General features: G+C 47.7%; 1 protein-coding gene across 2 annotated transcripts; it reads right to left on the reverse strand.

Moving 5' to 3' along the window:
- Nucleotides 1–27,824: 27,824 nt before the first annotated feature.
- On the reverse strand, nt 27,825–95,803 carry HMGA2 (high mobility group AT-hook 2). 2 transcript variants are annotated; one of them, XM_078871255.1, is made up of 6 exons: nt 95,626–95,803; nt 94,084–94,223; nt 87,665–87,751; nt 84,106–84,156; nt 49,151–49,183; nt 27,825–28,048 (listed from the first exon to the last, which is right to left on the reverse strand). In XM_078871255.1, the coding sequence occupies exons 2-6, from the start codon at nt 94,180–94,182 to the stop codon at nt 27,995–27,997; spliced, it is 324 nt and encodes a 107-aa protein (XP_078727381.1). In that variant the 5' UTR covers nt 94,183–94,223; nt 95,626–95,803; the 3' UTR covers nt 27,825–27,994. The 2 variants fall into 2 exon arrangements, with proteins under 2 accessions (XP_078727381.1, XP_078727380.1); XM_078871254.1 differs by lacking the exon at nt 95,626–95,803 and adding an exon at nt 95,473–95,587 and having other exon boundaries at nt 27,826–28,048.
- Between the last annotated feature and the right edge of the window lie 48,376 nt (nt 95,804–144,179).

Consider the following 144,179-nt stretch of genomic DNA (forward strand, 5'->3'; position numbering starts at 1 on the left):
CATCGGTCGCTCACCGTGGCTTTAGACTAACATTTGAACAAAGACGGTCACCGCATCGCGCGCTTTCAGATGGGCTTCTACGGCCGCCTGGAACGCTCTTCCTTACGATATTAGGAAGCCACTGGAGCTTTGCACTTGTAAACCTAGATTCAAAACTAATTTCTTTAGAACTTCGTTTTTGTGTTTAGTTTGTTGTCCTTCCTCCCCACAGCTCAGATTAACACAGTTGGTTACGTACGGGGTGAAATAAGTTTAATATATAAACATACCACACGATCAAGGGTCGAATTAAAATTGTGTAGGCCCCTGGGCAACAGGTACTTGTGAGGCCCCCAGTAATATTTTCAAAAGGAAAACAAAGTTAAAGAAAATTTTAATTTATTTTTAGAAGGCTAACAACAAATAAAATTCAGCATTCACAAATGAAATAACTTTTCACTGGCAGAGGCCCCTGGGCTGCACCCCCTAAAGCCCGTGCCTTAATCCGGCCCTGCAACAACTACACACACTACGCTAGACTCTACACACCAAAGTTAAATACACCATATCGTACACAACACTACTATATACTATACTAACGTGAAAACGGATATCTTTAGAACTGCTTTTTTGTGCATTTCTTTGTTGTCCTTCCCCGCGCACCTCCGATTAGCACAGTCGGCTATGCACGGTGCGAAAGAAGTTCAACATACATACACTGTGCGCACGCTCTGTCGCCGCGGCCCTCTGACACAGCGAGAGCGCGTTTACGTGCAGCGGCACGGGAGGGCGAGATTTATCTCGCAAGGTGCCACAGCTAAGAAAATACAAACGTCGCCTCGGTACAGAGATGGGCCTCTGCACCACGTGACTTCCCTTCTTTGTGTGGCTCGCGCCTGCAATCGACGCCGCGAACTGCCATTCTGCCACTGATGGAAGGGTTGGAATACACCAAGCCACGAGCAGCAGAGCCCTTCCTCCATACCGTTCACCCCCCACCCCGAGCCAAGTTCCAGGAAAAAGGAAGGAAGTGGGAGAATATACTCAGAATGGTGGAGAAGGGGGGGGGAGAAGAATGGAGGAAGGGGTGGGAAGAGGGGGGGGGGCTGCGACCCTGGCAGGGTGGTGGGTGTCGGTACGGCGAGGTGCAGCGGCTGTACAATTCCACCGTGTGCCGTCGTACGAGCCTTCATGTTCACTGGGCAACAACAACAACATAAATGTCATTTTAAAAACGGCACCTTCCGCTAAATGTACGGCCACACGTTGGAGGGGGGGGGGCTGTGAGGTGACCTGCGTACGGTAGTGCAGCAAGTAGGATGCTGATCTATCTTTCGGTTTTGTTTAGTTTACATTCTCGTGTGCATGAACTTTCTCTGGGTACCCCCCGGTTTCCTCTCTCTCACACACACACAACACCAAAATAATGCTCAATAAGGAATTATACAAACATCCCCAGCAGGAAAGATGTTCCTGAATAAGAATATTGATACTCAGCCGATAACCTTCCTGTGTAAATAAAAGGACCGGTTGCTTTTCCGAATGCACACCAAATCTGCTCTGTAGATGCGTCGATGAATCACAGTGGCTGATGCAGATATTCATTCATACCATGTATTGGGAATTTAGTATCGGTTTTTTTAATGCCTCGATTTTCAGACTCACCCGTAATGGACTTGCACAGCCCGATTTTCACAATCGTTATACGGGTAGGAACCTCCCGGTTACACCAGCCCACAGGGGATTATTGTGTCCGTCCGTTCGTCGTGAAGGGAGGGGCTGGGTGGGGAGGATGGGGAGGGTGGGAAGGGTGGGGCTGGTCACCCCGTGGTGCCCTTATAAAACTCAACGTTTAACCTACTCACGCCGGCTTGTGCCCGCCCTCACAGTCGGCCATATTTGCGAAATACACCACGCCGCCGTTGACCCTGGCAATTGACCGAGCAACCCAACGTTACTACCAGCTCCCTCCGCAGGAATGTGTTTGCGCACAATGCATTAATTAGCTAACCGTCTCTCTGTCACTTTCCCTTTGCACAAAGGGGTACCTGCTCTTCTCCTGCTGCTCGTGAATGCTGGAATGGCTTCGTTTTATTGAGGTTTTAATGGCAGTCACATTTCCAACCATCTGTTAAATGTGGAATTCTGTAGACCGATGTCTCCTTACTCTTTGGTTCTTTCGGTAAAGTCACGTAGGTAGAAAATAAAACAAATCATGACGTTTCGGACGCAACACAAGCTTCTGTCATCAGGTGGGAAAGCATGGTCTGCTGCTGAGGCAGACTGTTTCAAAAGGTTTTAAATGGGTGTAACTCAGGGGTTATAAAGAAGTGGCCGGGGCTGTGATATTAATGTGAGACATTAGCATGTAACTGTAAGATAGGAGAGCGGCCTCCTGGACGAGGGCACGGAAGTGGCTATGTTAATGTGAGGGATTAGCATGATGTTAATGTGAGAAATTAGAGGGCACGGAAGAGGCTATGTAAATGTGAGAGATTAGCATGATGTTAATGTGAGAAATTAGCATGTAACTGTAGAAAAGAACGGGAAGAAGAGCAGCCTCCTCAACGAGGGAGTGCAACCCAACGGGTAGAATCCGAAGGGCTTGTGAGTATGAGAGTGCAATCTAAAAGACATGTGAGTATGAGAGTGCAATCCGAAGGCATGAGAGTGCAATGCAACGGACATGTGAACATGAGAGATCTGAGAGAGAGACACAGAGAGTCGAAATAACAGCTAACATAGGCAGGTAGGATGGAAACATCATAGTCAGTTAAGACTTTACCTGGTTAATAACGTCCTTCCAATGATTGCTCAGTTTGTACCCATCCTCTCGGTTGAAGTTGTGTCTGTGTTTATATATCTGGATGGCTTCATGAATTAATCTCTGAAGGTAGCCGGTAGATTTGCAGAGTACTTCCGTTTTGGAAAAATCAATTTCGTGTGAGCCCACAGCATTAAAACAATGATCGGCAACGGCGTTTCAGATCTGCCTTGTGTTCACGGACGCGGTCTGATACGTCGTTTCGTTTCCCCAATGTAACTGCTGCCAAAACCACAACTCAGTTTGTAGACACAAGGGTATTGCATATCAGGAATCACATCCTTTACATATGGGATTAAATCACGGATTTTGTGTACCATATTGAAACGAACCTGGATCTTGTGTTTGTTTAAGATTTTGGGAATCTTTTTGATAACCCCTGCTATGTATGGTAAAGCGGTGGTTTTGGTTGGATCATCAGAAGGTTGTCTCCGCATGGCTGGGGAGACAGCTTTGCGGATTGTACGGTCCGAGTATCCGTTCATCCTGAGGGCTTGATGTACGTGCTCCAACTCACTGGCTAGGTGGTGCTGGTCGGAGATGCAACGGGCCCTATGGTGTAGTGTTTTGAATATCACAAATCTGTGGAATCTCTCCCAATGCTACCTAAATCATACCCTATACGTGGAGAATACCACACACCCAAGCAAATTCCAACCGGGCTTCCCATCAGAGACACCAAAATATCTCTACTCGGGGGTTGTTTTACGGTAAACAATGACATCGGACCCTAAAGTCGGTCATACGATCACAAAACGTTATATAAGGAGCATTATTGCCATGTTTTGTGCTATTACACTTGGGGGGTTGTATGACGATTATTATAATCGCTTACAATTTAATTAATTGTAACCTCCTATATGTTACAGCAAAGAGAGCGTTGGCAATGTTTACCTCAGGATGTGTTGGGGGGGAAATACTCTGCTTCTGTGGAATTTTCGAAGGGTAACGGCTGATTTTTTTAAATTGTAAAATAGAATGTATATGTTTTGATAAACAATGAAATAAAACTGCTGTGAAATGTGTGCTACTTTGCAAAGGGCTTCTCATCACTGAATGTGCGCATCGTCACCCCTCCTGCACGCGTGTGATAATGTCAGCACGACAAAATATTCCTTATTTAATCAAACTAAACACAAGGACTGCACAATTATCGTACCGTGCGTGACCTTAGCTGCTTGGGTTTATTGCTAAAGTTACAATGCGAGAATAGGCCAGGTGCTTTGGGGATGTTCATGCTACGCTGCAATTAAAAGCACGGAGCCAAGCAATGTTCTAGATTCTGCGTTCAAATCTCAGGTTTGCAGCGGAGATTAAATGAGCTCTGAAAGAGTTGTGCGTTGTATGGTCTTAGCCTGATTACCAATGACCTTCCATTGAGTAAAGATTTATAGAATTTAGATGTTGGTCTTAATACCTACTTAACTAGAAGGGTGTTTATTATTGTCATTATGTTTGTACCTCGAAACAAAAACAAACAATCAACAATTCCCTGCTCTTCTAATTTGCACTTGTGCAAGGTCACGATCATCTTTAATCAGATGTCTGACCAGCGTGGAAGACAGGGTCTAATACAAAACTAAACTATTTTTAAATCCTTTATATTAAGTTCACTTGCTTGCTTGCTTGCGCGCTTACGACCGTGCAAATCTTTCGGTCGTTTTTGAACCCACTTCCCGTGATCCAATCGAGCTGACATTTTGCACACAGACTCGTTGTGCGTGACAATTTATTTTCGTGAAAAAAATTCCAAAATTTTACACTTTTTAGGAAAAAAAAATTTATATTTAATTACCAATTGCTTAATGGTGGCAGGCAATCAGCTGACCCATAGGTGGCAGCCATCTCAAGCCAGAGGACGAGAGGACTCTAGCCGCCACGCATATAAAGGATTTATAGTGAAAAACTTAGTTTTTACGGGTTAATTTTTATTTTACCAAGTCAATGCCCACTGAGCTATATCGCTCTTTTTAAGAAGCGACTTGGCCACAGATGATAGCTCAACGAAGTGGCTTATCATCATGTGTACATCTATAGCAACCAAATCTTCTTCTTACCTATAAAAGGCATTTTTTTTGTCTGTATGTCCGTTTATCTGTCTGTGTGTCTCTCTGTCTGTGTGTGGACGAAACTTGCGAAGGATTTGGCTCGCAAACCGTGGGGTTTATGTTTAAAAAAAAGTAATCAGGTACCACGCCATAAGCCACGTGGTGAGCCAGCGCTATTCCATTTTCCCATCTGACAAATAGTTAAATTAACTATTTAGTGCTATTTCTTATTATTTATGTATTTCCTTACGCCGCGGCTCACATGCGTCAAGCTGACCGGGGGTTGCCCCTAGCAACGCACAGGCCTTCGTTGGGGAGGGGGGGAATTTCTCTTTCGCGTTAAAAATGCACACAAAAAACACACAACCCTGAGGTAAATTCTTCAAAGTGTCATGTCCTCTTGTCCTCCACCCCCATCCCAATGTGTGCACTTGCTCCGATATGGTCGGTAGATACTAATATTATAGCGCTTAGATACTATTTTTGTAGAGTGGCCGGGGGGATGGTGGGGGGGAGGGTGAGGGTAGCAGCTCAGCCCCAGCCTGCCAAGGTGCCACCTCGGCCGGCTGGGCAATCTAGGCGAGGCTGGGGGCTCTGCATGGGACTAGGCCTCACCATGGCAATGTTAAATAAGTACTATTTTCTTGCTTCTTTCGCTAAACTCACATAGATAGAAAACGAATATTTAAAAAATCTATTTGTAAATACTAAAATAATAATGTGTGTGTCTAAGTCCATGTGTGCGTGTGAGTCAATGTGCGTGTATGTGTCGATGTGTGTGTATATGCAATTCGATGTGTGTGAATGAGTCGATGTGTGTGTGTGCGTCGATGTGTGTGTGTGTCGATGTGTGTATGTCCGTGTGTGTATAAGTCAATGTGTGTGTGGGTGAGTCGATATGTATGTGTGTCAGTCGATGTTAGTCTGTTAGTCAATGTGTGTGTGTGGTGTGTGTAGACAACTAATATTAAAACATTTCGTTTGTACATTTTAAAATAATAATTTGTGTGTCTAAGTCCATGTGTGCGTGTCAGTCGATATGCGTGTCTGCGTCGATGTGTGTGTGCAAGTCGATGTGTCGGTGTGTGTGAGTCGATGTGTGTGTGTGTGTGAGTCGATGTGTGTGTGTGAGTCGATGTGTGTGTAAGTCCATGTGTTTGTGTGTAAGTCCAAGTGTGTGTGCATTTATATGTGTGTGTAAGTCCTTGTGTGTGTAAGTCAATGTGTGTGTGTAAGTCGATGTGCGTGTGTATTGACCTGGTCAAGGCCTATGATACCATCAGTAGGCCTGGGCTCTGGATTGTTCTTCGTGCTTTCGGAGTCCCTGACCCTCTGCTCATGATCATTAGGGACCTTCATGATGGTGAGCGGGCCCGGGTAAAACTATGTTGCTGGGAGTCAGAGCCATTCCCTGTACACCTTGAGGTGAGACAGGGATGTCCTCTGGCTCCCACATTATTTAACATCTATTTTGACCACGTAGTTCATGAAGCCTTCAATAGCTGTACCGGGAGAATTTCCATTTGATACAGATATAATGGCAGGCTGATCGATGACTGGGTGCGGTCAAGGGATGGCTCCCTATTGGTCAACCACGTTATTTATGATTTGGTAATTGCTGCTCATTCAGAGGAGGAGTTAGAGACACTCCTGCTGAAACTGGAGTGTGCCACTAAGAGGTGGGGCCTTACCATCAGCCCCACCAAAACTAACCACCTGCCTGGGTATTTTGTGCCACAGGACGCTCCACCCCCACAGCTTTCAGTCAGTGATGGGGCAGTTGTGGAGAGAGTGGAGAGTTTCCCATACCTGGGCAGTGTGCTCATGAGCAGCTCCGGTTTGGCAGCGGAGGTCTCACCCTGAATCAGTCGAGCAGCATTGTCTTTTGTAATGCTATGTGGAAGCTACCTGGTCTGTCACTCAGCACGAAGCTTCGAGTTTTCTCGGCCACGGTTATAACCTCCCTTCTCTATGCTTGCGAAACGTGGACCCCCCTGGTGGAGCATCTTCACTGGTTAGAAACATTTAGGCTGGCCTGCCTACGAATCATCCTGGGTTTAACCAGGCTGGATTGTGTGAGGAGCTCACAAATCCTTGAAAGATCTGGGCAAAGTCCCATCGGTGAGCTCCTCCGGCAGGCAAGGCTGCGTTGACTGGGTCATGTAGCCCGCATGCCCAGCCACCACATGCCTAAACAGCTTTTGTTCGGCCGGATTGATGGGGCTAAACGGGCGCAGCACGGGCTAGAGAAGAGATGGAGTGATGTGGTACAGGAGGACGTGGAGCTGAGTGGACTTGCCAATGACTGGTACCAGCGGTGTCAAGATCGGCCTCAGTGCAGGAGGCTCGTGAAGGACGCTACTGGGCAGTTGGAGGCAATTGCCCTCCAACAACAACGGAGGGCGGAGGAGCGACGCTCACAACAACGAGCGGAGCGCCGGGTGGCTAAAGCACAGCAAGTTGGCACAGTAGGGGGCACATGTGGTGCATCAGACATTCATCTCAGTCATCTCAGTCAGTCAACCCGTGGCACCTGGGTCTGCCCCGTGACCTCCTACCAGCGGGCGTTCGACACTTCACGTGGCCTCAAGGTGCACATGGCCTGGCACAAGCGTCGTGGTGACGTCACCGCCACTTAGTGGCGAATGGCGGTTGTTGTTGTTGTTGTGAGTCGATGTGCGTGTGTAAGTCCATATGTGTGTGTGTAGGTCGATGTATGTGTGAGTGGATGTATGTGTGTGTGTGTGTGTCTGAGTTGTTCTGTGTGTGTGTAAGTCCATATGTGTGTGAGTCGATGTGTGTGGGTAAGTCCATGTATGTGTGTGTTAGTCGATGTGTGTGAGTCACTGTGTGTGTGTGCAAATCGATGTGTGCGTGGGTCGATGTATGTGTGTGTGCAAGTCGATGTTTGTGTGTGTGGGTCGATGTGTGTGTATGTCGATGTGTGCGTGTCAGTCCATGTGCGTGTGTGAGTCGATGTGTGTGTGTGTGTGAGTCTGTGTGTCAGTCGCTGTGTGTGTGTACGTCGATGTGTGTGCGAGTCCATATGTGTGTGTTTGTCGATGTGTGTGTGTGTTAGTCAATGTGTTTGTGTGTGCGTCGATGTGTATGTCGATGTGTGTGTGTGTGCAAGTCGATGTGTGTGTGCGTGAGTCGATATGTTTGTGTGAGTCGATGTGTGTGTTAGTCAGTGTGTGCGTGGTGTGTGTGGACAACGAATATTTAAAAATGAAGTTTGTACATTTTAAAATAAGTGTGCGTGTCTGCGTTGATGTGTGTAAGTCGATGTGTCTGTGTGTACGAGTCAATTTGTGTGTGTGTGAGTCGATGTGTGCGAGTCGACATGTGTGTGTAAGTCGATGTGTATGTGTGTGGGTCTATGTGCGTGTTTGTAAGTCTATGCGTGTGTGTATGTCGATGTGTCCATGTGTGTGTGTCAGTCCATGTGTGTATGTGTGTGGCCTCAAGGTGCACATGGCCTGGCACAAGCGTCGTGGTGACGTCACCGCCACTTAGTGGCGAATGGCAGTTGTCTGTTGTTGTGTGTGTAAAGTCGATGTCTGTGTGTGTGTAAGTCGATGTGTGTGTGTAAGTCGATGTGTGTGTGTATATTTTTCGCCGGGGCAACGCCAGGTACTTCCCGCTAGTACTCGCAATGCATGTTTCTAAATGTGGAGGGAAAACCCTGGAGGTCCCGTAGAAAAATCCCCTCGACCATGGGGAGAATATGGAAACTCCAAATATACAGGCGTCAAGGTCGTGATCGAACCTCACGACCATTCTGTACACCAGGCGAGGTAGTTAACATCTCGCCTCCACAGCGTAAACACACCCTCGAGAGAGAGCTCCAAGATAAGTCGCTTTCTTACCTTCCAGCAGCAGTGGCGTGAGCGGACAATTTCAGGGCTGCTCCTTGAGCGTCCCTCGTGCATTTCATTGACCCTGGAAGGGATGCTGGCAGCTTGGAGTCGACCCCCGGCTGCGATTCAATCTCGCAGCCTCGTGCCCTGGCCAGCGGAGCACGCCGCTGTCACGTCGCAGGCCGGGCCGGAAAGCACACAAGCAAACAATAATGAAATTAAAAGAAAAAAAAATAATTGTTTAAGCTATATTTACATCTTTCATTATTTACATTTTAGCCGGGGGGTGGGGCAAGTCTCGATTACATAATTTCACATCCTCAATTACAAAAATCTTAGTGTGACGGCGGATTGCGCGGCGCGCGCTGAGCTCACTCAGGGCAGCCGGTCCACTCGGAACGCATGGCGATCGTCAGAGGGAATATAAATCACCGGGGTGAAGCTGCAGTCGGTCTAATTGCGAAGGGAAATCCTGCGTTCATTCACAAAAGTGGACTGTTCATTGAACAGATTTTAAAGGTGCGCTGGGAGCCTGTGCGTGTGCCTGCTGGGGATTGGTACACTGCTGTGACGAACCCGACGACCCGAGTTCGATTCTCGCTCACGGCCAACAGCAGTGACGTTTACTTGAACCAGACCTGGGCCCAACCCCCCTAGGTCGACTCAGCATAACATGAGAACCCGGTGCGGTGGTGTGTAGTAAACATCGCTAGCACTGGGGAGACAAAGGTGGTCGAGCGTCGTGCTGGCCACCCACCCCCTCGTTTACCGTTCCGTCCTTCATAGGTGCTCGCTTACACATGGGTGATCGCTCACAGTACTTGCCCCAATAGTCTGTTAAAGGCTATACGGGGGACCTTTTGGGCGATGCCACGTAATGACCTGGCCAATATTTTGTTGTGAAACCCTTTACCATGCGACGTAGCCAAACAAATTAAATTTTGACAAAGTCGAAGTGTCTAACAACGCCATTTATTGTTCCGTCTCAACGGTAAGTTGAAGAACAATTCTCACGAATGAATCTAAAAAAATTGCATGTGACACTTCGCTTGACACCGCGTCAATAATTTTGTATGTAGGTTAAACCTCTTTTGCACCGTACGTAGTCAACCGTGCTAATCTTGCCGTGAAGAGCCATTAGCCCGCAACGTGGCATAATATATTCCGTGGATGCGACTGCGCTCTGGAGTTCAAGAGAGGGGGATTCGAAGCGGCCAAGGCCCTGTAAATGCATGGCTAGGGACATGGATGGCTCGCAATGTTAGGTTCAGAATTACTGAAATGCTTTGATAGCCTCGAGAGAACGGACTCTCAACCATGGGCCCCATATACACGGTCACTGGCAAAACAAATAGAACAGAAAAAAAACGTAAAGCCACGCAGTGGAAGCAAGGAAATATGCACGCTCGACATGACCCAAAGAGAATAGAGAAACATATGCAGTGGGGGGGTGGGAGGGGGGACAAAGACAAAGATTCCCCCGGATAGCCTTAACGGACATTTTGGGGGCAAGTGCTGTGAGCGATCACCTATGCAGAGGGGAATGCACGGATCTGATCCGTTGAAGCGTCACGGGCTGCTTTAAAGCACGGCAACTCGTGTGCTGTTCGGGGTAGGTGTCCGTAATTTATCATGAGCAGTACCCACAATGCTACGCAAGCCTTGGTGGAGTTCAATGACAACAGTTAAAGCGTCTCCCGGATCAAAAACACAAAGGCAATGGGCATCACCGCATTTATTGTTGATTGTTTCTGCATGGAGATGCCACTTGACTTCGAGAGTCATATTAACACGAACATTCTGAAATGTTTGTACGCCCCGTGTATTGATGTAACACGTCTCTGTTCCAACTAAAAATGAATTTTTATAGCGAAGATGCAAATAATATATATATACATTTTGGCTGGAAATTTTTCATTCTCAACGAAAATACTGTACATGTTTTTTCCAATAATCCTGTTTAAACGGTATGATTTCTGAAGTCGTGTTGATATACGGTATCTTGCAATATTACACATCTTACAAAACACAATTACAAAGGTCTCCTGTATAGCCTTAACAGACTGTTGAGGCAAGTGCTGTTAGCGAGCACTTACGAAGGCCGGCACGGTACATGAGGCGGTGGGTGGCCAGTACCACGCCTGACCGCCTTAGTCTCCCCAGTGGCGATGCTTTTTTACACACCGCACCAAGTACCCATTTGAGGCCGAGTCGACCTAGGGGAGGCCCAGGACTGGGACCGGTTCAGATAATCGTCACTGGTGTTATCTGTGAGCAGGAATCGAACTTGTGTCGCCGGGTTCGTAGCGCAGCGTGCTAACCGCTACTCCACCGATCCCCACTTCTTGCACATGTAGTGAGTCATTCAGAGACACTATTTAGGAGGCAACAACATTTAGTCTACATTTAAGTAACACCGTTACTCACGGGACTAAATACACCTATCTCTCACACTTGTTACACACGGGACCGTAATACACATATTCCTCTCGCATACGGGATAGCTATAACTGGGTCAGAGCAGCCAACGTGCTGTCTGACCCACGTAGCACTTGAGTTCCTCTTCACCTGCAGACAGCCCTGATGCGTGATCGGAGCTCCCCTTTTATCCTTCTCGGCGCGTCCTGGCTCCACCCTCGGCCGCGCCTACCTCTGAAATATTCCCGACGGTTCCAGGCTACACGACACCTGTTCCCTCTCTGGCTCCGCCCTTAACCACGCCCCCTTCGAGAACTCTCCAGACGTTTCTCAGCTACTCTTCCCGTGTCCCCTCGTTCACCCTTGGCCCACATTACTCACCCCTGCCCATCACGTGCTTAACCCGGTGCCGGGGTGACTCATCCCCACATGCCTCCCTACCGCCAGCCACCCCCACCACACTCCCCCAGTGACCGACTCTGTGGTGATTCCCTGCGGCGGTGGTGGTGGCTGCAATCCCCTACTCTGTCGGTAGGACTCATCTGGCTTCCTCCTGCTCGCACCCACTGAGTGGTACTGCATGGTGTGTGAGCCTCTGCGCCCGTTTCTACAGCACTTGGCGCTACGCGCCGTAGTGATCCATTTAACGTCACTACACACACGGCACGTAACATAAAGAAACAGGTGATGGGGGGTTGTTCAGCCACTAACATGAAATACGATTTAATCCATGACATTGGAGGGCCCATTCAGTTATGGATTCAATGTTACTTCCTTTCACTGAACAAACCCCCGCACACCGATGTACTCCAACCGTCTTTGTTTTATGGGTGTAGCGGTTTACACACTCGACTTGCAATCCAGAGGTCGCCGATTCCATCTCCCAGTGTAGCGGTAGCTACCATAGGGCCCCCATTTATTAACCCCCCCCCCGCCCAGCGGTACAGACGGGTTCACCACAGTAAATCGCTCGGCAAGTCGCGTATGTATGTGTGTATGTTGGACTTCTTTCGCACCGTACGTAGCCAACCGCGCAAATCGGAGGTGCAGGGGATGGACAACAAACTAAACACATAGAAAGCAGTTCTAAAGAAATTAGTTTTCAATGGAGACGTGTGGTGGGGTAAAGTTTGGGTACTCCCACTTCTTCCATAAACCTATTGGACATCTGTGAAAAAGAGCTTCATAGCTCATCGGATTCTTCCAGTCTACATAAATATTCAGATTTCTGACCAAGACGTCTGGCCAACGTGGAAGAGTAGACCAATGTACCATCTAGATGGGGCCTCTCCAGAGCTCTGTCGAGTGAAGGCCCTTCCGCCAGCAGTGGTGTGAGCGAGCAATCACAGGGCTGAGCCTTTAACCTTTTTTTCCCCCCACTACATTTGCTCAAGCGGCACACATTCCAGGATACGCGCACGCTGCGATGAAAGTCGGTACTGTGCAGTGTGCATGGCCCCGGATGAAATGTACATATGAAAACAATATGGAGGGAGGGGGGAAAGCACGGCAAATTCTCATTATCAATCAAACGGTCAGGTCCACGCACACCAGAGACGATAACAACACTGATGTCACTGCCGTTGGCCCAGCACTTGCAGTCTCTTGCCCTTTAGACGCGCGCATCAGTCACATTTCCATTCCAATAAAAGGGTTGAATCAGACTGACGGTTAAAGCGCATCGGAGACCGCCGCTGCCTGAAGTGATTCGCGATGGGAATTGTTGCACGAAGCCTCGCCCCCAACAAAGGGATTTCGGTGGCGCGTAGATGCAACAGGAGGAGAGGACTCTATAAGCCCAAATTAAGTCTCACTTCATCACGCACAAAGTGATTTCCACAAACGAATCACACGATACCTTGCTGATGATCTCGTCCAGGAGCATGAATGGTCATCACGCTAACTCCGGTTATCCTAGCAGCAGCCGGCTTTTGGCTGGCCATCGAACAAACGCGGTCACCGCATCGCGCGCTTTCAGATGCGCTTCTGCGCCCGTCTGGAGCGCTCTTCCTTCCGGCATTATAAAGCCCTTTTAAATCTCGATTGAAAACTAATTTCTTTGGAACTGCATTTTGTGTTTACTTTGATGTTCTTCCGACGCACCTCCGTTTAGCGCGGTTTGCCTACGTACGGTGCGAAAGAGGTTCACCATACATACACATACGAATGAAGTGCGTTGCGAACACGTTCATCATCCAGCCACGTGGTCCAAGTGTCCCTGTACTCGAATGGGCATGGGGCGGTGCTCGTCTCAAAATGCTACGATTTCTACATTCCTATGACAGGTTCCCATCTCTCTCCGCAGCGCAATCACTATCAACTTCTGCACATCATTGTTATTTTTACCACAAATATGACCGTGAAATATAGGCTTGCTACCTGTCCTGATTTTCCCAGGCAATGTTTTTTTATGAGAGGAACACTGTAAGTCTTCCCAGCACGTAAAACAAATCCTGACTTGTGTCCATTGTGTAAAAGACCGCGGAACTCAAGACTGAGATATTCACCTTCCTGTAATATGACCCGGTGAGTTTTGTTAACTGAAAGGTGGAAACCCTGTCACGCAAGGGTGCTGGAGCAAGTAGACCCTTGGCTGGGACGCGATCTTGCAACCCTGCGAGTGTCTGCTGATCACCGTAGTAAAAGTTCCTGGAGGAGCAGACGTATTCGGGAGAAGGTTATACATTCCCCAAATCATCGGCGCACGGCAAACATCACATTGGTTGTGCAAGCGTAGCACGTGTGAAGGATGACCGTTAGCATAATCGACGCCTCATGACGGAGCCAAATGTAGGCGTCAGGAGCAGTGTTGATATTACAGCGATACAGTGTAGACATGACAGAGATACACTCCGCTGCTTGTGACGCAGTCATCTGGCGTCACCACCTGAATGTGAAATTGTAGTTTGCTGCTCTGCATCGACATGAGCCGCACGAAAGACGAAGAAGATGGAGCCAAAGATCTAAATGTTTCCCATCTCAATAGAGCGTTCCAGCAACGTGCTCAACTCCACACTTTGGATGTTTGATTACTGTTGACTTGGTTATACTTGTTTAATAAATTATTCGTATAAAATCGCATTCTGAAATTTGTTCAAGGGGGGAATGAGCAATAAAATGCAGTTTGCAATGCGTAGCCACCCGTTGTTTCCATTCACTTTTTTTGTATTCGCTAATTTACGACTTACAAAAATCCCTATAAATCTCACATCGTTTCTTCGCCTTTCTTTTTTGTTGTTGATGCAAACCTTCACCAACTTTCACGAAGGCCATCAACTTCACTTGCCAGCGCCGATCACGGAGGATTTAATGCATTCCCAGAAAGAGTTCAAGTTTGAGGGCAGCACCAAAACGCCTCACAGGATCTCTTCAGATAAACTAAGCTATTTTTTATTTTGCCAGGCAAGGCCCACTTGAGCAATATAGCTCTTTTTCAGAAGCGACCTGGCCACAAATGATAGCTCAACGAAGTGGCTTATCATGTGGAAATTTATTGCAGCCAAATACTCTAAAATGCGTGATGTTGATTCTAAATGTGGAGGGGAAAATCGAAGGACCCGGAGAAAAATCCACGCGACCCTGGGGAGAACACACAAACTCCAAACATACAGCAGGCGTCAGGGTCGGGATCGAATCCACGCCCTCCTTCATACCAGGCGAGGTAGTTAACATCTCACCACCGCAGCTCCCCCGATAATAATAATGTCAACCGTCAATGATTCCGCATCAAACTTTGGATTTTATCATAATATATCATCGCCACAATACCCAATTCTCTTCTTCTTAAAGGCAACCCTAATACTCGTCCTAGAATGGAGTGATACGAGACCTGCAATGATGTTTGTGTAGAATGGATCGATTATCATTGTAAATTAATGTATTTGTGCTGTACGCCTTTTGGCGTCCTCTGGTCTAACACCTTTTGAGACTAGGCTTCAAAGAAAGCTGTCTCTGGTGTGGACCAATCAGTTTCAAAGACAATGCATTGATTATAAGAGTATGTTTTTTGTTTGCATTCTGACCACACGTATTGTGGTTAATGCAGACATGATTCCTTGTACAAGGTTTCAGTTTGGTGTCTTAACATCTTAACACCTGTTTTGTTGCAGGAAAAATGGTGAAAACCTATTCTCATTGTAAATTAACTTGACATTGGGGCTGCTGGAGGATTGTCACATTCCGAGGTACAAAAAAACACCGGACGCGTCACGAGAACAAACCTGTCTCAAGACTGACAGAGGCAATGAGCTCAGGTAAATGTATCGTCTTGGGTGGTGTGTGTCATGACACAACTGACAAAAGTGGACGTTCATTGTCTCGATTTCCCATGATATTAGCGACCTCCAAAAACGGTACAATCGTGGGAATACCAGAACAAGTGGCAACTTGACGCTGCCTGGGCCCTGTGCAGTCACGATTCTCTCCTTCCGCGCCACTTACCTTGTACTTGAGATCATTTAGCAGTGGATAGAGAACGACCGCTATCGATGGAGTCCACTTGATTGTGTTGCACGTTTTGTTACAGAGAGACAGATGACTTCTACTCGAAGGCTCTGCCACTTCTCCCGGGGTACTGGAGTTGGGGCAGTGATTAATCAAACAACCACGACTCAATGCAATCGTCGATAGAGATCAAACTCGTTCCGCGGGTCCGATTAGCCATTCATTCTGTACGCAATTTGAGCAGTAGCTGCACGTGACTGGGTGGTTGTTATTTTTCTGCAATCAGAATTCGGGGATTCGACTTGAGACGAGGCTATCTGCACTGAAGCGCAGCTGTGCGGCAAACAATGGAGTGAGACTGTACGTCATTGGCAAACGTGTCTTTATCATGCATCGATACAAAAAAAATAAACCTGTTGTGCAGGAGTTTTTTTTTACACAGTGTAATTTTTAATCATCGGTGCTGTTAATCGCATTCATTTTATTTCAATTGCTTTGCGGCAGAGGATTGCCCTCATGAAGTGCCAGTCGCTTTGCTTTGATCATGTTGCGCTAGATATTTAACCACACTTCCAGTGGGCCCCCTCGGCGCTGCGGTCAGAGCACTGAAGCTCATCATATCGTGGTCAATAAAATAACGACTAGTTTGTGGAGGGTTAACAGTGGTCACTGGTGGCGAGATGTTAACTACCTCGCCTGGCGTGCAGCAGATCGTGGGTTCGATCCCGACCCGGACGACCGTGTATTTGGAGTTTGCGTGTCTCTCTCTCCGTGGTCGCGTGGATTTTTCTCCGGGTTTTCCGGTTCTTCACTCCACATTTAGAATCAACATGACGCGTTTTGAGTATTTGGCTGCTGTACATTTCCACACGATACGCCGCTTCGTTGAGCTATCATTTGTGGCCAGGTCGCTTCTGAAAAAATAACTATATAGCTCAGTGGGCCTAACCTGGTAATCATTTTTAAAAAATATGGTAAGGTCCTCACCATGCGAAAGTGAAATTGACACCGCTGGCTAAAGAATAAAAGCGGAAAAGCACCGCTGCACCATTTCGCATTTGAGCACGGATACACTTTTGACTGGGTTGACTTAATACACTGAGGCTTTCTACATTGACGCTTTCAGTCCTTTGTTCAACATTTTTAAGCACTAATGAGACAGTGGACGATTGCCCCTTGATGGAATTGACGGAGCACGTGCGCTCATAAACACGACAATGTGTGTGTGCGCGCGCACGCGTGTGTAGATTGAGATAATAAGTTTTTTTTTAAACAAGGAGAGCTGAAAGGGAAGGCTCGCTGTTGGGCCTGAGTCCCATTATATTATCAGCTTGTAAGGATCTGCCCCGTCTCTCTGGGTAATTGGGAATTCCGGGGATTTGACATCTATGCGGAGCTTACCACACACACACACCATTTGCTTCCCATTACACACAGTGACAGAGAAAGAAAAATCCGTGATTTTTTTTTCTGCGTGCTCCTTCCCCGAGGAACACATACGTACTTCCTCCAGACACCAGGAAGCTCAAAAAGCAGCGAGCTCAGGGAAGAATGTTTTAATTTCATGGATTTTTTTAAAATATACATTGTTACATTTTCTTCGAGCGAAACTAGCCGTGAGTTTGTAACACTACACAGGAATACTTGAAACTGCGAGTGCTATTCCCCCCGTGATGGCTTTGGCCCTGAAATGCGCGCAGGCAAAATGCCACTGACATTGTGGAGGGACACTTGGTTGTTGTGATTCAAACAAAGGCGACGACGTACGGCAATGAGCATAAAAGCCATCGACTCCTCTTGCGGACACACCAAGAGTAGGGTTGTCACCCCTGAGTTACAACCCAATTGGACATATCACAGGAGGAAGATGATCTCACAATACAAGCAAGTGGAGGGGGGGGGTAGAACTACATATGCATCCATTGTCTTCCTCCTGTTCCTCCTGTTCCACCATTTCTTCTTTCCTATGGCTGATGTAGATGCAGAGCAACGACGGTATTCAGGTTGTCAGGCCCAGGTAACCACGTCAAGAGCACTGGAGTGGTTCGCTGTGATGTCTCCTTCGTATTTGTGGATCGGGCATTGCGTCGTTATACGTTGTACGGTCTGTTCTGGATGACCACAGGAGCACATTGGAGAGCTTTTAATTTCCCCTTAGCGCATCAGATATCCGCATCTGCCATAGTTCGTGCGGATGCGGTTTAGGGTGGGCGATGATAATGCATTGTCTTGAGTGGTCGTGGTGTATGATTACACAACTGTTGAGAACCGGGGCTTTTACTGTCGTGCGAAGAGGACTTGCATACTTCACAGGACAGCTAACTGAAAACTGAAAAAGATGATCCTGGATAAATCAGGACAGGTGGCAACACAAACAGAGCTTGACAATAACGCCGTGCTTTCGGCTCGACCCACCGCAGCACAGCTTCTCGGCTTCGTAGCAACCGTCCATGCTGAATCCAGGCGCTGAAGTGATGCCTCAATTGGCCGAGGCAGCACCATGAGCAAACTCACAATAGAACGGTTGCAAATTCAAATTCCAATCATCGATAAACACAGCCCTGACGAAGAATAAAAAAAACCAGTACCACTCTGTGGGAATACAGCAATGACTTCCTATGGATAGACAGGCTCATGCAATGGGAATATGGAATTTACACTGTGAGCTCAGGGTTGCCAATTGGAGATGAGTGCTAGTGCCCTGGGCTCATTTGCGCTGGGAGACCGAGACTCTTCATGGGGCCACGAAGCGCCGCGGTGGCGAGATATTAAGGGGCCGTCCATAAATGACGTCACGCACCTGGGGGGGGGGGGGTCAGACATTTGTGACGATGTGTGACGAGGGGGGGGGGGTTTGAGAAATGTGACGTCACATCAAAATGCGCAACTTTAAATAAATATAGACAACACGTTCTACTTAATTTAATTGACTTTTTAATAAATGTTTTCTCCTACAACATCAGAGTGCAGCGCCACATTAAATACGCACTACAATGACAATAGCTTAAAACGATTTGAAGCATGTTTTATTTTTGGGGGGTGGGCAGAGCTTTGTGACGTCATATTTGAGGGGGTCTGACTTTTTGTGACGTCGTGTGACGAAGGGGGGGGGGGGGTCAAAAATCGTTAAAAATCGCGTGGAGTCATTTATGGACGGCCCCTAACTGCCTCGCCTGGTATGCAGGAGGTCGTGGGTTCGATCTCGATCGTGACGCCTGCTGTTTATTTGAAGTTTGCATGTTCTCTCTCCCTCCCCGTGGTCGTGTGGATTTTTCTCCGGGTCCTCCGGTTTTTCCCTCCACATTTAGTATCAACTTGTGCTTCGAGTATTCTGCTGCTGTACATTTCCACGTGGTAAGCTACTTTGTTGAGCTATAATGTGGCCAGATCGCTGCTGAAAAAGAGCTATTAACTCAGTGGGGCCTTACCTGGTAAGATCAAAAGTTGAGTTTAGATTGATGGTAGCACCCACATTACATATGGGGCCCGAACCCGAGCATGCCTTAGAGACCCCGGATGACCTTAACCTACGTAACTCCTGTAAAATATTATCTTCACTAATTTAAAACATAGTTATATCAATAATGGCACATGCCAAAAACGTTTGAATTACAAATGAATACAAATCCCGGTCATAAGTGTATCACCGTACGGGAAATCACTAGTTGTCCTTAGGGTTAACTGGTCCCCTGTCATAGGAATGTGGAATGTATACCACTGGTACAGATCCCTAGGGGAGAAAGGCGGTCCTATGCTCTTTTAAGCAGGAAGACATTTTGGCAACGTGTATTCTTGTGTCGGGAACGGTCGTGTCGCGGTTAGCGAGCTGCACTATGAACCCGGCGACGCGAGTTCGATTCCTCCTCACGGCCAACACCAGTGACAAGTATCTGACTCGGGCCTGGGTCTCCCCTAGGTTGACTCAGCCTCAAATGAGTACCTGGTGCGTTGTGTAAACATCGCCACGAGGGAGACAACGGGGGTCGTGCGTGGTTCTGGCGACCCACACCCTCGTGTGTCGTGCCTGCCTTCCATAGGTGCTCGCTAATGGCAATTGCCCCAAGTCTGTTAAGGCTCCACGGGGGATCTTTGTCTTTGAGAAATAGCCACCCTTGTAATCTTTATTTATAACCTGGTGACGGTTTCGTTGAGAACACGCCTTACTCAAGCGATACTGTTCAATATATCAGATAATACTAGACTGTACATATACACAAATTGGACAGAATAGCTCATTTGTATCGTGAAATGTAATATGCACTAACTTCTGATTAAGTTATAACGTAATCATCCCTTGTAATCGTAAATGTAACGTAAATGTCCTAGATTCAACACAAATCTACTCCTCAGTGAACACAAACGCACACTCGGCCACACAGATATACAATTATACTACGTTTATTTGACTAACACAAATGACAAACGGGCAAGAAACAATGTTGTCTGAAACTAAAACGCGTGTGGGGGAGAAAACAGAGAACAATTAAGCGTGGAAAAAATGTTTTTTGTTTAAAAAGAAAATGTAAAAAAAATAGCAACCAACTAAAATGCATCCATTTGTTAAAACTGACCAATAACCAATCGAGGGTTCATACCCTGAGTGAAGTGTACAGGAGACAATGACTTCGAAGGGTAATTTAACGTGCTGTGCTCAAACCAAATTGCTCAAAACCAGCTCACAATAGCTCGGCTGTATTAAATTATCCTCTTAAATATGTCACACCAATTTTTTTTTAAACACGTGTACCCTCCCACAGGGGTTTTTTGACCTTAAGAGTAATACTGGAAAGAAAGGGGGGTGGGGGGAAACAGTTACATAATTATAAACGATACTAAAATGATTATTAAAAAAATACAAAATTAATTTGAGTCTGATCCAGGATTTAGTTGTTTTTGTCTGAGGTATATGTTATGCTGTCTTCAAGAGGTAGTCGCAAGGTTATTCGTTCTTTAAAAGGATTTGGAGAGGGAAAAAAATGTTGAGATTGGGCAGGAGGGCATCGATGGCAGGTTTTTACGAGGATAACTCAAAAAAATAAGATCTGCGTTACTTTCCGTGGAATTTATTAAAATTGTACAATGCACACAACAAGTACACACCCTAACCATCCCTGATTTGTTTTGATACTTGCTTTGTAAAGGAAAAGTGAGACCCCAAAATCGAAAATAGTTAACCAGCAACAACCTCACTGAGATGTTTTTTTATCTCTCTCTTTTTTTCATTAAAAGGTATCAGAGGTAGAAGCATCACACATTACCACACATTAAACTGCAACATCTATATCTAAGCAATTACATTAAATAAACAAAAAAAAGCAGATTTTTCTTTCATTCTTTAAAAAAAAAAGCTCAATTTGTGAGAAAAATTACAACTCAAATACAAATGCATTGTTCCACGTTACATTTTCTTCACATGACACACAACAAGTTGCGATAAAAGGTGTGGGGGGGGGGGTTAGACACATGACACTAAAAAAATATATAACTAATGTGGTTCTGCATTATAAACAATGAGCCGAGTACAAAAACACAGGTATTATTGTCATCGTTAATTTTTTGTGTGTACACTCTCGACTAACACGGGAACAGAACGCGAGCATCTCAAATAAAGATACTGAATCTCTGCCCCCCTGTGACCAGGCCAGCGAAGATCAGCGGGGATGCGCAGTGCCAGATTGCCCAAGCAACTTGGGGTGGTGGTGGGAGGTGATAACAATACAGTAACATCATTGCAAGTGAATACTGCATTTAAACCCTTGCCACCGTATGAAGCGCACGTCTTGTCCAATCAAGCCTACGCTGTTGTAACAAAAGTTATGTTTGTTTTTATTCATGACACTTTTTTTTGTCAATTAGACATCGGTTGTAAACAGGCCTCTAGATAGTTTAACACGTAGTAGGCTTTTGCGGCAAATATTATCCGTAAGGTTTTTTTTGGGGGGGGGGGGGGGGGTTAGATCGCGTAAATATATAAATGTGTCGTTAAACCCACCACCACCCGACACAGCCAATTAGTAAGGTTTGTCACTTGTAAATGTTGCTGTACTAGCAACGAATCGACGTGTTCTATTTACATCACAAACCCTTACTAATTAGCTGTGTTGGGTGGTGGCGGGTTTAACGACACATTTACATATTTAGGCGATCTAACAAAAAAACACAAACCCCTCTATTGAGGCCTATAGATGTCACTGTAGAACCAGTTGCGCGTTTTAACAACTCAACAAACAAACAAGGCTGCTGTCGCCAGTTGGCAGCTGAAACAGCGCAGACAGCACGGGGGGGGGGGGGGTGTACAGCCGCAGTCTTAAGACGGCAAAGTTGGCCCGCACACGCCGTGCGCGATCGGGACAAGGGTCAGGAACACCTGCTCACCATGCGTTCAAAGGTGAAGGATACGTTTCAAGCAATAAGTCCTCGTGTTTTACACAAATACAACACGCGCACCACCCCCCATTCGCCGAGCATTCGAAAGTCGACCTGAAGACACGAACTCGCCCATAAAAAAAAGACCCGGCCCCACGCAACTGTAAAACTGCACAAAAGCAGCCTTTTCTTGCTGGCGTCCAACACGTAATGTTGCTAGTCGCGCCAACAACGCGGTGTTGCTAGTCGCGCCACATCTCTCCGTTGCGGGATCTCCGTTGACACGTCGTGGAAACGTAATGCAGGAGGACGCATCAATTTGTCGTTAACATTTGACGGCCAAAAAACCCACGAGACGTATCCACGGTTTCGCAACTGGATTTAACGTCTAATAACCACACTGCAACTTACCCACATTAGATTTTTTTTAACGTCATGTAACCAATGTTGTTCTTCTGTAACAACAACCAAAAAGTTAATTTTCTTTTTTATAACTTTTTTTTTACAACTATCAAATTCACTTCTCAGATACCAAACATACCCAGATAGGGGGTAAGGATGAAAATTAACAGTATTTAAAAGTCTTTCTTTCCAAAAAGGTTCTTTCTTATTACAGTAGAAAATAGTAAAAATGTCAATACAAAATACTCTAGCTAAAACAAAAGGTCTCTGTAGAGCTAACGGCGATATCGTTGAAACGAATATCATCTACATTGGGGGGGGATGGGGGGGAATCAAACGCTTGTTCTGACATGAAGCCTACCGGTGAGAGAAAAGAGAAAAAGTAACGGGAGAGCAGACATGCGAGACAGGTTGCTTTGGCATTGTTCTCAATCACGTCGAGGCTACGCGCTGGCCGTCTCGCGGAGACACACAGGAGTGGCCCACATCCCTGGCACTTGGCAAGCTGCGTTCGTAAAGCGGCTGACAAGTCCGAGGCGTTCACGAGTCGACGCGTGGCGAGGCCGATTTTTTGTTCCCCCCCCCCTCCCCACCCACGACCCCCGCGAGTTTCTAACGTCCATCGAACGTCGGACTCGGGCGAATTTACCCGTGGCGTAGACACGAGGGGCGAGGGGGGGGGGGGCAAAAAAAGCCACGTGTCGTTTCTGACAGAACGCCTCCAACACCCCCCTCCCCGCCGCAGGGGCCATCGTCGTCTGGACGACAAACGCTTTCGGGCAAGTGCAGCAAAATTTAAGGTGGTTTCGGTCTGGCCGAGAATCGAACCGTCGAGTTACACTTTGGGAGGTAGGCGCTCTTGGAGTCGTGTCCTTTGCGCCGCGCGCGCGAACTCTGCCGTGCCCGCGAGCGTGGAGATTGATTCATCACGCGGCCCGGCTTGGACGCGTCACGTGACGCGCACGTGACACGCACGTGACGCACACGCACGTGGATCGCCGACGGTGGTTGCTCGTTGACGAGAGGAGAAAATGAACATTCAGATGTTTGCACGCGTGGCAGATTTATCTATTGCCCGAGTTGCTCAGCCTTAGAACGACGGCACCCACAATCGTCGTCTGTGGTTAAAACACGTTCTGCACGGCACCTCGCTCCCCGCCTACAGATAATCCAAACATGCTCTTCAGGCACTCCGTGTACGGGGGTTCTTTGGCAACCGATCCGAGTTCCAGGACCCCCGAGCCAAAGCGTCACATTTTACGACATTGACACGAATGCTCAATCCTGACTTCAAATTGAATCGAAGATGCAGAGACGGATGATGGGCGTTTTATTATTGCTGCTCAGTGTGGACCCAAAGGTTGTGGCCTCAGGGCCGGTTCAATGTCACGGAGGCCAATCGTGCGGCCCACATTGTTTTGCCACCAGAGCTGGGGGCCTCCTCCTCTCAGGCTTCGTCCTCTCCGCTTCCTCAGGTCGAGGAGAGCAGCGCCCAACAGAGTCTCCAGGGCACGCCCGGTGCTAACCGGGACAGACCAAACAGCAGCTCCTTTCGCGCTCGCCCCACGTGCGTAAAGTTTGCCCGCACGAACAGGACCCGGAAGGCTGCCCCCCCCCCCCCTTGCGAGCACGTAACAACGGTGGGTTCGTGCCACCGTTATTTTACATAAACAAAAAATGGCTTTGAGTAAGCGACGTCGCACCGCGTCGCCAAACGCTGGGCCCTGTCGCTCTCTGGTTGTGTTTTTGTTGTTGTTGTCGAGACATCATGCGGAAGAGAGACATCGGAGTGATGGTTACAGCGCAACCGTGACAACCTGTGCAAGTACCGTGCCCAGGTCTAACGAAATAAAGCAAATGTTTTTAACATTCTGTAACACAAGAGAGCTCCATTTCACCTGCACTTCTCTTCACTAGAGCTCGGATAGCTGCCCAAGACCCTTTCGGAGTGCCTTGCAAAGATTCTGCATTCTCTGCAGTGCATAAGCAAGTGCTGGGTAGAATACGCTCACAGATACGTGGGTGCTGAGCATTAATGCAGGGATTTTTTTCCGGCAGTAGCTGCCTTTACGGCCTGGTAGAAAGTCAAATGGGTACAATAAAGCATCAAAACATGCCAATAAATTGTAATACTATGCTTGGATACATCCTAACATGACTTAATATGAAACATAATTCCCTTAAGTTATGTGCATATACATTGAAATGCAAATGCATCTTGAAATGTTATACTGGTAGTGGGCATTGCAGCTTATCATCATGCAAAACACCTGACGAATTATTGATTTTTGAAAGCATTAAGAATGTATTGATTGCTGCAATGACAGTGTGGCTGTTTAATTGTAAGCACTGTCAAACAAAGCCACGTATTAGAAAACAACAGGTTAGTCGAACACGATAACAGCTTGTTTTTACTGCCATTGAGATTGTTAAATGTTGATATTTTAGCCGCATTCAAGTTACACGGAGGTTTTCAGTGTGTAAAGTGCGTAGGGAGGTGGGATTTGCAGAGTCTATAGCCAGCCAGGTGGTTCAGGGTAAAGAGAGCCGCTTACAAATCAGAATTGTGAAGAGTTAAAATCCTGGCGGAGATTTACTCAGCCCACAATCACTCCCGAGTCGAAAACGAGTCATGCCGTCCTCTGTCGGGAAGTCAACAGTGGATGTCATATGGATCAACTCGCCCTCACCATAGGAATGTGGAACTTCCACCACTGGCTCAGGGTTGTAAACATGGGATGACCACTGCCTGCAATGCTCGTTTGAGCAGGAAATCACTTTTGACTTTCAGTCTTCAGATTCACTTCATCTGCACGGGTATGTCTGCAAAGGCACCAACTGTGCAGGGAAGTCAGGGGTCAGGAGGCTTTTGGTTCTTGGGTGCCGCAGTTGTGAGATGTTAACTACCTCGCCTGGTATGTAGGAGGTGGTGGGTTCGATCCCAACCCTGACGCCTGTTGTATATTTGGAGTTCGCATGTCTCTCTCCCTGCGGTCGTGTTCATTTTTCTCCGGGTGCTCCCGTTTTTCTCTCCACATTTTGAAACGTGCATTTAGAGTATTTGGCTGCTATCAATTTCCACGTGATAAGCCACTTCGTTGAGCTATTATTTGTGGCCAGGTCACTTCTGAAAAAGAGCTACATAGCTAAGTGGACCTTACGTGGTAAAATAAGTTTCGTTTTCGCAATAGGAGGCTCGTCTCCGCTCGTTTGCGAGAGAATGAATCGGTGAATTTGGACCAGAGAGAGACGTATAGCCATGTGTGAGAAGGCTGCGGATATAAAATGTTAATAATAATTAACATTTATAATTCGAATTCCATCCTAAGATCCCAATCGGTTAATCGACCGATTCAGTAAGTGGTAAAGCCCCCTCGGCGGGGGGGGGGCTTTACCACTTTCAGCAAACGTACAAGGGGACAACAGGACAGTGCCTGCACGAGATGTCATCGTGCACCACACGTGGGTTCTGGTGCCACGTGGAACTCCAGTCTGAAGCGAGGACGCCCCCCCATGGGATGGACTGGTGACAGCCGGCCACATCTCGTTTCCAGGTTGTCTAACGGTGGATCGAGCACTGCGACACAGAATCCAGGACTGTCGATTGTGCGGTCAGCAGAAGGAATCAGAATGGTTGTGGGTTTGGGAACGGATTTCACTCGGTGGCAGTAATACAAAAAAAACTGTAATTGTTGAACTAACCAATTGTTTTTTTATGCATAAGTTCACCAACAGCAGCAACTTTATCCCCTACATATACAAAATAAACCGAGCTGTAAACAGTGCTTTCCTTACGAGAACAAAAAAACAGTGACTAAAGTAGTGGTGTACAGAACATTTGTTTTGAAACAGCCGAACTGACGATACGTTATGATCCTGGGTTGGGTTGTTTTTGTTTTGTAGCAGCAACTGGTAAATGTGGAGCGCGAACAAAATAAAACCTTAACAGGAAAAAAAACCAACACAGAGGTAGTTGTGGATAACGGTGTATACATCGATAATTGCATCGGCTGCTATAAAATTGCTTAATTGTGAACAAAATAAGATAAAAACACAAGATTTTGAGTCCTGGTCAAGAAGTTGGACGTGATATTCCAGCACGAGTGGCGTCCGACAAGAAGCTAACGATTCATTGTCTCTCGGATGATTTGCCAGCCCGGTCTTACAAGTCTCCAGACGGATCCGAATTTGTACATAATCATCAGAGCTACGTATATATTTTTTTGTTATTTTAAAAATGTGTTTAAATCGATGGACACAAGCAGCATTGAATATATGAGCTTGAGCCTACTTTCAATTGTCCGGATTGAGCAGGCTATGTTTTATAAGGAGCAGAGAGAAAATGGATCTAAAAAAATGCGTGAGTTTGTTCTTCCAGATGAAATACCTGCTTTATTGCATGGGTGTTGGTATTGCATAAGTGACACAGAGAACAGTAGTAAATTAATAGGTGATTAGGCTGTCGACTGATTTAAAAAAAATATATTAAACTGTAAAAACAGCGTGAACACAATGGGGTGGGTGGGGGGGGGGAAGTGAAAACGATAAAAAAAAATAGTTTGACAAACTAGAACTGCACGTGAAATATTAAGAATGCATTAACAACAACCACAAAGGTCATGGAGGAAATAAAACCGTGAAAAATGGAGGTCAACGTTTTAAAGCTTAAATAATATCACCGCTCGCCTGTCTGTTTCCATGCAGTGATGAACACTTAACCATGAAATGAACGGAGAGAGACCGAACGCGATGCGACGCTGCCGGCAACCCGTCGCACGAATGCACTCGTCGCTGGTCGCCGTGAATACGGAGGCCGAGTGTTTGCTTCCGTGAAAGTTCCAAAAAAGCTGCCCCCCCCCACCCACACACACACCCCCATCTTGCTCTGAAATTTCCATTCAACTTCAGTGCAGCATTAAGTCAAGTCTGACGGTGGTGAGAATTCATCCGGATACGCGCCCGCCCGCCCGCCCGCCTGCCTGCCTTATCACCATCGCGCCGTGTGGCGCCCCCATACGGGGGGAGAGGTCGGAAATCCGCGCACGTACCAAGACACACTGCCTCAAAAAGTAGCCGATGCTAATATTCGCCGCTCCTTTTGGTTATGTTTGTGCTGAATTGAGTTTATTATTGAGGTATGATACTTTCCCTTTAATATCCAGAATCCATGCTTTAAAAAAAAACACCACACACTCTTCCCCTCTCTTCATGTCGACAGTCACTTTCCTTAGAAAGAGCTCGTTAATGTGTCAGTGTTTGCGATTATGGCACTGACGCAATGCTGTTGCATAATTCTCGATTAACATCTTAGCAAGTTTTCTAACCGCGAACCTTACCATAGCGCCTGTGGCATTGTAACTTTCAATCTGGAAGGATGTGCCAAAACAAATTTAGCAAAAACAAATGTTTTAAAAGATAACCCAGAACAAAACAGTTTATAAAAATTACTTCTCCCCCCCCCATTGTGAGCTCCGACATCAATACCCTCACCCCCGAACGGGAATTTGCAACCTACATAACCAATCTAAAAGAGAGAAAAAAAATCTCATTCACTCCACACCCCCCCCCGCCCCCCCAATTCTACTAATATTGGGCTGACTTGCCATTCTGTCTTGACAGTTGACCCAAAAGGACTGAGGTAGACATTGTGTTAATTAGTCATCTTCTTCTGAAGATTCCTCTTGACTTGTCTGTTCTTCCGCCTGTTCCTGGAAGAGAGCACATGAAGAAGTAGGAACACACAGTTAGTTCGTTTTATTGTGTTGCGTAACTTTCGATGCATGGTCCAAGTGTCTCTTCTCAAACGGGCAATGGTGGCGGCAGTGCTCGTGGGTAAGAAACTTCCATATTTCCATGGCAGGGTCCTCGTCTATCCAGCCGATGATTGCTGTTGATGTTCCACAAAGTGTGCACTAATGCTATATAAAGCAGTCATACATCTATTTGCTACACTGTCCCGATATTACCTCATTGCCATATAACTAGCTTGATGTCTCGCACACATTACAGCCATTGCTATAATGCCCCCCCCCCCCTCATTACAGAAATGTGGAATTTTCACCATTGATCAAGAATAGTGATGAAATGGCGGCCATTCGAGATAAATCAGCTCATGGCCTGGTGCTGGACAGATTGTTACATTGCAGACGCATCATAGATCACCACGACTTGGGGAGGCCATTATGCAGTAGTTGACTGATCATGGCTGATGATGATGATGGCTATGGAAATGGTTACAAAAGATGAGTGCCATCCAGCACTCATTCGATGAGGGTGAAACATTCGCTCTGCTCAAGGTCTGACCCTGTTTCTAAAACACACAAAACTTGACCCAGAAGGGAAGACTCATCGTCTGCGACTGAAAAAAGGAAACGTTTGTGCTGCCAATCAGAAATCATCACTGAATCCATCATTCTCAAGAGTTCGCCAGGCGGCCGAAGTGAAAGAAGAATGGCAAGAGCATCGAGTATGGTTTTCCAGACTCTTAAAAGAACCGCATGTAGGTGGGTTTCGTACACACAAAGCACTCCTCCTGCTGCTGCTGCTGCTACATTCCCCCCCACACGCCAGAGAGAGGAATGTGACATTTCAGCCTCGGTCTTGGGGCCGCCAACAGAGATTAGCTTCGTCTCATGCTCGTTTCCGCGCGGAGACACTTTTCCTCTTGGCACACAAAAGGGCTTCTCTGGCGAGATAAAAACCCTATCTCGTTGGGGTCGTTCATGACGATGAACACAATCCAACTGAAAAGACGCACCACTCGTGCGCTCCAAACGAAGGCACCGGTTTGCTTTGTTAACATATGGCATGGTTTTTGTTGGAAGCCATCAAGACGGTTCTGCGTAGCTCTCTCGCGATCCTACGACACGGGGGCGGACGAACAACGCACGGTGCAACCCATAAAATGACGCCCGGCCGAAAACCAGCGGCGACGTGAAACGTACGCGAGTGAAATGAAGATGATTATTTTTTCGACCCCTCAAAATCACTCTCGCTCCACTAAATTGTGAAATCCGTTAGCAAACCACGGTCACCTGCCGTGAAACGCCTCTCCGGCAAGAAGCGGCCGCAAGTGCCGGCGAGCGATGACCGAGCCGCCCAATCCCCCCCTTCTCGGCTAGAACAGGACCTCTGCTAGACTCCGGGGTGTGCAAACCCGCGGTCGATGCGCGCGGCAGCGCATCCGAGGTTTCAGTTCATGGCGGTCGGCTCACAACTTTTAATGCGCTTCAGGCATTTCTGGGTGCCTCTCTACAGATTTCTTTTTTTTTAGCCCCTACATTCCTGGGGGTTAAGGGCACTGCTTCCCATGGGCTCAATGTGGGGGGGGGAAGGAGGGGTGGGGGGGAAGGAGGGGTGGGGGGGGAGGAGTGGGGGGAGGGATTGCAGAGGGTGGGAGTGCAGAGTTTTGCGATTCTCCACAAAGACCTCACTCTGTGAACACTGCCCACCCTACCCTGCAATGGGATGTTTTCTTTGCCCGAACAGAGCGAAGGATTGGATGGGTGGGTGGGGGGTTCGAAAAAGAGAAAGGGTGGAGGGATGGAGGTGGTGGGGGATGGGAGAGGGCCGGGGTGCTCTGTGGGACTGGTTGGTTTGGAGGAGAGATTTGGGGGGGGGGGGTGTAATAGGAGAGGTTGACATCAACTTCTAAAAAGGCGGCAAATGCAGCAACATTTTCTGCCCCCCCCCCCCCTTGTACCCTCCTCCCCAGGCCTCCATCACATAGCACCGCACAGCACCCACACTCCACACGTACTCCAAACAGCACCCGGACGGGATCCACACAGCATCCATCCGCACAATAGCCACACAGTACCCACACAGCATTCACACAGAACCCACAGCATCCGTATGGAATCCCAGCTCCCAGCCCCTCCCTCCCCAGCACCACACACCACCAGTTACCCCCCACCCTCCCTCCCCCGCCCCACACACCACCAGTTACCCCTCCTCACCCTCCCTCCCCAACACCACACCACCACCAGTTACCCCCCCTCCCCCGCCCCACACACCACCAGTTACCCCTCCTCACCCTCCCTCTCCCGCCCCACACACCACCAGTTACCCCTCCTCACCCTCCCTCCCCAACACCACACCACCACCAGTTACCCCCCACCCTCCCTCCCCCGCCCCACACACCACCAGTTACCCCTCCTCACCCTCCCTCTCCCGCCCCACACACCACCAGTTACCCCTCCTCACCCTCCCTCCCCAACACCACACCACCACCAGTTACCCCCCACCCTCCCTCCCCCGCCCCACACACCACCAGTTACCCCCCCTCACCCTCCCTCCCCAGCACCACACCACCAGTTACCCCCCCCACCCTCTCCCCCATATTGGCCCTTCTCAGAATAAAGACTCTGTTCAGAAACAATGTTTACTACTGTATTTTGAACTTTGGCATATGGAAATGTTTCAGCAGAACCTCTTAATATCCTGTCCTGGAAACCGCTCATATTTTGTGTTGATCGCCACAATTCTTTCTATGTAGTTTCACGAGGGTTTTTTTCAATGTTTCTTTGTGGACTGCGTATTTTGTTGCTTTTGTTTAATCCATGTAAAGAGATAAAGTCCCCGTGCCTGCCCGTGTGCTCGCTTTGAACAAGGAGCGCTGTGGGGTCAGCAACATTTTGCTCATTGCAAATTGATGACGGGTTTTCGAGCAACAGTGCTTGTAACATGCGAACCTAGCCCCAGTACCCAGGGAATATTTCCTATCCCCTTCCACTCAGCTGCCACTACTCGCAAGCGGATGATCGCGAGGTAAAGTCCCAGTCGGGGCATCGACGAGACCGAACATTTGTCCGGAATCGATCAAACGAGAACCATTTTAATGGAAAGTCAACGGTGGATGTCCTATGGAGATACTGGGTCCCCCCCCCCCCAGCATTTGAACAATCGCTTTCAGGACTGCCCACGGCAATGGATAGGATCACTCCTGATTCTAAGTTCGAGTGTGGAAACACTTTGACTCTTTGATATGATGTCATCCTTGCACAGCGCAGTACAAAAAAATTGGAATCACATCGCAGGCAGTTGGAAGTGTGCAGTCTGAAAAGTCAACAAAACTATAAACGCGGAACATTTTGCAGGGAAAATGCCATGGGATCGCTGAAATCCTTTCATTAACGGGCGGTTGGGCACGGTTCAATCCCACAAGCGATGTACGCAAAAGACATGCGCAGACAGAGATGAACACAACAAGATAAGAGTCTGGCTGTAACAACAAAAAGTTATTATGAAACCGTTTAGTGTTGTTGTTTAGTTTTAACCGTACCTTGCCGCTTGAAGGGACCTCGTGCACTGGTCGGGGAATCTTTCCAAACCCATATTCTCATCGCGGTATGCGCCCATTTAGCCAATTGTAACCCCCCCGATTAAAATTGTGCCAAGCGTGTCCTGTCGTGTCATGTCATTAAGACGGCTTGTTACCTCCAACAGGAACTCTCACGGCAAGACGGTGAATCGCCTTGTGACCAGACTGCTTCTCAAGCCAGAAGGATCAGCCTCTTGTGCACACGCTGGGCAGCTTATACTCACGTGACTTCCAAGAGGCGTCTTGGTCGCATGGCACTTGAACAAAAATGTTGAGTCCTCGGGAGCCAGTGATTGCCAAATGATGTGCCATTGTTCGCATGATCAATGTTGACCAGGCTTAGTCCCTGAACTCGCCACAACTGAGAACTCGGTTTAATCACAGGGTGGTGGGGGAGTTTGGGCTTCGTGCTCTTAGCACGTGGAGCTATCCCCACCCACCCAACAAGACAAACAAAGATCCCCTGTATAGCCTTAATAGACTGTTGGGGCAAGTGCTGTTACCAAGCACCTATGAAGGCCAGCACGGAACGCAAGGGGGTGGGTAGGTGGCCAGCACCACGCCCGGCCGCCTTTGTCTCCCCAGTGACGATGTTTATACACCGCACCAGGTAATCATTTGAGGCTGAGTCGACCTAGGGGAGGCCCAGGACCATGTTCAGATAACCGTCACTGGTGTCGGCCGCGAGCGGGAATCGAACTCGGGTCGCCGGGTTCGTAGCGCAGCGCGCTAACCTTTACGCTACCGCTCCTCACAAATCTGAGTTCTCAAACCTAGGATATCACAGGAGTTTGGGCTTTGTGCCCTTAACACGTGGTACTATCCCCCCCACCCACCCACCCACCCCGGGCCACACAGCCACCTCGCACACTCAATGATTTCACTCCTTCAAGCAGTTCGCTGAAAAGACAGCTCCGCACACTTAGATCGACGACGATAAAAAAAATGTTGCTCGTGCAAACTCGACGCAGATGTTCGTCGGTATGGCCCATTGCATGGTCACAACTCAAATGTGACAGCACCCAATAGGATGCGTATTATGGCGCACATTGTGGGCATGTGAAGCGGGGAAGATGACCGGAACGTTTGGGGACGAAAAAATGTACTCCTCAAAGTATGCGCTCTCACATGTTTACCTCCCCCGATGACTTCCATACAGCCCCCTCCGCGTGACTTAACGGCGTTTTAAAAAGGCAGCGCTTCCAAAAATGATAAAAACAAATATCAGCCTTACTTCACACTGGTGTGTTGTGTAGGGAGGAGGGGAAGGGGCTCTTTCTCAAACTTTTCGATCCCAGTGGCAATGTTTACACACACCGCACCAGGTAATCATTTGAGGCTGAGTCGACCTGGGGAGGCCCAGGACCGGTTCAGTTAATTGTCGACCTTGAACTGTATGGAACCTGGGCGTATGTCAAAGTAGAATCTCCTTGTTGTCGAGGCCACCGCAGCAGCACCATCTAGGGGGTGTTTGGCCGACTCTTCCATGCTCGTCAGATGTCCTGGAAGAGGCACGAATGCCCAGACTCTGCCCGCATCACACGTGGAACCTGCTTATCGATACACTGTGATGTTACCCATTTATACTTCTGGGTCGACAGAGGTGGGGAGGGAGGCGGGAGAGGGGGGCTAAGATGCGAGGGACTTGCACGAATTTTTTAATAAATTATTACAATTTTTATTTTACCAGGTAAGCAACGCCCACTGAGCTATATAGCTCGCTTTCAGAAGCGACCTGGCCACAAATAATAGCTCAACAACAAAGTGGCTTATCACGTGGAATTTTTTTTACGGCAGCCAAATACTCTAAACGCACGTTGATTCTAAATGTGGAGGGAAAAACCGGAGGACCCGGAGAAAAATCCACGCTACCACGGGGAGAACATGCAAACTCCAAATATACAGGTGTCAGGATCGGGATTTAACCAAGGACCTCCTGTACACCAGGCGAGGTCGTTAACATCTTGCCACCGTGGCACCCTTGCCAGGCCGAGAGACTGAAGTTGCGACCTGCGGATCTAAAGGCCACTGCACTCGCGAAGACGATCCTGGGGAAACTGGGACAGATGGCAAGCCCAGTGCCACGTGGTATTCGGTAAGATGCCTTCTTGTGGCATCAGAAGTATATTTGCGGTGACGACATCTTCCACAGAGATGCTCTGACATGTGGTGGTGCAGTCCTCGCCTTCAGAGTTCCAAATGAGAATGTGCAGTGTGTGTTAAGGTTACACCGTATGCAACCAACCGTACTATTCGGAGGTGCGGGGAAAGGACAACAAACTATACAAAAATTTGTTTTGAATCTAGATTTAAAAGTGCAAAGCTCCAGTGGCTTCCTAATATCGGAAGGAAGAGCGTTCCAGACGGCCACAGAAGCGCATCTGAAACTGCACACCACCACACGCTGCCGATTCCCCTGTTGCATTTAGCCGTTTAATACATGCAAATTATCATTATTATCATGATTCCTTCATGCGAGTTGAACGGACCACCAAAGCAGCGCTTTCAGGCAAAACAAAACAATGCTGGGGCCGTAATTACAGCAGCCAGCAACATCAGCAGCAGCTGCTACAGCGGGAATGTTCGTGGCTGCGTTGCTGGTGGCTTTAGAAACGCAGCGGCAACCGCAGAAAACCCGCAGGTCGTGCACGCAAATTGCCGCCCTTTCGCCCACAAAACCGAACACTCCCCCAGCAAGACGAACGCCGCGTGGCTGCTCCCTCTCACCCAGCCCACTGCTACCCCTCTCCTTCCCTTCCCCCCAACTGCCCCCCCTTGCCCCTCACCCCTCACCCCCACCCCCCCCCAGTGCCCCCCTTCAAGGCACTTGTGCAAGCCAAGCAAGCGATGACCCCGGAATCACACTCTGCTCCGCCGCGTGCCCCGCCAGCCTCTCCCAAACGTAAGTGAAACGGCACCGACTCTGACTCCCACTCTGTCTCTCTCTGGCTCGCTCGCCAGAGGGCTTCCGAAACAAAACGTGAAGCCCAAGAAAGCTCTGAACACCTAAGGGGAAAAACCGTACGGACATTATGGCTACGTTTCGCAAACCTGCACGAACTTTCAGGGGTCAAGTCGATTGCAATTTATTATAATTATTAAGACTTTACATGCAGTCCGGTTGATTAGCCGGCCACGTGTGGTGGCGTAAAGTGTGGGTACTCCAACCAGCGTGGCAGAGGAGGCCAAATTAGAGCTCCCTTTAGACGAATTCCTTCTGCCAGCAGTGACCCGAGCAAGAAATTGCAGGGCTGCAGATTTGCCTTTACCAGTGGCACGAGGTCCTCTTAAAGAATTGAAAGACAGTCCTCTATTCGTTAATAGTCGAAGGTTTGCGAGTGGAGCGTTAGAAGATGCATTGGCGTGCACATACATTTACGGGTATGCCAAAGCTTTTACTGATAAAGACTTAATGCGGTGTGCATATTCTGTATTTTAACAAAAATAACGGGACTGCGCTCACAAATGCAAGGAGGTCACACAATTCACTGATAATTCTCGTCACGTGTAAACACATTTATACGGTTGCAAAAAGTGAGACGTGCACTCTTGTAAAGAAGAGAGACGAGCAGTTTGCTCGATGCATCGGTGAGCTCTGCCCAGAGAGAGAGAAACGCAAAACCCGCACGACATGGATACAGACCTCAAGAGCAGCGCCCAAAACCAACGCTCGCTACCCCCCCCCTCTGCCTCCCATCCTCGCCTCTCTCCACAGCCAGTGCGGCGACGCGGCTAAGCGGGAATGGAAAGCAGACGGCCAGCGGACATGAACGCAGGGCGTCTAAATTCAGCGTTCCCATTTCCTGCGTCGCGGAGAGGGGAGTGACCCCGGTGGGCTCAGGAGAAGGGAAGGGGGCTTTAGGAAGCTGCTTTCTCTCATCAAAGGGCACCGAGCGAATGCAGCGGAGCGGGGTTAAAGGCCGGGGCGGCGCGCCCTAACCTTTTGCTTATTTTGCTTCTGGGGTGATGAATTTGAATGGCTACGGCTGTTAACGGATTTCTCTCATCTTCCAATTCTCAGGACCAGGGGGAAGGGAAGAAGGCGAGCGGCCGGGCGGGCGGAGAGGGAGGGTGGTGGTTGTGGGGGGCGAGGGAGGCAGTGGTGAAGTGGAGGCGGCGGGGGTGAGGCCAAGGAAGAGTTAAAGGACGGGAGAGTATTATATTTTGAAGGGGGAGCAGCGGCGAGCTGCTGCTGGGAGGGCAGCACTCTCAGGCAGCAGCAGCAGCAGTGTGTGCTCGTGCCCGTGGGATGCCGCTAAATCTTTTAAACGACCCGGGCCATGCTGCGGTCTTGCACAGAGACAACAACAAAAAAACGCGGGAGAAAAGGCGCCGGCGCGCTGGGACGCTGCAACGGGCCGCAGGAATGGCGGCGTTGGCCCCAGGCCTTTCCCTCTGCCATCCCTCACAAGGGGCAGCTCTCAAGGAATGCCGCAGATAGGGTTTCAACAAATTCTTCTAAACATTGAGAGCCTTTGATTTGCCAGGGAGATGTTTCTAGGATAGCAGTGAGACCTCAATTGCTGGGATTCAAACGGATCAACTGTTTATCTTTATTCTTTAAAAAAAAACTTTGCAAAACATAATCATTTAATACGCTTTGCACTGTTCAATTATTTAATTTGTGTTGGTAGACCTGCACACACCACGTAAACCTCAAAATGCTTTTAAAAACTCCTTTCTTTGAGCCAGCTTTTTTTTTTACAAAGTAATTTTGTTTTGCTAAAACTATACAAATGTTTTATCCAGTCCGTGTGGTATGCTTGTTGCAATTTCTAGGAATTTATACAAAATTGCTTATAGTCTTGGCAAACAGAACCGTGCAATCTAACCTTCTTGGCTGCTTTTCATTTTGTCTGCATTCTTAATCTGGGCTTGTGGCCTCACAAAGTGGCCATAAAAAAAGTGTCTCTGTGCTCAAACGGGTAAATGGTGGGAGCGATGGTGTCCATCTCCTTCATTGGTGCACCCCAAATCATTAGTTTAAATTCCACATTCCTTTGATTGTGACCGGTCTCGGTAGAATTCTATACAGTTGGACGCGAGACTGCGCTGAAATATAAACCAGCTCGTTTTATTACAAACGGCAAGGCAGAAGAACTGCTTGACTTGCCATCGGAGAAGTCCCACTGAGCAAAGAGACCCTTGCCTCCAAAGCCGTGGCCCACTGGCTTATTTAATTAGTTGAATCGATCTCCGGCCAAGTAGAGCTGCCGTTCGTGATGCTGACAATCTCAAGGGTTGCGAGTTCAAGCCCCAGTCAGGGATCGGGACTCGGCTTGTCACATTTTCATGGCTATCGTGCACGAGTTATGTAGGGAACGCTTTTCTGAAATTAATAGAATGTCTTGTGGAGAGAGATGGTTACATGACGTAGTAATGTGGAATGTTCATCATTGGGCGAGGGCCACCAATGGAGATGCACACCACACCCCAGGTTTATTTGAGAAAAGAGACACTGGAATCCAAAAAATATTTTACAGATTTGATTTCTTGCATAACAGTGACAAAATGCTGCACGCGCGGGAAATGTGCAGATCTTGAGAGTTTGAGGACATTGTTGAAAGAGGGAAAAAACATGTAGAATTCTGCAGGTCGAAGCGGGAGTAGGAACTACAGATTGAGAAGTGCAAAACGAATACATTTTATCGGGAGAGACGTCCTGTCATATGGAGATGTATTCAGCATGGACTTCAAGAGCGAGAGTGGTCTTATCTCAGCAGCGTGGATGGGCAGAGAAATGGAATTCGAGCTGAGAGTTGGCAGCTCAGTTGGAGCAACCTCTCATTGATAAAGTATGAATTGTATGCCTCAAAATATTTCTGGCAGACCAAAGAGGGATCGACGTAAAGAAAAAAAAGAAACGCACAACTCTGGAGCTGCCACCGCATTCACTTGCAGTGGCTGTGGCAATAATTTCCGCTCAAGAATTGGCCTAACGAAGTCATTCTAGGCACCGCAAACCCCACAGCGGACCTCGTATGGCACGAAAGAATTGTCTCCCGAGCCACACAGGCCGATATAACATATTTCTGAGCATAGAGTGGCATAACATTAAGTACATCGACACTCTCAAAAAAATACAATACCGTTGTTTATGCCACATTACTGTATAATCATCATCAACCACGTTCTATCCACCAATATATACCCAAGCCAAAATCATCTATCGTGGTCTCCCAGTACTGTGTGTATTCAAAGTTGAGCCACATGCAACCTTTTTTTCATGACTGCAAGACCAACATAGCGATAAAAGAAAAAAACAGCAAAGATGTACCATTAAGCAGAAAGCTCAGGTCAATGAATATGATCGTGTGAGCGTTCTCATGATCAGATCCCAACAGCAAATTGTGGCTGCTTAATGTTACCCCAAAATGCTACGGCTTAATTTTCACCATTTTCTTACACTAATGGAATTTGCTTGATCTTGCTTGATGCATGCCAGATGCACGTCTTTCCTGTTTCTTTACAGCATCCTGTTTCATGACCCATGGGGTCACAGTTCATATAACCCCCCCCCTCCCTCGCACCACCCCCAATCCCCGATGCAGGCAGTACCCCCCCCGCACCCATCTCCTTCCACACTCCCTCACCCCTCCCACACCCCCCGCCCCCCACCCCTTCACATTACTACCTCCCAAAGCCACCGCTCCCGAAATAAATATCGCTCCATAAAGATTTATACTCTGCTCCAACGGCCAGGTTATGTTGGGTTCTTGGCATGTGTGGTCACTTACAAAACAGGGAGCTGGGTGGTGGTGGAGGGGAGTTCTCAGCGATGTAACACAATGCATAACGCCTCACTACATCACGTGCATAAAGACGATTTCTCCACCTTCAGCAGGAAAATGACTCTAAAACCGGATTAGAAGGTGGCGGCTTTTGGAGCCTGTGTCGGGGGCCTGCGTGGGTGACAAGCGCTTCTCAACAACAGCTCTCCGACGTGCGTCCTCTGATCGCGCCAACATCGCGTGTTGTTTTTTTGGCGTGAAGTCCGACGCTTTCGCTCAAAGTGCCGGGGAGCTCCTCCGGGAACAGAAGAGTGTGTGGGGCATTTACATTGCATTGAGCACCGGCAATGAAGAAGCATCCCTAGCGCACACGGCAAAATGTTTGGGGGGGGGGGGGGACACACACCGTGCCAAAGAACACGTGGTCAAACCTGAAAACACATCGGAGGGCTGAGCAGTAAACACTCCACACCATGGCCAACCTTTATATAGCAATTGATAGACTGCCACTTGCTCAATGAAGAAGTGTGCTGCCCCCCACGGCTCACTTGAACAGAGGAACACTTCAACTCGACTTTCACACATTCATAGAAAGCCACCTTGTTAAAGGGATACGTTGAACAAAGGACAATGGCATCGCGTACACTGAATGTATTCCCGAGTGTATTTGTTAATTCAAGAAGCCCCGTGCCTGACATAGTAGCTTTTTTGTATACGCATAGCGTAATGCCCCCCCCCCCCCCCCCGGTTGACCCCATATTTAGCATGCTAATGATACACACTCCAGTGCCCTGTGGTCAGCCGGCGAGATGGCGTGGGCTGGGGTGAGGCAACGGGTGGAGACAAAGAGCGTTCCACGTATCCGTGACGCGAGTTCAGCGCAATAATCACAAGTAGCATAATCGGGACGACCGCTCTCAGTTGTCCGGTGATTCCACAAAAATCGCCTGCAAAAGGGCCGACTCGCGGCCATGCGTGGATTTACACTTTTATCCGAGGCCAGATTAGATTCCTAGATTCTAAGCAAACGTACGTGCACACGCAAACAAAGATCCCCATTTAGTCTTATAAACCGTGAGGGTAGGTGTTGTCGGCAAGTTTCTATTACGGCCGGCACAGAACACGAGGTGATGGTGTGGAAAGAACAATGCCTGGAACAACTTTGTCTCCCCAGTGCTGATGTTCACACACATCCCATCCGGTACTCAAGGCCCAGGTGACGCGAGGATAAGTTCGGATACCACTTGCCCCTCATGGGCATGGCTGATAATCCACTGACCACATGCAAAAACTCATAAAACCAAGATCCCCCTCTAGCTTTATAACTAAGAACACAACACGTGTATCAATATATGTGGCCTTAAAAGGAACAATATATAATAGGTGATATTTCGGGCGAAGGCCCTACTTCATGGCAGAGCGTTATAGACTGTTGGGCAAATGCTATGAGCGAGCACCCATTAATACAAATATGGCGTATGTGAGAATGGTGTGGCTAACACCACGCTCGGACGCCTTCGTCTCCCACGTGCTGATGTTTGTATACCGCACTGTTTCATTGAAGGCTGAAATGACCTCGCGGAGGACCAGAAGCATCTCAAATATCACTCCCCACTAATGTTAGCCGTGGCCAAAAATCCAACTCAAGTTGCAGGGTTAGTAGCGCAGTGCACAAAAACCACTGCACCGTTGTTCCCCCCACACAAACGCAAGCTCTCACACGCACACACACACCAGAGCCTGTTGATGTTTACATTGTGAACAAAGCTGACAGTCAAGATTTCCCTTAAACCAAAAGAAACAGCACTGTGGTGTTAAGTACACAAATAACTTCTCAGTGGTAAATGTTTACCTACGTGTCTATGGGCCACAGCATCACGAGTGTGTGTCTCAAAGCGGACGTATTTGAGGGCAAAATAATCAGATACATAGCGAGGACCACATTTTGCCGGACAGCCAAAAAACTTAATCTGGTTTGCAAGCTGCTAAGTGGACCGTCGGATCATGAGCCTGCCGCCGTGCTAGTTTGTTTGTAATTGATGGTTTGAATTCCACGATATGCCCACCTGCTAAGTTACGTGGGGAATTGCAGACGTTTGTAGGTTGCAATTTTCCGTAAGCGTTAGCATTTCCCAAAGAAATCGACTGTAAAATGTTGACAGATATTCTATGCAAGTATGTAGTTTGATTACATCCTCACGACAAGGTGTGCGAGTTTGAATCTGGTTGGGGTCACAACTTGACCAGTACAATCTCTTGAGGATCATCAACACGTTGAATACCAAGACGTGGGAAGTCAATTCGTGGTCACTGCAGGAATAAACTGCCCCCCACCATGCAAATGTTAGAATGTTCACACTTCTGGTCCTGGGCAAGACCAGTGTTGCCTAGAGAGGCACTTTGCCTTTGATTGTGGCTTTACAACCGAAGAAGAGTCGGAGAATGGTGAAAGCACTTCCTTAATTCACCAACGCACAGCAACACTCGTTCCAAGACCAACCCCGAACACACGTCCCGCACAGCCCCTTTTTAACCCCTCCATCTCCGCCCTCGCTCCCAATACACATCCACGGCAGGCGCGCCTGGTCCGGGTGACGTCACTTCCCTTTAACCCCTGACCCCCGTCCTGCCGCATTCCCGCGCGTGTGATTGGTGCGTGTTATCGTGAGAGCGGAGATGTCGTGTCTCTGCGTGGTGCGTGTGCGTAAGGGTGGCTCGCAGATCCCTTACACAACGATACTGTCAGTTGCATGGGCAAGAAATTGCATGGTTACACATTTTAACCTTTACCTATTAAACGGATGTAATTTAACCAATGTCTCTCTTGAAGATGCAATGAGCTTTCACTGTACTCAATTCCCATCTTGTTAAAATGATAGGGTAATTAAAAGGACACCCGAACTGGCAACGATTATGTCAGATAACAGTGTGGGTCTATAGGGAAGGGGGGGGGAAGACGTCAAAACGTTGAGCCCTGCAATGTCTCCATCCATGACTGTTCCCCATCAAGAGGGGCTCTGCTGTCTGCAGCCGGTTCCGGAATGGAACCCTTCCACTTTGTGCCTGACATGAGCAGTACACAGCTGGGATATAACTGTTGTTGGGGGGGTGGGCAGGGAACTCATCGGAATAGGAAAGAAAACATTTGCAGAAAGGCCGAAACGCGACGTATTAAAACACTAATTGGCTCGGAACACAATGACACATGCCGGCACATTTGCATCTGCGTGTGGGTTTCCATACTGCGCAGCAGCGCGGAGGGTAGATGCAGCACAAGGCGGCAGATTTCAAACACCGAATGGAGCAGTACGCTCATTGAAAGGGGGGTTCTCCTGATGAAATGCAATCACCAAATCTCAAGTGAAATATCGACAAAATGTGATGAATCTGATAACGGCAAATGATGCGAGTTTTCCGCAATCAAAAGTCCAAGGGGTCTCTCTGCTCAAACACGTACTGGAGAGACATCGCATCTCCATTGGTGGCTTGGAGCTACTGGTGAAACTTCAGAACTTCTCCGGAAAGGGATTAGTTTCTCCATAGTATGACCAGGCTCAACTCTCCGCAAAGTGGTACACATCACGTTGACCCAGGAGAGGTGATAAGGGCTAAGTTGACTCCAAACTAAGATTTGAACTTACATCCTCCAAATTGTGAGCCAATGGGTCTCACCAACAGTAAAAGATCCCCCGTATAGCATTAACAGACTGTTGGGGCAAGTGCTGTTAGCAAGCACCTATGAAGGCCAGCACGACACATGAGGTGGTTTCTGGCCAGCACCACGCCGCCCGGCTGCCTTCGTCTCCCCAGATGTTTACACAATGCACTTGGGTACTCATTTGAGGCGGAGTCGACCTAGGGGAGGCTCAGGACTGGTTCAGATAATCGTCACCATTGGTGGCCGTGAGTGGGAATTGAACTCGTAGACAGTATCCTAACAGCTGCACCACCCTGGCTACAAACAAGTCAGATCCCCAGAGCAGATGCAATGATAAGGAGTGGGGGTTTTATGGCCTGGGTGGAGATGCACAGGGATGTGGGAGATTGGGAGAATGGAGGGGGGCACCCACGTGAACACCCAATTCCTCCCGGTCTCACTCAATGGTGTCGCTACTTTTAGGGCTCTTTCTGGGAGCCAGGAACAGGAACCAGACCTGCTTTGGTCGGACACCTTATTAATCACTTTAGTTGAGGCCGCTTCAATGCAATAACCAGGCTTTGTCTGTTTACTTTCCGATTTAGAAGTATCCAGGGACCAGAGTTAAGTCGACTAAAACCCAACACCGTTTTGCCCCGCTCTCCACACTAAAACGGGGGTTGAAGATTGTTAAAGACACTCGTGGCCACGAAAATGAACATTTTACGGACCTTTTGGGAAACTGTTAAAAGTTTTACAATGCGGTATATAATTTATTGCGAGATCAAGAAAGTTGCTTATTGAGTCCTGATGGTTTCGTGAGGAATCCTCGTGTTGTATTTCACGGTTGCTCACGTGGTTCACCCCACTCGCCCCCCCCCCCCCCCCCCTTTAATTGCAGAGCATTGCGCTCAACCGTGACTCTCTCAAACATCACCGCTTAGCTGGAAGGGCCTGGAAACAAAGTTGCGAAGGAAATGCATGGTTTCTTTTGTGTGTTCAGTCTTTATCTCTTGAAATATGTTAACCCCCCCACAAGCTACCAAAACTCCCACCAAAACCCCACCCACGGAACCCATGTTCCCCAAGGTTTCCTTGTGTATTTGTGCAGAAAGCTGAGCCAGGAACACGTGGCCTACAGCTGTCCTGATGGGAAACACTGGGGCTACGAGGTGACACACAGGCCAGTGAGGTTTATGAATATAACGTGTGCTTTAAATGACTTCCTCTGACAACTCCATTATGCCGACTTCAGACATTATCACCAGGGTCAATAAATAAAATGTTACATAACCAATCGCCTAAAACAGAAAGGTCTTTCAACGTATTTTTTTTGGGTGGGGAGGGGGGATAATTGTAAAACAAAGAAAGCCATTCTTTGAAGGATAACAAATTGCAGGTGAACGTGCACAATGACAGAGCTTCAAATGGGAATGTTTTAATTGCTGCTTTGTGAAGTCAAATAATAGTGCAGCTTATCTGCCAAAGTAGTCATCAGACTTGAAAAAGTAATTGTTTGTATACACGTCTTGATAACCTATTGAACAGCGATGGTAAAGTACGGTCAAACAACCCCCATGATGGACAATGCATGGGAAGGCTTTTATCCAGCAGGATTGACAAAGGACTAAAAAAAATAAGCATTAATATATTGTTTTAGTTGACGGCTGGGCTGAGGTCATATCGCTCATAACGCCTGAGAAGTAAATTTTATCCCAGGTAAAAGTCTACGATTTGAACTTTGGATGTTGGTGTTTGTACCAAAAACAAATATTTCCAAGTGATCAGTCTTGCTCTCAGTGACGGAATGTTATTCTTTAAAGGCAGTAAAACAACTTTTCCCTAACTCTGTTGGAGCTCACAAGGAGTCAAAACACATTTTTTTATTTTTAATTGCCACTAGAACGGCTTCAGTTTCAAAACTTTCAACAGCTGAAAAAGAGGCCATTGAGACTTGGGAGTTGAATTATGAATTTTAACGCAGCAGGAACATGAAGCCACTTTGCGGCTTGACGCTAATTTCAGGCAGATTGAGTTTCAGGCCAAGGTGTGGGCACAACGGGGGAGACTTCCAGTGAAATCATGAACTCGAGGAGATGGCTATGGGGCCTGATTAAAGGCTGATTATTATGGGGAGCTCATGCCGATGTCAGGAGTGATAGAGAACAGCTGAGATCTAGGCTTCAACGCCCAGGTCCTAACCTCCTTGCTTAAACTAAGTTCTCAAGGGGCATGGATTTTAGCGGTCTCAGTTTAATAACCAATGCTTGCACCTTTTTTCGTTAAGAAATGCATTTTTATCATAAATTAACTTTTTCCTAGTTTTCAGGGCTCTCAAATTTTTCAGGACACAAAGTGAGTGCCCACTGCACAGCGACAGCGAGTTAGAGAGGCTGCGGTACGACAAAACCCAAACCCCTGAGGGGTGGCGGCTTTGCCTTCTTATTTACCTTCTGCAATGGCTCGCAGTTTGGTAGCTAGAGAGACATCCCAATCATAAAGCAATGTACGAGGCCAGCCGTGTAGATATGGTAGCAAGGTACAGTATAAGTATATTTATATGAACACAATGGAAGTGGTTTTGCAATGCGTCTTAAAAACCAGTTCCTTTATCACGATTCCAAGTTATGTCATCTCTTAAGAGTTTCTGTAAATTAACAAAGATTGTGTTCGTATCTTAAGATAGCCCAGGACAGTTCAAATATGAAGGGGTGGAGCAAATCCAAATGCGTGTTGTATATATATGTGGTAGTGTAGCGGTTAGCGCGCTGCGCTATGAACCCTGTGACCCGGGTTCGATTCCCGCTCACGGCCAACACCAGTGACGATTATTTGAACCGGTCCTGGGCCTCCTCTAGATAGGCTCAGCCTCAAATGAGTACCTGGTGCGGTGTGTAAAAACATCGCCACTAGGGAGACAAAGGTGGCCGGGCGTGGTGCTAGCCAACCACCCCCTTCATGTGCCGTGCCGGCCTTCATAGGTGCTCGCGAACAGCACTTGCCCCAAGTCTGTTCAGGCTATACGGGGGATCTTTGTCTTTGTTGATATGTGGCATTTACTGAGCCAGCAGGATAGCATTGTGGTGAAAGCACTCAACACAACATAGGAAGGTTGCGAGTTCAAATTCCGGTCACGGCTCTACCCAGGTCGTAATTCATTCAGGGCTGCTGATATATTTACCACTTATCGAAAGTCAGCAGTGACCGCCCCGGTGCAGAGACTGGCCCACTCCACAGGAACGTGGAATTCTCTATCTCTCGCCAAGGATCGCTTAACGGGAATGAGCGCTGCCGCACACTTTATTTTAGTGGGAAGATGGGATTTTTTTTAAGGCCCATGCTTGCAAATGCTCTTTCCTTATTTGTCAATTAGTAAAAAATGTACTAATCAGTGGCTCTACTGCCAACAATGTTGTGCGCTTCAGTGATTTCGGAAAAATCCGAATGCGCTCCGATTTATTTTCGTGACGCACACTCTAAAAATGGTGCACCTATCAACCTCAGTAGGGCATTCCATTAAACAGAGCAGCGTTGCGATGTCGAAAACTTAAAGCAAATATTATTTTACTTGGGGAACCAAATAAGTATTGTAAAGGTGCAGCCCTGCAATTGCCAGCCTACGTCACTGCAGAATAAACAAACAAGATATTAAATCGTGAAATATCTTGGCCAAAACAATGCAAAGAAGCCTCTTGCTGGTGCCAGAAAAACACTATTTGTTCCTCTTTAACCCTGACTACGAATGCTCAACATCAACCTGCCATTCTTCAAAGGGTCAGATTCTCTAACAGCGCATCCCAACAATGTATCTCCAGTGGGAGGAAGCGAGATAGAGACAGGACAACAGAGAAATGCAACGCAGAGCCCACACTGGATTTAAGGGAGGGGGGGGAGGAAGAGGTTCCGGGCTTCTGGGAATAAAAGATCAGAGGCAGCGGGGAAGGAAGAGTCTCGGTGATGGATTGGGCCGCATGACACGTTTAGGGCTGGAAGCTTTCCGAATGGAACTTCCCCCAACCAACGCTCAACACCCCCCCCAAGCCCTCCCTCTCACACCCAACCCCGCCCCCAATCCCCCCCCACTCCACCTCCACCCACTCCAGTAAAGGCCCTCCCCCTCCCGGGAGGCAATACCCAAATTCAATTGGCTCAGCCTTCAACGTAGAGATGGCCGCTTGGCAGGAAGGGAGGGAAACACGAATGAAATCATTTACGTCTCCGGCCAATCATCGCCTTCCCCCCCCCCGAATCCGTGCCACCCACCCACTATACTCTCTCCCACCCACCCCGCCCCTCCCCCTTGCCAAGCATGAACCAGTGGAATCGGCACAATCCCTCCACTTTCCAAGTTCTTTCCACCTCCCCACCTCCCCATTCCTGCACGTGCAACCCCAACAGCGATTCTCCCATTACCCCCCCCCCAGCCCTAGATCCCCCCCACCACTTCCCCCCCCACCCCCTTCCCCCCACCCCCTTCCCAAGCTTCTCCTGACCTCACCGCTGCCGAGAGGAGGGGGGCCCGCACCTCCCACATTCCTCACCAGAGAGCCCCAAGCAGAGCCTCATCAGCACCCCCACCCCCGTCTCTCCCTGCTGCTGTCACTACTGCACGGAGAAACAGCGGCGGGGAGCGGTGGCACGGTGGTTAGCGCACTGCGCTACGAACCCGGATACTCGAGTTCCGATTCCCACTCACGACCAATAAACGGTCCTAGGCCTCCTCGAGGTCGACTCAAGCTAAAATGAGCACATTGTCCGGTGTGTAAATATCGTGACTAGGGAGACAAAGGCGGCCTGGCGAGGTGCTGGCCACCCACCCCCTCGTGTGCCGTGCCGGCCTTCATAGGTGCTACTCGCAAACAGCACTTGCCCCTACAGCATGTTAAGGCTACACGGGGGATCTTTGCTGCATGGAGCGAGCAGGCATTGCTCGAACGAGTGGGGCCGCGTTGCAGCAGCAATGTGCACAGCCGTTATGCCAGATGAGAGGTTTTTTCTATACATATACACACTGTATAGTATATATGTATCCTGTGTATAGCCGGGTGATGATGGTGGCCATTGCCCGCGGCCTCTAATCCAGCACTGCGGCAAGCGAGGAGGGTTGGTGGATCACCGCATAAATGTCGTGAACCCCCTCCCCCCCTTCTTCCCGTGGTCCTCAAGGAGGTTCCAAACCCTGGCTCGCCAGGAGAAGGCGGCACACAGCAAGTGGACTAATCGCCATCGGTCTCCAACTCTACTGGGATAGAGTGTTGCCCCCTCGCGCAAGACATGGGGGTTTCCTCCCACGTGCGTAATAAACATTCCCTGGAATCGTCTGAAAATATTTGCTTTGAAGCACCAACCAGGACCCTCGTAAATAATTCCTGGATCAGGACAGTCATCTGGTCTGTATGTTAGAATACAAGTGTAGTGACTGACTCAGAGACACTAAGAGTGCGAGGCACTCTATTAACAGCCTTCACAGTCCACACAGAGTAACCACAGCTCCCAGTCAGGACAGCTGGCACACTGCCTGACTGACGACGCCGAGCAGGTGAAGACGGTGACGGCGGCGAAGACTCCAGCAGCACGACGAGGGCATCCCACTCCAAGCGACAGCCCCGAGCTCCCGCTCTGGGTCCCCCTTTTATTCTCCTGGCGTGGCCTCGCTCTGCCCCGGCCACGCCCCCTTTCTAGAACCTACTCGCGGTTTACCGGGCTTCCGTCACGTGCCCCCTCTGTGACCTTTCCTCTACATCCCTCTCTCTAGTTTATCACGTGACCTGCTGACAGACAGGGCTGCTGCAACTGCGGATCCCCTTCTCTGCCAGCAACCAGCGCTGTGCTACGTAGTGACCAATTCTATGTCATTACACAAGTTTTCAGCTTCGTTTAAGAAAATAAAATACTTAAAGTGATTTTCAGGAGCACTCGAGCGACGTTACTGCACAGTGTGACTGCCGTGCCTTTTGAATGCATCACAGTGATGCGAGCAGAACGTGACTAAATTAGTTTCAATTCTGTGTTCAAACTCGTAATGCATCCATAATAGTGCCTCTCTAGGGCAATGTTAAAGAAGAATGTTGAGTTTTTTTGTGAAGTTATGATTTTGCACAACTTCCAATGCCACAAAAAAATCCTTACATGAGATTAAAGCAGTTTGTTTACATTTTCAATGCATATTTATATACAAACTCTTTGATAAGATCATTCACAAAGCTCACCATGTACCGCATTTGACGATTTAACAAAGCCCAAATTATGCATTTCGACATAACCGTTAAATATTTACAACAATAATTTAATGCGCCAGGAAAATGTATTATAGTAATAATGCCCACTATTTGTCCAGGAAAGCCTCATTGAGTCTCAATGGGGAGACAAAAGCGGCCGGGGCGTGGTGCTGGCCACCCACCAACTCGCGTGTCACACCGGCCTTCATAAGTGCTCGCTAACAGCACTTGCCCCAACAGTATGTATGTTGAACGTCTTTTGCACCATACGTAGTCAACCATGCTTCATCTGTTAAGGCTACATGGAGGATCTTTGTATAATGCACAATACAGTACAATTACACACAGATTCCATAAATTCAGCCTGCCTATGGGAAGACTGGCTCCTGTTATTGAAATGTGGCATTTTCCCCACTGCCTCAAGTGACGATCACTGCCCAATTGCTAACGGGAGCATGGACTTGTGACAAAACACGAGCGGTAGATCAATACTGTACTTGGGAAGGAAGTCGCATGTGCATTGGAGTAAAAAAATATTTCCATGTAAAAAAGGGGATGTACAGAGCACGGGGAAGGAAGGGACTGTGTGTATAGCTGCCCCCTCCCAACAGTTATCCATCGAAGGTATTTAGGGAGAACAAAAAGTGGAGCTATTTCGTGTTGTCGAAGGTGCATTTTAGAGTTTGCATTCTTTTACTGAAAATTAGGTCCTTGTTTTTGTAGCGGTCGTAGTGGAGGTTTCGTGTGGCATTTGGCGATGTGTAAATGCCTGAGACTCGGTGAACACAAGCTGTGTGTGTTGGCTGTGCTCCTGCAAGGGGTAAGAGAAAGGTGGTAGAGGAGGAGCGGTGGGGAAGGAGTCGGGTAAAGATATTAAAAAATATATAAATGACCGGTCTTACCTTCGGGCCTCTTTGTTGTTCGGCTTGCTGTGGCTGCACAGGAAGAATTTGTGATGGGCATGGGGTGGGGGGGGATTGTAGGGGTGGGGGGTGAGTGTTTTGGGGGGTGGGGGGAAATGGGAATGAGAGGTTGGTGGAAGGGTAGTGGGGTAAGGAAAACAGAAAAAAAAACAAAAAGGAAAAAGTTAGTCAAGTTTCGAGACTCATTCGGCACGTGAGCAATTGCTCATGGCGCATCGTGTGTTGTCGCGCTGTCTGGCAAGGGCCGTCGTGGAAACGGCAACTCCTCTCCCTGGCACGCACGCGAGGACGCACGCAGGCCGGGCCAGGGTGGAGTCATGGAGTCAACGAGGCACCCGCTCAACTCAAAGGGCGCGCGCCCGCCGACGCGCACACCCAGCAGGCACAGAGTCAAATCCGCTCGGTGCCTTCCCCTTGCCTTCTGCTTCTCATTCCTCCAAGTACTCAGACACAGGTGTCTGCGTAGGGGATGGGGCTCAAACTTCCAGACGGAAACGGGCCGGCAACCTACATGCTGTGCTGCCCCTATAATGGGCCACCGCACACGCCCGCGTAATCGCACATGGTGGACCGTACGCGCGCTCCAAAGCACGCTGGGTAACGGGCACAGTCCGCAGCACTCGTGCAGGCCACGCATCGCCATTCGCTACTCGTTCCACACCTCGCGCGAGGCGCCGCGATTGTGCACACGATTCACCCGAGTAAAGAGAGGGCGTTTAATTAAAAAGAAATGTGTTGCTTTTCTTCTGTCGATTTAAAAGTGTAATTTTCAGGAGGATTCCTGCTTTGAGTTGTTCTCAGGCAACACGTACAAGGCAGAGAGGCATGTAACCCACTTGCTGTAGGTGATAAACGTACTGAGGTCAAAGTCTCACTTGCTGTGCAAAACGTTGGTCGAAGTAGCCGGCATGCGACAAGGTTGCAGTTTCAAATGTTACATTTGTGATCCGTTGCTTTGTCTCAACAGGGGGGGAAATGTGATGTATCTAAAAATGACATTAAACTATGGTGAGTACTCTACAAATGGTGGAAACTTTTAGAAATTGGAAAAATTAACTATTTGTATTTTACCAGGTAAGGCCCACTTAGCAATATAGCCTTTTTTCAGAAGTGATCTGGCCACAAATGATAGATCAATGAAGTGGCTTGTCACGTGGACATTTATAGCAGCTAAATACTCTGAACGCATGGTTGATTCTAAATGTGGACGGAAAAACTGGAAGACCCGGAAAAAAATCCACACAACCACAGGGAGAACATGCACACTCCAAATATTCAGGTGTCATGGTCGGGATCGAACCCACGGCCTCCTGCATACTACCACCATTGGAACCTCCTTTGCCAGTAGCAAAATGATAATTGTTTTTTTACCATTTTATCTGGCAACAAAACTGACACGCCTTTTGGCGTCATCTGGTCCAACACCATGTGAGACTAGGCTCTAAGAAAAGCTGTCTCGGGTGTGGACCAATCAATTTCAAGGACAGTGCATACATTATCAGAGTTGTGTTTTTTGTTTGCATTCCGACCGCAGGTATTGTGGTCAATGCAAACATGACTCCTTGTAAAAAAAAAAGTGTCAGTTTTGTTGCCAGATAAACGGGTAAAAAAACAATTATCCTGCATACGATAGGCGAGGAAGTTAACATTTCGCCACCATGGCGCCCCTAATAACTGCAGTGTGGAGTAGTAAGTCAAATACCACTCTAAGGGGGCTCTCTCGAACTCCCCCGAGTTGAGGCCCCTCCACCAGCAGTGGCGTGAGCGAGAAATTGCAGGGCTGCAGCTTTGCCCTCAGCAGACTGCAATCATTTCATGGTGAGCGTCTTGGTGATGATGCTAGAAGTAGGAGGCCAATTTGAGGCTTCAACTCCAGCCAACGTCGCTTGTGTGTCAAGAGATTGAAGTGACGGGCAAGCAACCGTGAATTATTGTATCATGGGACCTTTTTGCCTGTATCAAAGTATAAAAAATAAGAATATGTTTTACCCTTTCTGGCAATACAACAGATGTCAAGATGTTCAAACACCAAAATAGACACCTTTTGCAAGGAATCAAGTCTGCATACACCAAACGTACTTGTGGTGAAGATGCAAACAAGCATCCTCTGATATAAGATATGGCATTTTCTTTGAAACTGATTGGCCTAATCTCACGAGTGTCAGACCAGAGAACGACAAAGTTTGAACAGCACAAAGACAATGCACGTATCATAGCATTTATCGTTCCGGGTGAGCGGCTATATCATGGGAGCTTTTTGCCACCTTGCAAAAGGTTTCTATTTAGTGTTTGAACATCTTAACACCTGTTGCATTGCCAGAAAGGGTAAAACCTATTCTTATTTTTCATATTAATTGTATTCTTTATTTGTGCGATGTCCCGGGAGAAAGGCCATTTGAGATAGCGCGGCTCTATCTCGAGGGTGAGAATGGGTGTGTACAGGAATGGCACAAGAGAACATTTCAACAATTCAAGAACTCAGCATTATTAAAACGAAGAAACGCAAAATCACCTGCCGTGGCAAAACTGCAAGTAAAAATAATGAACGCCATAACTTAAAATGGTACGGGTACATTCGTAATTATCACGAAATAGAAAGAGCCTCACGCTACACCGACACAGCATCAAACGTCCACTGCATATGCGTATGATATCCATTGTTATTTGCTAAAAATGCATATTCAACTTAAATTTTCAAGTATTCCAGAGTTCAAAGAAAATAACAAATAAATAACAAAAAAAACGTATTTTCTTTGAACCTATCTACGTGACTTTACCGAAAGACCCAAAGAATATGGATTCCTGCAGTCACGAAAGCTTTAAGTCAAGATTTATTCCAGAGTTGTGCATTCATATACTTTGATTTATTGTTAACATTATTAGAATCATCCCAGTGGATAGCTCTTAAGTTTTAGTGCTGCCGTACCAAGTTTACCAAACTGGAATTTTCATCTAATTTGCACCAAAATGCGAGCTCGTAATTAAATTTGAAAAGATAAATAAACCGTGTGATTCCATCATGCAAAAAAACACATTTCATGGTACGAACTATGCAACTGTGGTGGCTGACGTGTGCCAACTACAAGGCAAGTGTAACAAAGCAACTCCACGTTTGATTTTTCCATCCATTATTTCAAGAATACGACAACAAAAACGCCCCCCCCCCACCCCCGGCAAAACAATTAACATCTCTCTTGATAATTTATCCAGCCTACGTGTGTATTTACCTTCTGGTTTCGACCTACAATTTACCGACTTGAGAACCTTAAAAAATCTATTTTTTTATTTTCTTTCCCCACCTCCCTCGACTTTTTTTTGTTTCAAAGAACCCACCATCATTTTTAAACGAAAGTACAACTTGGCAAAGCGCCAAAGAACATTGCAAGTATTAAGGAATTGAGGAATTTACTCGACACCCTGGCAGTAATGGATTAGAGGTTTTTTTTCCTCGGTGGGGTGGGGATCCTTGTGGGGGCTATGGTTTTGCTTGGGGGGTGGGTGGGTGGGTGGGGGGGATGAGTGCGAGCATGGAGGCCTGGGAAGTCGTTTAGGCCACCCCTGTAGATGGCAGTTGCCTTGAGAGAAAGGGGAAGGGGGGGCCCCTCCCTCCCTTTCTCCAATGTTGGGACCCCCCCCCCCACGCCACCCCCCAACTGTGATCGGCAGCCCGCAAAATCGCATCCATTGTTTATCGAGCTGCTCCACCCCCTGCCTGCGAAAGGCCCCCCCCCCTTCCCCGGCCATTCAGCCATATCTACTCAAGCATTCAGTGACGGCAACCAAAGAACATTCCAAAAACTTAGAAAACTGTGCACTCCAACCCCCACAACCAAAAAACCGGGCATCATTCTTGCTGCACCAACGCCGCCGTAGGTAAAAAAAACCTCCCCAAACCCGGGCGCATTCCGCCCCCCACGCACCACCCCTCCGTGCATTCTCCTGCGCGCCGACTGACCGACCAGTCAATCTGGGCACAATCGCACGCCCCCTGCTCCAAACACTAATTCGGCTCTCTGCGATCCCAGGGATAAGTTTGTGATGCTTCAAAGGACAAGATTGTGTGTGGTTTTGTTTAAATGTTGCCTTAATGTCTCTATGGTGCTCATCCCGTCCGGGTGGCACTGTGTGGCAAGAGGGCTTTGCTCAGAGTTGTGAAATCAAATCCCGGCTTGGGGGTGAACTCAGCCCCATCATCCTTCTGGGGTCAATAAACTAATTACGACTTTGTGAGAGGTCACCAGAGGTTGTCTATGAAAGACACTGGCAACCCACGACGGGAATAAATTTCCACCTCTGGCTCAGCCAGGATTTTCAGAAGAGATCATCACCGCCCACCGTTCCGCTTGAACGGCGAGATCGTTTGACTTTTTAAAAGCCATTTATGTCAAAGAGACAATGTTATCTCCTCGTATGCGAAGTGTTTCTCCAGACACTCCCGAGTCTCCGTTTACATGCAAAATAAATTTGTAAAAAAATAGATATTTTTAATTTTGCGTAGGTAAAAATGTAAAACGGTAAATGTGCAGTCTTGAAAAATCGCTTGCTCACGCCCACTGCTGATGAAAGGGTGTCCCATTGAGGGAGCTCTAGAGAACCCCTCTCTAAAGTGGTATTCGGCCTGCTCTTCCATGCTGGTGAGACATCTTGCACGAGGTGAGAGGAATCATTCAAGAAGCATATCCCCATTGTCTCAACTGCCGTGCAGTGACCTTCTCCACAGCGTGCCAACCGTGCCGACAGCCCGGCAGCATCGTCTGTCGCAGGCTCCTCCCGCAATGTCTCAATGTCCAGTTGAGAGCCTCGTGCGCACGCGAGTGATGACCACATTCGCACGATTATGCATGTCTGGTCCTTAAATAGTTAAAGGGAATTTTTGTAAAATCTATAATCTATCAAATGAATGTGATGCCGACGACGTTTCGACAATAAGATATCACAAACTCCTCCATTTGCCAGTAGCAGTGGACAAACTTAACCTAAGTTATCTGCTAATATTGTGTCACCTCATTAAAGATTAAACTTCTAAAAGGCTCCGTGAATAATGTTGAGGCGTCCATTCTAATTTTGTTAAAATAAATAATCTTACCTTCTGATGAGATACACATTCGATGTCATTAATATTAAATGATGTTTAACTGTTTCGTAATTTCAAATGGTCAGACGACACATTATAAATTAATTGATAAATTATTGAAAATAAAAAATTTAAGTGCAGTTTATTGACTTGCTCAAAGCAAAGTTTTACCAATTTGTCAATATTTAATGTAAATGTACTATCTAAAAGGTGTGGAAAATTGTGTTATACCCAATAAAGAGTTTGCACAAAGATGTGATGACAGGGAGCGGTGGAATAGTGGCTGGTTAGCGCACCACGCTCTGAACCCGGCGATCCGAGTAAGAATCCAGGCCACGGCTAACATCAGCTGCGTGTGACCATACTTCACCACCAGCGTGGTGAAGTACAGTCCAACAACCCACAAGCATGGGGAGGCTCTCACCCAACAGTGGATTAACAATGGGATGTCCAGTTTATCATCTCGCCCCACGGTGGCATGGTATGCAGGAGGTCGTGGGTTCGATCCTGACCCTGATGCCTGCATATTTGGAGTTTGCATGTTCTCCCCATGGTCGTGTGGATTTTTCACCGGTTCCTCCGGGCTTTCCCTCCACATTTATAAATTTGGAGTATTTGGCTGTTATTAAGGTCCACGTGATACGGCACTTAATGTAGCTATCATTTGAGATAGCCAGGTCGTTTCTGAAAAATAGTTGTATAGCTCAGTGGGCCTTACCTGCTAAAATCAAATATAGTTTAATAGTTTATCATGAAACATACACTCAGCACACGCGTGTGCAGAGTGTGACAGTTTGCACTGTTGGCAGTTTGGTTTCCACAGCTGCCCATGTAATTTGGGCAGGGGATTACCTAAGTGAGCCATCTGCCATTGTGTGGATGTAAAAGACCGTGTGGTGTTATCAACAGCAGGCCATCGTGGTGTTTGTGTGGACCACGTTTCTGACGGAATGTATAATTTCGAGAGAGAAGAAACCACGAGAGATTGTTAACCAACACTCCGTAGTTTACCGTTCATTTTCTCCGATCTTACTTTGTGAAGATCATTGTTTAGAGGCGGTAAGAAAATGCATTTGCACCCATTTCTTTTTATCATAAACTTGGCAGTCTCTCGAAAGAATATCCTCAACAACTGCACTTCGATGAGCACATGAATCACTCCCTTAACTTCAAAGGGCCCTCGTGTATTTCAACAGAGTTAGCTCTTAATTCATTTTTTTTAACTCTACAACCGATATATCCATTTCCTTCCGTGTGTGCACCGTGTGTTAAAGTTGTCATCACAAGCGTGTAAGGCCGAACAGCAGTGTTCCCCTTTCCAATCCGTTTCACTCTAAGCAGTTAAGTGCCACTATGCATAGTTTGGGTAAAACAATGCTTACACAGACTGCTGTGTATTACAAAGTCAGTGTGCCGACACCACTTTACTTTCGTTTATTGATAATGATAATATAGAACTGCGGTGGATACCAGGTGATCCATTGTTTGGAATTCCACATGGATTTCTAATGCGCACCCTTACTTCACAGCAGGCGATTGAATATCGTGAATACATTGGCTCTGTATCTCAGTCTTTGGTTTGGACTCCCCACTGTCGACTTCCCACAAAGCGTTACTCATTTTAGTAAATCCAGAGAGATGATAGGCTGGGTGAACCCTGATAGGGATTTGAACTCAAAATGTTATATAAATCGAACACCTCACCACAAATAAAACCATGAGCCTAAAAGAGTTGAAATGTAAATCATAAGTAAGCAAATGTGATTGTTCGCAAGAGGGCAAAATACCTAAAACTAAACTATTTCTATTTTACGAGGTAAGATCCACTGAGCTTGAAATCTCTTTTTCGTAGCAACCAAATACTCAAGACACGTGTTTCTAAATGTGGAGGGGAAAACCAAAGGACCCGGAGAAAAAACCCATGCAACCACGGGGAGAACACGCAGGCATCAAGGGTTGGGATCAAACCCATGCCTCCTGCATACCGGGCAAGGGAGTTAACATCTCACCACCACAGGACCCATAATACACTATATTATTTCTGATTGGTATTTTTACAGTGAAATATACACGGCAAAAATAGTACATTATTTAAGAATATTTACAACCTTTTGTAAATACGATGCTGGATGAAGGACTCCCATGGGTGTCGGTCATGGGGGTCGTCTGACTATACTTCACCACTCTGGTAATTGCTAATTAGAGGGAGGTGGTGGTTGAGTGGGTGGGGGGGCAGACTGGTTCAAGACAATGCTCACACATTGCCGACGTGTAACTAATTTCACAAGTGCAGTTTGCTAACTGCTTTCAAGATGTTGTGAGAGAATTCTGGGGGGGGGAAATCGCCCCTCCTGGACATCTGTGAAAAATAACTTCATGGACCGTAAGGGCTTTATGGTGGCGAGATGTTAACTACCTCGCCTGGTATACAGGAGGTCGTGAGTTCGATCCCAACCATGACGCCTGAATATTTGGAGTTTGCATGTCTCTCTCCCCGTATTTGGCTGCTATAAATGTACACGCGATGAGCCACTTTGCCGAGCTATCATTTGTGGCCAGGCCACTTCTGAAAGAGAGCTATCTAGCTCAGAGTGGGCCTTACCTGGTAAAATAAAAATTATATTCTCCGGGATAAAAATTAAGATTCTTATTCTTCCCCGAGGGTTGGCGGAGGGAGTTGTGGGTGTTGGTCCCCAGTTTCACGAGGATTATGCAGATTGTCAAAGAGTTTGTGAGAACACAATCAGTCACAACCCAAGGATTCTCTCAATTAAGCTGCATGACTGCCGACTTAAGCAGACAGGAACAGGGGGGAAATGTGATTTAGTTAAATAATGCTTTTAAGAGCACAAAGGCACTTGTTCAGAGAGTTAATAATCAATTCTGTGTTTTTGAAAGAAGAGTAACTAAACCCCGAAGACAACTGGTGCCACCGTGTAAATAAATATTTAAGCAACGTCGCCTTCCGGCTGTTAAGATGGCTAAACAAAAGGACCTACAGAACAAACCGCATGCTTCATCTGCACCCCCAAAATTGAGTGGTAAGGAGGTGTGGAAGTTAAGTTTGAGAAAGCAGCTTCAAAACGACTCGGGTGTGTCGCTCTCCGGCACCACGTGGCGTGACGTTCGGCATGGCGTCCGACATTATCGCTTTCACGTGCTGCGAGCTCCTTCTGGAAGCGAAACGTCGGGACACTGTGCTGAACAACGGCGCAGTGCAAGCGGAGTGCACGTCGGTGAGCTGGACCAGCATAGGTCGTCAAATTCAGAGCAGGGAAGCTACTTTTGTCACGTTCTAACCACTCACTTGTGTTGTTTCTCTTTGTTTTTCCAGTGTGTAGTTTAGTTCTCTCCATTAGCCAATCATTTTGATGCAATGTTTACGAATTGTAAATAAGTGATCCATACGTGCACAATATGATGCGTATAGTTTAAGCACGACGTTACTTCATTGAAGCGACATGAAAATATTGTTCAGATTATTTCGAAACTGTTTTGTTTCGGAATAATTAAAAAATCAGGAACGCATCCTAAATATACTTTATTAACCTATTTGAATGTTAACAGGTAAGGCCCACTGAGCTATATAACTTGTTTTCAGTGGCGAACTGGCCTCCAATGATAGCTCAACGACGTGTATGTATGTTGGAGGTGTGGCAAATATTATCACGTGGAACTTCAAACCAGCCACATATGTGGTGGGAGCAAATCCACGCGACCACGGGGAGAACGTGCAAACTCCAAATATACAAGACCTCCTGTATGGCAGCCAAATACTGTAATGCCTGGTAACATCCCACAGAATATTTAGCCGAGTGAATGGAGATGTCAACGGCCATTCCCCACGCCGCAAGGTGGCCGGGTAGCGGGTGTGCCAACAGCCACGCGGCATGAATGGGGATGTCGGAGCAGAGTGGGTTGAATGAGCCTCCGATGGCCTCGGGAGAATGAGATTCATTAGCTGCAGAGTGAGGAGCGTATGAGAGTAAACGCTGCAGTGGTAACATAAGCGGTGATGAGATAGACCATCAATAATGCAGGGCATGCGACGAGGTATCAGTATCCCATCACTCGCGGCGAGTCGTATGTGTATCTATTCCATATGTACCATATGTAGGCAGGCCTCGTGTTTACACATTCAAGTATCTGAATGTTCACAACTTTTTACACATTACGTTTATAACATCATTAATATAAAGCATGGGCGGGTAGTGTGCTTTGGTGTAAACCCGACGACCCGGTTTGATTCCTGCCCACAAGTTAACCTCAGTGGAGAGTGATATTTGAACCAGACCACCACGCCGCATTCACCAGCGTGGTGAATTATGGCAAAACAACTCCCATAGCCAGCAAGTGTGGGGAGATCTTCATCCAGCACTGTATCGACAAAGGGTTCTTGATTTTTCTTGCTGTGTTTTAGATAAAACATTGTTATTTTTACCAACAGTTTAAGGAATTAAAATCAGCAAATTGCGAAAAAAACTCCACAACAGAAAACTTAGTGCAGGCCGCAAAGCAAACAGAGTTAACAACACACAACCGTGCGATCTGCGTACCAAAGACCTCGGCCTCACGCAGACCACCAGCTCTAAAGAACTGCACACGTGTGTGTGACCATTTAGGCCAACATCTCAGCAGGTGAGAAAATGTGGCAAAACCACCAACACACTGCAGTACAACAAAGACAACTGTAAATTGGTGTTGTCCTCATTGGGACCCATCACTCTTGGTCATCAATGTTCACCACTGCTGACATATGCGTTCCCCGAGGCTCAGGAATGCCTCCCCCCCCCACCATAGTGTAAAGGTACAAGCCCTCTCCACAAGTGGATTGAGATTGTTGGGAGACATAGAATATGCGAAATGAACATTTATTTCCTCTATATATCCTCCATGTTATTGTTAGTGAGGGATATACAATTTAACCACTCAGTATTGGCTATAGAGGGTGACCCATTTACAGGGCGGCCTGTATTCTCAGGTCATCCTCGCAAAAGAAGTTAATGCTGTCCCGCATCTCTCGATAGGTTTATTTCATCCGTTGGTCAAATGGGAGTTCAACGACACCCACAATTCTACGGTGCGCCGCTCCGCACTCCCCCGCCAACGGCAAGGCCCCCACCCCCCCCCCCCCCCAACGGTTCTGAACCCGCCGCACCATGGGGGTCATATTTCCTGCGGGTGACCCATGAACCCTAACGTGCCCGACCGTATAAGGACAAGCATTCCACGTGGGCCACGTTGCTTTGCCAAGTGGAGTTCATTTGCGCCGCCCTCGTACAACATTCTGAACCATTTGAAGATCCACGTTTTTTCCCAAGAGGTTAATCAAATTCTGTCCGTTAAACTCAACAACTGAAGTTTGATGTCCATAGATCTGGGGGTTGTTTGTTTTATATTTATCTCTCAAAGTAACTTTAGGTAATTTTGGTAGATACAATAGTAATAATAATTATGCATGTGATACACATTTCTAAATCTGTCATGTGAGAAGTATTTTATAAATACTTGTGACAATAATGTAATTTGCCCAGGTAGCAGCACTGTGGTTAGTAGAGGACCTTGACTCAGAGGTGAGGAGTTCAAATCCCTGTCGGAAGTGGACTCTCAGACTGTCATCCCTGCCGGGGTGAATAAAGTGAGTACTGCTTTGTGAAAAGTGAATAGTGCTCATCCTGCGAATAAATTGGCCCATCCTGGGACCGAGGGCCAATAAACACAGACGAGTGCCACACCCCAGGGCTCATGGTGGCGAGATGTTAACTACCTCACCTGGTATACAGGAGGTCGTGGGTTTTTGTCCCGACGCTGTATATTTAGAGTTTGCTTGTGTCTCCGTGGTCATGTGAATTTTGATCCGGGTCCTCCGGTTTTTCCCTCCGAAATTTTGAATCTACGTGCGTTTAGACTATTTGGCTGCTATAGATTTCCACGTGATGATGTCAATCCGGGGGTGGTCTCCACGGCAGACGAACGCCGCAACCGAATGAACGGAGAGGCAACGAGGATCGAGATAAGACGCGGGGAGGGGGGGGCAGAGGGAGGGGGGGGGGAATTATAAACAAACTAACAACAACAAAAAATAAGCGCCCCCCTTTAAACGTCCCAAGTCGATATGACCTCAGGAGGTCTGGTCCCACCAAATTCCACGCAGCGCACACTGCAAAGGGAAGGAGGGTCGAAAGGGCACAGGAGAGATATTTCCTTTTTTATATTTCGACAAGCGACTATAATGCAAAGTGAAGCAGCCGAATGTCGGTGTCTTGGGGAGAAAAAAAACGTACTTGATGTCATCTGTAACAGATTGAAACTTTAAAAATATACATGCAATAAAGCAAACAGCTTGTCTTATTCCTTATGTTCTCTCGGCGCATTCTTTTTGTTGTAGTAAGTTTCGATTTTTGTTTTAAATTGGGTTTGGCAGACATAAAAATTCGTACGGCTGGTTTATCTTTTAAGTGTAAACACTAAAGTCAAACACATCAGAACGTTCGCTTACGCTGATGCACACTGATCGGTGCGCACGTGTTCAACATTGGTTATTAGCTAGCAATGGATATTCCATATTCATGTCTGGGCAATGTACCTCCTAAAGACAACCAAGTTTAGCTTCAAAGAAAGTCACGCCAAAATCGATGTATTCCATCAAAATGTCCAAGTGTCTTACCGATCAAACAGGTTATAAGGGCAGAACTCAACTTTCTCAATCAGTGCCTGTGACAGGTGTAAACTCCACGTGCCCATGACAGGGCCGGTCTATCCTGAGGATGACAAACTGTTGATTATGCTTTAGAGACGACGGCGATTGGGCGTGTGGCGTGCTTCGGACCCCATGTTAGGCTTTCTGCACACGACACAAGAGGCCTTGGGGCGGAAACCCCAATGCTGACAGCGGTAGCAGTCGGCCACCGAGGTCACGTTCCCTTCAGATAGAGGAATAACAATTGACGCTTGCGCGATCACTTCCACCGAAATGCAGCAACGACGGGTTTTTCTATTTTTTTCTGCAACGTCCTCGATATTTGCGGACCGTTCCGACGCGTGCGCGTTTGGCTGTTTTCTTTGAGCCGCGAGCGGATCGAAATCAAACCTCTCCCAGGGCTGTACCTTTCGCACATGAACGACGTGCCCAGCTCAAGTTCACCTAAGAATGTAAACAAATGCGTTCCTCACAAAAGAATGGAAGGCTTGTTGATTAGTCTTCACTCTTCAATAAAATCTGAACAGTTTTAACTAAAAATATATCCTTTTGAAAACAATATTTACACGCTCACACAAAATACTGTGGGTAGGAGGGGGGGGGGTACATTAGCGTGGGCGCATGCACACCTCACCGCATTTTAATAATACTTTAACACGAACCAAGGAAAGCCGGACTGAGTTCCAAAATAAATTTGTAAATGTATGACCAATTACTCTTTCGGTGTGTTTGCATGTGGAAAGAAAGCAGTGCACAGTTGACGCGGGAAATAAGCATGCTCCTCTGGCAAAAAGGCCAGCTGTGCTTATATCCGAAGTGTGCTTGTATCAGCGGCTGTTCTTTGCCCACCCCCCCTCTCTCCCGAACAGTGCAATGTAAGCATGTGTTGCTTATACAGAACTGTGCTCATAGTAGGTGTGCTCAGCTTCCACTGTACCCGGACAAAATCCACACGTAGACCGGTCAACAAGCGAAACTCTACTTGCTGTGCTGCCACCTGGATTTGCAGGTACTGGCAACGCCTACAGAGTTGCACCCCTGTGCCTTCGCTACTCTGTGTGTGTGTGATCGGCAACACTCGGCGGTAGACCAAAAATACGAAGTGGGGCTTTCTCTCCTCAATGGTTGATTATGGTCACTCACTTTCTTATACTTTTCATCACAAAGAAGCCCGATTCGCAAAATGTATCTCACTCCACTAGCCAGCTTGGGCGGCACAGTGGCAGATGTCAATTAAGACCCGGAGAAAAATCCACGTGACCACGAGGAGAACACACAAACTCCAAATACGCAGGCATCCGGGTTGGGATCGAGCCCACGACCTCCCGTACACCGGGCGAGGTAGTTAACATCTCGCCACCGTGGCACCCGAGATCACAAACATCCCAGACCGCAATCCAAACTTGCCGACGAAGTGAGGAAACCTTCACAGGAGGGGCATTATTGGCAATTGTGGCCAGGTGGTCGCTAGAACAATGTCAGTGCACGTCAAAGGAGCGCATAAATCTCACACGTGACGTGGTCGATCGAATGCAATACCAGCAGGGGGTGCTAGGCAATGTTAAATAGTTCAATACATAAATTGTTAAACATTTCGCCTCATAAATACATTGCATGCATGTCGATATTGCTAGGAACGATCGCAACGACCCGATGATCGACTCATCTCTCCACACAGCACTGCGCACACACACATCGTAACAGCGCGCACACACACAAATAATTGCAGTAGAGAACCATAGATAATGAAAGTTTCAGGTTTAAAGTGCTCCCATTCTGAAACGAGATGTGGGCAGAACTGCCATCATTGATTGTCTCGAGTCAGTGGTGAAAATTCCACATTCTTCCGTGGCAAGATACAAGATTAGCTCAACAGTTGCTGTTCGTTTTACAAGTCCTGGGATGGATGGGGTGCTGATGATGATGATGATGGGATAATGATGAGGATGATGATGATCGTACGAATGGCGAGTCAATTCTGGCCATTGAATTCCCAACAATGAGTGGGATATCTGCTCCTCTCACAACAGAGTTGTACCACACGTACAACTCTTGGTTTGAAACTCCGGGCACTGGTTTTATCGTTGTACAAGCCCGCTCGCTTGAGACTGCACTGACAATTGAACCGATGATCAACTCATCTCTCCACGACAGCAACTTAAGGTATTGCTGAAGTGTTTTGCCAGGTTTCCCAAAAAAAATGTTCAACCCACATTTTGGCTTTCTTGTGTGTAGAATTTTTTATTATGAAGATACGCGCATGTAATTTGTATCTGCGTACGTTGTACAGTATAGACACATGTGCACGGTTCAGCAGAGTAGCACTTGGCAAATAATTCGACTCACTATCGTTCCTCAGACAGTCGTGGAAATTCCACATTTCTATGGCAAGGTCCTGTCACTCAAGGACAACCACTACTGACTTCACCCTCTGGAAATAAAGGGCTGAGTCAACCCCTGGCCGGGATTTTAACTCGTAACATTACTGACCATACCGTCAGTCAGCTGTGTTTGCAACAGGTACATATGGCAAGAGAGCAGCCATGCACGCTCTGGCTCAGCGCAACGAAAGTATTGACACGGTAGCCTTCCATGAGGAGCTTTAGCCAGCCCCGCTAAATAGGGTATTTGGCCTACTCTTCCACAACGGTCAGACTCTTGTAAGAGGTGGGAGCACGGGTACTTTATTTACCCCAGCACACGTGACCTTCCCACCGACTCGGCTGTACGTACGAGACATGTGCTTTACATGTTAACGTGTGCGTGCGTGTAAAAATGAGTGTGCACGCGAGAAATTGGAGAGCTATAGTGTAGCGGGTTAGTGTGCCGCTCTAAGAACCTGACGGCCCGAGTTCGATTCCCGCTCACGGCCAACACCAGCGACGATTATCTGAATTGGTCCTGGGCCTCCCCTAGGTCGACTCAGCCGAAAATTATTACCTGGTGCGGTGTGTAGTAAACATCGCCACTGGGGAGACAAAGGCGGCCGGGCGTGGTGCTGGCCACCGATCCCATCGTGTGCCGTGCCGGCCTTCATAGGTGCTCGCTTCGGCACTTGCCCCACGGAGGATATGTGTCGTTGGCACGCGAGAAAGAAAACTTGCACGTGTGGTTGCATTCGCCTATCTGCCTTCTCTCGGCCGCTACACTGCACCACAGTCTGAAGGCCAGCAGCAATGCAGTTGCACTTATTCCACAGCTCCTTCCAAAATACCCCTTCTCGTCCGTGGAACGAATATAACTTGGCACCAGCGGCAACAAAACAGGTTTCACAATATCTCCCACGGAGCCTGAGAACACACCATCAACAAACATTACATAAAAGAGCCACAAGGTCCGAGACTATACAAAGCCAGAGCAAGGAACGTGCCGTGCGGTTTAAAAACAACGCCCCCCCCCTAAACCCACCTCATTTAAGTATTCGTAGAGTGGGGGAGGCAAGGGGGGAGAAAAAAGTGCTGTCGAAAAAAACACCTACCCAGTATAGAACAGCACACGGATGAGAGGGTGTTGTGGCCAGAAAAAAACCTTCCCGACCACCTTCGTCTCCGCCGTACTGAAGTTTCACACGCGCGCGCGCCATGCACCTATTATTTTAGACGCCAAGTCAAACTGCTGCAGGCCCTATCGACAATCTCAGACCAGACACCGCTTGGCCACCGATGCGTCCGCCCGGGGGAATCAAAACCTAGGTCGCTGGGATTACATCGCGCTAGGCGTGTCAACCGCTGCACCTCCACTCCCCGCTCGGGGAGCACGGGTTTAAAACACGCGCGCACACACACACAATACAAAAATAAACAGACTCCCCCCCCCCTGCCCCAAACCCACCGCCCCTATTCCCGTGCACACACGTGCTGTGCCAACTTGGCTGAATCGTGAGCAATACCATGTGCATTACATGGCAACGGGCTCGGAGGCACTTGTTAAATAGCTGGAAGTGAATCATCTCTCTGGACGCGGACGGAGAGGGAGGATGTTGTTTGGGATTTTACTTTCGGGGCTGGCCGAGCACCAAGCCCGCGGCACGGGCCAAGAGATCACAGCGTTCTGCCACCGCTCTCTTCAATAGACCGCTGGCAGCCAAACGTTATGGGGGGGGTGCTTGGCTCAGGAGTTTCTCGCGCGAGTGACTCACTCACCCCTACATCGCGGGCACGCGCACTTGGCACTGGGTGAAAACACGGGGGCCTCGCCGCCGCCACCGCCGCCGCTGCTGCTTCTTTTCCTTGTTGTTGTTGTTGTCACCCACGCGGCTGGCTGGCCGGCTTGCTCGAGAGCCGAGCTCCATCATCGGCGGCGCGGCGCGCACTATTGCGCAACAACTCCCCGTGGTTTTTATTTTGAATCACCAAAACACAAAATCCACGTGCTCGCCCCGGGACTTGGGTGACTTGGGTGGCGCACGGCCTCAGATCCAACGAAAAACGCAGGGCGGGGGGGGGTTGGCGGATCGCACCAAGATAAAGGCGCGGCGTGCACGGCGGAAGGCTGTGGGTGCGTAGCCAGCGGCTTTGTCGGCCTACCTGTCCGGCTGGTTGTTTTTTTGCGTTCTCCCATCGTAAACATTCCCCCCCTCGCCACTCTGGTTTCCTCCAGAAGATTAAAATGCTCAAGAAACTCGCCAAATGTACGTATTGGGACCCTCCTGATAAAGTCTTGGCACTCATTATTTATTTTTTATCATGACGCTTGTTTACCCCACGAAAGCCTCACCGACTCTCAAGGCTATTATTTCAGGAGGCTCCTGCCAAAGTAATTGCACTGTTGCGCCCTTTTATCCCAATTGAGTGATCAGCAAATACACTTCTCAGCAATGGGATTTATTTTTTACCAATACCAATTATAAACTCTATACAGACAGGCGTCCGAGTCGGGAATCAAACCCATGCCCTTCTTGCCGCGAAGCACGAGTGTTCCCACTGCGCCACCCTGCCACAGGAAAGCCAGCCGAAGGCTTTCCTCTGTAAACAAACTACTGCACGCGCATAAATATTCGACAAGTTCCCCAATTGTATGTGCATACAACATGTGTTCTCTTTGCTAACGCAGAATATAACAAGTGGTGTTGACATATATATATCAAGTGAGGGATTACAATGCATGTAATTTATATTTTTGTTTCACCCCCTATGTATCTCGGTCTGTACACATTTTCACATTAAATTACAGCAATAATATTTACTCACAATGACAATACCAAACCCTCATAAGCTATCTGCTTTTGAACAGCAATTTTTTTAACAAAAAACATTATAATTGTGGATTTCACTAATTTTTGTAAACTCGGTGTATATTTCACACCGCTGGCCAGCCCGTGGTGGTACCTGCAGATTCGCGTTGGGAAATCGAAACTGCAAACGCGGCATGAGGGCAGACGGGTGGCGTGTGGGGTCCAGCGCGTCACATAACGTCGTCGCCACCGAAGTGGGAGACGCAACGCCCAAACCTTTATTGTTCATAAACTACAGCAGCACGCAAGCCTGTACAAGTCGACGTGCTGCCGTGTACGATCGAGAATAGCAAAGACGATCACCGAACGGACGGACCGACATCTTAAGTTTGTTTGAAAATAAATTCACGTCCAAAATTAACGGGCCCGAACAGCCATCGCCACTTTCCGGTAAAGACTCCCATCGTGACGGAAAAATGTCCCCAAACAAAATAAAAATCCCTCGACTTCCCAAAAAAAAAATCCCGATTTGCGAATACCACGAGCGCTTCTGGGTAACCGCTACCGATGTGAAATATTAATCATCATTTACCAGAAGAACATTTTAATCGGAAATCCCGTCGGTCCGGGAGACCGTTTGGGGTTGATTGCGGTCGTCGCCATAATTGAGTGGCGCATGAGGGGACGTGAACGCAGGGCCACGTCAAGGTGGGGGGGGCATTCTGATTCCACGCAGTCATTTGCATGAAGGTGCAATGCCTCTCCTGCAATCGGAACCCACCTGAGAACAAGGATCTTTTTACGGCCATTGGCAGCGTTTTGAGCAGCGAGGCATTAACGAAACGTGAAACGAATAAACAACGGAGGGAGGCGCGAAGCGTCGTCACGTGTCCTTCACGGACAGAGCAATATCTTTAAGTGCCTCGTGCGCTTCCCCTCTCTTTTCGTGCGGTGCATCGCCGAGAAGAGCAACGGGAGTTCTGGAACGGCAATAAAAAGTTCTAAATCGACGTCTGCCTCCTTTAGCTATTCGACAGTGCCGGCTGCGACGCCACGAGCCGACGAATCGGCCTGCCGTTGACCGTTCGACACCCTCGACGGGTTAGCCGCCAAATATACGACAGGCATCGTCGGGATCGAACCCATAACCTCCTACATACCAGGCGAGGGAGATAACATCTCGGGCCATTGTGCGTAAGGAGGGTTATATGGTCAGGAACCCACCCGGCCCACCTTTGTCTCCCCAGTGCTGATGTACGCACAAAGCATGAAGAACTGAAGCCAACGAGTTGTTCCGGTAGCGCTTGCCATGCTCGCTCACACCGCGCGCCCAGCGCTGTCACTGCCAATTAACAGGGCGACGAACGTTTAGAGAGGTGCACGATTTGGTAATTTCGCAATTGCGAGTAATTTCTCAACAATTTCTGCAACGGCATCGGCACACAGCGACCTATTCTTGTGAAACGGTATTGGCGGGGGGGATCCCCCCACCCCCCAAACTCCGGCACGCGTTGGAAGACGGTGGGGGCTTGATTGGAGCCGTTCCCACAGTTCAGTAACTGGGAAACTGACGTTGGATTTGATTTCCATGAACTCCTATCTATGAACCGTAGGAAAATGCATTTGACTACGGGAGCGCCTTACCATCATATACGTTGCATGACAACGCGATGCTTTGCCTAAGGTGACACGTGGCAAATAGCAACGATTTGCGAAAATTAACGGTGTCATGATAAGTTCTCTGTCCAGATGGAGACCGTTACGTAATTTCAAAGAGTTTGTAATTGTAAATCAATCTGCTAGGAAGATGAGTCGATGTTCAAAACATTCGGTCATTATGAATGTTTCTGTAATAAGGCCATGCTAATGATGACAGTGATTAAGGGCTGTTCTTGTTCATACACCGCTGCCAACAAACGCAGTTCTTAATGATGTAATTGCCCTAATGAGTGCGTCGTTGGCACGGCCAAAGACACTGCAGCACCACACGAAAACAATTGCAAAATGAGGTAGACACGGCTCAAAAATCAATACAGATGGGGTTAGGAACCCATTGTCTGTACTGGCATCTCCTGCCACCACGTTGCTATTCCAGTGCCAGCGTAGAAGCTCTTTTAGAGGCTGGTGTGTAGACACGTTCCACGCTTGTTACGCGAATTAAAGGCACGCTGTGTGTGTTTGTGCGTGAGCGTGCGCATCGCTCAGCTCAGCTCTGGCACTGCCCCATGGCATGGTTGGGCACGCGCCAGGCCACATCTCAGCACCACCAACAGTACCCCCCACCACCACCGCCGCCGCCGCCGCCACCGCCCACAGCCCCGCCACCGAACGGAATCACGGCCCGTGCCAAAAGAAGGGGACATCTGACTCCCCGGCTGAGCCCTCTGCAGTAACCCCAGCCGCAGAGCCCGGCACAGACGCTAGCGCAGCACAACCTGGCGAGCAGAGCCAACTGGGCCGCTCGGAATGGTGGTGGAAATTCCGTTAAACAAACTCGGGGAAGGCAACATAAAAAAAAACACAGGGAGAGCATTCCATTCCCTTTAATTACCTTTGCATTTTTTCCCATCGGGGCGAAGCCACGCCGCCGCCACATAATGTAAAGAGATTTCATTTCTCCAGGAATCCGTTCCCGCACCCCTTCACCGGGCGAACACAGACAGGGCCCTGTGTAGTCGTCGCGGGGCTGAAGTGCACCGCTCGCTCGTCGGCTCTACGTCTCTCTGCCGAGCAAAACTGCTTCTGCCAAGCGCATATTTTCTACATTCCAGCAGCCGTGGTAGCTGCGCTAATAATTGATTCGAGTCGAGCCAGCGGTGCCCACATTATAAACGTGCCCATCGAAACTAAACGAGCCTTAAAGAGTGGAGAGATTGTGCCCCTTTTATAAATGTGCCCCTCAAACCCGGCGAGCAGTAATAAAGGACACCCTTGTGCATTTTGCCAAATGGAAATGCCCAACGCTCCGTCGAGTATCTTCTGACTTGGTACCCAAAAAAGCTACGGAAATTCCACACTTCCATGGTTGGAGCCCACCTCACCACAGATAACATAATATGCTCAAAAGCATTCAGCAAGCACATAACTGTTTTGTCATTTGTTATTGGTAAGCATATGTTGGTGATTTTTTATTTGGTAAACGCCTTTAACTCGGGAATGACCAGCATCCATGGTGAAGTATTTGCAAACAACCAACATGACCAAGTGTAACACGTAGGCTTTCGCGACCAATATCATTCATAATATTGGTCACGAAGGCGTTCATCCAGCTGTGGTATGAAAAAGGGCTGTAGACACAACAAGTGAGATTTGTATATTGTCCCCAGCCACACATTCCACCGTGGCGAGATGTTATCTCCCTCGCCCAGTATGCAGGACATTGTGGGTTCAGTCCCGACCCTGACGCCTGCATATTTGGAGTTTGCATGTTATCTCTGTGGTCGCATGGATTTTTCTCTGGGTCCTCCAGTTTTTCCCTCCACATCTAGAATACGTGCTTAGAGTATTCGACCGTTGTAGAATTCCACACGATAGGCAACTTCGTTGAGCTATTATTTGTACCCAAGTCATTTCAAAAAAAGATCTACATAGCTCAGTGGGCTTTACAGTTAACACCGAGTACTGAGTAAGACCCACTCTCACGGTTCGGCATGGCACACTACAGGTAGTCAACATTGGTTGCAATGATCGGCGACGTTCTCCTTGCTGCCCCAATGACACAACATTCGACTTCTCCATGGAGCTTTGATAAAAAAAATATATTTTCTCAGGTCACTGCATTAACTCTGCAATTAAAAAAACGAGAATATAGTCTTGTTGTCTGCAATGAATATCAATCAAATGCCCTCTTATTTGTCCAGGCTGAGCGCCAATTGGGATTCGTAAGTTTCCTTTCCGCAAGGACCTCAAAAGAGCCATAGCAGTATTATTCTACTGAATCATAGCACGACAAGGTCTACGGCACCCACGCTGCAACAGCAACCAAACAAGGCGATGACAAGTCACTGGCTCCATGCGTAAGCACAGGCAGTGGTGCCCATTGCCATGAACTCACCCTGAGGCTGTGCCCAAAATTCCAACATTTGTATGGTCGGGGGCAATTTCTAAGAGCAGATGGCACGCATTGGTAAATTACCTGCAGAAATGAATGGGCAGTTTCAGGATTCGATTCATGAACCCTGGCACGATACAATGATTGATTGGATTAATCAACAAAACCTTGGAATCGACTACTTTTTTCGTGGTCAATTACTCGGGCCCAATTAAAATGGCAGCCACCCCAACACCCTGCCTCCTGAAGGCGGGAAACCCCCTATGAGCCACGCCCAGCATGACAGCGATGACGCCACCAAGCCACGCCCATCACCTTCCCGTCCAGGGGCACACATGGTAAGAGGTGCAAGCTTTTTTCCACAAACTATTTTTGCACTGTCCGATTAATTGAATAATTGCACCAATAAGCTGGTAGAGCAATTGATAGCCTAAATCATTACATAACTCCATGAAAATGGTTTTCCATACTTAAGTTCATTTCACATATTTGAATAATGCAAGGCAATAGTGAGCCGCTTACGTATAAGTTATCATACATCTCACATGGTCAAAACCATTGATTACATCCACACAAAAATGCTTTTACGTAATAATTTATTCTAAAATATATATCTGGCAATCATCCATCTCAAGTACTGCAAGGCACGCACTTTACAAACCTATCAACGGACTGCATATTGAAACCTTAAGCCAGAAAGATAAAGTTATCGGTTTCAAGAGAGAGAGAGAGAAAAAAGGAAGAGTTAAAAGTCCTAAACGGAAAAAAATGTGTGTGGATAATGAGGCGATGAAGCCAGCTGACTCCACAATGAACTCGAGTGAAGCTCTCGGCTTGGGGAGCGCTCGTTGGAAGGATTTTTTTTGTTTTTACTTTTTTTTTCAGCGCGATGACTCCACCATGACTCACCCCGCGCTCACCGTTACTCGTCTTTTAAAAACTCGGCACACTCCGCATTTCCGCTTCCCCCTCCCTCACCCCGGCTTAGTCACCAGCGCGGCGCTCGGCGCGTGCATGGGCCGTTCGAGTCAGTGCGAGGGTATTTTTAAACCGTGGTGGCGGCGGCGCTTGCCAAAAGGACTCCGCGAGCATGCCAGATGGGACAGCGAGCCTCTTCAGCGCCGGCCAGGAGGCGAGCTGGCCGCCCGCGTTAAACCGCACTCGCCACTCATTCCCTCCCTCTGCCGCCGCTGCTGCCACCACCAGCGGCGGCACTTGCCTGCCATGCAGGTCGTGGGTTCGATCACGACCCTGACGCCTGTTGTATTATTTGGAGTTTGCGGTGTTTCTCTCCGGGTCCTCCGGTTTTCCCCTCCGCATTTAGAATCAATGTGCATTTTGGAGTGTTTGGCCACTATAAATGTCCACACGACAAGCCACGTCTTCGTTGACCTATCGTTTGTGGCCATGACGCTTATGAAAGAGCTGTATAGCTCAGTGGGCCTTACCTGGTAAAATAAAAAATTGTTTTAGTTTGAGCTGAAACTTTGGCGAGCGGACACGCACCGGTCCACTCGACGGTGCTCTGGCTGCGCAAAGCTTGAACTGCCTCTCTTTCGATTCATCCTTTACGCCTCTTCCCAAGCTCCAGCTCAGCCGAGGGGCAGTGTCATTATTATTATGATTGCGAGATACTCGCACTTCGCCCGGGCAAGTCCCTCAATGTTCAGTTGTTGAGGATCCTTGTCCCAAGGCCTAACTGCCGTGTTGTTTGGCCCTGAAGAGGGCCGTTGGCGTGGCTCGTGCCGTTGCTCTGGAGACCAGGAGATCGACGATCGATGTTCGGTCGCCACGTTGATGGCAATCGTCGTGATTTCGCACTTAACAGAGTGGGGCCGCGTGAAGGCTGCTGCCATCTTCCACTCCCGAGAGCCAGTGTGTCAAGCCCCCATGGTAGGGGGGGGGGGGTTGCTGCTTTCTGGCTTGAAAAATGTACATTGACCGTGATGAGGACACATTCTGCCTCTCTCACAAATGAGTAGCGATAAACCATCAACATTTATTATCATGCTATAGTGCGGCATTCATATACAGCAGCCCTGTAGTCAGTGATGGAAACTACACAATCTCATAGCAGAGGCCAGCCCCCCTCCCAACCCCCATAGAGACTGCCCATTGTAGAGTTCTTATTTTAATCCAGTCCATAAGGATGATGGGATCAGTCGACACCCCCCCCCCCCCCAAACAGAATTTTAACCTGCAACCTTCCGAAGGTTAGTGAATCTCAACACAGCGCCACTCTGCCGTAGTATACAACACTTCACTTGCAGGGATATGGGCCACAATGGTCTCCCCTTGCGACTGGTGTCACGGGATCTTTAATGGTCACGTCATAGCAGATGGCACAACGTAAACAGAAGGAGACCTCCCCCATGTCTGCGCACGCGAGGCCTGGGTTGACAACACATGTATACGGCCACTACAGTTCGTCTCCTGCAAGTCTATCGCCGACACTCAGGCTGACACCACAGACCACCCAACCCTACCCAGCAGCCTCCCATCCGATTCTCTCCGGCGAATTTAAGACTCTCTGGATAACCGCCATATTTTCTGAATAAAGTCAGCTGGCCAAAGCGTGGAGATCCTTCTTTCTCGACTCTGTGTTATTGTTTTGTATTACTAATAACCCCTTGTTTTTCTTGTACAAGTTCACCGTGGTGGCCAATTGACACGTGGAGATTATTTGTTTTACGGTATCTTGAAGCAATGGCCTACAAAGGTTAATGGGAAGAATAGCTACGGCGTCAAAAAAACAAATCCAAGGGTGTCCACGCTCAAAGGAGCATTGTAGGGTGGCGACGCTCATCGCCGTCGGTGACCTGGAGCCATTTGCGGTTTTTCTTGACGTCTCTCTCCTTAACGAGGCGGTGGCCAAATCAAATACTTAGCAGCTTTGCCGAGGGAGACATGTGAAATGTAAAAACAAACCAATACAAAATTTAAAAGGTAGAAGTGCTAGCCCATTACTTATAGGAAATGCCCCAAAAGAAAATACTTGGGACAACCCGCTCGATTGCAGATGTACAGATCAGGAACCTCCCACCATGGGGCCAATCGCTGCGTGGCAGTGGGAATCGAATCGTAGACGTAAAGCAAACCGATTCAGTGTTAGTATTACATTGAACTTCTTTCACACCGTACGTAGCCAACCGTGCTAATCGGTAGCGAATCCCATGGGCTGGCCTGGCACAGTTACTCAAAACAAGAGCAACACAGTGTTTGTAAATCTCTAATTTCATCGTAAAGAGACAAGGGTTTGTTTGACCATGTATACAAATGTAACTTTTGGACATTGTATACATAATTTCACTACCCACAATGCGCAATAGCACCACGTAATCAATCTTATCCCCATTAGCAGGCATGATCAATCCCACTGTTGGATTAAAGCCTTTCTAAGCCGCAGCTATTGCTCATGATTCTGCCATGTAATAGACACATTTTATATTGCCTTACTTCACCAAGTACAGCTCACATTGAAGAAAATATTTTACATTGATTTTATTTCGTACGCTAAAAGTTATACAACAAATGTGAATTATATCGTGATTGTGTTAAAAACGACACTCATTATTACGCTTCCCATGATAAATAACACGTTATTTATAAATACATTATTTATAATGGGGTTGAAAAAAGACACTTCCTGCTGCAAACGTACAGCATCTGTATCCAGATGTTCCGAGGCTTTTGGCGACACTGCTCATTGAGTTCACGTGCTCAAAAATCAAAACAAAACAGAGTCCGCTTAAAACATTCCAGAAAAGACTCGGGGTGGCGGACCCCTCCCCGGGTTTTGCCATGGGGCCAGCTGGCCACGGGAACACAGCGGCTGCAGCGGCAGCATCAACGCGCACGTGCGGTGAGTCAGCAGTGTGGGATCACGTGGTGCGGGGTTTGGGGCATAAGGTTAGCAATGACGAGGACAAGGACTGGAGGAAGCTCGTATGAAAAAAAATACAAATCTCTCTACCCCCAGCCACAGGGCAATGACCTTGCCACTGTCCCACCACGATAGGCGCAGCACCCCCCCCCCCCCCGCAACAAATACAGCATATTATACTGGTAGGAACCACCTGGTTCCACCAGCCCACAGTGGATTATTGTGTCCGTCCGTCGTGCATCCAAAAATGGGAGGGATGGGGAGGGGCTGGGTGGGGAGGGCGGGGGAGGGTGGGGCTGGGTTGGGAGGGGCTGGTCACCCCGTGGTGCCCTTATAAAACTGAACGTTTAACCTACTCACGCCGACTTGTGCCCGCCCTCACAGTCGGGCATTTTTGCGGAATACACCACGCCGCCGTTGACCCTGGCTATTGACTGAGCAACCCAACGTTCCTACCAGCTCCCTCCGCAGGAATGTGTTAATCTGGTAGGTAACGCAAGTGTGATAAGATATGTACAACTCTAGTGACACCGACCACATATTTGGAGTGCGTCGCACTTTCCGGAGAGTTCTATAATCCGGAGACTATGGTGTTCTTTCAGGAACCCAACCTACATTTCCAAAGCTACGGAAGTCTCCCTTGAAAATGCATCCATGATGCTCAATGAACTCTTAACTGGTAAAAAAAAATAATGGATATGAAAATACAATAAATAATTCCAAGCATGGTATAATTTTCATAGCATTTCCATTTTCAGAGCAGCGCTTATTTCCATTGGTAGCTTCAGCCAGGTGGAAATTCAAATATTCTCATGGTGAGGCCACTCGTTTAACCATGAGCCACTCTCGACTTCCCAGGACGCGGCTCTCATTTTATTTACCCCAGGTGGAATGATTGGCCGATTAGCGCCCCAAGCAGGATAGGAATAGCGTGGGGATGATTAGTCGATTAATCAACAATACAAAAAATGTAACTAATCTTTTGAGAAGGATTACTCGGGCGCCTTCAAGCCACGCTCAGCACAACACTGTCGATGGTACCGGACAACACCACAAAGCCCGGCCATCACCTCCCGTCCAGCGGCACACCTGAAAACAGAGGTGAGACTTTTATTTGTCTCAACCCCCGTATTTTCAACTTATTCGATTGTTCGAGTAATCGGATCCATAAATCGGGAGAGTAAGCAATTACTTCAAATCACAGAACTGGAGTGCACGGGTGGCTACATGACTACTACAGTCACGCTGGAAACCAGCGTCTCTCAGTGGTGCCGACTCGGTTCAATGGCACAGGCATTGACGCCAAGCCAACGCCCGAGCGAGCGAGCGAGTGGGCGGGCGAGACCGCCTCTCCGGGTGAATTTGTTTGGCTCATGGTACGCGGTGTTCCCGGGCCGTCCGCGGTGCCCGGGAGCTCAGGTTTGAGGGGCGGTGTGAGCCACAGGAAGCCAAACCCCCCCGCTCCACCCACCCAGGCCACACCATCACGGTCAAAACAATGGGCGTGCTTCACCGCAGCAGCGCACAGGAAACGCGCGCGCGTGCGCGCGCGTGTGCACGCGCGCGTGTGTGCGCTGCCCGCTTTTCATTTCGAGATAGGCGAGTTACATAAAAGCGAGAGCCAGTTCGTAAGCCGTATGCGCGCAAACACACGCGTTACATAACTCGCCCCCCCCCCCCCTCAAAGAAAATGATTTGAAGCAAACCAACAAGCAGCAGTCCCAATATTGATTTCTGAATACCACATGGCCTTACAGAAATAAAACACACACAACTTTAGCAGTTAAGGGGGGGGGGAATAAAACGATATTTCTGTACATGCGTACACACATCACGCAAGGGATCTGGATAGAGCACATCGCCTAATAAATTGACACGGCTAAGGTGGATGTTCTGACCTTCACGGCGTCGGAAATTGCCCCTGGCTCGGAGCCACATGTAAAATCCCCGTGCGTTGCGTTTGCGAGCATGTCTACTCGTGCGCATGCTGGCCACCCACCCCCTCGTGTACCGTGACGGCCATCATTTGCGCTGCTGTTCCTTGCTAGCAGCACTTGCCCCTACAGTCTGTGAAGGCTACACGGGCGACCCTAAGTCCCGCGTGTGTGCGGCTTCGAACAAGCCACGAGACTTGGGCCAGCAACTGCAGTGGCGCTGGGTATCCCCACGACGACTTGCTTTTTTTTACAGAGCACTACTCAGTAGCTAATCAGAGAGATTACAGAAAACGCATGTTCCCCTCGAGGTCACGCGGCAGGACAAGAATGGCAGCGGTTAACGGCGTACGGGTTGAAAGGCAACGGGGCCTTGGCGGGTGTATTGTGCGAGAAAGGGGGGGGGGAAATGCAGCACGCGACAAATCCATGGCACCAACGAAATGTGGAGGCGGAGTCGTGGCAGGTGGCGCGTTCGGTCTGGGGTCAACGGCCAACCTTAAGGTCACTGATACGAACTTAAGGGCTCAGAATTATCAATACCCCGCCACATCGTTGTTATGATTATTTCTGCCTCAAAATCGGAGCCATTCAGGTCCACTGCTCAGCCAATGCCCTTTATTTAACCAATATGGAGCTCATGAATTTGCCACAATGAAGGTCTTGCCTCCAAATAAAAATTTGAGGCAAGTCTGGATGGATATCATGACACTCGGCACACAGTGGCTACCTGTTCTGGCAACCAATTTTTAATGATCCACTGCTGTTGAAGGAAATATCACGTATTTCTCGTCACATATTTTAAATCTGCTACTGGAACTCCAATACAGCGGCATTATCCATCTCAAGATCAGTCCCAATTCCAAAACGAGGCTGGACTCCCATCCCTCCAGAGTCACTAAAATGTCAACACAAGAATGGTTGTCGGAAGGAGGGACTGGGCCACGCCACGGTAATGTGACGTTGTTGATCGCAGTTTTGGAAGTTGCCTTTCGGAGATGAGGACTGCCCGATGAATGTCTGAGCGTGGACACAAACGTCGACAAAGTAAATGGACTGGAATTCTACGGCCTGCTCTGTGCACAGTGGCTCAGTGACAGCCACCACAATTTGCCACATTTGATGGCCAGAATTAGTTTTCTTATTGGCCCGAAAAAAGCCAGCAATGGGGAGCACAAGGTCAGATTGCGTGCGCAATGCGTCGTGCATTCACTTATTTTGTGCGGGGCTCCGACTGGTTTGCAGGGGGGAGGGGGGTGAAAACCGTTACACTTTTCCCTCCAGAGGGCCAGCACCCTGCCCGAAAGCATCACGCGACGCAAAAGGGAGAGTGAGTGGCAAGAGGGGGCCCAACAAGTACGTGAGAAAACCCTTCGTCGAGAGACAAAGACCAAATACTGAGTTTTACAAAACTTAAAAAACACACATTTGCACAAATATTTGAGGGACATCAGGAATGGTTTTCTCATGGAAAAATTGGCATCGACCAAAAACAATGTGGAATTTCCACCGTCAGCTCAGGAATGGCGATGGAAATGGCACAAAAAGCCATTTTGTAGTGTCCTGTGAACGCTTCTGCCACTTACGCAAAGCCAATATTCGTTTGTGCAAAAGGAGACTCAAAAACTCAACTGTGCTGTACGAGTTGTGTTTTATGTACTCAAACAAAAAACGTCCTTTCTGGAACCGAGAGATAGTGAGCAGGACCTCACATGTCAGGTCGCAGCCTCGGAAAGTCGATATCATATACGTAGTTCTGAAGATAAACCAATCGACCTCTCGCCTAAAAACGATAGGAGTATCCTTCAAACTGGACTTGGGTCAGACTGAATTCAAGTAAATGCTGATTCATATTTTTCTCCTCACAATTTTTGGTGACAAAAGCCAAGACCACCACCACACTTCTAAAATTCCTGCTTTCATCTCAAAATGGAACCCAAAAGGGGCGCAAGCGCTAATACGAGAATATCCCGCGGGGCCATCCAACCACCTCGACAAATACAGTGCCATAAACAAATATTTACGTCATCGTGATCTATCTTTTTACTTCCACCCAATCTCGCCCCAGCCCCCTCGCCTCCACCCGACGCCCCCCCCCCACCACACCACATCCCAGGCTCACTGGAATATGCAATGAAATACTGTCAGCGTAATCGCTGGTGCACGCATGAAGTGCACCTCTGTACACGGCACAGGCGGGGATTTGTGCATTGGAGTTAAAAGCGCTGTATAAATCACCCATTTGTTATGCGCCGTGCTCATATATCAAGACTCGGGGCTGTGGCGTCAACATGCCCAGGCCTCCTCATCCAGAAGTTGAATGAGAATGGCCAATTGTATACGCCGGTACAAACGTATGTACACACGCATACACACATATGCAGTTACTGACTAAATGACACATGCGTGCACAGAACGGAACCGCAAAATCGTAGCGTCTCGCTGAACCAACGAGCACAGGCGTAGACACTCATCTCGATGGGTCGCACTGAACCATGGGTAGAAATTCCACATTCCTATGGTGGGGCCAGTATGTTCACAGGACGACCATATCCAGTATCAGAGGTCGGCCAGAAATGGTTTCAGAATAGGAATTTAAATATTCGCAGAAAAGTGCCCCGTTGCTTGGGCGCCACGGTAGTGAGATGTTAACTACTTCGTCTGGTATACATAGGAAGTGGCGAGTTCGATCCTGACCCTGACGCCTGCTGTATATTTGGAATTTGCGTGTTCTCCCCATGGTCGCGTGGATTTTTCTCCAGGTCCTCCGGTTTTTCCCTCCACATTTAGAATCAACGTGCGTTTATACAAGTTGGCTTCTATAAATGTCCACACGATAAGCCACTTCGTTGAGCTATCATATGTGGCCAGGTCGCTTCTGATAAAGAGCAAAACAATCAGCGAGCCTTACCTGGTAAAATAAAAGCTTGGCTTTACAAGTGAGTGGCCTCTAGCGTTACCGCACTAGCCAAACAGCGGGGTCCATTTATAAATACCCCACCTTATTTATAATGCCCCACTTAATTTCTTCTCAACAGGTGATTGAATACTAAAACAGCAATGAATGGACTCCAGATCTCACAGAGGAAAGTGCTATGAGATGCAATAAATGTATTATTGAGATTGCTCGAAGAGGCCTTGAAATATCGTTTTTTTATCCAACATTCCTTCTCATTATTTTCGTGGGGTCTCGATAAAGGGATCACGCTGCATGATGGAATATCCTTGTAGGGGAGTCAAGATATAGTACGGATGGAAGAGCAACAGGCTCCCATTTATTAGCTGAAGTGTTTAGATGCTGGCCATGAGTACAAGTAGTGGCCTGGGTAGACCTCGCACCACAACCATCGTCTCTCCAGCCGATGAAACTGGCACTACCTGTAAAGACATCACCACCTGGTGGGATGCTTTCCTACAGAGATACCGATGCCCACCACAGGAACGTCACATTTCAACCACAGGCTGCTAGACTACCCACGGAAGTACAAATTGCAAAAGAGTTGGTGCTTGGGAGAAACGTCTTTTGATCCAGCAAACGCATGATTAACTATTTAGTTTGCCACTATTAAAGTGCTTAGGTGAACGATTTTATGCAACAGAGATTGTGTATGTGTTATTGTTCCAACCAGGTTGTTGAATGGAACATCTGTTATTATATTGTGTTTTGCCTTTGCATATGATTTAATATGTAGTAATATTTGACCAATAAGTGGTGGTTTAATAGGACTCTTCCAAATATCGCTCACTTAAATACGGCGTAAGGTTAAAGTGTTTAGACTTAAATATATTTCATATTCATGATACATTTTAATATTAATCTACACAAGTTGTACGAGAGATAGTATTCCTTTACCAGGAAAAACCTAAGATTTTAGACCTTTTCATAAGGGAAATAAACTGGATTTGTAGGCCAATACCCATTAGTGGCATTAAATGATTGAAACTTAAAATGCATTCATTACACTTATATCCTCACTTTTGAATACACTGCTCATGATTAGCTATTTTTAAAGAGACAGCTGGATAGCTCTAATTACACGATGAAGGGGTTTTTTGGTATTGTGTTTTTTTTATGTTCGCAGAAAAGTGTGCCCTGTTGCATGGGCGCCACGGTAGTGAGATGTTAACTGCCTCGCCTGGTATACAGGAGTTTGTGGGTTCAATCCCGACCCTGACGCCTGCTGTATATTTGGAGTTCGCGTGTCTCTCTCCCCGTGGTCACGTGGATTTTTCTACAGGTCCCCCCGCTTTTTCTCTCCACATTTAGAATCAACCTGCATTGAGTATTTGGCTTCTCAAAATTTCCACGTGATAAGCCACTTCGTTGAGCTATCATTTGTGGCCAGGTCGCTTCTGAGAAGGAGCTAATAGCTCAGTGGGTCTTACCTGGTAAGATAAAATATAGTTTAGGTTAAGAAACACTTTGGGACCATGGTGAGATGGAACCGTCACCAATGTGTGATAGATGGCTTCGTGTCAAAACACAAAATAACCATTCTACTCACAGAACCCATACAGGGCGGATTACAACATACTCTTCCGATGAGACGTGTACCTTAAATGACACGAAACTCTTTCCGACTTGCACAACAAACTCTGTCGCGTTCCAGAGCCCTAGAGCTGTACGCACGTGATGTGGGATCTTCCTGCGCTACTTGGGCCGGGAGCAGGTCCAAACTAGTTCCAAAGCGGCAACAACGTGGACCAACGCCCACAGAACACACTACAGCTCATGGACTCCCCCCCGCCCGCCCTGCAAATCAGTCCCCATGACTGTTTACAAAAGATAGCTGCAGCTGGAAGGGGCTCCGTGTTTGCCGTGTGAACACAACATACCTGCCTTTGTTTTTGCCGAGCGGGGCGACCGTTTTTTTTTTTCTCCCCATCCCGTATGTGCAATCCCCAACCGCACAGGCATACCTGGCCGACAGCGTGCATTTTTATGTCGCTTGCACCTTCCTCCCCCGCCCGCAAGCAGCCCCGCTCGCTGCTAACTTGAGCGTGCACCGGAACTAGTTTCTCCGCCGCAACCACAGACGTGCAGGAGCACATCGCTAGCAGTCCACTACGCAGTCCCGCTCAGTCGCCAGTCAGTCGCCAGTCAGTCCCATGAACTGCAGGGTTGTTGTTGTTGTCGTGGAGCTCTCAGGAGCGCTATCGCGGTCGGACCGAGTTGTTGTTTCGGCGCGATGGCCGACGTTGGACACCGCGCCAGATTTCCGAAGATGCTCCGAACGCAGATTATAGCCCAAAAATGCATCGGACAGAAGTACAGTTTAACCAGGAAAAATATACCCAGAGGCATTGCCATGCTAGGGTGTACACCGGCGGTCGAAAACAAATCTGAAATGGCTCCTGAAGCGAATGCCTGTCATAGCTGCATTTCCACATTGCATTCTCTTCAAATCCCCCACGCATATTGAGTGACATTGTCTCAATGAGTTCTCACTTGGATTAAATCAAGGCCACCACCACCACCACCTTTCCACCCATCGACTTATCTCCACCTCGACTACCGTGCGTGGTGAAGTATTATTAAATAACTCCCACAAGCAAGGTGGTGTGGGGGTGGCGTTAACCCAGCAGTGAATTGACAAAGGGCTGCGAAATATTATAAATGAATCACTCGTTTTTTTTTGTATTTTCAACGCACATTCTGTTTCGTGCATTTTTCATCTTGTACTGCTGATTTTATTGTTTTATTTGCCTCCCCTTGTGTGTTAATCACACAATGTTTAACTTTTATTTTCAGAGATTTACTTTCTTTTTGTTTATTTTCTCTCTCCGAATTTTGGCTTGCACCTTCACTGCTGCACAACGGTTACACATCGTCCACGCCAGGTACGATCATCGCAAAAAGCCAATGGGGGGGGGGGGGGGAGTGGTGCAGTGGTTAGCGCACTGGAACTATGAACCTCCGGAACCCTAAGTTCGATAGCTGGTCAAGGCTAACGTCGGCGACGAATGATATCCGAACCAGCCCTGAGGACTCAACTTCATCAACCCGCAATAGCAAATCGTGGTGAAGTATGGTCAAACTACTCTCGTGACCAAAAGTTGTGGGGTGGCCCTTCATCCAGCGTGTATGACGAAGGGCTGCCAAATATCACTATTATCCATTTTTATTAATGATCAAAGGATGTGGGGGGACAGGGATGTAATACTGCACCTCTGTACAACGTTGATGAATAATAATCAGCGTCATGGTTGAAGGAAGGAATTTATTATTTATTTGTCTTGTTTGCACCGTGTCATCCCGCCTCGTGTGCTGTGTGTACATTACCACGTGTTTCGTAGCGTTCATTCAAACCCTAACCCCTGAAGGAAAAACTGGAAAAAAATTATCACAAAATTTGCATGACTCAAAAAAAACCACAATCGATTCCTGCACGGACGAATCTAGGAACGCGTGGTCATGAGAGAAAACTACAAAAAATAAATTGCCGTTGATTAATCACTGCATGCCTAGTGATAGACTACGCGGTATAAAGTGGTCTGTGCCACACCGACCACATCAGCTTGTAGAGAAACGAACACCGCGGCCACCCAGCGGCACGGCAGGCGGCGATGAAATGAACGCACTGTTAAAGCAAGTATAGAATTAATCCACCGAAGCCGGCAACGTGCTCGCCTGTAATAGGGGTAGCCGCGTAGACCATTGCCATGCATTTTATTTATTTGCAGTGTATGGGTGGCCACGTGAAATTTGTCCCGCAAAGTTACGTAAAGTAAGACTGCGAGGCTTCGCTCCAGCTTATTTGTAGCAGCGTTCGATTAACATGGGTTGGAAAGGTGGGGGGGGCGGCCAGGAAGCTACGAATGTAAAGCTACGAGGCGCTGCTTAAAGGGGGGGGGGGGCGATTTCACTCAAGGTGTTTTATGCAACTGACCGCTGCTCCATAAAATACTATTCACTGTATTAACTTACCGCAAAGTCCATTATAGTATCAGATGCTGAAGTTACATTACAAATGTTTGGCCCACGAATTAGGTCTTCAATGATTTGCGTGTGTTTGTGTATGAAATTTACATGACTTCATCGGAATGGGGAAAAACACTTATTTTATCATTATTCACCAGAAGTGTGAATAGCAGCAGCTGCAGATGCTTGCTTCTCTAAAATCGGCTACAGAGAAACCGTGGCCAAATTTGATTCACTATTTACATTTATTTGCAATGCTAAACGCGTTCTGAAAAAAAAATACTTTAAAAAGATTTTTGCGCATCGCTGTAATTTTCTTTTCAGGATTGGGGGATTTTTTTTTTACATTTAGCAAATGCTTCGCTCTCTCGCATGCGCTTTCGGGGTTTGTAATGGTTTCACTTGGAACTTGCTATACCTGGAACTTCAGTTCACGAAAATAAAAAATAATTCCGAGCACGTGGAGCAAAAACGTCGGGAACATCGTGGCGAGCAACACGTGGCACGGCCAGAAACCATGTCGCAGAGTGACGCGGCACGACCACGACAACCGCCGCAGTAATATATTACTCACCGACTCTGTTGAGTTGGAAGCAAGCGCAGTACGTGAATGTGGGTACAATAAAAAAAGCTGCGAGTAGATGCCACGTATTAAACTATTAAACTAAAAACTATTTTTATTTTACCAGGTAAGAACCACTGAGCGAAACAGTTTTTCTTTTTTTCACAAGCCAGATTTGACTGTCGCCTGGTGATGCTCTTTGTAATTACTGGCGAAACATCGTACTCGAATTATAAACGTTGTGGATTTACTCTCCAACACACCGGTGTGCTATACTAGTAACGGTTGGCATGTTCTGTTGACGTGACAAACCTTACTAATTGGCCGTGTCGGGTGGTGGCGGGTTTAAGGACAAATTTATATTTATACGATCTAACCTAAAAACCTCTATTATAGATGACTTGTCATTGTGGAAATGTATAGCAGCCAAATACTCGAAGTGCATGTTTCTCAATGTGAAGGGGAAAACTGGAGGACATAGATCAAAATCCATGCGACCACGGGGAAACATGCAAACTCAGAATATACAGCAGGCATCAGCGTCGGGATTGAACCCACGGCCTCCTGTATACCAGGCGAGGTAGTTAACATCTCGCCATCACGGTGCACGTATGTTCAAGGTCGCAAGAGCTCACCCATTTGCGAGGACGTCCCCTTGGTTTCTTCTGTCCCTGGGGCTCCACCTTCTGCAGAAGAAAAGCGTGGGAGGCAGTAAATAACAAACTCCATTCATTCACAACCTTAAACGTCGTTCAAGTGTATTTTTTATAATAAGGCACCAAGCTCAGCATGTCCACATCAAGAATCCGGGTGAGGTGAGAAATTAGCTACAATAATGTAAAACCTTCCTGAACAGCATAAGATAGCATCGCGGCAGGCTTAGGCCTAGTCTTTTAGACAACATGCTGCGTATCTCAGTTGTATACAAGCACCAAAGTAACTGAAGTTAATTTAAAGTGTTTCCATGCTATAACCAGCCATGAAGCAGCGTTTCATATCCATTAGCTGGCCCAAGCCAGGAGTAGAAATTCCACATTCCCATGGCAGAGACCAATGTCCCCATCAGACTGACAATATTCACTTCCACACCAAGTGGTGGAGCTTCTTCAGGTCGTGCTTATTCGTCTCACTCTCAATGAGCAATTCAACCCTGGCCAGGACTTCATCTCTTAATATTATAATTGGGAGCCCTGCTGCTATACTACCTATACAAACGCATTCATTTTACTGACCCTGGAGGGATAATGAAATGCCGAGTTGACCTCCTACCAAGATTTGCAACCTTCTGTGTGAGTTGAGCACTCTCGCCGGAGTATTATTCAGCCGGAAAGCACATTGATGCTTTTCAATATTCGAGACATTTTAGAGAAGTGATTATAACCATCTTTGCGGGAAGTCAACAGTGGTAGTCCTATGGATATACCGGCCCCTGTCATCGTAATGTGGAATGTCCATTGCTATCTCCATGCAGCCAAACAGAATATTGTATAAATGCTGACGCAATGCCCATTTGGGAAGGGAGATACTTTGAATATACATTTTTCTTCCACATTGCAGACTGTAAAATAAACCAGGGAAGGCATCAGAATAGAATATTTCAGAATCAGAATACTTATTTATATTGGAGGAATTCAATGAGCTATGAAGCTCTTTTTAACATATGTCCAGTCGAGGCGGGATTTATCGTTACAATAATACAAAAAACAAGATAGGAATGCAAAGTATAGAAAATGTAAACAAGTCACGAACAAAAATGTTTTACAAAACTAAACTATTTTATCTTACCAAGTAAAGCCCACCGAGCTATTCGCTTATTTTTTAGAAGTGACCTGGCCACAACTGATAGCTCAAAGAAGTGGCTTATCATGTGGACATTTATAGCAGCTAAATAATCTAAATAATCTAAACGCATGTTTAATTTATTGGCAACTTCAAACGTCTACAAATAACATAAGACAACTGAAAGCTATAAAAACTTGTACATTTTGGGTTAGCTGGCTTGGAGGACAGGTGTTCTTAGCAAATATTATTTTGCAACGGTAAAGTACGCTTTCATTTATACAGCTGTGTTCACAGTACACCAAGCTGCTACAGTGTGAAATTCAGTACATTTGAATATAAACCTCCAACTTATCAACGGACTTGTAAGTAGAAAAAAATAAACACGCACACATTCATTGTGCCATTGTCTTGTGGCCTATGGGTTCGATTTCAAATTGGAAATATGACCTTTTCTACTCATGTCTTTTGTGACGAAGAAAACAAAGTGCCACCTTCCCAAAAGGGTTTTTTGTCTTTTAAAAAAATCAAGTAGATTTTTTAAATTTGACACCGTCCATTTAAAGATAAACTCAACTGTTCAGTTTACCAGGTAAAGCTCCACTCAACTATATCGCTGTTTTTCAGAAGCGACCTGGCTATTACAAATGATAGCTCCACGAAATGGCTTACCGCGTGGAAATTTATAGCAGCCAAATACTCGAAATGCATGTTGATTCTGAATGTGGGGGAATAACTGGAGGACCCGGAGAAAAATCCACACGACCACGGGGAGAGAACATGCAATCTCAAAATATACAGGCGTCAGGGTTGGGATAGAACCCACAACCTCCTGCACACCAAGCGAGGTCGTTAACATCTCGCCACCATGGCACCCTAACTTAAAGAAAACGCTTAAAAAACGGCATGTAGATAAAATGGAATACCTGGAAAAAAATATTTAAGTATGAACCGTTGTGTTTTTTATTTAGTCATACGGATAATTCAGATTGCTGGTATTTACAATACATTACCAGCTTTAGACTTTAATCGTATGCTTCACCTAGTATGATTAATATTTTGCTAAATAGCTGGTTTAACTTTTAAAGTTTTGATGTGTTAATGGTGATTGCTAAAAGGCTTGCCAATGCAGTCCTGTGTCACAGGGCTTGTAGTAATCTATAATTTGAATTCACGTATGACTCAGATAAAGTGACCGGTAAGCTTATACCAGACTCTTTCGGATGACTAATAGGCGTGGCCGGTACGCTTTCTGTGAAGCAGCCACACGATTGAACATTAATAGAAAAATGATAAATCCACTTCATGGTTTTACTACAAATAACAAAAAAAGTGCTAGAATTTTCCTATAAAGATTAATATACGTCGAACTGCCGTTGACTGATGACAATCACGCCAAACTAGGTTGAACCAGTTTGGTTAAAAAAAGTAAAAAAAAAGGTTAAAAAAAATATGTTTTACATTTTAGAGACCATTGCAAAATTAGAGTCATCGTAATTTACACGAGACCTTTGCAAAAATGAAGACGTCGTAATTGACGTGTTATTGTTTTACCACGTATGATATTGACGGCCATTTTACCAACAAATTATACATTTTCAGAGGTCGGCGGGGGGGGCACCACATTGGTAAGCATGCAGTATCTTAGAAAACGTTGAACTTTTGGAGATGGGTGTGCGTCGTGCCATTGCAGCGACTATCCGAGCGCGTATATTTTGCGGCCTTTCTTCCACCAGCGTTGCACTTGTACCTGCGTCCACCAAAGGCCTCGGAGCACTAGAATTTCCGCTTCATGTGTGGCTTTCGGGAAAAAGTGGCTTTGCGCTAAGTTCGGGTGGGGGTGGGATGGGGCGTGGGGGTCACCGACGGAATTCCAGCCCCTTAGTGGTCAAAAAACAAACCGCACAATAGGCGTCTATTGAACATTTTCTTAAAGTGGCACCTAGCTCCTTCCCTCGCGCCCCCCTTCCCCCACAACAAAGAGCAATCATTCCCGCCACGGCGGAGCGAAAGCGTCTCAAACGCAACGCGCCAATAGCATGGGGGGAGGGGGGGGCCCTCGACGCGGCAGGCGATTGGCCCAATCCGTAGCGTTTTCAACCAATGGGGCCTCGTCAGCGGGCAACGGGTGAGCAGCGTCGCCCCGCCTTTTCCCGTCTGCCCCCAAAAAGATTGACGGTTTGAGTTCAAACGGACAAGCGTCGTTTGAAAAACGTCACCAGAATGCCCAAGTCGTGTTGGGCGGGAGGGTGCAGCACTTGCAGCAGGGGTGGGAGGGTGCAGCAGGGTGGTTGGGGGGGGGGGCGAAACAGACTGGACCACAATTGTAAGATGCGCTATCATTTGTGTGGAGGTGGAGGCCTCGGGTCGATTCTCTGAGAGCGTGCACCGCGGTCGTCCGGTTGCTTTTTGTACCTTGGGCCCCGCTCTCGAGGGCCCTTTGTTCTTGCTTCCCTTCGGCCGACCTCTTGGCTTCTTGGGCAGCGGTGGGCCTGAGGGTTCCTGCCGGTGGAGACGACCGTGCAACGTTTAACAAATGGCACTGTCCGTTACAAGCATTCTTCCTGGCCTCGGTGGAAGCCCTTGAACCCGAACCCAAAACGCACGAGTGCGCTTTATCTTACAAAGAGTCGCAGCGTTTTCAAATAAATAAAATGTGCCCATGGTACTAAACGCACAACGACGATACGCAATAATGTTAAATGACACAATTAACGTTTCGTAAACATACCCTCAACATAATACGCTCTTACAGTACAGCAATACACACATGGATACAGTTAAGCCCTGTTTACGTTTGAACCACCAATGCTGTTTAAGCACCACAGTACTGTATTGCAGATTGTGGAGCAGTGTCGCTGTATTTAACACACTGCACTATCAGTCGGGTGACCCGAGTTTGATTCCCGGCTATGGCTTAACATCAGTGGCGAGGCAAATCTAATATATAAACCAGTACTGCCTGCCACTCCACCGCTCGCCAACCCGCATTGACCGGCGCGGTGAAGTATGGTCAGATTACCCCCATGACCGACACAGATGGGACGCCCTTTGTCCAACAGTGGATTGACAAAGAGCTGTAATTAGTATTTGTAGATTAACGTTACATGTATCTACGATTGACATCACAACGTTCTAAAAAAAATGGTGTATTCTTTGAATTAAGCTTTAGGGGAAAATCAACGATCGTTCGGTTTCATTGATTGTACCGAATGAAAAAAATACGTGTTCTGACAAAGTAGTGCACTGGACTAATTAGTTTTAAAGAGCAAATAAAAAACAATGACTGAAAACACGTGGGGGGGGGGGAAAAAAAATCACGCGATCACAAAACAATCAACAAATAATTGCACCACACCATTGAACACTTCTCATCACGCTGCTTACAGTTCACCATTAATTAAGTGCATCGCTGGAACCTGTGCTCGCAATGTTCTCACCATACTTGGGCATCAGTTCCTAAGCAACGCTGATTAAGTAGCCCGCAACAGGACTAGGCAAGTCCACCCCAGGTGCAGCTAGGTATAACGCAATTTTACAAAGAGAAAATCCTCCTTTTTTAATGCACCCCACCCCCCATTGTAACATGCCATGTTCCATGGTTCCCCCCTCCCCCACCCCCCTGGTCCAGAGCTGTGAAGCACCAAAACATCAAGATACCAGAAATGCCAGCAAGTAGTTTGAACCTTCAACGAGGAGTCCCCGTCTCCATAAACTATTTCGCAGACTTTCTTTTCATATTTACGTGGTGGTGGTGGTGGGGGAGGGGGTGAAAGTTCCGTTGGTGAACACCTCTTTGTGGTCGGTGTGGTCAGGGGTGCACCGGTTTTCCAAAGTTCAACACCTCTGGCCAATCAGCAGGTACATCGGCCGTCCATAACGGACAAAGTTTACTCAACCGCGTCACCCAAGATTTTGCCGGTCTTTCGCTCAAGATAACCGTTTTAAACAAAACACGATTCCCACAGAGACCGTGGCTGCTCCAGTTAAGATAGCTGTCCCTTAACAACCAAGGACACACGTTCGGTGCAAATGCAACATACACCGATGACAAACAATGCCTTGACATATCCTGATCAATCTGCGCACCTCCGACTAGCGGGTTGTCTCCATACGGTGCAAAAGAAGACATTTAACAAAGTACGGTGTGAAGGAAATTCAACGTACATACATACACCAAGCCATTTTTGCGTAACCCAATTTGTCCCTTGAAAGTACTAAACTACTTTAGTTTGGCTAAATATATTAATTGTATTTCACAAATCTAAGATTCGTCAGACAACAAATATGCATTGTTTATAAGTAACCATATTAGGATGATTACAGTACAGCTCATATAAATATTTAACATATAAGTAGAAATAAGGTTTAAATCACAACATATACGTCGACCAGAAGAACATATCTACCGAGCAAAGGTGAAATATTAAACATCTAAAACAGTCACTGCAAATTTTACAAAGTACATATATTAACTGCCATTAGATATGAACAAAGCGTATAATGTAATAATTACCTTGATACGTAGTAACAGGGAAAAGTTTATATTAATTTACAATAAATAATCCATGGTCCGACAATACATTTGTAATTCATGAAAACTATTCGAGTAGCACATTTCCTACCAACGTGCACCAAGAATCACCCTCCATTTTCCAAATGCAATCCCATTCAGTCTCATCATGTCCATCAAGCATACGGCATCATCAAATAAGTCATGAGGCTATTCAAACGTCAATATATTTAGCTACGACGTTGTGCCGCATACTGTTTGTAAAACTTTGGCAAAATGTGCGATTCTCTTGAACAAGATTTGATCAAAGGACCAAGTTGGTTGTGACTTTCATTTTGGGGAACACACTCCATTGGGTAATGCCAAAAAATGGGTGGCCCCGGTTATCTGAAGCAATCTCGAGATTGTGTTCAATATAACTTTAAAAACACACAAACAAATGTGACAGGAAATGGAAAAGGTGAGTAAGGTCAAACTAAACTTTCTAGCAATGTTACAAAGCCAGAAGCCCCCCACCACCACCACCCAATAATGGCAAACAAAAACTCCCACACAAACCACACACACACATACCGCAAGCCAGCCACAAATATAATTTAAACACAGGGAGGAAAGAAAAAAGCACATAAACAAAAACATTACCCTTAAGTATGGAGCAAAAAACAACACCGAGTCGTGTGGCAATGGCGTGAGGTGTAAATTCATCCTGATCGGTCTGCTAAGAGCTTGGAAGCTTCCTCGCTCAGCAGTTACACACAAGACTGATTTGGTTGAGGAACGGTGTTTTTTGGGGGAAAAGCAGCTTTGGTCGTGAATGGGGAAGGCGTAATATCCCCACGATTTCCACGCAGCAGAAGCAGCGATAGGAAAAACACCGACTGGGGGGCCTCGAGTGACAAGAGTGAGGGTGGCCCGAGATTTTGTCCACCCAATTTTGTCACTTGTGTTTTTGGAGCAGACGCAACGTGGGTGGGGGTGGGCATGGTGGTGGCGGCTGTTACTCAATAGGACAGTAACCTAGAAAAACAAGACTTCTCTTAAATTTCTAATGGCAAAAAGGAGAATGCAACCCTTTAAGAAGATTAACAAGGAGCCTTAAAAAAAACAAGGAAATAAATTGTCGAGAAGGATTGGCGTTTTGAGCAAGGATTGAGATTTTACAAAAATAAACCAGTTTTGAGATGAGTTTTTTTTGTGTTAGATCGCGTAAATATATAAATGTGTCATTAAAACCCGCCACCACCCGACACAGCCAAATAGTAAGGGTTGTCACGTAAACAGAACATGCCAATTCGTCACTAGTATAGCACGCCGGTGTGTTGGAGAGCCAAGCCACAACATTTACAAACTGAGCATTTTCATTGGCAGTTATAGCACTTATATGCAGTAAACGAAGCTTTCACATAGTTCGTTTGAATCTCCACGGTATGTGTTGCCACATTTGATGTGACGGTTATCTCTGTAGAATTGAACATTACGTTTATTTGGAAAATCTTAACCTTGCCGTTCGTTTCATGTAATGGCGAGGAGTTATTGCGGCCTTTGTGCTTTTTCGCAAACTGTGAACTTTTGGAGTTTTTTTCTCTCAGGTGTGTTTTAAGCTTTATTTTCTTTTTAGCGAGATGCAACAGCAAGTTTGAAACCCTCGTCCGCTAGCGGGCTTGAGAGAGTTATAAAATGTAAATTTTTTACCTTTCATAATTATTTAAACTCAATGTGAGTGGGGTTTTTCATGTTAACAAAATACGCCAATTTGCAATGCCCATCGCTTGTGCTAACCAGTGCAGTACCTGTGCAGACGGAACCGGCAATTGTTTAATGTTTTCTTCCTCTTTCACTCCCCTTAAGAGAGAAAACCACCCTGAGCTAACTCAACCAATCCATTTCCCAACAACAAACGCCATTCACAATGCGTTCTGCGGATAGTTCCACGACCCACAGAATATTTTCACCTGCCGCTCAACAGCATAACAGCAGCATCATGATGCTCACAAACACGCTCCAAATGAAGCCTCCCCTACGTGCACAGTGCGGCCCATGGATTTGAATTAGCCACGGAGCATTAAAAAAAAGATACATTTCTTGCCCACATAAACTCACACAATAACCAAACGTGTTCAATTTAAAAACAGGGGGGGGGGTTGTTTTTAGAGTTGTCCTATTATTATTTTTTGTACCTTCACTCAACAAGTGAATCGTCAATTCTGGGCCATTTGAGATGATTATTCAGGCACTTTGAGGCTTGCTCGACGGGCAGGCTTTGACGAGAGAGGTCCTTGCCATGTGCTCTCGCTATGGGGATGAAGAAGCCGCCTCGCCACTCACTCTCCTGTTACAGAGCTCACCTATTCACACTCCCCCACTGTTCACACTCCTCACACTATTCACATAACATCCCCCCTCTCACCCAGCCCCCCCCCTCCACTCTCCCGTTACAGAGAAGCTCACCTATTCACTCCCCCACTATTCACACACACCCTCACCCAGCCCCCTATAAAATACAACAGTCGTCTTAAGTTCTTTCGAAAGAACTAAGAGTATGAATCCTTGCAGTCACGAAAGCTTCAAAACTAGAATTAAAGTCGTCTTAAGGTTTATCGTGCAACGTTACAGAATGCACTCCACTCGTGTTCACGGTCTGCGTCTGTGCCCGCCGGACGCAGCACTATTCGCTCGCCTAGTATCGACCTCATCACCTATTCGGGCACATAAACCACCGAACATGTTGGGCCGAGTTTTAATGTTGCAACCTTACTAAACGCACGGACCATTCACCCTGGCGTACGGACACGCCGTGGGCTGCGACCGACGAACGCCGAGGCATCACAACGCTCACAACACATCGGCTGGCCAACTCCAGCACTTAGAGGGCATATCCCTCGCAACCTATTCGCACCCCCAAATCGCTGTGCGAATAGTCGGGGGGGGGGGGGGGACCTACCACCCCACTTGCCCAGAGAAGGCTGCTAATCGTTTCGGGGTTGCATTGTCAACGACGACGACAAACCGAACGAGCCCACGTTGTTAAGCGACAAAGCCATCTCCGTCTAAATCTGCCGAGCGTCTTTTATCAACCGGTGCGGGCTATAGGGGATCCCTTAATTGTGTGAATAATATAATTCATGTTGGGGGGGGGGGTGTAGAACGTCTTTTAACTTTTCAAAATGCACGGACGGACACGAGTTGGAGTGTTAAAAAATAAGAATAGGTTTGTAACCCTTTCTGGCACTAGAACAGGAGGTGTTTAAGATGTTCAAACACCAAATTAGAAAGCTTTTGCGAGGAATCGAGTTCGCGTTAACCACACACACGCACACGCGCGCGTGCGCGTTACTTGTGGTGAACATGTTTTAACATCTTAACACCTCCTGTTTTATTAGCGGACAGGGCAAAGCCTATTCTTATTTTTGTTCATACTTTGATACTGGCAAACAAGGGTCCCCATGAATCGCTGTGTTTGCTGTGACTGAGCAATGCTTTAAGGCAACGCCAACTTTGTGCGTTTTGTGCTTTGCGTAGCCAGCAACAAAACGCAGCGATCTACGTGATTTGCCAAGACGGGTGCCCCCCCCCCCCGTATTTCGTCTTTTCGCTCTTCGCGTTTCTATATCGCGTTGGGGAAAACCAATTTGTGTAACAGTGCACACGTTTGTTCACGGTTGACGCGCGACTTCTACGAGACTTTGTGCGCTTTTGAACGTACGAATAGTTATAAACGGAGCGCTTAGTGTAGACAATGTTGTTGTTTCCCTGTTGACTTTGTGAATGGAGTTCCCGAGTGAATGTGTGAGTCGACCGCTTTACTGTGTATGTACGCCTGCAGCTGCAATTGCTGTAGCCTTGTGATGTATATACGCGTTTGTCTGCAGTTGAAATTAACCTGCGAATAGCTGATGTTGAGAAGAGAGGAGTGCCTGTAAGTTTTAGATCATTGTGAATAGGCATGACTACGGACATCACGCGTTCCCTGTACAGTTGTTGAATTGTACCTGTGAGCGAGTGGACGAATGCGGGTTAAGAAATCGATTCGACCTTTGTACGTTTGTTTTGAATATTCACAGAGATTGTGAACGAGCCGGTGTTGCGGAATTGATGAGATAGAGAGAGATGTGCCTACCCGGTGTACGTGACATTGAATAGTATCAGTTGGACATCCGATACGATTAATCAAACCATAGTTCGCCCGTGATGAGTTGAATCTGATATATGTTTTAACTCGAGTCGATTATTAGAAGTGTGCGCGCGCCTGTGTAAGTCATCAGAGGAGAACAACAACAACAGACAAAGTGTGTGGGGGTGTGGCGGTGTGTGGGGGGGCAACCTGAGGCTTTCGTGGTCGTCCGCGACCTCGCTTGAGGGGCTGCTCTGTCGATGGGGTCCCGGCAGCACCGCGTTCAGAGGGTCCCTCCGTATCGCTCATGGTTGAAGAACGGTACAAAGGGGGGAGGGGGGTGTCGGTGTCTGTGACATGGGGAGAGGCAATACAAGAGCAGCAGCGGCGGCAGCAAAGGGAAGGGGTTGTTAGTTCGCGGGTGCACAAGGATGGCAACGAAACGGCAAGCACTGCGTGGCACGCGCGCAAAAATAAATTGCGGTCTAAATTACGACGGCAATAACTAGCGGATGCCTGCGGGTTGAGAAGGAATTTCAGTCGCCGAGTGGCGGAATGAAACAAATAAGAATTACAAAATAAACACCGACCGTACACGCCAATTGCAGTTCGGCGCAACAATAGCCATTCTCAACGCAGCGGGTGGTGGTGATGGTTGTGCAGTTGAGGCCGCGCTGAAATATCACTCTACAATGCTAACATTAAAGTCGATGCATACTTACGTAGTTACTGTTGGGGAAAAGTAACCGGCCGAGGCTACGGTTGTTATTGTTCAGCAGCAGCACAACACGTGTGCTGCTGCTGTGCTGTTAAGCTATTGTTACGAATTACAGGAATACCAATGTCGTTATATAGACTGTAGGATCCTAGGCTCCTATATAACACGGCGCAACAACCGTATAAAGCCCGTATACTAACACATTGCCGATGGTCATGCACACACGGTATTTACACCGACCACATGTATACAATGCCCGTGTTATTTATCCGTACAGTACCGTACTATTGGTACTACCTGTGCAATAATCTCGCCTGCGTATCCTCTAATACTCATCCCCCATCCTAATGCCTGCATAAGCTTATACGCTCACTAATACCGATGTAGCCGTAATACTGATGTAATGCTATATATATAAGAAGAGGTAAGACGGCGGGCACATTGTACCGTAACGATACGTATAAGAATACATACCTGCTCCTACATGAACACTAGCGTGCACGACTGCGACTCCACTAACGCAGCGTATAATACTGTCGTGTGAATAATAATAATACCATATGCATCACTGCACGTATACCACCACTTAGTATGTACAACAATAATTATACGAAACAAATGTCCCTTTAATAAACACAAAATCAGACGCGATCTTAAGCAGCTCAAACAACAATAATAATAAGACGCGCTACAAAACAGATTTGATTTTTTTTGTTCAAAGAAGAGACATTAATTTCCTAACGCTGTACGAATGAGAATAGCGAATGCGCATTGCATCGATCGGCAAGTGCTCTTCGAGCCAAGGTGGAAAGCAGCAGCAAGCACTTAGCAACTATGGCAGCAGCAGCAGCATCAGCAGCAGGAGAAGAAGAAGAACACACCGGAGAGACACAGCGGAGCGTGCGAAAGGCCCCGCTTACAAGCAGTCGGAATTAAATACACAAAGCGAAGGGGTGGAAGAGGAGTGAGAGCCAGCCCTCTCTTTTGCTCTCTCTCGCGCGCTCTCTCTCTCTCTTTTTGTTTTTCACCCTTACCCGTGGGTGGGACGGAGGAAGCGGTAGAAAAAGGCAAAAAAAATTCGGGAAAAAAAATTGCGAGCGCTGGGGCTGCTGCTGCTGCTGCTATCGCCCTTCTGGCATGCGGCCAAATGTGGCGTTCAACACCGCGTATTGAGAGGACGAGCGCTTTACAGCCTTCCCCTCCCTCGCCTCCTCCTCCTCCCTCCCTCCCTCTCCTCCTCCCTCAGCCTCCCACCCAGCCAGCCACTGCAAACCCACCCACCTACCCAGCCACTGCATCCCTCACCCACCCACGGCCACACAGCCACCTAAGCCACGCGCGCGCGCACACCTTTTACATTCAGTGAGACGCTCACCCACACACACACAGGACAAAGATCCCCAGTTTCGGCTTCATCAGACTGTCGGGGCAACTGCTGTGAGCGAGCACCTATGAAGGCACACACACACACCTATCTCCCGATAAATGTATGCACCTATATTCCAGACACGCATCCACCCACCCACACATCCACTTACGCACATTAAGAATCGCCGAACAACAGGTCTATCAACCCACCTACCACGAATGTATTCACATACCCACACATCTACCAGGGAACCCTTCAACCACTTACCTTCTAAAATATGCATTCACCTACCAACCAATATACAGCCAACCTGTAATAATTCAAAACCTTACTCACTGACTCAGATACCCACACACACCCACTCCAAGTTACCAGTCACCCTCCATTCATTGAGATTATTATCCGAATGCACACCCATCCGCCGACCAGGCTTCAGACATTGAAAACATCGCACGTACCCGCCCATCTACCCACCTATCAACCAATTTCCAGTCATCCTCCAAATGCACAAGCACCTGCCTTTCAGACACTGCAACCATCACACTCATACCAACCAGCTTCCATTCGATGGAAACTGTTCTCAAAAAATATATCATCGACCTTTCAGCTGCTGTCAGGTCAATTAACACTTCATGGGTCCACTCACTTTAGTGACCAGTCCCGAAAGCCATCAAACAGCCACTGAACAAATCAGCCACCATCCAACCACGGTAACACTTACCTACCTAAGCCACATTTAGTAACCATGCTTGAAATCGATGTGTTTATTCGGGAAAGTATCACGGAGGTTTAAAGACTATCCAGGGAGGGCTCTGCTTGAGATGTTTGGCCAGTTACTTTTCGAGTATTTTGGGGTGTGGACCAAAACTGAAGTGTCTCGAGAAAATCAACACAAGTGGAATTAAAAAAAAACATAAACTCTGCAATCCATTGGAATGAACCTACTTGCTGTACACCTACAGGCGAATCAATGCCCCCTGCAGGTTATGTTAAAGGCTTGCTTACCTCTCACCAACACGTCGATTCCAAAAATGCTTGCAGTGACCGATACATATTGTTACCGAAAAGGTTAGTCTCGGTGTTTGGTGTCATGTGGCTCTGGGCCAGACGAAATGAAGTCGCGGGACGTCTCTTGCCCATAGATCATAGGTTCGTCGTTCATGACATACATAGGCACGCGCCTATATATTACACGTCCATCATCAACGTTCTACATTTAGGACGTATACTGTACAGTATATGCACATGTAGTGCATGTAGATAATGTGGTTACGTGTCTATGTTTCGGATATTGTCATGTACCGTTCACATAACACACCTGCTGCGCATGCATATTTTATGTAACACGTTGCCTATTGTTATGATTACGTTTGTTTATCCTGAAAAGCCCGAGTCTTGGGAGGGTCTTGCCAAGTGTTCGCAGTCGGGGGGCGATCTTGCTGTGTAATCCGAATTGAGAACATTTGCGGGTAATTTTTCAACTCTAGGATAATGTTTGCCTAATACCAATTCTATTGTATGTCGATTGGTATTTTTTTTTACAAACAATACAATTTACACAGCATATGCTGTGCCCATATCGTTGTGGATACGGCACATATTTTGGCGGGGGGGGGGGATAACCATGAATAAACAATACCATTGAGCCTAAAGGAGAACAAACCCAATCAGTGCATATTGCCTGCAGTTGACGAATGCATCCGAAAACACAAACAAAGACAATGCAAGCAAGAAAAGAAAGGTGACAGAGCGTGTGGAGGCTGAGAGAGGCCCATGCTTGGATTTACACTCAGACAGAAGGAGAGAGGGGACGCGTGGATGACGGGACGAGATGGAAGTTCAGGACATCACGAAGAGAGTTGATGGTTCATGGTCAAGGCGAATGACAGAGTGGCAGCCAGAGAAATCAACTTGGCCAAAAGGACGACCACCTGATTTCTTTTTCATTTTACCAGCTAAGGCCCACCGAACTATGTTGCTCTCTTTCAGAAGCGACCTGTCCACAAATTGATAGCCCAACGAAGTGGCTTATCGCGTGGAACATTTTACAGCGGTCAAATGCTCTACTCTAAAAACACGTTAATTCTAAATGTGTTTGGGAGGGGGGGGGAGACAGGACCCGGAGAATAATCAACGCGACCACGGGGAGAGAGACACGCAAACTCCAAATGTACAACAGGCGTCAGGGTCATGATTGAACCCCACGCCGCTCCTGTATACCAAGGCGAGATCAGCGCACTGTATTATGTATGCACCAGATCGGTTGTTACATCACGAGGCCTCAAAGGGTGGAAGCCTTCATCAAGCGGTAGATCAAACATGGCGAAATGATGATGCACACACATGACACGGTGTATAAATTGACTCACGAGTGCACACCCCCCCCCCAACTCCCTCACCCCTCCCCCAAAGCCAGGCAGACCCCCCCACACACAGCGCTCCCCCACCCCCACTGCTCACCCCCATCACACACTCTCCCTTGCATACCCCCACGACCCACCCGCACATACATCCTAACTACATACACATTACACACCTCCACCAAACACACACACACCACATGCTCACAAACACATACCCACCCCCTCCCCCCACTCACACAGCCTGATCACAGACACACACGACAATCATCCCCTCACCCCACACTGATCCTCACCCCATCCCCCATTCCCCCACACACACACGCACAGTCACCACCACACACAGCCACATACAAATACTATACATCCCCCAACCACCACAACACACACACACAGAGAAACACAACAAAGACAAACACCCCCTGTGTAGCCTTAACAGAATGTTGGGGCAAGTGCTGTTAGTGAGCACCTATGAAACACAACACACCCAGAAACACAACATACACACACACACAGACCCATCACCACGGCCGCATACAGACACTATGAACCCCCACCAAACCACACACAGAGAACCACAACACACACATACACCCATACACAAACTATTCACCCCAACCACCACAATACATACACACAAAACAACAACACACACACACACAAGCCCATCACCACACACAGCCACATACACTTACTATGCATCCCCCAACCACCACAACACACACACACACAAACCCACAACACACACAGCCGCATACACTTACTATGCATCTCACAACCACCACAACACACACACACACAAACCCATCACCACACACAGCCACATACACTTACTATGCATCTCACAACCACCACAACACACACACACACAAACCCACAACACACACAGCCGCATACACTTACTATGCATCTCACAACCACCACAACACACACACACACACAAACCCATCACCACACACAGCCACATACACTTACTATGCATCTCACAACCACCACAACACACACACAAAACCATCACCATACACAAACCCATCACCACACACAGCCACATACACTTACTATGCATCTCCCAACCACCACAACACACACACACAAAACCATCACCATACACAAACCCATCACCACACACAGCCACATACACTTACTATGCATCTCACAACCACCACAACACACACACACACAAAACCATCACCACACACAAGCCCATCACCACACACAGCCACATACACTTACTATGCATCCCCCAACCACCACAACACACAAACCCATCACCACACACACAAACCCATCACCACACACAGCCACATACACTTACTATGCATCTCACAACCACCACAACACACACACACACACAAAACCATCACCACACACAAACCCATCACCACACACAGCCACATACACTTACTATGCATCCCCCAACCACCACAACACACACAAACCCATCACCACACACACAAACCCATCACCACACACAGCCACATACACTTACTATGCATCCCCCAACCACCACAACACACACAAACCCATCACCACACACACAAACCCATCACCACACACAGCCACATACACTTACTATGCATCCCCCAACCACCACAACACACACACACAAAACCATCACCATACACAAACCCATCACCACACACAGCCACATACACTTACTATGCATCCCCCAACCACCACAACACACAAACCCATCACCACACACACAAACCCATCACCACACACAGCCACATACACTTACTATGCATCCCCCAACCACCACAACACACACAAACCCATCACTACACACACAAACCCATCACCACACACAGCCACATACACTTACTATGCATCCCCCAACCACCACAACACACAAACCCATCACCACACACAGCCACATACACTTACTATGCATCCCCCAACCACCACAACACACAAACCCATCACCACACACAGCCACATACACTTACTATGCATCCCCCAACCACCACAACACACAAACCCATCACCACACACACAAACCCATCACCACACACAGCCACATACACTTACTATGCATCCCCCAACCACCACAACACACACAAACCCATCACCACACACACAAACCCATCACCACACACAGCCACATACACTTACTATGCATCCCCCAACCACCACAACACACACACACAAAACCATCACCATACACAAACCCATCACCACACACAGCCACATACACTTGCTATGCATCCCCCAACCACCACAACACACAAACCCATCACCACACACACAAACCCATCACCACACACAGCCACATACACTTACTATGCATCCCCCAACCACCACAACACACACACAAACCCACAACGCGCACACACAGACGCAGTCACCCTACCCCACACACAGCCGCACGCCCATCCCCCAGCACGCACTGCGCCTGCCCCCGCGGTGCGTGCGCCTCTCAGTAACGTGAGGCTGGATTGGCGGCAAGCCCAGTCCGCGGAGTCCGTGGGCCCAGTCCGCGGAGTCCGTGGACCTAGTCCGTGGGGTTTCATGGTCCCATTCCGTGGGGTTTCATGGGACCAGTCCACGGACTCTGTTAAGGAGTTAGTTGCATGAGTTCGGTCCCTGAAGCTGGAACAGGGAGCCAGTCAGTGGGCATAGACGATGGCGATTAAAGTGTTCCTAATGAGCTCAGCTCATCTGTCCTTGAGCCAGCCCAGGGAACCAAGATTACCGTGTAGCCCTTTCTACATTTCAAATGTGCAACGGTGGCACCATTGGTTGGCACGCATTGGGCTCTGAACCTCAGCCACCCGAGTGTCAAATTGCAGCCACAGCTTTTATCGGTGGCAAATAATATCTGAACTGGTCCTGGCCGCCCCCTGTCCACCAATCGATCCGCATTGACCAGAGTGGTGAAGTATGGTCAAATAACTCCCATGACCGAAGTGATATGGGGAAGCCTTCATCCAGAAGTGGATTGAAAATGGCTGTATTGTTACATTTCAGAGTAATAAATTGGTTTAACTACCCTTTTGAGGTGGATTCTAAATGCCAATGTTGAGAGAAATAACTCGCAAATCATTAACTGCCTGATGATGCGTTAATTATAACAATTATATCTTCGGCTGATGGGAGTAATAGCTCATTATTTAAACCTTGGTTTACATAAACGGTTTCATAAAACAATTTGCACTAAAGCAAATTCACACGAGCCCAGTCCACGAACCCAGTCAGTAACTCCGCCGTGCTTTTCCCAACACAATAATATTGTCATTGGGCCAAACTTTTAAATGTCACAACTTCCACAAACGTTGTCCCATGTCCGCCCATTCACATATTGCACTTTCTGAAATGTGCGTGACCCAAGGGAAGCTGCCCTGGTGTTAATCGTCAGCACAGTGGACTTGCCATCCGGAGCTTATCGGTTTGACTCCACCTCCCGGCGCGGCAGTTGAAGCAGTGGAGCACGTTTCTTCAAAAATATGATTACTCCTCCGCTGCCCTCCGCCCGCCTCTGTCCCTACCAGCCACCATAAATGGGTTCCCCACAGTTCAGCGGCAGGTCGCGTGTGTGGTGGGGTCAAGTGTGAGTACGTACGCCGAACTCTTCTCAAGATGTCTGGCCAGCGTGGAAGAGACCAAATACACGGACGCCTCTAATTACAAAAATTCGACTTCCGAACTTTCAGAGATACGAACAAACCTGTCTGTGTGTCCAGTTGCCTGTTCGGACCAAGAATCGTAAAGTTCAACCTCCGCGCAATAGATGACGGTGGTGGCATCTACATCTGCAGAACGCGAAGAACCAGTGGCATCTACAGGAGATTATACAATTTTTAAATACATTCCCCGTGTTTAGTACACATTTCGTACAACATGTTTGGAATCGACAGGAGTAAAGTTGGACTTACGAACACATCGACTTACGAACAGACCTCTGGAACCTAATTCGTTTGTAAGTGGAGGAGTCCCTCTACCCGCCACAGCTCCCTCTAGAGGAGGGCCTTCCATGAGCAGTGGCGTGAACAACAGATGCATTTTCGGGACTGCATCTTTACCTTTGATCTGCGATTTTTTTTTTACTTTTTTTGTGTGTTTACCACACGGTGACTAAAACAACTTTTGCGGTTCGTACGTTCGTCGCGTGCGAGCAAATCTGCGCACTCATTACCGGCGCTCCGCTGGAATCAGTTACCAGGTTCTGACTTTCGCAAAGCGGTAACCGATTCTCCTAAGCTGTTGCCAATTTATATGTCCAACAACAAAATGTAAGTGAAAATGAATCATGGTTACTTATATACGGCAATATTATTGCAGATTATATATAGTTTAACCTCCGTGTACGTGTGCGTGTATGCATTGTAGGATGGAGGTTATGCATTTAGCTCGAGGCCATATAACACTACCTTATATTAAGCATTGCATGTGCGAACAGCCTCAATCCACCGCTGGATTGAGGGCCTCCCCCATGCCGTGCGGGTCATTGGGGTCGTTTGACCGCACTTCACCACGTTCGTCAAGAATTGGGAGCATAAAAGTCAAGTACAACACTGATCTCACTCTGCATTTCAGCTTTGTTGGCCGCGACGTTTCGCATGGCAGCCTATCCGTGCGTGGTGTTTACCAATCTAAGCACAATCCAGACACAAACCTGCTTAGCTTCCGAGATCTGATAAGATTGAGGCTCATTCCTGGTCATTTGTCCATAGGGTCAATATATGTTTTTACGTTGTGCTATGTGAGTTGTATATATGTACTGTATGTTAAACTTCTTTAGCCAACTGTGCGAATCGGAGGTGCCGGGGGAAGGGCAAAAAAAATTAACACAAAAAAACAGTTCTGAATGAATGAGTTTTAAATCTAGATTCAAAAGTGCATCGTGGCTGAGCGGTGCAGTGGTTAGTCCACCTCTGTTGTGAACTCGGCCACCTGAGTTCAATTCCTGGCAACAGCTTCCATCGGTGGTGAATTATACTGGTAGGAACCCACTGGGATCCACCAGCCCACAGGGGATTATTGTGTCCGTCCGTCCGTCGTGCAGGGAGGGGCTGGGTGGGGAGGGGAGGGTGGGGTGGGGCTGGGTGGGGAGGGTGGGGAGGGGCTGGGTGGGGAGGGTGGGGCTGGGTGGGGGGTGGGAGGGGTGGGGCTGGGTGGGGAGGGGTGGGAGGGGCTGCTCACCCCGTGGTGCCGATTATAAAACTCAACGTTTAACCTACTCACGCCGGCTTGTGCCCGCCCTCACAGTCGGCCATATTTGCGGAATACACCACGTCGCCGTTGACCCTGGCCATTGACCGAGCAACCCAACGTTCCTACCAGCTCCCTCCGCAGGAATGTGTTACCTGAACCACTCCTGGCCACCTCCCTTAACCACTCTGTACTGACCAGCGTGGTGAGGAATGGTCAAACAATCCTCATGGTAGACATGGCATGGGGAGACCTTCATCCAGCAGTTTATTGACATGGGGATTAAATTATTTATTTTATGATTAACATTATACCAAGAATGTTGTATCGTGTAATTTCCCATACCTACGTGCAATAATGAATCATACGTGTGGGGGGGGGGGGGGGTTATTCGTGGTTAGCGGTCTATACTTGTGAAGTGCAGCATACGCGTAATGCACGACTGTTATGTAACTATTACATTACCTTGTTCTTAGCTCGCTCATAATCATTGCGTGTTATCAAGCACACATGATCTCAACAAAGTAGCAGGAAGTAGAGGAACATGTTCTTCCAAGTGAACGGCGGAGCCCGCTAGCCACGTGGCTTTACAAGTTGGGAGCCTGCGCCACGATTGTTGCATTGTCACCAGACCTGTTAATGCGGCCCATCGTGCATTGCCACAATTGTTCAGGGTGAACAATACGCTGCGTGTAATGTGCCGTGTTTGTGGTTTTACAACGAAAGGGTAACATAAGCCCAGCTGCAGCCCGTTTACGCACATCGTGTAATTCCCCCACACGTGCAGAGTCCTGGTAAGCAAAGACAAAGATCCCCCGTGTAGACTGAACAGACTTGTTGGGGCAAGTGCTGTTAGCGAGCACCGGTGCAGTTGTCACATGAGCGAGTGGAGCCGACACAATAACAAGGCAGGCAAGTCTGTTCATGACCTCGAGGTGTCAAACAGTGGCCACAGCACGCCGCTCTATTGGCCCCGGCGACACGAGTTTGATTTCCAGCCGTGACTTTCATCAGCCGCGTGTGATATCTGATTCGATTCTGGGTCGCCCCCCCTCCTGCACCAGCCCACACTGACCACAGTTGGTTATGTATGGTGGTAGCGAGGTCTTAATCCAGCAGTGGATTGAGAAAGGGCTGTAAATTGTACCAATTGTAGCATTGTCTTCTATGCAAACGAGTTGAGCGGATACTGAGATGCCTCCTTATATAAATTAAACGTGGGGAAAAAAATGTAATAGTGAGATTCAATATTTATAGTGCAAGATTAAAATTATAAATATTTACAAAATCTGTCAAAAATGACACAATATGACACGAAAACGCAGTTTGAATATGTTTTCAACGTTGAAAGTTATTTCGACGTTGTGTAATTGTATTACGCAAACGTTTAGCGAGAGCTCACAAATGTTGAGTTGGAATAGAAGGTCATATCCAATTGCGTGTCGCTTGTTAGCCCGAACTTGCTACAGTTACGGCACATCCGTTTCTAAAGAATGTTTACATTTATAAAGAAAAAACGCCCAAAAACTTACAGTGTTGTCTTTTTTTTACATATATAGTGTTGCCCCGTAAGCTGTCTCAATTTAGGAGGCTCATCACTCGTGCAAAAATGCTGTCAGTCAAGGTTACGTCTGTGCGTGAGTCCGTGCGTGATTCCGTGCGTGTGTGTGTGGGGAGCGGTGGTGTAGCGGTTTGTTCGTTGCGCTATGAAACCGGCGACCCGAGTTTGATTCCCGCTCACGGCCAACAACACCAGTGACGAATATCTGAACCGGTCCTGGACCTCCCCTAGGTTGGCTCAGCCTAAAATTAGGACCTGGTGCGGTGCGTACACATCACCACTGGGGAGACAAGGGCGGTCGGGCGTGGTGCTGGTCACCCACCCCCTAGTGTGCCGTTCCGGCCTTCATAGGTGCTCGCTAACAGCACTTGCCCCTACAGTCTGTTCAGGCTATATGGGGGGGGGGGATCTTTGTCTATGTTTTTTGAGCCCTCATTGTCAAGTTTGGGACAGAACAAGTTTGACTTTTCGCTTTTTTTTCAATGACAACACACCGACGTCGGATTTAGTGGAGATCAACAGGGAGAAATGGATTTGAAGCTCGGGGCAGCAGGCCCTTTCCCACGGCCGCTGGATGGGTCTGGGACGAGAAGGAATTTCAGCAAGGCTCTGTTATGCATACCCACAGCCCCTCCCCCCCGCACCCTCGGAGTCCCAACACCCAACCCCCACCCCAACTCGCTCCAGCCACCACCATCACCACCTTCTCCTCCTCCACTCTCCAACCCCCTCCCCCACCCTCTCAAATCCCCATGTCTCTAATAATATAATCGCCTGCAAAATCCAGGGACAGGGCACTTATTGCCACAGTGTCGTGCAAATGTGACGTTTGAAACGGTGTAAAATAACTAAATCAAACTTTGTTCTACTTAACATTTACCAGGTAACGCCCATTGAGCTGTTAGTTATTTCTCAGTAGCGATCTGGCAACAAATGATAACTCAACGAAGTGGCTTATCACGGAAATGTATAGCCGCCAAATGATCTCAACGCACATTGATTTAAAATGTGGAGGTAAAAGTAGGAGGACCCGGGAAAAAAATCCACGCGACCACGGGGAGACAGAGACACACACAAACTTAAAATATACAGCAGGCATCGTCAGGGTCGGTATCGAACCCACGACCTCCTGCAAACCAGGCGAAGGAGATAACATATCGCCGCTGTACGGTGACATACGGTAACATTGGCGTGGGATCATATGCGGCAGGGGGGGGGGGGGATTGCCCCCCCCCCCCCACGTATGATAAGCCACGTGCTGTGCTCCCCAGCTCCCCCCTCGATATACTTTTTTGGCTCCCCGTTGGATCCTTGATATGAGCACCTATGGCCAATTTGCTCCTCCAACTTCAAAAGTGTGGCCACGCGCTTGCACGATCCAGTCGCACGACAGAATGTATGATATGTGCGAGGTGTCGGTGAAGGAATGGAATGCGCCCGTGGAGGACGGAGCGTCCGCCGGGAGATTGAGCGACGATCATGATGGAGGGGTGACAGCTTTGGCGGAGTTCACGATGATGATGATGATGATGGGAAGGTGTAACCAAAACATTAGAATCGCTTTTGAAATCACATCCCTAGACTGCATGTCTAAGACTACTGTGTTTGACACTGGTTTGAAGATTTATGAATGAAAAATAAGACTTTGGTGCGTCTTCTTCCTCCCCCACGTTTCGCGGTGGCGAGATGTTAACTGCCTCGCCTGGTGTATAGGAGTTTGTGGATTCGATCCCAACCCTCACGCCTGTATATTTAGAGTTAGCATGTTCTCCCCGGGTTCGCGTGGATGTTTCTCCGGGTGCTCCAGTTTTCCCTCCACATTAACAAGTGTTTGTTTGCCTGCTATAAATGCCCACCTGATGAGCCGCTTTGTTGAGCTACCATTTGTGGCCAGGTCGCTTCTGAAAAAGAGCTATGTAGCTCATTGGGCCTTACCTGGTAAAATAATAAAAAATAGTCGTTAAAATGTAATGTTAGGAGGCCAGAAATGTACAGTCAGGACTCTCATAGTGTGTCATCTCGTGTTTGAGAAGAGCCCACACACACAGTCACCACCACACACAGTCACCACCACACACAGCTACATACACATACTATGCAACCCCCACCACCAGCACACACAGTGTCGCATCTCGTGTTCGAGAAGAGACCACAAGAGGTAATTTCATGGAAACTACTTCCGAAATGCCTCCAAATGCGCTCTTGTGTATTTTTAACTTCGTTCGCACTGTACGTAGCCAACCGTGCCCATCGGAGGTGCGGGGGAAGAACAACAAACTAAAAACAAAAAGCAGTTTTAAAAAAAAAGTTCCATTCTAGATTTTAAAGTGCATAGCTCCAGTGGCTTCCTAATATCAGTTTTCAGTTTCAGTTTCATTTATTTGGTGTAGCTCTGTGAGCCATTCGGCTCTTGAATCGGGTGCAATCGCAACAAACAAAAAACAAAAACATGAACAAGAAAACATCTTAAAGTGACTATGTGCAAACAGAAAATCCAAGAAAAGACGGCAAAATATTGCAGAAAAAGCACCGTACACCAACGCTGTGTGCAAAAATCCCAGTGGGATGCAAGGAAGAGCGTTCCAGACAGCCACAAAAGCGTATCGGAAAGCGCGTAACGCCGCAACTGTCCATGCGGCCCTGATGTAGGTGTTCTCGTCACGTGACAATCAATCTGAAATATCCATTAAAATTTTCACAGCTGGACTTTATTTGGCACAATCCAGTGAGCAAAACAAATTCAACGCGATGTTTTTTTGTGTGAAGTCATTGGTGACTGAGCTAAGGCCATCAACATTGCCGTACGGTACTTGAGAACACGGTTTAATTATAGGTGGCTGCGTCCACAACAACACATTCGTATGCTTTATTTAAGTATCCTTTATATAAATATGCTTTATTTAACCAGGAGATGAAATTTAGACCCATCGAGACACACAAAAACATCGCCTCTTTGGCAATGGCAAGCTGGGATTGTTTATATAAAGCTTGATGCATTAGATGGAGTGTCCTTGCCAATAACATCTGGCAAGCCAGCAGGATTTGTTTCACAAGCCTGACTGCTGATAAGGCCCAAGGAGGTTGAAACCAGTCCAGAGTTCGTTTGCTTAAATGCCGTGGAAGAATATTAGTCTGGAAAGCCAAGAGACTAATGGAACAAGACGAATGCATTGTCTTTGCAGATGCTATGCAGAGTATACTACTATAACAATACTCCACAATAATGCAAAGTTACTCTGTATATAGTACAGGTACAGGAAATCAATTTAGTGTACAAATGAAGCTCTCACAACTAGGCCATTCTACTACAGCATGGCAAAAGTTATCCATATATATTGCAAGTTTCTGAAACTATTACCGTTCTAAAAGTTTGATTTTGACAACTGTTCATTTGCAAGTGTAATTATTCTTTTTTCTGTACAATGCTGTTCATATCTTTGGCCGCCATATAATTTTGTTGTTTAGTTCGAGTTTACGTACGACTAAGTTTACGGATGACTGTTCCACATTTATAACTACGTAACTGCCTCAGCAATATGCCACCACTGATAACCCGAGATTGGAGCTGGACACCTGGGGGGAGGGAAGTGCTTAACAGCTCATCGGGTTTTTCGTTTGTTTTCAACTTAAATAAAGTGTACACGTCTGACTGTGCGGTGGGGACGAATCTCCCGCTATGAGAATGTGTGACATTTTCCACGGTGCTCACCAATTTCTGAGGCCGCCAACGAAAACGCGAAGCTAGAGGCCATCGCTTCAACCGGTGGGGAGGCCCCCCCCCCCCACAACTCTTTTAGAATAACAATAATAACGATGATACGGGAGTGCAATTGAACATTCCTCGCATTGGTAACCGAACGTCTCCCCCTCTCCCCCCGTTTGCTACACTCGAGTGTTGCGACAGGTGTTGTATCTCTCTCGGGCGGGGGAGTTTCCCTTTGTCGGCGACTTGGTGTGGAATTGCGTCTCGCACGTGAATGGCATGAGATGGAGGGCCCCTCCATGCTGTGTGAATGGGAAAAGTGATAAAACGAGGATCTCATACCCCCCCCAATACCAAAGGGTCAATATAGCCTGCCCCCTACTGAGAGCGGTGGCTCCCCCCCCCCCCCCCCCAAGGCGTGCTACTAAATTGGAAGATGGAACCTCGCACCAGGGCCACATCCAGACAAATCCTTGGTACTTAGTCCATCGCGTGGCACGGACAGATCGGGAAACCTAATGCGCTGCACTTCTCACGTGGTCTTTGGCCATCACTTGGAGCTCATCCCATGTAACACCAGACAGTGGGAATTAAAAAAAAGTCAAAATTGGCTTCAAGATATTTGAGATGCTACCAGTTTTGGGGGTTCCATGTTTTACACTATCCAGCCCATAATGCATTTCAACTGGAAATCTATTTATCTATAGCAGCGGTGGTCAACTGGCGTCTCCCGAGCTGCATACGGCTCTTTAATAAGCTCTACCGAAGGGGCATAAGCAGAGGCGGAGCCAGGATTTTCAAGTAAGGGGGGCAACCCCTCCAGCAATAAAAAATTATAGGAGTTGTTAGTAAGTAAGGCCTTGTCCCTTGCTTTTTATTCGACGTGTGTGCAGTGATGGCGCATGGCCTGGACATGATTTGATCGTTCGTCACCATCGCAGCAGTCTCCTTCTCGACATACAGCAGCATGGCGTCATTGAGGTAGTCGGAGCCCATTGCGGTGCGCAAACGCGTCTTGATGATTATCAGGACGCTGAAGACGCGCTCGGCCGTGGCTGTCGCCACCAACAACGTCAGTATCAGCCGCAGCAATCGGATTACAAGGTGGTAGCCGGCCGTGGCCACGTCCGGTCTGCACCAGCATGACCGGAAGTTCAGGGAGCGTGCCCACATTCTTCAATAGCTCGTCCTTCTCTATCGCCCTGCCGAAGTGGACCAGGTGCTGATCGAGAAGCATTAGGTGGACATCAGGAAAGTCGATCATGTAGAACTTGCGGGCCAGCTCCACGAGCTTGTCGACATTGAGCGAGGCGAACAGCTTGCGTGGACAGATACATGCTGCTAGGCGGAGCATCTCCATCGACTCGGCGCTGAATCTGGAGGCGAACTCGGCCAGCATCTTGTCGTTCGCTGCGAAGAACAGGTCGACACGGAAAACATGATCATCGGTGTTCATGTGCCGATCGTGACGAGGCCGGCCAGGTCGGACGAAGTTGGCGGTCATTTCGGGCACCTCGATTTTGTGGGTCTTACAGAACCGCTGCACCTTGTGGAGCAGGTCGTCGTAGCCAGTAACGTGCATCTCTGTCAGCGCTTCGACGACGCCATCGACCAACCGCAACGCATTGAGGATGTCCTGGTCCTTCGTTTGCAGCGCCTGCGACAGGTCATGCGTGATAAGCAGCATCTTCTCCTTTAGGTGCAAGATGAACGCAAACTTGAACGTGCACATGCCGTCGAGCAGGCGCGTCGCCTCTACCCGCTGCTCCGACTTGCTGCTGTCCGTCTCCACATGCTGGATGACGTGCGTTGTCGCGCCGAACATGTCGATCAAGCGACGCAGCGTGTGCCAGAACGACGACCAGCGCGTGTCGCCTGGGCGCACCAACGTTGGCTTGCAGGAGCTCGTCGCCACATTGATGATGTTATTGACCAATGCGAAGAACAGGCCGATGTCGGGGACGCCATCCTGGCAAGCAGCAACCAGCACGAGTTGGAGCTTGTGCGCCCAGCAGTGCCCGTAATAGGCCAAATCGTTCAGCTGCTTGATCAGGGCTTGCAGGCCGTTGATCTCGCCGCTCATATTGGACGGGCCATCGTAGGCCTGCCCGCGGCAGTTGGCGATTGGGCGACCACGATTGGTCTGCATGTCGACAATGGAATCGCGGAACGTGGGGGCGCACGTGTCGGTGACGGGCTTCAGGTCGACGAGACGCTCACGCAGCACGCCAGTCTTGATCTCAACGAAGCGGTTAACGACGGCCAGTTGCTCCTTCTTGCTCGCATCGCGCGTCTCGTCCACTATGATGCAGTAGAAGGCGTCGGCTTGTTCATCATCGAGGAGCTTTCGGACGATCTGGGCGTGGGCGTGGATGATGTCCTTCTGGATGTCGGGACCAGTCATGATGGCGTTCCGCGGGGCGTTGTCGAGCGTGACGCGGGCCAGCTCGACGTCGCGTTTGCACAGGAACTGAAACAGCTCGGGGAAGTTGCCGCGGTTGAGCGACTCGTCCGACTCATTGTGGCCCCGGCAGGCCAGCCCCTGCTTCATCAGGAATCGAATCGCATCGACTGATCCCTCCAACCGAGTCCGATTGTCGGCGATCGCCTGGGCCGTCTGCTTCTCCAGGCCGTGCTTGCCCGTGATGATGTGCATCTCCGTGTTCATCATGTCTCTGGCCTTCTGTATCGCCTGGTTGTGGAGCGACTGCACGCCGCCTTGATGCTGGAGAAGGCAGCAATTGTGGCCACCCACGTTATTCCAGGCCGAGAACCCGTCTGAGACTAACGCGTCCGAGCGATTGCGGGACGGGAAGAGGAAGCACGGGAAGCAGTAGACCGACTCGGTGTGGAACGAGTATTCGAGCCAATCGTACGTCTCAAACCACGATGGCTGCGGGCGGCACTTTTTTCGCCCCATCATCTTTGACGGGTACATGCTGCCATCCGACGAACGGGGGCGTGGAACGAACCGGTCCTGCATCAGGTACGAACGACGGATCTCGTTGACACTGTTTGGATCGTACGTCGAAATGGCGGGTCTCGTCCCGGAATCCCGATCGACGACGCGCACCCCTGCGGGCAATGGCGCTGGAGGTGCATAGTTGGCTCGCGTTTCTGCTTCCGATTCATCAGCTGCCGCCGTTGAAGACGAAGGGGCAGGAGATCACGAAGGGTGACGCTGAGCTGCAGGACACTCTGGCGAACGACACGCCGGGCGCTTCTGCAGCCATCGATCGAGGGTCGAATTCGAACCGTGTGTGATCGGCATCGCGCTCGCTGAAGGTGAATGCCTTCAGGGAAGTCGTGTACTGTGTACGGAGCTGCGCACAATTCTGTGAGTCACTTATAACTGCTTTGCCGTTACTTATTGCCAATTCTGGACTCAGACTATTGTCCTATCATCTCATAGAGTCCCTGGCACGTGATAATATGCTACACAGTAGCAGTGGGGGTCGCATGATGCCGATTTATTACTAATAAACCCCAATGATCTGATCGATAGGATCACTGGGGGGCACGTGTCACACCACCCCCCACTGGCTCCGCCACTGGGCATAACGTAGAATGTACTATCACAGTAGCAAAGAAGAAGGAATGTCTCCCGTGATGTGCCAAAAACTGTCATTGTATACCAATACCCGCCATTCGCCACCAAGCAAACCGTGACGCCACCACGGCACCTGTGCCAGGTTAGGTGCACTTTTATGCCACGTGAATATTTATATATACACTTTATATACACTTGGCTGTTTGCAGAACTCGTGGGTACGTTTTGGCTCTTGGTCTGTGACAGGTTGACCACTCCTGCTGTAGAGTCATCCTCATAGCTGAGGGACGATGACGTTGACAAATGTGTTCTAACTTTTGCAATCTTTCAGCGTCTTTTCATTGAGTCCCGCTCGACTGCTCGCACTGTCCCTCCAACTAATCCACCTCCTCCTTCCTATTATCTTCCGTTTTGCGTGGCATGTGCAGGGAAGGGTCGACATTTGCCGTTTTTCAGCGTTGTGTTCTGTTTAACCAAGCCGCCAAGTGGTAATACACACTTTGGAGCGTGTCATAGCAAATTGCACAAAATAGCTCAACCTGGCTCTCAATAGCCATTGCCACGTGGGTACAAACATCATCAGTGTGTGCCGTCCTGTTACGCAGAGAGCTCAATGCCTTGTGGACATGTTATGATAAATGCGGTTGTTCTATAATGAGTTTCCAATGCCAACAAGAAGCCCCTACGAAAATTGAAATGTTCCATAAAATTGGTGTCCACACGTGTATGACTTACTGCAACATGTGAAGTATTGGAATGACGGCAGGAAACCACTTGACGGGTAGCACACTTTTTATTAAACCTTGACTTGTCACGATACAACGTGTGGTCACTATTCCTCTGACTACACACACTTCACTTGACACGTGTGGTCACTATTCCTGACTACACACACTTCACTTGACACGTGTAGTTACTATGGCTCACACTGCATGCTCACACTGCACTCCGCCCCGTAACGTCCGTGGAGCCTACAGGCCCACCCCAGCTTGGGCGTGGGCCACAACCTCTGAGTCCCAAGGGCCGGCCCTCTCACGGACGCTCGGCCCCGGGTCCCAGGGTTCTGCCTCTGGGTCACACAGAGCCCCGGCCCCTACAGGACAGCGGGACTAGGTACCGCAGGGCCCTATCTCTTCCTCCTCCGTCTTCAGTCTTCGCTGGTCACTCGCTCCCCGTGCGCCTGTGCGCACCACCTTATATAGCCCCCGCTCACGGGAGACGGAGCGTATGCGGACCTCGACGTGAGCATCCCCCTTAGTTGACCAATCCCCGCGCGCTTGCCCCAGGATCCCATCGCTGTCAGCGCGCGTCACTGATACCCAACCAATCACTGCCTCATAACCCCCGACCCCGCGCTGACCCCTGATCCTTCACCGTCAGCGCGCGTCACCAACACACACAGCCAATCACTACGCGCTGGCACACGATCCCTACCCCAGCGCGTATCACCACTACACATGTACCAAGTTATCCTGGTACTGTACTTTGGTAATTCGTGATGGAGCGTACCACAGTGCCCAGATGGGTTAGGATCGTGGTCCACTATCCGTCTCACGATCCGGGCGCCATGGTGGTAAGGTGTTAACTACCTCGCTTGGTATACAGGGGGTCGTGGGTTGGATCCCGACCCTGACGCCGACTGTATATTTTAAGTTTGCGGTGTCTCTCCGCATGGTGGCGTGGATTTTTTTCCGGGTCCTCCGGTTTTTCCCTCCACATTTAGAATCAACATCATGTCTAGAGTCATTTGGCTGCGATACATTTCCACGTCATAAGCCACTTCGTTGAGCTATATTTTATGGCCAGGTCACTTCTGAAACAGAGCAATATAGCTCAGTGGGCCTTAAGCTGGTAAAATTTAAAAAACTGTTTTTTTTTGTTTTTATAGACTCCTCTCTCATTAGTATATGAGAAGGGTTGAGACGTGTTTACCGGTCTTGAGTTGTGCGTTCTCGATTGCCCGACCATCGAGTGGCAATCCACGATACGCCATCGAGTGTGAGCAATGTCGCACAGTTTGCATCTTGCAATAAATCAACGCGATTGTTCAGAGCCACATGCTCACAAAGCACCCAAACATTTGCTACGTCCACAGCCCTTCTCCTCTCGGGCGAAACGATCCACGGGCAGCTCCACGAAGGCGGCTCTCCGGTGCCGTCTTCGGCTTGCTCCGTGCGTGTCGTCCGGCGTGACGTTCAACGTTTGGTTGCTCCACGCGACTTGGTGAGCCCTCTTAGGCGACTCGTGCTTGCAACGCTTCGCGCGAGGAATTACGATGGGGTTCTCTGGAAGGGGCCCACGGGACGTGGGTGCAAAACAAATGGCGAGGGAACAAGACGGCCCGCGGGGTGGCCACGCAGTGAGATCGACAATCATGGGCGGAAACACGAAACATTCAACGGTGGTTTAAAATCCTCGGCAAGTGCTGTTCAATGGCCTGCACATCGCATCTTCCCAGGCGATAATCTTACCGCATTTTTAAAAAAAATCGAACGGATGCGTAAAAAAAGCACTTGATCTTCTATCACATGTGGAATTGGTATATATTGGCATATATGGACCTTTGGGAGGATGTCATATAAAATGTAAATATATAGTCGAGCGGTCAGCACGCTTTTCACTGAGCCCATTTGCAGAGGCCATGTTTCGGCTCCTACCACAATCTGGTTACTGTATGCAGAGCAATAGTAAAGTGCATTCTCTGTTTGTAAATGGACACTAAATACCCCTGTGTCATTATTGTACTCATAAATGCAGGGCACTGCACAGCAGCGTAGCAGGCCAAATATAAGTAATACTAATAATTATAAATGTACATAATACTAATAAGAATATTGCCCACAACAATATTCGATGTTTGATTGTGTTTGGACCATGCTGTTCGGCAGGATCTGTTAAGTTCCTGAAGACGCCCCTGCACGTACGTGTGTGTTGTATGTGTGTATATGTTGTATGTGTGTGCATGTTGTGTGTATGTGCATGTTGTATGTGTGTGCATGTTGTATGTGTGTGCATGTTGTATGTGTGTGTGCGCACGTTGAATGTGTGTGTGCACGTTGTATGTGTGTGTGCACGTTGTATGTGTGTGCGCATGTTGTATCTGTATGTGTGTGCACGTTGTATGTGTGTGTGCGCACGTTGTATGTGTGTGTGCACGTTGCATGTGTGTGTGTGCGCATGTTGTATGTGTGTGTGCACGTTGCATGTGTGTGTGTGCGCATGTTGTATCTGTATGTGTGTGCACGTTGTATGTGTGTGTGCGCACGTTGTATGTGTGTGTGCACGTTGTATGTGTGTGTGTGCGCATGTTGTATGTGTGTGCATGTTGGATGTGTGGGAGCGGTAGTGTAGCGGTTAGCGCCGCTGCACGATGAACGTGGCGACCCGGGTTCGATTCCCGCTCACGGTCAACGCCAGTGACAATTATCTTGACCGGTCCTGGGCCTCCCCTAGGTCGACTCAGCCTCAAATGAGTACCTGGTGCGGTGCGTAAACATCGCCACTGGGGAGACAAAGGCAGTCGGTCGTGGTGCTGGCCACCCTTCCCCCCTCGTGTGCCGTGCCGGCCTTCATAGGTGCTCACTGACAGCACTTGCCCCTACAGTCTGTGCGCGCAGAGTGAAACATCGCACATGGGGGGGCGGGGCACCTATCTTATTCATAATCGAGGTCTTTTTGGGGTTAGATCGCGTAAATATATAAATGTGTCGTAAAAACCCGCCACCACCCGGCACAGACAACTAGTAAGGGTTGTCACGTAAACAGAATGTGGCCAATTCGTCACTAGTACAGCACTAACCGGTGTGTTGGAGAGCCAAGCCACCACAACATTTACGATGGGCACCCATTGTCACCGACTTATTCCAGAGACTGCAATTTCACTTTCGGCTTTTGCGCACTCGCTGCGTTCACCCGATGGCGTTGAACATATTTCAGGAGAGAGATTCATCGCCGGCGAACGGGTGAATGCCACCGGTGAGACGTTGAATTAATTATAGAAATATTTTAAAAAACCACGTGTCATCATGTCACTATAATATACGGTCTCAGATCATATTTAACTTTTAAGCAACTGAAATCGACCTCCCACCACCCCCAAAAGACGCCTATAAACAATTTTCACTTAAAACGAATTCAGCAAAAAAAAGTGGAAGAATGTTGATCATTGGAAGCGGGAGCGGTATTTGATTTAATATTCTTGGGGGTCATAAACCCGAAACTTGTTTTGGTCTTCACACTTCTGCTGGGAGGCATAGAGAGAGAGAGAAACGACGACTCGTGTTTGCCGAACACAGATTCCTCTCTGCTGTGCGATAACGTAGCAAGCCATGCCAGACCTTAAAGACCATTACCAAATAGGTGATATTTCATTATATCCTTAACTGGCAGGTGTAATGTGCATTATATACCGAAATACAGCAGCCGTACAATCAAAACATTACTCCTGATGATAGCTTTCCTTATTTTAACCTGCAGTACTGTATCTTCGACAATCACACTGAAACCTACGAATCTCAAGTTTTGGACTAATACGGTGATGCACCGCACACATCATTGACCTCTGCGTCACAGAGGGTTGTTTCCGTGTTGGAGTGGTTAACGCTGTCCGCTGGAGTTGCAATCCAGAAGTCGCCCTATGGTGTCCCAGTGTGGCCGCTGACACAGTCGGGCGCGTTTTCTTCATTCTCCCGACGAGTGTCCGTCCATCCAGCAGTATGATAAATAAATAAATAAAATTGCACCTTTTTTTTTTTAACACGCTTTAATGAAATTTACCCTACTAGTAATGGAAGAACTCCACGACTCCAGGAAGTGGCCCCGAGGCTTTCCATAACGTAAGGAGCCGTGGTCATTTACAGCCAAAGTCAGTTGAGCGTGGACAATTAGACCCAAGCCGAAAGATAACATATAAAAATGAATGTTTAAAAATAGAACATTTTATGATAGAATATAGTATTGTCATCAGTATGACATAAGTATACCAAGTTTGCAGTCAATACCACATTGGGAAGTGGATTAAAATTGAGTTACAAGATTTGAAGATACAACGACAACAGACAGAGTGAGTTCATTAAAAAAAGCGTGTAAAATAAAAGAGGATGCTGGTACCACTGTCAGCCAATTAGCAGGTCGGACAAAACGTGTGTACACCCACTTCTTCCGAGATATTTGGCCAGCGTGGAAGAGTAGGCCGAATGCTCCCTGGAAGGTCAACTGTGGCTCATCGTATGACGAGACCAGACAGTCCTTGGTATCAGCACGTGGGATTTCCACCACCGTGTGCCGAGGCGAACACCACCCAATGCTCAGTTGTGCGAAGGGACGACACACACATGCGACTCGAACGTTGATGCAACTAAAGTCACTCGGGTTGCCTTGGCAAATGAGACAACGGACATGGGTACAGCAGAAGCTGGATATAAGCACACCTAATATAAGGAGCACCGCTGGGGGGAGGCAAAGGGCGACTTCTGATATTGGCACACGTTGGAAAAAGCTCACCTTAACTTGCTCTCAAGGTCAGTCACGTAGCATCGGTGGGGGGGGGGAGGGGCACACCCACCCCCCGCTCTCCTAGATTTACAAAAATTCAGACTCACTGTGTCGTGCTCCATTTGAGTCTGTGTATGCCCCCTACTTTGTGCAACTTGCAGGCTTATCCCAAGGGGGTGGTGTGCTTATATATCCAGGTGTCGAAAGAACATTTGAGTGCTTCCTCATCCTCTAGCAAAGACGACGACGACAACACACCGATGACGAGAGGTAATTCCACGGCGACTTGAACTAATGACTAAACGTGCTCCACCACCCTCCAAGTGATTCGGGACTTTCCCCGTGGATTTTTGGGGTGGCAGTTACAGGCCACAGGTGAAGGAGGAGAGGGATGGGGTGGTGGCGGCGGGGGGGGGCGGCATTCATCTTTAGATTTTGCACATAACGGGGAAGCTGCATCCCTTGTTGTTGTTGTTGTTGTTGTTTTCCTTGCTGAGCTTTTGACTTGCAGACAGAGGCGAGCCCTGGGTGTTTGCCCACTGGCCAGCCACATGGCTACGCTGTATTGGCGCCACTGCCAGCAGAGACAAACCACACCGCCGCTTGCCCGACCGGAGGAACTAAACTCAGACGGCGGGAAACGTGGAACGGGATCCACCATCCTCAGTCTCTCTCTGTGTATCTGTGTGTCGTGTCTGCTTGGCTGTCGACGTCACGGAAGAGGGAACGCGGTCTAGAGGTTCGCGGATCAGAAACTTTGTTGAGACTGGAGAAATCCGATGAGCTATAATCAATAAATAATTAACTCTGTTTCACCAGATGTCCAGTTATAGGTTGCAGGTCAGAACTTCACAACAACAAACAATGTAAGCAAACACGACAGGTGTGTCACGTGTAGGAGAGGTAAATAAATTAGTGTCGTCCATGGGGGTGGGGAGGGATGCGGGGCCCGGGGCAAACCCCACTAAATCGGAAGTACAGTATTACATCCGACAACGTGACCTCTTAAGCGCGCCCACCCCCAAGCGCGGGGCCCGGGCGGTCGCCTCCGACTCTGCTCACATCACAGCAGCGCAAACCTCGCTGTGCACACACGGGAATTGTTGTCAGTGCAGGTCACGTGCGTTGTTACGTCGACTGCTTGGGTGTGCGATGGGTCAGCGCACTGGACTCGCGAACTCAGAGGTCGCCGCGTTCTTAGATCAGTTGAAGCCATCGGCAACGACTCAGCCAGCAGCAGCAGGATGTGCACACCGCAGTTCACCAGTTCACCAGTCAGCACGTGGCACGTGGTGATCTAAATTATGGCTACCCCCACCTCCCCCCCGCCCAAGTCCAGAGATGTTCTCCGTCGATCCGTTCTGCCAGCTGTGGCATGAACTATTTAACTTTTGATTTGAAGTTTTCGTGACTGCAGGAATCTATACTATTTGGTTCTTTTGGTAAAGTCACGTAGGTAGAAAAAAATATTAAATTACGACGTTTCGACCGAAACACAACCAATCGTCATCAGGTAAAACAGCAGTTCTACAGCTGTATCTTTCTACCTGATGACGATTGCTTGTGTTTCGATCGAAACGTCGTAATTTATTAATTATTTTTTATACCTATGTGACTTTACCGAAAGAACCAAAGACTATTTCACTTTTGTTTTTATAGTACCAAGTAAGGCCCACTGAGCTATGTAGCTCTTTTTTCAAAAGCGACCTGGCCACAAATGATAACGAAGTGGCTTACCATCATGTGGAAATGTATCACAGACAGACTATCTAAACGCGTGTTTATAAACGTGGGGCGGAAAACTGAAGTACCCGGAGAAAAATCCACACGATCACAGGGAAAACACGCAAACTCCAAAAATGCAACAGCAGGCGTCAGGGTCGGGATCGGACCCACGACCTCCTGTATACCAGGCGAGGTAGTTAACATCTCAATTCCACACGTGCTGGCGGCAGGGGCCCGACACTCACAGCATGAAGTGCCTGAGCGAGTAATTGCAGAGCTGCGCCTTAGCCTTTCAACGTTGCAGGTTAAACCAGTTGCAAGTACGTTGCGATTCTTGATCTCTTCTGCAAAGAAACCATTTGAAAGAAAAACGCCTCTAATTACAGCGAGAAGCGAAAATGATTACATCGCTGCAATTTGAGGAGCGGGTTATTTTCAATTTAGGGATTTGGCGTTGGAAACACAGTTGGCCCACATCAGTGAATTCACGCAAACGGCCTCCGATGCTGCGCTCACCTTGTACGTGTACATACATACACTGTACGTGTACGTACGTACTTTGTACAGTTTAACACGTAGGCTTTCGCGACCAATATCATCCATAATAGAGGTATGTTGGGTTAGATCGCGTAAATATATAAATGCGTCGTAAAAACCCGCCACCACCCGACACAGCCAACTAGTAAGGGTTGTCGCGTAAACAGAACATGGCCAATTCGTCGCTAGTACAGCACACCGGTGTGTTGGAGAGCCAAGCCACAACATTTACAAACTGAGTGCGACGTTTCCCCAGCAATTACAACCAGCTTCATCAGACGTGTGTTGAACGTCTTTCGCAATCGTACGTAGCCAACCGTGATAATCGGAGAAGTTGCGCAACTGGTTGCGAGCAGTTGCGCAACCGGTTGCGAGCAGTTGCGCAACCGGTTGCGAGCAGTTGCGCAACCGGTTGCGAGCAGTTGCGCAACCGGTTGCGAGCAGTTGCGCAATCGGTTGCGAGCAGTTGCGCAACCGCTTGCGAGCAGTTGCGCAACCGGTTGCGAGCAGTTGAGACAAACTCGACTTTCAAGCGGTCCTAAATACGCCACTGAATTTCCTTTTCACGCAGCTGTGGCCCTGGGGGGAGGGTGAAGGATAACAAACCAGACACAAAACATTGTTCTACAGAAATTAGTTTTAAATCCAGATTTAAAAGTGCATAACTCCCTGTGATTTCCTAACATCGCAAGGAAGAGCGTTCCAGACGGCCGCAGAAGCGCATCTTAAAGGTGACCGCCTTTGTTCAATGATCAGCCAAAATCCGCTCCTGCGTGATGATGGTTTATATCGTCCTTGACGAGATCAGCGACGTACTGTATTGTGGTTCATTTGTGGCATGCACTTTGTGTGCACCTGACGTGCAGAGACCCCCCCCCCCCTGCTCCAATCTCCGGGCAGCTGCGCAAAATGGTGCCGTTGTATATTGGTTCACCCATAGCACGTGCAATCTAACTTCAACTGTCACGGGGGAGAATGATTTAGTCTATTGAAATGTTTTAATAAAATCAGAACATGTCCTATGATTGGAAAATAACTGATACGGACAAAAACCGATGCAAATTGAGCCTCAAGTGTACACATGAAATTATGGTTATGACTGATATGCTGATGACGAATATAATTAATTTGCTCAATCAGCCTCTCTAATCATATCATTCAAGCTGAGATAAAGGCGCTATTGACAAAAAATCCCCTTACAAGAGAGGCCAGAATAGTGCATCGTCTCCTCTCCAATCATTAACTCCCTCATCCTTGTTTTTGAAGCAATATGCCTGTTTTGTATTTTGCTGATATCGTCGATTTGTGTTCGTTGTGCATTATTTTTGCCTGCACCTCCTGTGCGTTCTATTCCGATGTTGCCTCTACCTCCGTACGGATAACTTGACATTGTTGTTCTTGTTCTGTGCTGCTGCACTACGGATTTAACTTGCACGCTAGCTGGGTAACTGGCCACACGGGACTTTCTATGTAACAAATAAGCATTGAGTTGAATTGAAGGATGGCTTGATGAAATATAAATCAGTGCAAATAGCAAATAACCCAACCAAATGATGATAAACACAAGTAAGAATGAAGAGTAATTACTTTTAAATATACAGCATTTTTGTTAACATAAGTTTTCATCAATAATGTAACACTTCGTATATAAAGTGAATTAAAATTAGTGTCAGTACAATGAAATTTATTTCTTAACTTCTTCATGAGCTTAGTTGAATGCAATGGACTGCATTATTACACACTTTTATTAAACTTGCCCTGTTGTCTGTGTATATTCTTTCAAATCCGTGACGCTTAATATCGTTGGATCTACGAAGCCGCACGAGCTGACAGTTTGTACACAGACTCATCGTCTCGCGTGCCAATTCAAGATTTCATTTAAAGAACCGGTCCAAGTCCCCGCCAATCCTGGGCCTTTTCTAGTTTTTACTTCATTTTTTATTGCGCTATTACAAATATAATCGAATTACCCAGACAATACAGAACTATTGCTATTGTCTGGATTAAGATCCCAGAATGAATATGTACATATACAAATTACTTTTACAAGATTAACATTACAATCAATTAGGTAACAACAAACAAGATATTCAATGCACACACTTTTATTTACACTCAAAATTAGAACATTTATTTTTTTGACCCCAGAATTAATCAAATTTCATGTGCTGAATAAAAGTCGGTGGTTTCCTCTCGACATGTTTCATTTTCTTTATGCAAGCCACCCACTTTTATTGAGCACATCAAATTTGATCAATTCTATGGTCAAAATAATTTATTTTCTACTTTTGAGCCCAAATACATGTGTGTACATTGAAAAAACTAGTTTTTTTTTTACCGAATTCATTCAACATGAATCCAAGAATACCCAACTTCGTGACAACCATTCAGAAGCGTGATGTGTGGCATGATCATGAGTCAGAGGAAATGATGGACGTGTGTAGCGATCCATCGAAGTGTCGATTAATATCGATCCTTAATCTCACGATACGTGCATTCGCGCCTGAGCAACGAGTTGCGCAACTTGGTTGCACACGACTGAATAACTTACGTGCGGACGTCCCCTGCAACCGGTTGTGAGCAATCTTGATTTGAAGCTTTCGTTACTGCAGGAATCCATACTCTTTGGTTCTTTTGGTAAAGTTACGTAGGTAGAAAATAATAGATTGCGACGGTTCGATCGCAACACAAGCGATCGTCATCAGGTGAGACAATTACAGCAGTTGCGCAAACGGTCGTGAGCAATTGAACAACCGGTTGCTCGCAGTAGAGACAGACTGAACTTTCGAGCAGTCCTGAACACGCCGTTTAATATCCTTGTCACGCCGCTGTGGACCTGGATTGAAGAATCGATATTCCATTCATATCTATATATGCCGTATACAACTGGTTCACCGCTAGTTGCAGAGGTTCGCAGTTCAAATCCGGCAGCCGCCTTGGTTATTACTACCGGTAAATTAAGACATATGCGCTATCTGCTTCACGGTTGACGTTACTGATCCTGTGACGTCAGTCGAAAACGGTAGGCCAATTGCGTTCCGGCGTTCACGATGCAAATGTTTCCCAATTTTTTGTTTTCTCCAAATGGCCCGCAGTTGCGTCCGATCGTGAACAAAAAAAACTGCCAGGACCCCTCCCGCAAAAAAGAGTTGCGTGAGTAGTTTTCCAAGGTAAAGAGGGGTGCTGACAATAAGCCCCCACAAGCCAGGAGTGACTGACACATTCGCCGGCTGCACCTCGATGATGAGTGCATGCATCCGTCTGTGAGGCCCCGCATGCACACGTATCGAATATACAGCTGTTCGTGTACTCTCGGTTGGGCGAGAGCGTATTCCAAAATCAAAACAGGGTTGTTAACCACATGGGACAAAAAGATATTCACACCCACAGTGTGGCATTTAACGTTCCGCAGATATGTGGCAATTGCTAATAACACTATGTAACACAATTTTTGTTCCTGGGTAGTAAGTGTTATTGCGTGACTGCTCATGCCTCAAATCTAAAATAAAATGTCTATTATTTCCCACAAACTTTGCTTTTGTGACCAGGACAGTGATATTTTAAAATTGACCTATTTTCAATGAGAAAACGGGCGAATTTGTGTCTTTTCGTTCACATAAAGTCAGAAAAAAACAACATATGAATACAAATTTACATTTATTTATACTAAAGTAATGCAAAAATGACTACAAAAGATTTAGAAGTGAGTAGTTTTTCGAGATTCACTTTCACGAATCTGCCCCCAAATATAGTCTCCCATCATGTAATCGTTATATTGTCCTTGGTAGCGGCATTCAAACTCCAGTATCTCCTGGTGGAAGCCCTCGCCTTGCACCTCCGAGTACGCTCCAATGTTCTCTTTGATTTTATCAAGATGAGCATCAAGGATATGGACTTTGAGGGACATCCCACAGCCCATTGTACCGTAGTTCTTCACGAGAGTCTCAACCAGCTCCACATAGTTTCGACCTTGTGATTGCCCAGGAAGCCACAAACCACTGCGACAAAGCTGTTCCAAGCCGCTTTCTCTTTACTAGTGAGCTTCTTGGGAAATTCATTACACTCTAGGATGTTCATTATCTGTGGTCCGATGAAGACACCGGCTTTGACCTTTGCCTTAGACATCTTAGGGAAGAAGTCTTGAAGGTATTTGAAGGCTGCCGACTCCTTATCTACAGCTCTGACAAATTGTTTCATAAGGCCCAATTTGATGTGCAGTGGTGGCATCAGCACCTTCCGGGGGTCCACCAGTGGCTCCCACTTGACGTTGTTCCTCCCCACAGAGAACTCGGTCCGCATTGTCCAGTCCTGCCTGTGGTAGTGCGCATTGGTGCCCCTGCTGTCTCAAAGGCAAAGATAGCAGGGAAACTTGGTAAAACCACCTTGGAGACCCATCAGGAATGCCACCATTTTTAAGTCTCCGATGACCTCCCAGCCGTACTCATCATACTTCACAGCGTCCAGCAAGGCCTTGATGCTGTTGCAATCTCCTTTGAGGTGCACCGAGTGAGCCAGGGGAAGAGACGAGTACTTGTTACCATTATGGAGCAGCACGGCTTTGAGGCTCCTGGATGAGCTGTCAATGAAAAGGCGCCACTCATTCTGGTTACAGGCAATTCCGATTGCCTCGAACAGACTAGTCACATTGTGGCAGAAGCAGAGCCCATCTTGATGGGTGAAGCTGCAAAAGGTTGGTGACGCTTCCTCTGATCTGCGACTTGCACACTTTCATCCAACAAGTTCCATTGCTTGAGCCTAGACGTCAAAAGCTCGGCATTGGACTTGATCAAGTCGTTGAGGTTTTTTTGGTTGGGGTAGTATGGGTTTCTCTCCTCAGCTCCACCTCTGAAATTGTCATCTGGATCTACGTCTTCCTCACTATCTGACTTGCTGCTCTCTTCTAAAGACAGCTGCTCTCTCCCCGGAGGAGTGGGTACGGGGAGCTCATGGCAGTGTGGCACCGGGGTGATGGATGAAGGAAGGTCCGGATACGTGATAGCAGGTGCATTCTTGCCTGTCCAACGTTTGGAAGGGTCCACCATTCAGAAGTAGCAGTTGCTTGAGTGGTCAGTGGGTTCCCGCCAAATTCTTGGGATAGCGAACTTCATGGCTCTCTTTTCCCTTCTGTAGCATCCTACAGAAATATATTTATTTCACCCATGACTAATGTGTAAGAGATTCTCGCAACATTTTTCATATATGATATATTTCTTCAATGACAGTGAAAATTGTAAAACATTTTAAAATTACAACACAAGCGACCGTCGCTTGTGCTGCAATCTAAACGTCGTAGTTTTTTGTTGATTATTTTTTTACTTTACCGAAAGACCCAAAGAATATGAATTCCTGCAGTCACGAAAGCTTTAAGTCAAGATTTCGTCACGTTTATTTTAACCTGCTTCGCTTTTTAACGCGGGCGCAAAATATGAAAGAGGCAACTGTCGCTGAGAAAAAGAGCGAAGAGGAGTTATTAGGAGCTTGATCATTAAAACAATTCTAATTTTAGGTTGCTAATTAAAGCAAAATAGCATACATCAGAGAGTGTTGATAGCCATACATTTAAAGTAAAACCGCAAAATAATATTAGCGATCCCGAACTCAATTACGCAGAGGTGTGATTGATATCGATATATTTAATGTATATTCAGGCAGGGGCGTAGAAAATAGACATTTTTTGGGACCGTGAAAATATGATTTGGTCAATCGTTAATAGAGAATGAATGTAATATATTGATAATGTGTGTGGCATATGGCACATAGCTGCTCACCCGAGCTATCAATGCTCTGATACGTGCACTGTCTTTGTACTGTTTGCTTATTTGTCGTTCTCTGGTCTGACACTGGTGATACTAGGCTCTAAATAGGCCTCGGCAAGGCAACGTAAAAGGTAAAAACAACGAGCCTACCTTTACCCTACCTTTTACCTTACCACAATACAATCACTCTACCCTTACCTTTAACCCTTTAGCAAGGTCAGGTAAAAGGTCAAAAGCAACGAGTCTACCTTTACCCTACCTTTTACCCTTACCCCATACAAATTACCCAATTACAGGGTAATTACTGGGGTACAACTACACATGAAAAAGGTTTGTAACAGGTAAATGCTAGGCAGAGCGCTTTATTAATATAGAATACTCTCGATGATTCCAATTCTAAATGGCGGCCATTGACTGCGCCACGGCGCTTTGAGCGTGCGGTACCTTTACCCTACCGGGCAATTCTTCCACGCTACCTTTACCCTACCCTTTATCTTACCCCTTGGCATGTTGACTCCTTTACCCTTTATCTTTACCCTTTTACCCGGTAAAAAGGGTAAAGTACCTTACCTTGCCGAGGCCTAGCTCTAAAGAAGGCTGTCTCTGGTGTAGGCCAATCAGTTTAAAAGACAGCGCAGATATAATTATCGGAGCATGTTTGTTTGCATGTTCACCACAAGTACCCTGTGTGGTCCATGCAGACTTGATTCCTTGCTAAAAGGTTTCTATTTAGTGTTTGAACATCTTAACACACCTGTTTTATTGCCAGAGCGGGTACAAACCTATTCTTATGTTTTCATAAGGCGTGGAGCACATTTGTGAATGCAGAGGAGAATATCAGCTGATGCACGGGCCAGAGAAATGGTCACGGAGTGTTGGGCCCCCAAAGGCTACCCTTGAGTGAGTGATTGTCTCGTCAAATCGTCTGCAGGTAGACTTTGTCACTCTCCGATATGACTTTTGGGTTGGCCTCCTACAACGCTGCGTGTTTTCATAAGGGGTCGTCCATAAATGACGTCACGCACCTAGGGGGAGGGGGGTCAGACATTTGTGATGATGTGTGACGAGGGGGGGGGGGGGTTGAGAAATGTGACGTCACGTAAAAATGTGCAACTTTAAATATAGACAAAACGTTCTACTTAATTAAATAGACTTTATAATCAATGTCTTCTCCGACAACATCAGAGTGCAGCGCCACATTAAATAAGCACTACAATGACAATAGTTTAAAGCGATTTGAAGCATGTTTTTAAAACAATTGGGGGGGGTGGGCAGAGCTTTGTGACGTCATATTTTAGGGGGGGTCTGACTTTTTGTGACGCCGTGTGACGATGGGGGGGGGGGGGTCAAAAATCGTCCAAAATCGCGTGACGTCATTTATGGACGGCCCCTAACGCCCAATTCGACGTAACGCGACGAATGTATTAGGGAACACATTTTTGTTATGACGCAGATGCCAATTGGATATAACGCGATCGAGTGAACGGAACTACGTCGCGCGATTCGGAGTAAGCGGTTGTACGGCTGCCTCGGCGCACGAGGAGCAATGCTGCTGGATGCTTCTAGATGGTGCCCACGCGCCTCGGTCTTTATTTAGCCCACACACGCATCTCACTTTATTGGACGTTTCGCCCCCCCCCCCCCCACTGCAGCGTCGTCTCCACGTCCGTAGAAAACCCCGCGAGGGTGCGAACGCGACAGGGAGTCAACAAGTCGCTGAATGAAACGCATCGCCGTCCTACTTGCTGCACTGCATGCTGCTAACCACATCACAGAACCTGCACGTGGACATCTCGTTCCACGCGACCTGGCCACAAATGACAGCTCAGAGAAGTGGCTAATCGGGCAGCAATCTACAGCAGCCACGCGATTCGAAACGAGCGACGTTGGTTCGCAATCTGGAGAGGAAAACCGGAGGACCCGCGAAAAAATCCACGCGACAACAGGGAAAGAGACACGCAAACTCTAAATATCCAGGCGTCAGGGTCCGAATTGAACCCACGACCTCCTGCATACCAGGCGAGGGATTTAACATCTCTCCACCACGGCACGGCGCCCCTGACATCAGTGCGATCCGACACGTCGACGCCTCCCGCCCCGCCCCTGCCTCCGAGGCTCGGGATTAAAACGACGATGATGTTGATGCAGCAAGCGTGATGTTGAACTTCAATGTGGTTGCGACCTTGCGCCTGGTCACGGTCCGCCTGACGGGTGGATAGCCGGTGAGCGGCTTGTCGTTAGCTTTGCCGTTAGCCCACGAGGGAATGGTCAACGCGCTTCTGCGGCCGTCTGGAACGCTCTTCCAATATTAGGACGCCACTGGGAGCTTTGCACTTTTAGATCATCTCGATTGAAAACTCATTTCTGCAGGACCGCTTTTTGTGTGTGAGTTTGTTATCCTTCCCCCGCAGCACCTCCGATTAGCACGGCTGGCTACGTACGGTGCGAAAGAAGTTACACGTACACACACACACACATGGAGGCCCCGCAGGACACGCGCACGTGCAGACCTGTGCCTGATCCATGCCGGCTGATTACGTTTGGCTCCATCTCCTCCGGTCTGCCGGGTGGTCCAGAGGTATCGTTGCTTTGCTTCTGGTCCGGGCTCCATCGCTTTGAACCTCACTATTCGTCTTGCCCCCCCTCCGCCCCCACCCCACCCCTTGACAATTTGTGGTGGGAACGTTACCAAAGAGAGTCTGATTTGGAACATTTTAAAAGCTCTCAAGTGTTGCGAGAGGCAGAGGTCACTGTGCGCAGGCCGCGGTAGCCAAGTTCGCCACCTGCTTTCGGTGAAGTCACGTAGGTACAAAATAACATACATTAAATCACGACGTTTCGGGCGCAACACAAGCGTCCGTCATCAGGTGGGACAACCACAGCAAGAAACAATTTATATTTTGTACCTACGCGACTTTACCGAAAGAACCAAAGAGTATGGATCCCTGCAGTCACGAAAACTTCACATCTCGACTGACTCGCGTGTCGGGGATCGCGGCACGAGGTGCCCCATTTTGGGACACGGTGCCGTCTGCCCGGCGTTCTGCTTCACGTTCCACATCAGGCATGGCTAACCCCGACTCAGTTGATCACTGTTTCGACGTTCCATTCAGTTGCTTCGAATTACCTAGTTGTAGATATGGGGGGCGCCACGGTGGCGAGATGTTAACTACCTCACCTGGTGTGCAGAAAGTCGTGGGTTCGATCGCGACCCTCACGCCTGCTGTATATTTGGAGTTTGCATGTTCTCCCTGTGGTCGCGTGGATTATTCTCCGGGTCTTCTGGTTTTCCCCTCCACATTTAAAGTCAACATCACTCGTCTAGAATATTTAGCTACTGCTATAAATGTCCGCATGATAAGCCACTTCGTTGAGCTATCATTTGTGATAGCTCAAGGTCGCTTTTGAAAAAGAGCTACATAGCTTAGTAGTGGACCTTACACCTGGTAAAAAAAATAATAGTTTAAAAGGTAAAGGTGCAGCCCTGCAATGTCTTGGTCACGCCACTACTGACGGAAAAGGGCCTCACCACTGGAGGGAGCCCTAGAGGGCCCCACACTGGCCAGACACCTTGGAGAGGTGGGGGGGGGGCTACCCTCAGTTTGCCCACGCTGCACGCGATAGGCCAATCAGCCTTCAGTGGAGGTCTTTTCCACTTCTGCGCGGACAACTGCCACGCCAGGAGGTCGGCTGGACTCGGCGACTGTCCGGATTGCACGTGCCGAGTTGCACGTGGCCATTTACACCACGGTTAGCGTGGCCTAGTTAGCCAGGTGAGGGCAAATGAAGTCATTCTTAGAGACCTGGATGTAAACTGCGGTTACGTAAGGGTTATTTATTGCAGTGTTTTCTCGTTGCTATTTCGTTCGAGTGCTGGACACGGCCTTTTGAGTTGTTATGCATGGAGATAGGCGCACAAGAAACAAGGCTAATTTGAACACTCAAGGGCGTGTAATATCTCACATTTCTAATGTGGGCCGAGACAATGGCACACGATGATATACTCTGATAAATGTTGTCAAACAGGGTCCTGAATGTTCACTCGAGCAGACGAAGCACTTTGGTAATTGCTGATAGAAATGACTGAGTGGACGTGGGATTGATGCAAATGATCTCGGTGATGAATGCGATTTCATTGAACATGTTTGTGAGCTCCATTTGATGAAGCAGACCACGCACGTCGGGGAGGCTTGGCTGCACCAACCACCTAAAGAGAGGGCCAAATTGCAAACGCGGTGCAAATTATTAAATCCATCTGTGCGTAGCCTCAAAGCGCAGAGACTCGCTCAGTGGAATGTGACGTCCATAATAGAGGTTTATTGGGTTAAATATATTTACACAATCTAACCCCAGACACCTCTATTATGGATAATAATGGTCGCGAAAGCCTGCGCGTTAAACGGACTGGAACATACTCTCTGGTTCTTTCGGTAAAGTCACGTAGATAGAAAAAAAGAAAAAAAACGACGTTTCGATCGCAACACAAGCGGCCGTCTTCAGGTGAGATAAGTAATATTTAAAAATACCTTTTTTAAAACACGCTTTAATTAAATGTACCGTACGAGTAATGGCAGAACTGCACGACTCCAGGAAGTGGCCCCGAAGCTTGCCATTACGTAAGGGGCCGTGTGCAATTACAGCCAACGTGAGTTGAGCGTGGACAATTAGACCCAAGCCGAAACATAACATATAAAAAAGAATGTTAAAAAATATGTTTTTAATTTTTAATGATAGAATATGGTATTGCCATCAGTATGACATACGTATACTGTCTCTGCCTCGCTGTGCGCTGCGTTGCACCACTATCCGAGGAGTTAACCTCGCGTCCAATAAACCCTCGGAGCCAGGATGAATGTCCGACTCCAAACGTCATTTATTGAGTTTAACGAGGTAAAAAGACAATTCTTCCTAAAGTCCCACAATGGACAATTGCGGCTGGCTTCACAGGGACGCGATGTGTGCCGCCATCTTGAATTATGTGTGTAATGGCCGACGCCCGCGTGGTTAAGCGGGAATCTTAATTCGCAACTTCCTGGTCATGTGACCAAAATTAGCATCAAAAACAGGAAATCCCTGTGTACATACGCCCCCACCATCTGCCGTGAGGCCAAACCCTTGCCGTGAGGCAGAACATATAACAAGTTTGCAGTCGATACCACATTGGGGAGTGGGTTTAAATTGAGTTCCAAGATTTGAAGATACGACAACAACAACAGAGTGAGTTAAATAAAAGCGTGTAAAAATAATAGAAAAAGACGGCCGCTTGTGTTGCGACCGAAACGTCGTATTTTCTTTGATTATTTTGTTCTACCTACGTGACTTTACCGAAAGAAGCAGAGAATATGGACTCCTGTAGTCACGAAAGTTTCAAATCAAGATCGGACTGGTACTGTGTTTTGTTTTATCTCCAACCCCAGTTTGCTGCACCTCTGATGACCACCATCACCACCACCGCCGCACGCGGACAATGGCAGCCTGCGATCCAGGTGTGGAGGTGTAATCCCGTGTGCGCCTGGTGGTTTATAGCCCAGGGAACAAAGCGGTCCACGAGGCAGGGGGAGGGTCAATGGAAGCGCCCACGGTAGAGCGAGAACGTGCACAATTGAACGTCGCCGTTTTGTCATGTTTTCGCCTCGTCTTGATGCTGCCGTGGCTCGCCTCTGTATTGAGTTTACTTACTGCACCACGCCCCTGCTACGCTGCTCGGAAGTTGCGCTGTTAAGAGAGAGGATGCTATTGTCAAAGTATGCAAAAATAAGAAGAGGGTTTTGCCCTTTCTGGCAATAAAAAAGGTGTGTTAAGATGTTCAAACACCAAATAGAAACCGTTTGCAAGGAATCAAGTCTGCATTAACCACACGTACTTGTGGCGAACATGCTGTGATAATATCTGCATTGTCTTTGAAACTGATTGGCCTACACCAGAGACAGCCTTCTTTATGGCCTAGTCTCGCCAGTGTCAGACCAGAGAACGCCAAAAGCGAACATTATACAAAGACAATGCACGTAGCAGAGCATTTAGAGCTCGAGGTGAGCAGCTATGCCATATGACACACACACATCATCATCAATATATTACATACTAGGCCGCCCTTGGTGTAGGCCAGGGGTCGGCAACCTACGGCTCCGGAGCCGCATGCGGCTCTTTACGGGCTGCTTCTTGACGATATGTACGTATGTACATAGATGCATTGCGGCTCTTGAAATACTGAATTTTGTACCGAATTGGAAAGAAATGGCTCTTCTTGTTGTTTTGGTTGCCGACCCCTGGTGTAGGCCAATCAGTTTTAAAGACAATGCGAATATTATTGCATGTTCACCACACGCACTGTGGTGTGGTTAATGCAGTACTCGATTCTATTTGATGTTCGAACATCTGAACACCTGTTGTGTTGCCAGTTTAGGGTTAAAACCTCTTGTTCTCATTTTTTCACAAGAGGATGGGAAGTTCGTGGGTGGAGGTCAGCCAGGCTGCGGCGGGGGCAATCCCACCAGGCGGGAACCTTGCCGCCCATTCTCAACGAGGGCGACCACGTGGATCGACGCGACAACGTTGGCACGCTTCTCCCACTTACGCTATCGCAGTTTGTAAAGATGAGGATTTAAAAAAAACACGCGCGCACATGCCCTGATAGTGCCTCTCAAGCCGACGTCATAGCAGTCTATGAATAACTATTTTGGATCTTTTTTTAAATATTTAAACGACGTGCTCACTTAAGAACAAATGACTCAGAAGCTGAGCAGCGTTGAGCTGAGATCGTTCTTGGATGAGCGAATTCCATTCCTGACAGGTCCTACACACGCTGTATGGCTACAGGGTTTGGTGGTACATGTTGTTTATGTCATTTATTGTGACATTTCGGTCACAGTTCCTATGATCACTTTTACATTACTTATAGCTTTATTTTGGTGATTTCGAAAAAAAATTGGTTTGGCCATGTTTGTTGTAGTACGGAGCTAGAATGATGGCTTTAATCTAAGTTGTCTTGTGGTTGTTGTTGTTGTTTGACTTGCATACCACTGGGATTTTTGCACAGCGTTGGTGTACGGTGCTTTTTCTTCTGGAAAACTTTGCAGTTTTTTCCCTCGATTTTTCTGTTTGTGCATAGTCACTTTAAGATGTTTTCTTGTTCATGTTTCTGTTTTTTGTTTGTTGCGGTTGCGCTCGATTCAAGAGCCGAATGGCTCACAGGGCTCTACCAAATAAATGAAACTGAAACTGAAATGCCACGTGAAGGGCACTGTTAGCAAGATCCATTGTACTATTTTTCCGTACTCACGTGTTTACACTCTACTCCGTGGCTAACCTGCACTGACCGGTCTGAAGTTTGGTCAAATACTTCCTGGTGATCCGCACGGCGTGAGGAGGCCCTTGTCCATCAGCGATGTTGTTGAAGAAGAATGAAACGCAGCTGTGCATCACCAGTCAAATTCTCGGAAGACAAAGCTGATTTGAAGAACTGCAGACCCATTTGCCATTTTTTTATTATCATCACCAACCATGATCTATGGCCATGGTTCTTAATCTTTACTGCAGCCTTGCACCCCTTTGGTTCTCAATCGTAAAAACAAATTACGTTAATAAATACATAGAGGGTTTGATGATACAAAGTAGTTGTACTTACATGCCCCTGTTTAATTTCTGTTTCGATGATTTACCTTCACGACAAAATCTGGCCGTGTCTCGCACTCCCACAACGGGCATCTCGCACTCCCAGGGAGATGCGTGCACCCCAGGTTAAGAACCACCGCTCAAAGCGCCGCTGGATGAAGGCCTCCCCACATCGTTTGCATCTCAGATGTAGGGTCCCACCACGCCATCGAGCTCCCGTGCACACGAGCCGATGTCACAGCTCCATCTCTGCCGTGCTCACCCTGTGTGTACGTTCGCTCCTTGAGCTGACAATTCCGCGAAGGGTATCGGCGATCGACCACCGATCCCCTTCTTGCGACAAGTAGTCCTGTGAGCACCCCACGTGACGACGGTAATTTCAACGCGCGAGCCGGGAAGGACCAGCAGCCGTCACCAACAATTGGCCAAGCTCTGCAGTCCTCTACATATCACGGTGTTTTCAGCCAATTCACGTGTGTGTGTGTTATACATGTGTAATGACGACTTGACACACTTCTCTTGAGATGGCACTTTATAGAAGACACGTTCACTTGACATCAGGCGGAGACCCCCACCGCAACAGCCCCGAGTCTCCCGCGCATCTCCCCCTTATATACCAACCGAGGCCACGGCCCCCTTCTCGATCATTCTCGCTGACTCTGGGCGCTCCCTCCACCGGCAGACTCCACCGTCCTCATCCGTCACCTGACCACGCTCCCTTCCGATCATTCCCGTAACCACCAGTCCCTTCGCACTCACAACTGACTCCCCTGTCATTACCTCCTGTAGCTACCAGTCCCTTCGCACTCACAACTGACTCCCCTGTCATTATCTCCCGTAGCGACCAGTCCCTTCGCACTCACAACTGACTTCCCTGTCATTACCTCCCGTAGCCACCAGTCCCTTCGCACTCACAACTGACTCCCCTGTCACTACCTCCTGTAGCCACCAGTCCCTTCGCACTCACAACTGACTCCCCTGTCATTACCTCCCGTAGCCACCAGTCCCTTCGCACTCACAACTGATTCCCCTGTCATTACCTCCTGTAGCCACCAGTCCCTTCGCACTCACAACTGACTCCCCTGTCATTACCTCCTGTAGCCACCAGTCCCTTCGCACTCACAACTGACTCCCCTGTCATTACCTCCCGTAGCCACCAGTCCCTTCACACTCACAACTGATTCTCCTGTCATTACCTCCTGTAGCCACCAGTCCCTTCGCACTCACAACTGACTCCCCTGTCATTACCTCCCGTAGCCACCAGTCCCTTCGCACTCACAACTGATTCCCCTGTCATTACCTCCTGTAGCCACCAGTCCCTTCGCACTCACAACTGACTCCCCTGTAATTACCTCCCGTAGCCACCAGTCCCTTCGCACTCACAACTCTTACCCCTGTCATTACCTCCTGTAGCCACTAGTGCACCCGCACTGTAGACTGACTCCCCTATCACTACCTCCCGTAGCCACCAGTCCCTTCGCACTAACAACTGACTCCCCTGTCATTACCTCCCGTAGCCACCAGTCCCTTCACACTCACAACTGACTCCCCTGTCATTACCTCCCATAGCCACCAGTCCCTTCGCACTCACAACTAATATTCCCTGCCATTACCTCCTGTGGCCACTAGTGCACCAGCACTGTAGACTGACTCCCCTGTCACTGCCTCCCGTGGCCACTAGTCCACTCACACCGCATGCAGGCTCCGTCGTCATGACACAAGTGCGAGGAAACCGGAGCACCCAGGGAAACCTGAAGCGTGCGAAGAGGGGAGACAACGCTCCATCCCGTACAGATGGAAAGAGATGGCGATCTGTCTGCTACTCGCTGTTACCGCCTTCTCCTGGCGAGTCCGGGTATGGCACCAACATTTGTGCGATGATCCGCCAACCCTCGCTTTCTTGACTCTGCGGTGCTGGATTGCAGGCGGCCGCGTCCAGCGCAGCAACCGCCACCACCGCCGCCGCTTTCCCGAGCAATCACTCGGAGCTCTCAGGTTCGAGTTGATTCCCCTGATCCTTGTGCAACCCCCCCCCACTCCCCACTCGGCTGCTTCTCCATTCCACGATGTGTATACAGCAGGGGGCAGCGCAGCAACATCCACGGTTGTACTCTACTGCCGCTCGGACGTCTATGCACCCACCGGCCTTCACCAGCACAGACTGACCGGCGTGGTGAAGTATGGTCAGATAACCTCCACGACCCGCACAGCGTGGGGAGGCTCTCATCCAGCAGTGGATTGGCAAGAGGGCTATTACAAAGACCCCCCCCCGCCCCCCCCCCCCCCCCCCGTATAACCGTAACAGACTTTTGGGCCAAGTGCTGCTAGCGAGCACCTATGGAAGCCAGCATGGCACACGAGGGGGTGTGTGACCAGCACCACGCCCGGCCGCCTTTGTCTCCCCAGTGGCGATGTTTACTACACACCGCACCAGGTACTCAGTTGAAGCTGAGTCGACCTAGGGGAGGCCCAGGTACCGATTCAGATAATTGTCACCGGTGTTGGCCGTGAGCGGGAATCAAACTCGGGTGGCCGGGTTCGTAGCGCAGCATAGCGATAACCACGACACCACCGCTCCACTTCCACACACATACACACACATACACACACACAGACTCACACACTCCAAACGAGAACGTTGCTCAATCTCAGGGGAAGGACTGGGGATTGGAACCCAGATCCCAACGAAATGTTCTCAGGATGCAATCGTGTACAAAGGAAGGAAGGGAATGAATGAATGGATGCTTATTCACGATCCCGAGAGCGAACTGAAACAAGAAGTTATTTTCTTGTTGTTGCAAGTGAGAACGCTAATTAACAATCCCTTGCTCAAATTATGTTTATAGCCCTGGAATATTTATCCCTTTCACTGGCATTCATCACTTCCGAGTGAAACGGCCAATGAACAAAAAGGTGGGTCGTGTGTTTGCGTTTGAAAGCTGAAGCCCGCCAAAGCTTGCTGCTGGGGATTTTTTTTTAAATATATCCCTTCTTTCTTGGCAAGAGTTGGCTAAACAAGGGTCTAGAGTAGCCCATTGAGAAAAAAAAAGAGAGCGAGCGAGAGAGAGAAAATACAAAACAGAAATCAGTGGGCCAGGTCTGCAGTCTAATGAATGAAGTGTATGAATGGGGGTCCTTCTTTGGCTGGCATTGTTACTCTGAGCAAGGGGCAATTTCTAGGAGTGAGGAATGTGCGTGCGCGTGTGAGTGAGAGTGGTGTGCGTGTGTGCGCGCGCGCGTACGAGATTCTGCGCAAGCGCCTGTGTGTGTGTGCGTGTGTCTCTGTGTGTGTGTGTGCGTGCGTGTTTCTGTGTGTGTGTGCGTGCGTGTGTCTGTGTGTGTGCATGTGTCTGTGTGTCTGTGTGTGTGTGCGTGTGTGTGTGTGCGTCTGTGTGTGTGTGTGCGTGCGTGTGTCTGTGTGTGTGTATGTGCGTGTGTCTGTGTGTGCGTCTGTGTGTGTGTGCATCTGTGTGTGTGTGTGTGCGTGCGTGTGTCTGTGTGTGTGCGTGCGTGTGTCTGTGTGTCTATGTGTGCGTGTGTCTGTGTGTGTGCGTGCGTCTGTGTGTGTGCGTGTGTCTGTGTGTATGCGTGCGTGTGTTTGTGTGTATGCGTGCGTGTGTCTGTGTGTGTGCGTGTGTGTGTCTGTGTGTGCGTGCGGCGTGTGTGGGGAGGGGAGTGGATCGAGCGGTGGGTGTAGTGGTTAGCGCACTGAGCTATGGAATCCAAGCTCGGCGATTCCCTGTCACGGCGAACAATCACTGTCACGGCGATGTCAACTGGTCTCGTGCTTCCTCTGGGTCGACTCGACCTCAAATAAGTACTGTGCAAACATCAGCACTGGGGAAACGAAGGCGGCCGGGGGTAGTTATAGCCTCACCAACGCCTTTTGTGCGTGCTCCGTTAAGGTCTAAATAGGTGCTCACAACAGCACTTGCCCCAACAGTCGGTGCCGTTACATTGCCACAGTTGCCTTTATACGTGAACAAACGTGCCTGGGGAGCGGTGGTGTAGTGGTTAGCGCCGCGCTGCGCAGCGAACCCGGCGCCCCGAGTCCGACTCCAGCTCACGGCCAACACCGGTGACGATTATCTGAACCGACCCTGGGCCTCCCCCAGGTCGACTCAGCCTCAAATGGGTACCCGGTGCGGTGTGTAAACATCGCCACTGGGGAGACAAAGGCGGTCGAGCGTGGTTCTGGCCACCCACCCTCGTGTACCGTTCTGGCCTTCATAGGTGCTCGCTAACAGCACTTGCCCCAACAGTCTGTTGAGGCTATACGGGGGGTGGGGAGATCTTTGTCTGTGTACGCTTTCCGAGAAGACCTCGAGGGTGGCCATGAAGGTCCGTCTGTCTTGCAGCATCCCCCAACCCTCACACGCCACCCCTGTGATGGTCTGCGATGGGGGGTACACTCACCAATCCAGGATGTACGCACGTTACAGTGTGTTGGACTTCTTTCGCGCCGTACGTAGCCAACCGTGCGAATCGGGAGGTGCGGGGGGAAGGTCAGCAGAAGAAGCCACAGAGGACTGAGTTCTTTCTTTTTTTTGTTCAAAAACAAATTACCAATGGCCCTTTTTACCTGTCTGGGCAAAAAAACAAAAACGAAACTCGGGTCTGCTGAATTCCACAGCGAGCTTTGCTAAAAGTGACTGGCCCTGTCATTATGAGCTTAAAGAGCCGTTCATTCACATCGCTGTGTTTAGCTCTTGGCACTGTTCTGAAAACCTGTCACGGCAATGCATCTGTTCATCATATCATTTTCTCTGCCTGAATAACGTCATTGACAACAATTGAACACTGTACTGCAATGAAGTGCAAATGAACACACTGCATCAATAGTTATCTACTGCTGGATGAAGGCCTCGCCACATCGAAGGCGTCCCCAGCGGTCTTGGAATGCCCCAATCCATGTCATCACTCGTGCACGTGAGCCGATGTCATCACTCAATCTCCCACGCTGGTTGTCTTCTCGGACGCGTTTCCCTACTTTGACTGCCATTCCAACCCCAAGTATTGTTCATCATCATCATCATCCCTCCTCCACAGAGCCCACCTACACTACTTTGCTTTACAGACAAAGACGTGTCCGTCGTGTGCCTTTGTGCTCTCGTCCACGTGTTCCTCCTTCCATCTTTCCCAGCATGCATCTCTCCATGCGTCTGTATGTATGCACGTATGTTGAACTTCTTTCGCACCGTACGTAGCCAAACGTGCTAATCGGAGGTGTGATCTTCGTTTAATGTTTTCTTTTTAACGCAAGACGCTCCGGAGAGTAATGCGCACCCCCCAAAATGTTTGCTTGGTGTCGAAATCCCTGTACACACGTGGTCACACACGTACAGCTAGCGAATCGTAAGACGCATCTCAAACGTTTGCTTTCAAATACTGTCCAGGCGAAAAGCATTTTACCTCATTAGGTCGTAAAATGCGGCGATAAAGCGTTCAGATAACTTTGTGTTTCTGTGTAAATGTTTTCAATCGCATAAATTATTAAGTTTGAATAAATCTCTCATTAAAAAAATTATAGAAGTGGATATTGTACCTTTAATACGGCTTAAAACCCCGTGATTAATCACAGTATTGTGTTTTACATATTTATATATAAAATCCGCGATAATGTTGGTGTTTTATGATTTGTCAAGGTGACTTATTTTGGCTCTCGGAGCCCCGCGGCACGGCGGCTGATGCCAAACCATGAAAGGGGCGTGGAGTCACAGTTAGGACACATTTCCACGTCTTTCTTTTTCAAAATGACATCTAAATCATAGGCCACCAGTACAGGATAGATGTACAGGCCCTGATGCCCTCAGGCCCACCGCGGTCCATTATTGCCAAAATAAAAAATGGACCATACCGTGATACTCAACGTTCATAAATAATTGGCGCTTTATCTAATTTTCCAAACTATAAATTATAACTCAAAATTGAAACGCATGAACATATATATTTTAAATAGTTTAAATAGAAATAATAATTTTTTAAAAATACTTGGAGCTCTCTGTCAATCCCCTTAACTTGTTGATCATTGTGGTTATTTTGAGCATACTTCACCACTCTGGTCATTGCATGTTGTTGAAGGAAAGAGGGTGGTGGAGGTCCTCAACTTTTCAGCCATAGCCCAGAGTCTAACTCAGCTTGGCAGAGTTTAGAGTGCAGGCAGTAACCACTTCGACACCACTCTACCCCCATTCAACTTACCAATTAGTCAAGCCTTGATCACTCCGATACTAATCATACCTGGATTAGTACTGATAAAGCCTTGATCAGTACTAATCAAGCCTTGATCAGTACTAATAAAGTCATCAGTACGAATCAAGCCTGGACCATACCATATCCTAAAAATCTAACTGCTGGAACTATAATTCACGCCGCTAAGTGGTTCTGTGTTTTTGTAATTATAAACAGAAAATAACAACGTGGTAAAGAATTATCCCGACACTTCAGCGTAACAAGATCGTCAACATGTCAACGAATGGACGTCTGTGGAAAAGAGCTTTACAGTTTATCGGATTCCTCCAGCATAAATAAAGATTCATAATCAAGGTTTTTGGGTTAGATCGCGTTATTTATAAATGTGTAGCAACCTTCCAGTTCGTTATGAATAAACATAACTAAATATTCTGATTCTGGACAGCCACTACGTAATTATATTCGCCAAATTTGTGTCGGTAAGACCCTCTACCACCCGACACAGCCAAACAAATTAAACTGTCACGTGTACACATGTGAAACCCACGAATTGTTATTGGCGTTTAATTCACCAATTAGTATTGTTCCAGCTAATTATGAATGTTTCAGCTAGTTATTGATTCAGCTAATTATTATTGTTGTTGCAGCTAGTTATTGTTGCAGCTAGTTGTTGTTGCAGGTAGTTGTTGTTGCAGCTAGTTGTTGTTGCAGCTAGTTGTTGTTGCAGCTAGTTGTTGTTGCAGATAGTTGTTGTTGCAGCTAGTTGTTGTTGCAGCTAGTTGTTGTTGCAGCTAGTTGTTGTTGCAGCTAGTTGTTGTTGCAGATAGTTGTTGTTGCAGCTAGTTGTTGTTGCAGCTAGTTGTTGTTGCAGGTAGTTGTTGTTGCAGATAGTTGTTGTTGCAGCTAGTTGTTGTTCCAGCTAGTTGTTGTTGCAGGTAGTTGTTGTTGCAGCTAGTTGTTGTTGCAGCTAGTTGTTGTTGCAGATAGTTGTTGTTGCAGCTAGTTGCTGTTGCAGATAGTTGTTGTTGCAGCTGGTTGTTGTTGCAACTAGTTGTTGTTCCAGCTAGTTGTTGTTGCAGATAGTTGTTGTTGCAGCTAGTTGTTGTTGCAGCTAGTTGTTGTTCCAGCTAGTTGTTGTTGCAGCTAGTTGTTGTTGCAACTAGTTGTTGTTCCAGCTAGTTGTTGTTGCAGATAGTTGTTGTTGCAGCTAGTTGTTGTTGCAGCTAGTTGTTGTTCCAGCTAGTTGTTGTTGCAGCTATTTGTTGTTCCAGCTAGTTGGTGTTGCAGCTAGTTGTTGTTGCAGCTAGTTGTTGTTGCAGCTAGTTGTTGTTGCATCTAGTTATTGTTGCAGCTAGTTGTTGTTGCAGCTAGTTGTTGTTGCAGCTAGTTGTTGTTCCAGCTAGTTGTTGTTGCAGCTAGTTGTTGTTGCAGCTAGTTGTTGTTGCAGCTAGTTGTTGTTGCAGCTAGTTGTTGTTCCAGCTAGTTGTTGTTCCAGCTAGTTGTTGTTCCAGCTAGTTGTTGTTCCAGCTAGTTGTTGTTCCAGCTAGTTGTTGTTGCAGCTAGTTGTTGTTGCAGCTAGTTGTTGTTGCAGCTAGTTGTTGTTCCAGCTAGTTGTTGTTGCAGCTAGTTGTTGTTGCAGCTAGTTGTTGTTGCAGCTAGTTGTTGTTGCATCTAGTTATTGTTGCAGCTAGTTGTTGTTGCAGCTAGTTGTTGTTGCAGCTATTTGTTGTTCCAGCTAGTTGTTGTTGCAGCTAGTTGTTGTTCCAGCTAGTTGTTGTTGCAGCTAGTTGTTGTTCCAGCTAGTTGTTGTTCCAGCTAGTTGTTGTTGCAGCTAGTTGTTGTTGCAGCTAGTTGTTGTTGCAGCTAGTTGTTGTTCCAGCTAGTTGTTGTTGCAGCTAGTTGTTGTTGCAGCTAGTTGTTGTTCCAGCTAGCTGAAACAATAACAATCGAGGTGTCACGAGTCCACAAGCTTGGTGGGTATTGAAAAGCCAGACTGCATTCTTTACCAACCAAGTTCCGAACGAGAGACGGCGTTCGTCATCCGTCTTTCTTCTCTAGCCCGCTGCTCATCCGTCACAGGGAATTTCCGTGCGTCGCCGTATTAATCGATAGTCTTCGCATTTAACACCGTGATATTAGGTTCACTGATTAGGAAGCATTAAACAAAAATTATGAGCAATTTAAAAATTGCGAACTCTTGTTCTGGATCTCATGGGTGTGTTGTATACTAACCCCTTCTTCCAAAATTGATATTAATAATATTTGATGATATTTTTATATATTATCTTTTTACTTGTTTTTTTATAATGAATGAAAACACACCAAAGCGCAGCAAACTGCAAAACACCAGGGGTTGTTAAGTAATGAACTGGAGGAGGGCTAGGATGGCAGAATTTGCAACCTTGCTTCAAGGAAAGATAAGGCCTGATGAACGGGCACATGTCACCCGTGCAGGCGGCAGAGACAGTGGGAGAGTCAGCCAGACATAGTTAAGGCAAAAAGCCCAACCATCCTGCATGGTTTTAAAGTAACGTCAAAATTCGAAATTCAACAACAGAGTAGGCTAAATTATCGATCCTCGCGCTCGCTCAAATTGGAGACCAGTCTGCGAGCTACATCAATGAACCATTGCCCATTTGCTAATCCAATACTGAATGTTAATATTACTGAAGTCAAAACGAATTCTATGACCTCAGCACATGGGCGAATAATAGGGCAGTGTCAACTCAAAGGCAATGGAAGGAAGCAGAGGCGCCTTTGTCTAAATCACAACCACAGAAAGCCAGGAATCATCACTGATTGTGTGTTTAGGGATTCCGAGCTAGTTGGAACACGTGCACACAGGGAGGAGGTAGAAATACGCCTTGTCCTCCTGCAGCTGAGGGAGCAAAGATAAACCCAAAAAGGCCAAGGAATTAAATTATTAAATCCAGGGTGAGTGGTCAAATGAAGTGGGTCAGCTCAAGGCTGTGTGCACAGGGGAGGGAGCTGATTTAAACAACCCTGCACGTCTGAACGTGAGGGGGCCTTTGACCTGAAATTAAGAATAACACTCCCAGAGCAGAAGGTTGGATGGCCACAGTGAGACGAGAATAAGAGTGTTGTATATCTCTCAAGGATGCAGACTCAGCTGAACAACAAGGCTGCGGGGGTCACCAGAAGTTCGCGTTCGCCTAGTTAAGACAAAAAGCTCAATTATTCTGTATTGCTATTAAAGTAACGTTAAAGTCGGAATTTAACAACAGGGTAGGCTAAAGTTATTGATATTCACACCCACTCCAATTAAACCAGGCCACAAGTTACGCCTACTGAACCATCACCATCATTAAGTCAATATGAAATGTTATTTCCATACTTTAATACTTTCTATACAACTCGACCCGAAGCATATGACAATCAGAACCTTCCTAAGTCAAAATTGAATCGCACCCAGACAGGAGCGAATAGTCAAGGTTGAAGAGGGAAGGAAATTAAGAGCACGGCGAACTGCAAACGTAAGCAAAAAGCCGGGAACGACACCAACCCAGCGACCCACCAGCCCAGCAACAGCGAGTCGGGCTTCGACAGGCCATAAAAGTAGAAATAATAACTCCCGGGGTCAGGGGACACAAGAAGAAGCAGGCAGACAAAAACCAGAACTGACTCCAAGGTTCAACCGCCCTCACCTACAAGGAGTGACGGAAATTAATGAGGCCTTGAGTTAACGGCGTCAGCTGGACAGCAACAACAACGGCGAGCAGAGATAGGGTGGGGCAAAGACTGCGGGGCTATGGAATGCAACTTCATGTCAGTAAAGCCCTGACAAACAAGTTAAGTTAAAGACATCACAATACATAATATCGTACATAACATCAATGTTAACGCTATTCACCGTAAACTATATTCCGCTTATATAACCATGCAGACACCAAGGAATACGAATTCCTAGGATCAAGAAACTTACCCCTTAACCTAAGATATCGGAAATAAATTAATAATAATAAGCATATGCATGAAAAGACAAAAGTAAAACTTATGGAAAAGCCAGGATAACGGGATGAATCACCACCAGGTCGAATATAAAATACATAATAAAAGAGCGATGTTAAACCCAGGGTCGGAGAGAAAGGGAGATCCCGGCCGTCTTTGTATCCCCGCAGCGCGGGATAGGAGTGTGTATACGCTCGGGGAAACACCTCCACTTGAGTCAAGCACCACGATGGGAAACGACAGACCTTAGGTTACATACAGAATCATAACTGTGAAATGGTAAGGGACAAATGTTAACTTAAAACTTTTTAACCATTTCTTTGTGCGTCGGTGAGGGTCGGAGGGAGTGTTGCCCCTCCCTCCAGGTCGTGCAACACGGACAAAGACGCCTATGAGACGATTTGTAACGTCTGTGTTTTGGTTCATGAAGAAGGCCAGACAAGAGATAATATCGCACCCAGACAGAGAGACGACTTCGAGGCAATTTGTAACATATGATTGTTTGCTCGTGGATTTTATGGAGGGAGTATGACAACGGAATATACCGTGGGTGATGCACACAAGGACATACGGACGTACGGACACACACATGGACACACCTACCTACGGAC

This window comes from Lampetra fluviatilis, chromosome 32, assembly GCF_964198595.1.
Source record: "Lampetra fluviatilis chromosome 32, kcLamFluv1.1, whole genome shotgun sequence".
Taxonomy (NCBI): domain Eukaryota; kingdom Metazoa; phylum Chordata; class Hyperoartia; order Petromyzontiformes; family Petromyzontidae; genus Lampetra; species Lampetra fluviatilis.

Coding starts and splice junctions, on each gene's coding strand:
- HMGA2 (XM_078871255.1), bottom strand. CDS start 94,182: ATGAGCGATACGGAGGGACCCTCTGAACGCGGTGCTGCCGGGACCCCA. Junction 84,157..87,664: donor CCTCGAGAGCGGGGCCCAAG/GTACAAAAAGCA, acceptor TTTCTTCTGCAG/AAGGTGGAGCCCCAGGGACA. Junction 49,184..84,105: donor GGGGACGTCCTCGCAAATGG/GTGAGCTCTTGC, acceptor CTTCCTGTGCAG/CCACAGCAAGCCGAACAACA.